The sequence below is a fragment of the Aquarana catesbeiana genome, linkage group LG06 (genome assembly GCF_042186555.1).
Source record: "Aquarana catesbeiana isolate 2022-GZ linkage group LG06, ASM4218655v1, whole genome shotgun sequence".
Classification (NCBI taxonomy): domain Eukaryota; kingdom Metazoa; phylum Chordata; class Amphibia; order Anura; family Ranidae; genus Aquarana; species Aquarana catesbeiana.
Window position 1 is genome coordinate 319,299,344 of NC_133329.1, and position 144,179 is coordinate 319,443,522.

Sequence of the window (144,179 nt, forward strand, 5' to 3'; positions counted from 1 at the left end):
AATTATAGAGAAATGCATAGAAATCTCGAAAGGCTTCTGAAATTCGCGCTGGTAAAGTAATCTTTTGAGCATTTGGGGACATAATATGTGGTATATATGATTGGAGTCGATGTTCTCTAATTGATCTAGCTAGAGTTTTCCCGCATTTATCCCCATAATCATAGCCAATCTTCCTACATCTCTGCAAAGCTGCTTTGGCCTTATAACGTAATAAGTCATTAATCTGGGTACGAAGTGTAGTATGTTCCTGTTCCAACATAGGGGAAGATGCATATTTATGCTGAGCTTCGATCTTTTGGAGCTTAGTCAGAAGATAATTTAATTGCTTCTCCCTCTCTTTTTTGAGTCTGGACCCATGTTTAATTAAAATGCCTCTAATGACTGCCTTATGGGCCTCCCATACCATTCCCGGACTACTATCTGGGGTTTGGTTCATCTGAAAATATAGGCAGCTCTTTGTTAGTTTCTTCAAGTATTTCTGGAATTTGGAGAAGGCTTTCATTTAACTTCCATCTACGTGATATCTGAGGAGTAACTTGCGACAAAGCATATGTCAAAAAAATGGGAGCATGGTCAGACCATGTAATCAACCCGATAGAAGTTTTGAAAACCACATGAAGATGAGTGTGAGGAATCAGAAAAAAATTGATTCTTGAATAGATTTTATGGGGAGAAGAATAAAATGAATAGTCTCCTTCTCCTGAATGTTGAAGTCTCCACAGGTCAATTAACTGAGCCCTATGTATAGATTGTGTAATTCGTTTTTGAGAACTTACGGGATAGAGGATGAGCTTGTAGATGTATCTACTTTGGGGATCAGGGGGACATTAAAGTCCCCACCTAAAATCAATTGACCCTCTGTAAAGTCTAATAACCTAGTCAAAATCTGACTGATAAAGACATCCTGGTGATCATTAGGCGCATAAATTGTTGCCAGCATCAGGCGCACTCCTCCCAGGAGGCCTTTTATAAACGCAAAGCAACCTCCTTCATCCAACAAAGTTGCACTACAGGTCCATGGAAGTTTACTGGTTATCAAGATGGATACCCCCTTAGATTTTGCTGTCCTATTGGTAGAATGATAAGTCACTGGGAAAAATCTATTTTTGAGTACATGCAGCTTGTTGTCTCTAAAATGAGTCTCTTGTATAAATGCTATGTCAATACCTGAGGCCTTCAAATCATGTAAAAGCATTCTTCTTTTCTCCGGGATATTCAGGCCCTTAGCATTGAGAGAGAACACCTTAAGGCTATCCAGTGCCAACTAGGAAGAGAAAGGGAAGGATTTGAAAAGGGAAGGAGAGAAAAAAAAAAAGAGAAGGATGTGAGCGACGGGGGCGCTACCCGTCCCTCGCTCCTCTTTAAGACTAAGATTGGTTAATTCCATTTACAATATACACACATACCCCCCCAAATTAATCGGAGGGCATGTGTGTCGGCCTATATGGGGGCGTGGATAGAACAGGCTCTATGCGAGCATCCCCAGTCCAATTCTACCGCCCCAGCCAAACTAAAACAATGCCCATAAACCGCATGTCAAAACTTTAACATATAACAATATCCCCCTAAATATTCAACGAGAATATAAGGACAATGAGGTCACCCCGTCCACATCTCGCCATCAGTCCACCGTCCCCTGGAAAAAAAAAAAAAAAAAGGGGGGTGCAGGGTGCGGTGGACTAGTGGTAGGAGGTCGATATCACAAGGGGCCCTCAAAGTCCCCACCCACCCCACGGCTGTGATAGCTTATATATTCAACCCTCATATATTTTAATCCCCCCTATGCCCTGCCAGTAGCCCAGACAATTAATCACTCCCCCATCTCAATGTCGTCAGAGCATTTCAGTGTCGAGTGACTAACAAAATTCTACACCATCGAGAACAGGGTTGGATAAAAGCAAATGGCAATTCACTAATGATGGCAAATGCCATGACAAATGGAGTGGGAAATAACAATCCGCAAATGGTGACAATCAATATGGGGAGCAACAATCCACTAACCATAGCAGACACCGTGGTGAGTGACGTGGCGAGACAATCCATAAGTAGTGGCCAATAACGGTCTGCAGACGTCAACCAGTAGCGTGAAAAAAAAAAAAAAAAAAGGAGCCTGCTAATATCAGCAGGCGGCGTGACAAGACCTCCGATCTCTACATATTGATAAGTGGAGATCCTCAAATAGTGCCAAGTGACTTTCTACAAATAATATCAAGTTTCTGAAAATAATAACAAGTGGCGTAAATGAGTGAAGTCAACAAATAGTGACGAGTGACAAAGAAAGTAACAATCTACAGAAGTGACTGCAAATGACAGCCAGTAAAAATCCACAAATAGTGGAAAACGACCTAGTAAGTGCCACTCCCCAAATAGTGACAAGTGAAATAACTAGTGAAAATCCTTGTGTCAAGTGCAAATCCGTAAACAGTGACAAACAAAAAAATAAAAATTAACGACCAACAATGTGATGAGTGTATACTCCGCAAATGGCGGTAAATGACATCGCTAATAATATAATAAGGGACAACCCCCAAATAACAGCAAATAACAATCCACAAGTGATAACAAGCAATGTGACAAGTGAGTGACCATATACCAGATAGTACCAAACGACATTCTGCCAATACTGACCGGAGACAAAGCGGGCTGCACGTCCAAGTCTCCCACCAATTCTACCTCATAATGAATTTAGACCACCCCATTCCATATTACAGTATAGAAAAAAAGTGCCTCATTCCCCTCGACACCCTATCAACCACGGTGCCTTGGTGGTCAAAGCCATGGGCTCTAGCTCCAGATCACCCTATATACCCAGTATCACCCCGGCACAGTGATATACCTCATTATACATAGGGGATAGGAAGGAACCTTCATTGGCTACAATCACCTCCACTGGACCGCAGAAAACATAACCTCCTCATCCCAAGCAGCTTGCTTGCCAAGCAACATGCGGACCTACACGGTCAGAATTTACATAACAGAAATTTTCAACACATCTTATATTTATACTCTGTTAAGGGGGGGGTTCAAAACAGTGTTATCAACTTTACCATGTCCCCACCTATACCCCGGGTCTTCTACCTGGGCCCCCCCATCATAGTCCATCTCTAGAAGCTACCCTCAAAAAAAAAAAAAAAAAGTACTGAAAACCCCAATCATTCACATTGTAAACAGGGCGAGTGGTCTCTAACGTTCTATTCCGTCGTTAACAGCGGGCTTCTCTATTCACATGATGAAATATAGTTCACATATAGAAGCAAACCGAAAAGAGCCCACCCCCCCATATAATCCTGGGGTCTGTTTCATATCTTCTTAAAGTAGCATATACATGTGGAGGAGCGAATCTCTATAGGTACAGTACAAAAAATTTTTTATGGTAATATTGTAACGCTACCAAATAGGGGAATGATAATAACGGGGAAAAGCAGTATAAGTTCATATTATAAATTTTCTGTCAACTTATGAGGACTCACGTGGGCTTGCTGGGGATTGCCTTCTAGATCTCCTCTCAGCTCTATGCGGCCCGGGTTGAGAATTCCTTCCCGGTACCGCTGTTCCCAGGCAGCCCCCCTGCTGTATAAACTGCAGCAAATTTGGAACTAATATAGGCTCTACAGCCATAAAAAGAAAAAAGGCCAGTAAGTCCCCTGGTGTGCGGCGAGTAAAAGAGCTCTGCACCTTCCTAAAGACAACCGAAAGGGAGAATCCCCATCGGTATGTGGCTTCCTGACGTCGGGCAATGTCTAAGATCAGGCGCAGCAGTGCACGTCTGTAGAGAGTGGCCCTGGAAAGATCCTGCAAGATCTTCACCGATGCTCCATCAAATTCCACTGTTCCTTCTTCCCAGGCTCTTCGGATAATGATCTCCTTCTGGGTATAGTGGTGCACCTGGCAGACCACATCTTGTGGATGGTTAGTATCACTCTGTCTGGGGCCCAAGGCACAATGTATCTGGTCCAGTTCTAGATCGGCTGGTATTGCATCATTGGTTAATTTCTGAAAGATCGCTACCGCCGTATCCACCAGGTCATCTGATCCCATAGCCTCCGGCAGACCTTGGATTCGCAAATTGTTACACCGGCTTCTGTCTTCCATTTCCTCCATGTGGAGCTGGAGCCTCACCTCTGCCTGTGTGTGAGTATCGTGAAAAAGATCCAGATTGGTAATTCGTTGCTGCAGGGAGTCCAGAGAGCTTTCACCTGTGGTCAGCCGAGATGACAGAGCCTGAACATCTCGTCGGATCTCAAAAAAATTCTTGCGGTGTTGCTCCTCTATGCGGAGAATAAGGGTTTCTATGTTAGCTTTCATTGGTAATGAGTGAAGCAATGCTCTAAGATCTGAGTCCATGCTCAAAGTAAGTAATTGTGTAGAGTGTCCGGGAACTGAGCGGGAGACCAACGAGGAGTCAGGGTTAATTGAAACAGCTGATGAAGCAGGTGAAGTGCTTGGGCTTGGGGAGTCTAGCATCACGCCGTGTGGATCCGCCATCTCAGCAGCAAGGGAGGGCATCTGAGAACCCGTAAGATAGCTGTCTATTTTCCCCCTTTCTTTTGTGGTTTTCACTTTCTGGCTTCTTCCTCTCGTTGTTCCCTTCCTAGTAGCGGGCATGCCTCAAAAATATGTTGTAATAAGCCGAGGTAGTCGAATGGAGACCGGGAGCTCAAGCGATACACGTCTTCATTAAGCCATGTCTAGGCCACTCCCTGTTGTAGGTTTTTAATATTTATTTCACCCTGGCCAGTCACTAGAAGGTTTATTCCAGTGATGCATGCTTAGAAAGAGAATAAATATTTGGGAACATTCTACAACGGTCTTTCCTTCCCAGGCTTTGCTTGTTGAGGATGTCAATTTGAGGACTCCCGATCTTCCCTCCTGTATCCTGTGCCCTAACCCCCTCTCCAGAGTTTACTGAGCAAAATAAACTTTAAAACATACTAAAGTAAATGGCATCCAACTTTTTTTATACCCCAAAAGGATTCAGTCCTGAAAAGTGGAATGCTAGCATGCCTCAATATCTAGGAGGTCATCCACAGCCTGTTTTTGGGTAAGCGTTTATGCTTTTTTGCAAACATCTTTCTTCCTGACAATGCCTTTGTAGAGTTTCAGCATAATCCAAATAAGCCAACAACATATCTACCAGTAGTGATTTAAGAAGCAGACATTATCCAACTAGAGGCCTCAATACCACCAGCAAATTTGTTACTGAGATAGCAGGAGCCAATAAACCTGTCAAATCTTACCAGTAGTTGTATCTTTGGTAATGTTGGGATTGCACACTTTGGATATTATTACTAACATTACATAATTGCAATGCAGCATTTGACATTTCAAACTGCGTTTATTTTTTGGTGCAATGACGAAAGCATCCTTCCAATTTATTGAGAGTGTTACTTTGCGGTGCTGCTTTATTTGTGGAAGTGATTCTTAGATCTAGTGCCAAGATATTTTTTCTAGTCATTGGCTGTTTGAGAATAAAGAGAAGCAGAGTGTAAGGTTGGATGAGAACAACATTTACCAAAGCAATTAAAACATAAACCAGTTATCCCCTAAACAATGATGGAGCATCTAAACATAGAGGGTTAATTAGTAATGATAAACAAACAATCAACTTTTATGCCGCTTCAATTATCCCAGACAGATAATATGAACAACATCAAAGTACCTACTTTAATTATGTTGCATTCCGTAAGTTCAAATGTACTTTCTGTTGCATAAGCTGGAATGTGTAGTACTGGAATGAGTCAGCTTCATTCCCTATTACAGGCTTAATAAGAGGTCCCAACACCCGAGGACTAATTCTTTCCTCTTGTTTGATCTAGAATAATGAAAACGATCATTTTATTCTACACCAACTAAAGTATAAGAGTTGAAATAAACAAAAACTGTTCAGACCGAAGCTTCCATGCAAGTTCAATGTCCAAATTTCAGTAGCCAAGCAGTCAACTGGCCAGCATCTTTCATCTGGTTTCTCTTGGTTACTGCACTTTGGTTACCTTTTTGAATCAGACCTGAAGACTTGACTGTCATATTTTAAAGTGTATGTAAAGGCAAACTTTTTTTTCGTTTTGGCTACAGTAGGGATAGGTCAAACCCTGTATAAAGAAAGGAGTGATAAAACCAAGGACAACATCCTGTGCCCCAGTCGATAAATATTGCTAAAATTAAAAGGTTTCATCTTCATGTTCCTCAGCATATGTTTCACCACTTGCCGCCTGCCCACCTTCAAATGATGGCTGGGAGGTGTGGCTCTCGTTTTGGGTGGACGTCATATGATGGCTTCATAGAAAGGCCGTGCTCGCGCGGCGGTGGGGGGTGCGTAGCGCAGCGATTGCGGCCGCGCCATGTTGCTAGGACACGATGTGACCCCGATCTCTGTAAAGAGCCGCGACCGCGGCTCTTTAACCATGTGATCGGCTGTGTTCAATCACAGCCGGCCACATGTAAACACGGAGATGCCGGTAATTACCACTCCTCGCCTCACACTGACAGAGTGTGAGGAGAGGAGAGCCGATCAGCAGCATCTCCTCGCAGAGGACATCTAGGAATGTAATCAGGGCACTGATCATCAGTGCCCTGATTATAATAAAGCACCCACAGTGACAGCAATAAGTGCCCACCAGTGCCAGCAATTAGTGCTCACCAGTGCCAGCAATCAGTGCCCACAAGTGCCAGTAATCAGTGGCCATTAGTGATGCCAGTCAGTACAGGCTATCATTGCTGCCCATCACTGCTGCCCATCAATGCCCATCAGTGTCCATCAGTGCCGCCTATCTGCGCCGCCTATCTGTCCCCGCCAGTGCCACCCATCAGTGCCCACCAGTGCCGCCTATCAGTGCTCATCAGTGCCACATATCAGTGCCACCTATTAGTGCCCATAAGTGCCCATTAGTGAAGGAGAAAAATTACTTATTTACAAAAATTTACTGACAGAAACTAAGAAAAACTTATTTTTTTTCAAAATTTTCGGTCTTTTTTTTAAGAAAAAAAAAACCCAGATGTGATTAAATACCACCAAAAGAAAGCTCAATTTGTGTGAAGAAAATGATAAAAATTTCACACTGGTTACAGTGTAGCATGACTACGCAATTGTCATTCAAAGTGCAACAGCACTGAAAGCTGAAAAATAGCCTGGGCAGGAACCCACGCCTAAGGGTAAACCATATCTAAATTAAATTGACGGCGCTATATAAGTACCTAAAATAATAATAATAAATGCCTAAGTACAATTTTGCAACTTTTGACATGTGTTAGTAAAACTGTACATATCATCACAACTACTTTGTACATCCAGGTGGATTATATCTTGTTTTTTCAGGACAAATTGGGCTTTCATTTGGTGGTAAATGGTAATGAATGTCTCCTGATTTTTTTTTTATTCTCAAAGGAAAACTGACTCAAAATAGTATTTTTTTTTTTAAATTTAGCTGTATATTTCTTTTCACCACCAAAGAACAACCCAAAATAAATTCTCCTGCTCCTGACAATGACAGCGATACCACATATGTGTATGTTAAGAGTATGTACATGTAGTACAGCCCAAAAACAATAATGCATATTTTGCTTTTTTTATCCTACCTAAAACACACTGACACTAATTGACACTAATACTAATTAAAAAGAAAAAAAAAAATTCTGTCCAAAAAAAAAAAAATACTGACCCTGACCTTGACCCAAACACTAACCCTGGCACTGTCCTAGATCAAACCTTGATCTAAGTGTTTATTTATTTATTTATTTATTAATTAATTAATTATTTATTTACTTTATTTTTTTACTCACACAATTTTTTCTCTGCAAGGAGAGAGAGAGATGTATCTCTTTTCTCCATTCACAGAGAGAGAAAATATGGGGGCAGGCTTTAAAGTGACTGATCACTGTGATAGCAAATCAGAGGCTATCACAGCAATCAGGTGACCCTGAATCTCTAGTTCTGGGTCCCGAGCATTAGTACGGGTCCCGGGGATCACAGTGAGACCCCAGTCTCTGTGCTGGGAGCATGCAGTGCAGCACGTTTCCAGCACAAAGGGAGTTACGCAAATATGCGGCCCCATGGAAAAAAGCCCATTTCAGTGGGGCTGCATATTTCCATACATTTGGCATGAAGGGGTTCAACGCGTTTTTTTTTAAATTTTGGACCTCAAGCACCATTTCATTCTGAAATCATTTTGAGAATAGACTCCTTCGTAAATGGTGGTCCAGTGAATCTGATTGGAGTGCTTCAGCTCTGGCTGGGGTTTGTTGGACCTGTACAGAGAGACCACTGCTTCCACACATAGAACAAGGGTCCCACTCGGCAGTTGATGTCATGAGGCAGGCTTTTCTACTCAGGCTCTGACTAATCTATAAAGAAAGCATACTGTAAGACTTTGCATACCTTTTGACTCACCTTAGATGTATTTAGCTGATTTAAACTTAAAGTTCAATTGGATTTTAAAGAGTATTATTATAGCTGCCAATGTCTATGAAAAACTTGGAAAATGCACAGCAGTTATATTTTATATTTGTCAGCATGAATGAATAGCACAAGATTGCTATTTAGAAATGACTCTAAACCACATCTTTAAAAGTGCTGACTGCAAGCACTATGTATAGAAAACCGATGGGGCATATGAAAATAAACAGCCTGAACTGATCATCACCAACATAATATGAGGTCCTCTTTGCTATACATCTTGGTTTCCTTACACTAATCAACAGACAAAAGTCTTGATGATCACAAGACACCATGAATCATTTGATGGAAATTCTCTGACTCAGCATGGTCCACAGACCTTTAGCCTTTGAAGGGGTCATTAACACTAAAATATTTTCTCATAACAAATGGTTCATTTATACAAGACAAGAGACATAGATAAATGTGTCATTTTCTCTGAAGGATCCCTTCTGTCATTACATTGGGATTTAACCATTTTTTGTCAGGTTAAATGATGCCTTTATAAATCATAACTAGTTCATAAAAATAACAACATAATAATACATAAAGTGAATGTAAAAACAAATGGAAACCCCCTATTTTCCCAGGACCTGAGGTACTGTTTTTACATCTGTACATCTGCAGAGTTAGGGCTAATGCACATATCTGTATGAAAAAATGGCAACTAGCTTGCAGGATCTTGCTGGCAAATCTTGTGTAATAAATGCTTCATACGTATGTAACATTTGAGCAATGTTTACATGCATACAGTGTTATACAATGGCCCTGTTGCTAGGATGCACACAGCTTCCCAAAGTATCCTTCATTGCTAATATAGCACCCTCTACTAATAGGTAGGTGCTAGTATGGGATTTTTACTAGTGAGACTGTCAGCACAGGTAAATTTAGGCAGGCCTATGCTGCAAGCTAGGCCTGTCTGTTTTGATCTGCGGGGCTCGGAGTGGCTAGAGTAGCAGTGGGTGTGACCACCTGCCTCCCCTGCTTCCAGGGAGAATGTTCTGGAAGAGGGGCAGGGCCTGGAACTGGAGTGGCAGGCAGCTCATGTGGGAACCCTGACCAATCCCCAACTGGTATTGGCAGGGGGCAGGTCTCCTATATAAGCTGAGGTAACAGGCCACTGGGGGGAGTTGTCGGCCAGGTGAAGTGGAGAATGGAGTACTAGACAGCAGCAAGAGGCCCCCCCCATCTGGGGGGGGGGGTGCGCCAAACGCAGGAGGAGGCCCAGGGAGAACTGTGGGGGAACTTCGTCTTTACATTGTCATTGCTGATGTCCTCATCATTACATGGTCATTGATGAGGAACTCCTGGAGCAGACGGGCAGGTGAAACGTATGTACGGTCCGGTTAAGTTCTCCATCAAGGACTTGGGGCAAAGAAAGGTCGGTGAGTGTACCACAGTGGAGGGCCGGAATGTGCCAGGAAGTCTGTGAGGGAACTTCACTTCTACACGGTCATTAGTGAAGTCCTTATCATTACACGGTCAATGATGAGGAGTCCTGGATTAGAGGAGAGACTGTGGGGAGAAGTGTCAAATCGATGTGGCCTGAGGGCACAGGATTTGCAAGCCGGGCTGCCTGGGAACAGTAGTCCACCATCCAAAATATGCTTTTAAACTACTAGGCCTCCGGGGAGAGGTACTGCAGGCCTCTGGCCTAGTAGCAGCGAGCAACCAGAGTCAGCATGAGGAACTATTCAGAGCGGGTCCTTTTTGCATACAGAAGAAGATGTGACATTACACTTATAACTACAGTATAAGTTTGTGCAGGAGGAGAGGATTTCTGGGAACATCTACTTACACGGTCAAGAGTGATGTCCTCATCCTTACACAGTCATGGGTGAGGAAGTTCTGGAAGCAATAATCTGCAGGGGTTACGCAGAGGAGGAGCAATAGTCTGCATGGTGATGCAGGCATAAGACTGTAGCTGTTACACATGCGCATAATTTCTTCAGGCTCAAATTGCTAATCTGTGAAATCTCTAAAATATGATGGCAAAGTGAATGATTCTATGGGCATCCCATATACCCCTTTCCCCAACCAAGTTGTACCCCCATTAAACAAAAACAAAATGCAGCAAATGACTTTTCATTGTCTCTGCAAGTGATGTATGGGAGTCTGGCAGTGGGGTGATATGGTGGAAGTTTGTTACTAGTGGCAACTACACCGCTACACTAGGAAGCAGGAAGCCTCTCAGTGAAGCTGCCTAGCGCCCTTTGTTGCTAGGACACAAGCAACTATTTGTGCCTAACATCCTGCATTGCTAGGACGAAGGCGGCTTCTCAAGGAAGCTGCCTTAGAGCCCTTGGACACTGGGGCGGGGGGCGGCGTTGGCGGTAAAACGCCGCTATTATTAGCGGCGTTTTACCGTCGGTATGCGGCCACTAGCGGGGCGGTTTTACCCCCCGCTAGCGGCCGAGAAAGGGTTAAATACCACCGCAAAGCGCCTCTGCAGAGGCGCTTTGCCGGCGGTATAGCCGCGCCGTCCCATTGATTTCAATGGGCAGGAGCGGTAAAGGAGCGGTATACACACCGCTCCTTCACCGCTCCGAAGATGCTGCTGGCAGGACTTTTTTTGCCGTCCTGCCAGCGCATCGCTCCAGTGTGCAAGCCCTCGGGGCTTGCACACTGGAATGAAAGCAGCGGCACTTTCGGGGCGGTTTGCAGGCGCTATTATTAGCGCAATAGCGCCTGCAAACCGCCCCAGTGTGCAAGGGCTCTTAGGTTCTTCCATTGCTAGGATGCAGACAGCCCTTCTTTGCTAATAGAGTACATTTGGGCTGTAGGCATGTAAACGTTAGTAGAAACGTTTACATGAAGCACAAGTTTACATCTTTATGTAGCTGTGTGTTTGGCCCCATAGAAAACAAAACACTTTAAGGACTGGTTCACACCAGATGCAGTCTTGTGCATTTTTAATCAAAAATGAATGCACAGTGTTTTTCATGTATTCCAATGGCTTTAGTTCAGAAAACAAAGGGGGGGGGGGGACGCACCAGCACTTATCCAAAATGGACCAGGGCGCATGAAAAACGTGTGTAAATGTGTGTATTGTGGTGTGAACTGGCCCTAAAGGATAAGTTCACCTTTAGTAACATGTCACATGTTACACCCATATTTAGAGTATAACAGGTAACATGTTACTAGACATCACCCTCCTCCACTGTGAACCCCCCAGAATACACTGAGCAGTGCTTGCAGCCTTTGGTTGCAAGCACTGATCAAATGCTGTTTTTTTCAGCATGCCCGTTCAACAAATGCCGGCTTCTGTTGAACAGACAGCTGTACACAGCCGATTTGCAGTATGTGTGTGCCCAGCTTTAGCCTTTCATTTAGATCCAGAAAAAAAAGGTTAACTGAAAAAACGCTGTATTTTTTGCCACAGCGTGAATGAGCTCTACAAAATAGGAAGGCTGAAGGAGGGCCAAAGCAGAGAACATGAATTTGGGTACTGAATTCAAACCTTATTGAAGTCAATGGGAGTTGAATGTTAAAAATCAGTAATGGCAATTCTCTAGGCCAGGGGTAGGCAACCCCTGTCACTGGTGCTGCAAGCGGCACACAAAGCTTCTTTTGCTGGCACTTGACTCCCTCCCCATCAGCAGAGCAGTGCAGGGAAGTGTCAGTGAGAGTGAGACACTAATGCATTCCAATTTCAGAATTCCCCATGCCACACCTGCACTGAGGGGGGGCACTGCGCCCCCACACATTGTAAAAGATGGGAATAATTGGGGTTGATTTAATAAAGGCAAATCCACTTTGCACAACAAGTGCACTGCAAGTACACTTGGAAGTGCAGTTGCTTTAGATCTGAGGGGAAGATCTGAAATGAGGGAAGCTCTGCTGATTTTATCATCCGAACATGTACAAGCAAAAATGCTGTTGTTTTTTTTCCTTGTACGTTCCCCTCAGATCTACAGCAACTGCACTTCCAAGTGTACTTGCAGTGCACTTGTAGTGCAAAGTGGATTTGCCTTTAGTAAATGAACCCCATTGTTTGGTTCGCTAACTTTGCTGTAGCTGCGATCGTCAGCTTTAGTAATGGGGAAGAGATTGGATGCAGTTCTGCTAGTGGGGACGGTCCCTGTTTCCAGGAGGAGGAGGACTGTCTTAGCCACTGCTAAAGCCAATCACAGTCCTTCTAGCCCGTCCACTATCTGGAGGAAGATGACTCGCTTGGTTGCCACTACCAATCTCAGAAAGAAGGGATTTCACTGTGATTAAGAAAATCACAATCAAGTGACAGTTTGTGGAATTACTGTTGAGCTTCTGGGAGCTTTGTTGAAATTATTCCTGAACCTTTGCGTCACTTACTACTGATCCCCGGCATTGTCCCTTGTGTCCCTTTAAGCCACAGCCAGTATTCAGCGCAATAAAAATCACACCCAACCACTTTTTCTCAGCTGCGGGGGCCCAACTTATGATCCTGCACACAGACTCACTGCTTTCAGAAAATGCCCCTGACCTGAGCTCATCATTGCGCATCCATTCCAGATGCTTGTATGTGACGTCGCATACAAGCATGTGGGCTGGATGCGAGAGGTGGATCAGCAGGATGAGTGTGCCAAGACAGGTAGATGTGTCTCATCTCTGCCTGCTTTCAGCACTCTGCATATCACGCATTTCATAGATGAGAAGAGGGTACAGCTGTGGGGAAAATGAGCAAGAGGGGTTCAGAGGTGGAACAGAAGAGCAGGAGGGTACAGTGGTGGGGCAGATGTGCAGGGAGGTACAGTGGTAGTAGAGATGAGAAAGGGGTTCAGCAGTGGGACAGATGAGCAGGGGGGTACAGTGCTGGGCCAGATGAGAAGGGGGTTCAGTGTTGAGGCATAAAAGCAGGGGGTAGAGCAGTGGGGCAGATGTGAAAGGAGGTGTATTGGTGAGGCAGATAAGCAGGGGGTTACAGTGGTGGGGCAGGAGAGCAGGGGGAACAGTGGTGGGGCAGAAGAGCAGGGGGGTACAGAGGTGAGACAGATGTGCAGGAGGCACATAGGTGGGGCAGATGAGAAAGTGGGTTATAGTGGTGCAGCAGATGAGCAGATGGGTTTGGTGTTAGGACAGATGAGAAGGTGACAGTGGTGGGGAAGATGAGAAAAGGGGGTACATTGATGGGGCAGATGAGCAGGAGGTTACAGTGGTGGGACAGAAGAGTAAAGGGGTATAGTGGTGGGGCAGATGTGCAGGAGGTACAGTGGTGGGAGGGATGAGAAGGGGTTCAACGGTGGGACAGAAAAGCAGGGGGGTACAGTGATGGGGCAGATGAGAAGGGGGTTACAGTGGTGGGACAGATGAGCAGGGGGGGGGCAGTGTTGGGCCAGATGAAAAGGGGATTACAGTGGTGGGAGAGATGAGCGGGGGGGGGGGTTCAGTGTTGGAGAAGAGGAGAAAGGAGGGACATGGTGGAACAGATGAGCAGGGGGTTACAGCGGTGGGGCAGAGGAGCAGGGGGTAAAGAGGTGGGGCAGATATGCAGAGGAGAAAGGAGGTACATCGGTGGAACACATGAACAGGAGGTTACAGTGTTGGGCCAGAAGAGCAGGGGAACAGAGGTGGGACAGCTGTGCAGGAGGTATGGTAGTGGGGCAGATGAGAAAGGGGGTTACAGTGGTGGGGCAGATGAGCAGATAAGTTCAGTGTTTGGACAGATGAGAAGATGGTTCAGTGGTGGAGAAGATGTTTATGGAGGTACAGTGGTGGGGCAGATGAGAAAGGGAGAACATTGGTGGGGCAGATGTACAAGGGGTTACAGTGGTGGGACAGATGAGAAAGGGGGTACATTGGTGGGGCAGATGAGTAGGGGGTTACAGTGGTGGGGCAGATGTGCAGGGTGTTATAGTGGTGGGGCAGATGAGAAAGGGGGTACATTGGTGGGGCAGATGAGAAAGGGGGTACATTGATGGGGCAGATGAGCAGGGTGGTACAGTGGTGGGGCAGATGTACAGGGGGTTACAGTGGTGGGGCAGATGAGCAGGGGGGTTACAGTGGTGGAGCAGATGAGCAGGGGGGTACAGTGGTGGGGCAGATGTGCAAGGTAGTACAGTGGTGGGGCGGATGTGCAGGGGGTTAGTGGTGGGACAGATGAGCAGGGTGGTACAGTGGTGAAACAGATTTGCAGGGGGGACAGTGATCTGAGGTGTGAAGGTGCAGACGCACCTCGTTCACTGCTCTACTAACACCATCCTCTGCCCTACTGACAATGTCCACTGCCCTACTGACAATGTCCTCTGCTCTACTGATTGACACTATCCACTGTCCTACTGACACCAACCTCTGCCCTACTGACACGTTCCACTGCTCTACTAACACCATCCACTGCCCTACTGACACTGTCCATGTTTTATTAAAATGTTTGTTTACATTTATTTATAGGAGTGTGTGTGTGTGTATATATATATATATATATATATATTTAGACATGCGCATGTGTTTTTTAACTTTGAGGTGCACACCCTAATGCATAGGCATACTTATGCTCCCCAAGTATTTGAGTACCACAACTGCCGAATGCATAGGTGTGAGTACACTAAGGTTAAGGGTACTCACACATAAGGGGTACTCTGTGGACTCTGATTTAAGGGGTACTCTGTGGTCTCTGATTTAAGGGGGACTTTGGGAAATCTAATTTAAGGTAACTCCCTTACATCAGAGTTCCCCTTTTCACCAGAGTCCACAGCTTTCCCCCTTAAAAAAAAATTTCTGCTCGTCGCTTAAGTGTTCGGGTTTGGCTTGAAGAAAATTTGGTATCCCTAATGTAATTTCACTAATGAAATTAAGAAATTTGTTTCCATCCTGCTCCTTCAGATTTTCTTGTCACTGCAGTTAAAAACTGACCTCGATTTGACCCCACTAACGATTATAAAATTAAATGAATGTTCTTAAAATGAAATATTTTGAATGAAACTCTACTAGTGTACATTGGCGTCTCCAGCTTTCATATTAAGGGGGGGCACATGGAGGGGACAGGGACAAAAGTAGGGGGGCAACTATAAAATGCAATTATATATATATATCCTGGGGCCCTTTACTACGATCCCACAACGGCCCTTTCACATGTTCTGCAGTGAGCTCCCTTCCTACTGTATTGGGGCCCCCCAGGGTGGCAGAAAACAAGAGATATATGTCACCAGCATACCAAGAAAATATAAGGGTCCACAGCAGTGGGAGAACTATCAGGGTTGCAAAGGATGTCTTGCCACCGGGCCCTGGTGTTCTGCCACTGTGGGGTTCCCCAGCCTCCTCTTGCTGTCCTGCCCCTGCTATTGACAGCGCTGGTCTGGCATCTCTTGGAATTTACAGACTGGTTCTCCTGTCCTAAGGACGGGAGAAATCAGTCTGTTTTTTCAGTAACTGAGAGTCCTGGTGGAGTCCTTCCTGCAACTCGCTCTTCTCCCTGCCAATGAGGATGCAGGGGAAGGAGCAGATTGGATGGCCGTGGTTGTGTGAGCGCTCGCATTATGCAGTGTCAGCGAGCAGAGGGAGGGGGAGGAATCACCCGCAGGAGCTGACCGGGGACACTCTCGCTCTTAGACATTGCCTTTTTGTAAAAAAAAAAAAAAAATTTTAAGGCGGGGGGGGGGAAGCTGGGGGGGGGGGGGGGGGGGCACATGGTGGGGCACAGCATAATGTTGGCCCCCCCTAGGGATGCCATTGCTAGTGTATAGTCAGCTTTAGAACTTCTACATTGAGTTTTCATTGCTGTTTTCCTCCAAGATTTGGTCTGTGGGCAATCCCTCAATGGCATTACGTTTTATGCGACCATGGACAGACCACCTTAGAGAGGAGGCTGCAGGGGATCAATTCCCCCGCTGGAAGTTCTTACCCATATGGGAACAGGGAGGGAGAGCTCACTAGTGCCCCTAAAGTCTAAAAGAGACTTCTGCTGAAACACATTGAAATTAAGGTGGTGCATTTTTCTCCCCTTAAGTGGCACTTTTCCACACTGACAATAGTTAACTCCTTGTAATTCGGTAACTATACTCTGTACACTATGAACAACATTTCCTATTACACTCCTCTCTTCCGTGCAGCATTTCTGAACCGGTGCCACAGAGCCTGCACCAAACTTCACCAGCCCAGTTACACTGATCTATATATTAAACTTGAATCATAGGAAGCTCAACTCCATCCATAACCAGTGTTCATACTCTCCGAGGCCTCACTCCATCTCCTGTGACTCTCAAGCTGGGTCCTTAGAATGCCCTGTGTCGCAAATTGATCCCAAATTTGGGTACTGATTGCTAGGGAAGCAGGCTAAGGACAGCAGCTCCTTCACTACCATGGTCTTTCCTAACCTATACCAAGTCACCTCTGCTCCTCCTGCCTTTGAGGTAGGTATGCCTTAGTTGTAGAAAAAATCTTTATAGTCCAACTGGGTTCCCACTATAGGACAGACTCAATCAAGGTGGCAATCACATCCTGGCACAGCTCCTATTCCCTTCCCATGCATGGAGCAGAAGCCTTTTGAGGTGGTTCCCTCTCGTTTTATATGTTTGCCCCAGCAGAGGGCTGTACCTCCCAAAAATCCAGGATAAACCTGGCCAACAGTGTTAACCCCTGCTTCTCAGAACTTATTAGCTCAGTAGGGCAACAAAACTAAATATAGAAAGAAATCTCCTCTCAGAAAAATTGGGACTTTTTAGGGTCAAGGAATGTGCAAAGGTCAGGCACAATAGTATTAAATATATTGTATTTATTGGTATCAAAAAAGCATTTAAAAGACATTAACAGTATAAAACATACATACGAAAGACATAAAAAATGTGGTCTGCAGCCACAAGGCAAGAAAGAAAAACAACACAAAATGTAATTACAATTGGTATATATAAACCAATCGCCAACACGTTTCAGAGTCTTTAAAGCACCTTCTTCAGGGAAGGTTTTAACAATCGTAGTACATATGGTCAAAATACTAAATAGTGCAACTAACTCACATTGCAATATACAGTTATACAGAAAATATAAGCAGGGTAATGAGAACCAACATCACAATAATCCCCTTGGAAGCACCTGCTTACATCCTTACCCCAGCCCCCCTAGGCATAATGAGCATTAACATGTGTAGTGTGAAGGGGGAATTCCACCGCAAGGGAATTTTTTTGTTGTGCCCAGAATTGGACTTTAACGTTTAGGAAGAATTAGCTCACATGCTATAAAATAACAGCATTGTAGTTATTTTTTTTTTTTTTTTGCTTGTGGCCTTTTATTTAATGTGAATATTGATTATCTGTTCCACTGTGCAGGGGATTCTCTTCTTGTGTCTATGTCTATCCTGCCTGACCAGAATTCTCACACTTCAATGATGCTGAAAGACATATAGAGGAGACACGGCAGATTAGACTCTCTGGTTTGCAATCTAGTGACATTAACAATTTCCTTCCCTAGAGGGCAGTGTTCCAAAAGGATAAGATGAAGTTATCATACATGTGCAGTTTTCATTTTAGAAAATAGTCATATTTATTTATCCTATTTTTTTTTTATTTATTCCTCTTTAGAGGAAGCTGTCAGACTAGGTAAATTGAAGCTGCCTTTTAAAAAGTGAGAATTCCAGGGCTTACATCCTAATACCTACTTTACTTCTTATTTATCTATGTGCGTTTCAGTCGTCCCCACCCCCAAACTAGATGTTCCAGGTCAGTGGCCCACCACATAGCAAACCACAGATAAAGATAACACTCCTGCAGCCTGCAAACTTCTAAATCAAGTCAATTATGGCAGCTCCCATAACTGTATTGTGTCTCATTCCCTTTGGTTTAAAAAATGTTCAATAAATGATGTAAAGAGCTAACAGTATAAATAAAAACAGAACTTTTTCTTTTAAGTTTTGGATGGAGAGGAGAGGAATTAGAACACCTCCCAGGTTTTTATTTCTGCCTGTGGCTCCATTAGGAAGATTCATCAATTTTTCCCATTTACTGTTATCACGATTGCGAAAAGTTGTCACCAGACCACAAATAGAGGGGAAATCTTCTAATGGGGACTTTTGGCTACGGGACAGGAAATGAACAGAAATTTCCCCAACAGGACACAGATGGTCAAAAAAACAAAAACCCGAAGTGACCTGAGGAAAGAGGCCATGCCTCCGAAACAAGTTGTCATGGCTACTGTGTGATATCCTCACTCTCTTCCCCCCTGTATCCTGCTTGTGTGGGTTTGTGTGCCCTCGAAGAGCAGCGCCGGCTGGACCAGGCGCATGCGCACTAGGATCTGCACGTCATGCGTGGTGGTGGATAGCCTCGGATGTGCTGCCAGGATCCGGGCAGCTAGATTGAACGTCCACGGCTCTCCCTTCCCCTGTTGGGATCTTGAGCTGGTTTTAGGAGTGCGGCCACAGTGGTATCCTTATGCTGTATCTATCTTCACACAATGTGAGTTTGACCATTGTTTTTACCTTTTCCATACTAAAGCCGAGTTACACTAGAGTGGCTTTGCACCCCCTTCTTTTGTGTTTTGTCTAGATGTGTTCCTGCCACCGAGAGGATCCATAGAGAGCAGCAGCACCCTTTGACTTAGGGCGGCACAGTGGTGCAGTGGATAGCACTTTCACCTAGCAGTAATAAGGGTCGCTGGTTCGAATCCCACCCACGACACTACCTGCCTGGAGTTTACATGTTCTCCCTGTGCCTGCGTGGGTTTCCTCTGGGTACTCTGGTTTCCACCCACACTCCGGTTTCCACCCACACTCCAAAGACATGCTGGTAGGTTAATTGGATCCTGTCTAAATTGTCCCTAGTATGTATGAATGTGAGTTAGGGACCGCAGATTGTAAGCTCCTTGAGGGTAGGGACTGATGTGAATGTACAATGTATATGTAAAGCGCTGCGTAAATTGACGGCGCTATATAAGTACCTGAAATAAATAAATAAATACTTATCACCAATAGCCAGCTGAGGGCTATACTAAACTGTTGATCAGCACACATGCTAGTTTTTATTTTGCGTGTATTTTTTGTTTTGTTTTTAAAACCTGACAGGGGTTATAACCCTCCCCTTCTTTATCCACGATGAAAATAATGTTTTTTCCTTTACTTCTACTTTACCTATAGGTATGTTTCATAGTTACATTGAACCAGCTTGGATCAAGCTAAGTATGTTTGTGCCATACCTGGCAGATCCCTGTGGAAGCTGGAAATCATTCTATTAGGCACAACTACTACAGTGATCGGCGTTAGCTTCTGGACCCCATGCCAAGTGGCTGCCATGCTTCTTATTGATCAAATGGACACCATTCAGAGAACATTTCCCATTTTCTCAATTAATGCAGAAAATTCTCTGATTGGACGAGGTGGGATGGTGATGTCTCAATCGCCATCTTGTCCAATCACTGAGGAAGAAAGAGGGACAAAGAGTTTCTTCCAAATGAGGGACAGCTGGGAGTGTTGGGACTATTTTTTAATTGTTATAATTGTAGTTTTTTTCTCAGCTGGAGTTGCACTAAGCTGGGGTTTATTTGTCTTTTTTTTATTTCAAGTCTTGCTAATTATGGCAGAATATTAAAGGGGTTGTAAAGGTAATTTTTTTTTTATTTAAAATAACAAACATATCATACTTACCTTCACTGTGCAGCTCGTTCTGCACAGAGTGGCCCCGAACCTGGTCTTCTGGGGTCCCTCGGCGGCTGTTTCAGCTCCTCCCCGCAAGCATTTACCACCTTAATGTGAGCTCCCTCGCATGGTGGTGAGTGCTTGCGGGCGCGCTCCCGTGATACAGCCGGCGGCTATAGCCGCTCGCTGTATCACTCGGCCCCGCCCCCCGGCGCGCCGCGTCATCGGATGTGATTGACAGCAGCGCGAGCCAATGGCTGCGCTGCTTTCAATCCATCCACTGCAGCCAATCAGCGACCAGGCTGAGCTGCAATGAGGACGAGCAGCGAAGATTCGAGGCGTCAGGTAAGTAAAACGGGGGGGGGCTGGGGGCGGCGGTACTGTCAAAAGTTTTTTCACCTTAATGCATAGAATGCATTAAGGTGAAAAAATTTTTATCTTTACAACCCCTTTAAATTTGATTATCATACTTGCAATTTAAACCAATAATTTAATTTAATAAAGGGCAGTGGCCATTTTAATCCAAAAGATTTTGTAGGCTATGTGTTTTGATGCAGCACTGCCTACAATTACATTTGGTGTCACTTATGGTGAGGCACAATTGCATCATAATTGCTTAGACCAGCCTTTTTTTTTCTAACTACAGAAGAACCCTTGAAATAACTTTCAGGTGTCAGGAAACCTCTGCTAATAAGTATTATAGCTACAGTGCATTGGCACAAACAATTAAAGAATGGTGCACACTCAGGGTATTTTACACCCAGGGCTGCCCTATATAATTAAATTATTTTCAGTAAAAATTATGATTGGAAACAAAGAACAATATTAATAATGGCCTTAAAATAGTGTTCCATTGGTGGCCCATCGAAAAGTATCCCCTTACATTGGTGATCAATTAAGTGTTCTGTTACTCTGGTGGTCAGTGGGAGAAGGACCATCTTATATTGTAATCATTGACAGAGGGACTCCATTACACTGGGGTCAGCTGGAAAACTGCTGATATCTAAAAATGTGGTGAGCATTGGTGTCAGTGATTAATTATCTGAGAGCCAATAATTTATAATTTCTAGCAACCTCTGGAGGAACCCTCCATCGCATAAGGGTGGCCTTCTTATCCAGAATCCAATAAGTCTCCCCACACCCCCACAACTATCGGGCCAGGGTTGTGGGAAAGAGGCCCTTGTCTTTATCAACATGGGGGCCTCTCCCTCCCCAGTGTCAAAGGAATGTGGCCTGGTAGACTATGTGCTCAGGCTAAGGGTCTGGTATGGATTTGAGGGGGCCCTATGTCATTAGTTTTTTGCTTGGGGTTCCCTCTTAAAATCAGTACCAGATTCAAAGGGTCTGGTATTGATTTTGTGGGGAGACAGCCCAAAATACATACTGAACCCTCTTCCTCATGCTTTCTGGTGTCCCCATTGTATTATTTACAAAGTAAAGGAAACTTGCAGTGAAATGTAAATGAAAAGTATTTTTAACAGCTTTTGCTATAAAACCTTGTTCACATCGTAGAAATGCACCACTTCACAGGCAGGTATAGAGGACCCCTAAGCTGTTTTTTCAAATCAATAGTGCACTTTTATAGTTGTATCTTTAAGCATTATTAAAGTCATTGTTCCATGTAAAACTCCCCTAGGGCAATAACCCCCCCCCCCCAAATGCCCAGGCCCCATTTTGCCGATCTCTTGGCTATTAGCCTTAAAAATGGAAACACACGGATTGACAGATTCAGCTCCCTTTGACTATATTGGGGGGTTTATTGGGCATCCAAATTTTTGATATATTCCAAACTGAACCCAAGTGTGTTTGACGCATCCCTACTGTGCAAGTATTTCTTCCCATTCATAGTTAGTTTGCAACAGGCACAAGATCTAATTATATATGTTACATGCATAGTGAGTATACATTTTACCTTTCATCATAGCACCTGGTTTAAATGTTTATTTGGATTTGACAGTGCGGTGTTCTATTTGTACACACAGATTGCAGTTGGGCATGCAAACAATACGTTTTGAAGACAATGGCTAATGTAATCAAAGGTATAAACAAAAAAGGACTTAATACATGTCAGGTGACTGCAGTATAATAAGGACTGAGGTGTGACCAACAGTTTAAAGAGCTCAATATACACGTTGTTTGTGTTTAATTTGTATAAACCTATCTCGCTTGTCCTCACTTTACTATTTGTAACTGAGGTGCTAATAACGACATTGTCAGAGGTGTCGAGGAAGATCAGAGTCAGGAAATGAAAGAACACTAAATCCATGATGGTGTCATTAAGAAATGATAGATTTTTTTGGCTAAACATTTGTTTATTAGGCTTAAAGACTAACAGAGTGGTCAATAAGATTTCATAAAACTTTGACCAAGGTACAGTAAAGCCTGAGTTTAATCACCCTAGACACTTATACATAGTAAGAAAGTCAGATACCAAGTACAAAATTGAATGACATATAGAAGAATTGGAGGGAATTGAGAAGGAGGAGGTAAGAAGGAGAAGGGGAGTCTAGACAGGACAATGCAATAAGATTGCAAATTCTCCAGGTGTACATAACTTACATGACTAAAGAAGCCAGAGGAGTGAAGTGAGTGAGAGGATTAGGAGATGACCAGCAGAGAGTGGTAATGTGGGATACCCTGGAGTGAGGAAGTAATGAATGAATGCAACCATTACATTGACCGTCATGATCTAGGCATAAGTGGCAAACAGAGACCTAAAGTAGCCAAAGCACTAAACAGTATTCAACCAGACCATACTTGTATGGTTGTTGTCCCCTGCTACTAAACTCTCCACGTGCATCAGTTCATTCATAATTAAACCCTACATATACAATGTTTCAGAGGATTTCTAGTATCTAGATATAGTCCTTCACGCTGTAGAAAGGCAAAATCTTAGAATGTCTGATCTGATACCTTTATTGGAGCTCTGAAATTAGAATGATAGAGCAATTTCCAGCATCATTGTGATCTGAGGAGATTGCATAACATGATAAACTTCAAAGACTTACTGCCAATATGGGTGTATCTTTCTGTGACTCCACCGGATATGAAAAGATGTACTCTTCTGTTACAGACAGTGCCTGCAAAAAAGTCATTGGAGGAGGTGAAAAATGTGGTGCACAGTGGTTGAACAATGGTATCAGAGTGAGGTTATTTAGATATTATAGATTTTAATAAACCTACATGGGCCCAAGTAGAACTTACAGTATGTTACACTCTACTTCTGGAAAAGAGTTGAAATGAAACTAAAGTTGGCATAATCAAAAATGCTGAAAGGCAGACTTTTTTTATGACAGAAGAGAGGGTGTATGTCTTTTCTGTGAGTGTACACTGTGCAGCTCAGTGTACAGTCTTAGCATGTTTCTATGCTGGGATGAAATTACTTCTGTGCTCATACATGGGATTTAAGTGATCAGGATTGAGGCTGGGTTCACACTGGTACGTCACAACTGTTGTACGAATGTCATCCTACTTTGCCCTGCAACATCGATCCTACATCGGCCCTACTTTGGTCCTACTTCCATCTGACTTGGATGAACAGGATAAGATTTTGCTCCGACTTTGAGATAGTCTGTCTTGTTCTTTGACCAATCAAAACAATGCCAGTGTGACATAAATTCCTTTTTCTGCTGCTGTAATCACCATGTTGATGTCACAAGTCGGATGGTTAGGACAAGGATCCTACTTTGATCCGACTTCAATGATATTCAATGGGCTGAAGTAGGACCAAAGTCAGACCAAAGTAGTGCAGGAACCTTTTTCAAAGTTGGACCGACTTGTGTCGGACCAGTTAAGACGGCCCTCATAGGGAACCATCGATTTACATACGTCATGCGACATGAGCTCCCAATGTCGGAGCGTTTGTTGTACAAGTGTGAACCCGGCCTCAGCCAATGAAGATGACTAAAGACTCAGAATCTAGATCAAAATTGGGTGAAGATGGAAGCAGCTGTGATGGAGGGGAGCACAGATATCTTACCACTGGGCTGGAAGCAGGTAAAGTAAAGCTGCGGGTTAAGCAAAAAAAAGAAAAACCTGACAGTTTTCCGCTCCAACACAAGCGATGTTGGTTCGGTTATCTCCCCTGCTCTGCTATTGTACTCTGACAGGGGCGCTCCCCTCTGCCACTGATCAGCACTCACAGCCATTGGTTTTGCAACATGTCCCTTCAACAAAATCCGGTCATTAGACCATCTTCTGTCGGACAAACTGCTGTACACACTGACAGAAAGTCATCTGGTTCCCGCTGAATTGGCCACTTGTTGGACAGTGTGTACCTAGCTTAGGAGCACCATAATGTACAAATAAGCTATGCATACTTGCACATTTTGGCAAAAAACTCACGGGACCCAGACTTGCTGGGTATCTGCATTTTAATTCTTCCCTCTTAATAGCTATTTTATTAAATAACAGAAACATTATAATCATAAATATAGTCAGGAATTTAGCTACAAGGACTACATATAATAGGCTGAATTTGAAAAGCAAACACTCCAGGATAAGTATCCTTATTTCCAAAAAGATAATTTGAGGCTGGGTTCACACCTCAATACACATCAATACCCATGCGGCTTCCAGCAGGGGTCCTGTGTGTCCCCGTTCACCATTTCAGGTCTGATGTCAGCCCAAATTTTTGGCTGAATGCAGACCTGAAACAGATCAAAAGACGCACAGGGCAAATTCGCAACGGAGCTGCAGCGGAGATATGTGAACCTGCTCCATAGAGAGCTGATCAAAATCTCCTGCTATTGCGAATTGGATGTGGAGAACCCGCAACCAATTCGCAATGGTGTGAACCCAGCCTCAGAGTCTAAAGAGAGCTAAAAATAATAGCAAAATGGCCTCATTCTGTGAAACTGAAATGTGCACAGGCTGAAAATTGAAGGAGAAATAGGAGAAGGGGGGGCTTCAATTTCTGAAATCCTTTTGCAAATTCAAATTTCTCTGGTTTCAATACCTTCTAGGTCACTGACCTGTAACAAGCATGCAACTAGTAAAAACATAGTGAGGTCACCACTCCTTATCTGCAAATTTGCTCAAGCTCAGGAACTCAGAAAGAGAGTAAAACTCTGTACACACGATCAGAATATCGTACCAAAATGACTGATTTTGCAGCGATTGTGCGATAATCTGATCGTTAGTACGCAGCTGTTGCCTGAAATTTTCCGAAGGGACAAACACGAAAATTTTTCTTGTTCGATACCAGATCGTATGATTTTCATTTATTCAGTACAGTTTTAGACTACAACATATTACATCTCTTCCAAATTTTTATTCTGTCATACAAGAATTTTTGTACTTTAGTAACCTATTCATTTTTGATATGAGATTAGCATCCAAAAACAAAACGGACGACCATTCGTCCGATAATCTCATTGTGTGTACCAGGCTTTAGCATGACGGTCAGGGACCTGGCATTTTTAGAAAGAGATCATGAGTAGCTAGCTCTATATTTCTTCTAAAGGGAAACCTGTTAGAAATTCTGTATATAGACCTACAGAACAGACAGCGCACAGTCCACATGGGCTTTGCTGCTTACCTGCAGACAGGAAACTTTATTACAGAGAAACTACATAGAGCATACCATAGATGCAGCTACAAACTTATAAACACTGCTGTATACTAAGTAAAGAATATACAGTATCTCTAGTAAATACTGATGTACAGTAGTTGCACAAAATACAATTCTGTATTCTAACAAAACCTGCCATTGCTGACCACTTTCTGAAAATGCTAGCTGCTTGGCTGTTTCTAGCTTAAATACTTTGCAAGCCCATTCTGATATACTGTGTGGGTTTTGGGTTTTCATGCACTACCACAACCAACTGCAATGTGTGTACCACACATTAATTTTGATTGCCGATGCCACCTCAACACATTTATACAGTAGTGGGCAACATACGCACTGCAGTGCACCACAATCAATACACATAGTATGTGTTACTTTGGAGAAAATGACCCTTATGCTGCATACACACGGTCAGAATTTCCTTTAAAAAAAGTGTGATGGGAACTTTTGGTCGGATTTTCCGACCATGTGTATGCTCCATACAACTTTTTCTGTCTGAATTTCTGCCAGCAAAAGATTGAGAGCTGGTTCTCCATTTTTCCGACGGAAAAAGTTCTTGACAGAAATTCCGTTCGTCTGTATGCAATTCCGACGTGCAAAAAAACCATGCATGCTCGGAAACAGTTCGACGCATGCTTGGAAGCATTGAACTTCATTTTCTCGGCTTGTCGTAGTGTTGTACGTCACTGCGTTCTTGACGGTCGAAAGTTCAGAGAACTTTTGTGTGACCGCGTGTGTGCAAGCCAAGCTTGAGCGGAATTTCCGTTGGAAAAACCATCTAAAATTTTTCCGACGGAAATTCCGCTCGTGTGTACGGGGAATTGCGGCTGTTTTTGGCTGTGTTGGCAGGCCATGCAAAACAATCTGACTGTCTTAATGCAATGCATGTTAATGAGCCACAATGCCATGCTTATGTGTGAATTGGGTGACAATACAGGATACAATAGACCTGGAATACGCCATACATTGCACAGACTTAAAAAAGGTAAGTACTATAGTAACCACAAAACGGATGGTACATAGGTAAATTAATTCAAATAGATGCCAGCATCATCAGCACATTAAAATGCTCAATAAGAGCCTTTAATTCGTCATAAAGGAAATGCATTTTTATTGTAACAAATGATTCCTACTGAGCATTTGGGTGTGTTGGGGACTCTCACTTTTACCAGGGTGACAACGCAGGAGCACTACTGGGGGACATGGACAGAGTGTTGTCACCCTATAATAGGAAGTGCCCGAAGAAAGATCTTCATGGCAGGATCACCAGTTATTATTTTGTTGCAGCAGATTAGAAAAAAATGAAACTGACTTTTAAAAGTACATGAACGCGTTAAAGCTTATATTAGGTTTTAGTGATTGTATTAACCGCCATACTTTAAATATGCTTACATCATGGCATAAATGAATTATACTTGTGTATTTTCTTTCAGTGCAGCAACACCAAGATGATCTAATAATTTTATAGGTAAACACAGCTATAGTGAACAGCACTTTGCATTAAATGAGAAGAGTAAGAAGGTGAAATGTCCAATGAGTTATGTGCTGTGAACATCCTGATTACTGCTACTCAACATTCACAATATAACAGAGGAAACTCCCTTGTCATATAAGATTACATTAATCAGACAGAGGTGACATAGCTTCACTGCGATACTGTGAAAATCTGGGGGAGGGGTAACCTCCATTCATCTGTGCCTGCTATGTGTAAAGACATTTAGGAATAATAGAACCTTTCCTATTCACAAAATAGACAAAAGAACAAATGTAATTATATGTGGTCACCCTAGGACAATGGCCCAGCAATGACAATCATAGCTGTCCTTATCTTTCATCATTGCCATAATACCAAATGAGTTGGTGCTGACCATAATGTACGTAATTATTGGATTGTAATAATCTGCATTGATCATTATTATACCATATTTACTATAAGGCAGTGCATAGAACAAATCTATAATTTGCACTTTCAGAAGAAAACCGGTTTGCTTTAGGGAATAATCACTGCTATAATTTCCTTTAGAATCAATGGAAACGCATCACTACGCGCGTCAACGCTCATCAACGTGCACTCATGTGTGTTATGATACATATTGACAATACAAAGTGCATTGCAATGTGCTTTAAAAGTGCATAACAACACGCATTATCGGGCATCGAACCACATTGACATGTGTTTTGATGTGTTTCCATTGATTGTAATGGGACGCTTGTATAGGTGTGAATAGGGATATAATCTTAGCAAGAAAAAAAAGAATGAAAATTATTCAACTGCATACCATAAGAGATTTATTGCTAACAGAATGTGGAATACAATAACAGATCAAACTAGAATGTAAAATGAGGAAGACTGCAGCTTACATAAAAAAAAAAAATACTGTAAAAGATGTATAAATGTAAACAAAATGATAAAATTATACATCCTAATAGAAAAAAACACCACTGAATAGTGACATATGGTGTGCTCACCAAAATCTCCTTTAGCCCCGGGTTCACATCGAAGGCAGCTTTGAATTCCCACTACTTTGGCGCAATTTCAAAGCCATCAGTCAGTGCGATTTCATGTGCGGCTTGCTGGTATCTGTGCGACTTCATGCACAGATGTCAATGCAAGTCGCACATGAAATCGCCAAAAATAGTGCAGGAACCCTTTCAAAGTCAGTGCAATACTGAGTCGCACCGATATGACAGTTCCATAACCAGAAATAGGGTGCGACTTGTCATGCGATATTGATCGGTCAAATTACATGACAAGTTGCACCGGTGTGAACAGGGGCTTAACATTTCAGCTGTAACATTAAGAAAGTACAGTATGTTACTTCATTAAATCAACCATAAGTCCTTCTGTGTCCCATATCAAAGTCTTGATTGTATCCAGTGCCAATTTAGGAACAAGTGTTGCAAAATAAATAAGCGATTGTGTGTGACAAATCAAAGTTTTTTTATTACATCTAGTGAATCTACACTTCTAATATATCTTTATATTTCTCTATTCAAATGAGTGCCCACGTTCCACCTTAAACTGAAATATCTATCTGTCTAAAGGAAAGGCAAACAGAGCGTGTAAGTTAGTAATGGCCGTACTCCATCAGAAAAATCCTTCTTAACCCTAAAGCCTAGTACACACAATGAGATTATCGGACGAATGATCTTCCGTTTTTTTGTTTTTTTTTGGACGCTAGTCTCCATATTGAAAACGAATAGGTTACTAAAGTACAAAAATTCTCGTACAACAGATTAAAAATTCGGAAGTGATGTAATGTGTTGTAGTGTATTTGTATTGTATTTTCAGGTGAAAACTGAATGGATCAAATGAAAATCGTCCGATCTGGTATCGTACGAGAAAAATGTTTGTGTTTGTCCCTTTGGAAAATTTCAGAAGACAGCTGTGTACTAATGATCAGATTATCGTACCATCGCAGCGGTATTTTTTGTACGATATTCTGATCGTGTGCACAGGGCTTTAATGTACTTCTCTAGGATCAAAACATCAATATAATGAAATAAATAAAAAGAAGCAGGGAACGCAAATAAAGTAAAATCATCATTAATATAAACATAAAGGAGCAAAAAGTATACTTTAAAAACAATTTACTTAAAATTGACTGGAGACATGTTAGGAAAAGAGGGAGAATATGATATGAGTTTTTATATGCCATATTGTTATATATATTGATTTGATTTAAGAGCAGGAAGTGGTGGAATGTAAATTAATGAAGGAAGGTACACAATATAGTTGAAGAATAAATGAACCCTCCATTAAAAGGTCTAAGTGTATCTCCAGTGTACCTTATTTTTGGTTTCAGTAAGATCGAGACCCCTTTTTTTTACTGTTATCAGAGGTTTCATCAGAGAGATTGCCCCCCATCCCACCCTCCTGCCCTGGTCACAAGGGTTTCACCGAACAGGTAGTGAGGGTAAATCTCCAACAGTAATGGTGTATAAAATTCTTACAAAACATTTTTCTGGTGAAGCTGTTCTCACTGGGATGGAAGGTGCGAAAAATCTGTCTCATAGAGCCCTGGATACCAGTGAAAACCCAACTGAGGTTTTAATTCTTTCCCCAGGTTGCTCAGAACACAAACACAATTTGGGCTGGACATTCAGTTTAGTTTTAAGCATATAGGTATATGTATTTATAACCTTTTATCACTTGTTTATAATGTAGAAGGGCCTAAGAGTATAATCGTATTTATTATATACAATGATACACAACAATAGAGACAGTTGGATTGAGTGTTGGAGATTATCTCTTCTTTTGGGACAAATTGGGCAGATTACTGCTTTGAAATTCTTTATTTGGATGGCAAATTTAGGAGAACAGGAGTACAGTGTTGTAGTTGTTACAAGCAACACTTTCTGAGGTATGTAAAACACTGATCAGAAGCAACCCTGAACTAAATGGCGGTATTTCAATGTAAATACACATATGTGAGAATGAGGTTTACAAACTGTAGAGTATAGGAACAACACAGTAACAATAGCATACAGTTTGTTGAACTGCACAAACAAAGATCAATTACATAGAAAACAATTGTGCTCTGTTCACACCACATATGCGTAACGTTGTGCAGAAAAATACAGCTCATTAGACTTGTGAACTGCGCATTCAATATTTAAGTTTCTATCTATCTATCTATCTATCTATCTATCTATCTATCTATCTATCTATCTATCTATCTATCTATCTATCTATCTATCTATCTATCTATCTATCTATCTATCTATCTATCTATCTATCTATCTATCTATCTATCTATATCTCTCTCTATCTCTCTATATAGATAGATATATACTATCTATATACTGTTTATATATGTATACATATTTGTATATAAACTTTAAAGTACTTTTTCGTCCTAGCCTATACTGGAATGTATTCCCACACAATGAACTCCCTATAGACAGGTGGAGGAGTGAAGTGATATAACCCAGGTACAATTGCCTGTGCTAATACCCTATGTTTAAAAAGCAAAGTGAAAAGCAGTAGCAAAGATTTCCTAATGGCTTTTAGTTTACAAAGGCTTATGCTGGTGCTGGAATAGCTGGGTACTGTTCTCCAAACACAGCCCTATGTGATTTTTGCTAATCCTTTCGGAAGTATAGGTGCAAGCTGAGTTTTGTAGGATTCCTAATGTACAGCAGGCGAGGATCTAGACAGGGGAGGGCGGAGGGGAGGGGTTGTGTGCCCAGGGACAGTGCTGGACTCAAAAGGAGCCAGGCATGAGCTGCAATCGCATTTATTTCAAACTTCTGCTCCAGGAGAGGAGAACAACAGACACTTTCATTGCAGCTCTGCCTGCCTAGCCAAATGGATCTATTGTAATTTTTCCTTTAACTTCATTCTAGTGTTTGACCCTTGAGCTTTCTTTTTTTTCATACTACTTTGCTACTTTTATTGATATATTGCTACTTTATCCAACTTGGATGTGAGTAGACAGCAGTCACGGTTTTCTGCTTCAAGGTACAACTTGCTTGTAAGGTTTTTAAAGAAGTTGTGGGATCAAGTGGAGCCGTAAGTGACTGTTTCTTTAATATATATAATGAAGATGTTCCCTTTAGGGAGTTTTGGTGTTGCCTTGGTCATGCTGGGGGTATTAGCTGCTTTGCCCAGAGCGCAAGGTGCGTCTTGTGAACCGGTCAGGATTCCCATGTGCAAGACCATGCCCTGGAACATGACCAAGATGCCCAACCACCTGCATCACAGCACCCAGGCTAATGCCATCTTGGCAATTGAACAGTTTGAGGGCTTGCTGGAGACAAAATGCAGCCAGGACCTGCTCTTTTTTTTATGCGCCATGTATGCACCCATCTGCACCATTGATTTCCAGCATGAACCAATCAAGCCGTGTAAGTCAGTGTGCGAGAGAGCCAGGACCGGCTGTGAACCAATACTGATCAAGTATCGCCATAACTGGCCAGAAAGCCTGGCCTGTGAGGAACTACCAGTCTATGACAGAGGAGTCTGCATCTCTCCAGAGGCCATCATTACAGTGGAGCAGGGAACAGGTAGGACTGCTTTGTGTTATATCCCTACTGATTCTGAAGGGTTGATTTACTAAAGGCAAATAGACTGTGCACTTTGCAAAGCGCAATCTTATGGTCCTCAAATCAAATCAGTGACATAATTTAATCACTCATAGGGTTTTATTTACTAAAGGCAAATTCACTTTGCACTACAAGTGCACTGAAAGTGCAGTCACTGTAGACCCGAGGGGGACATGCAAGGAAAATAAAAAACAGCATTTTTGTTTTCACGTGATTGGATGATAAAATCAGCAGAGCTTCCCCTCATTTCAGATCTACCCCTCAGATTTACAGCGACTGCACTTCCAAGTGCACTTGTAGTGCAAAGTGGATTTGCCTTTAGTAAATCAACCCCATAGTCATGTAACCATGCACAGAAGGGATGATTTATGAAAAGAGGAACAGACTGAAGCTGTTGCTCACACAATCCAGATTATGTAATCTAGTTTTTAGACAACATTAAATTGTTGACAATAGTAACTAATCAGGTTTCACCAAAATCCTATCAAAAAAAATATACAATCTGGTTGTAATGGACAACATTATCACTTTACTTCGCTCTAGTTTTCAAAGTGAATTGCTTTCACATTATATATTACAACTCATTAAGACATATTCACAGGATTTTGATTATAGCAAACCAACTCTGTCATATTGATCTGTAGCTGTTAGCCCCTCTGCACAGACAATGCACTGACATTCATCAGTGAGAAGATTTGCGAAACAGGTGTCAAAATCTGAAAATTGATTTTAAGTACAACTCATAACTTCAGAATTCATATTTGCAGTCTTATGAATGCTTGCATGCAGCCAATGGTTACTGAGTTACCAATATGGAGATCTCATAAATAATTTGGATGCTCTGTATGCAATGCACAGGTTATTTGGAAACTGTGAAAATGTATCTGGCAGTTCCCTATACAACAAGCACCAGTAAATAAAGAAAAAAGTGAACACATTGGGGTTTATTTACTAAAGGCAAATAGACTGTGCACTGGAGCAACTGCAAGTGCAGTTGCTCCAGAGCTTAGTAAATGAGCAGAAGCTCTGTTGACTTCCATCATCCAATCATGTGCAGAAAAAATGCTGTTTTTTTATTTTCCTCGCACGTGATTGGGTACTCTTTACAAAGTGAAGCTTTACCTCATTTACTAAGCTCTGGAGCAACTGCACTTGCAGAGGGCAACTGCAGTCTATCTGTCTTTAGTAAATCAACCCCACAGTATGGGTAAATGTGTAATGTAATATGTAAGTTTCACAACCTTCTCAGAACTGAAGACTTCTGAGATAAAGGTAGTAGTTTGGGTGTGAGCATTGTATTAGGGACAGCTGAATCCAAGAAAAATGTTACAACTTGCCACTGGTGGACCTATTTTCTTTCACTACAATAGCTGAAGGATAATGTCGCTCATATGTTTTTTTCTAGATACATTTGCAAATATACCTTTTTCTGGATACATTTACAAATATACCTGAGAATATTGGTTGTAGATTGATACATGCTAAGCTTAAAGTGTATCTAAAGCCAAAACTTTTTTTTTTGGAAGTTTGGATGGACTGGGAAGGGATTAGAACCCCTGTCAAGTTTTTAATGCTCAGCGTGTCTCCGCTGGGGGATTCCTTCTTTTTATTTGTCCTGATAACCACCGTCACTAGGACTGGAAGTGAGGAAAAACCCAAAATTTGGAGTTATTACTGGAGAAAGATTGTTGGGTAAAAAAGCATGCAAAAATGTGCATTTTTCAGGAGCTCCTAATGAAGTCTATTGGGGCCAAAAACATGTGATCGCACGCCAAAGGTGCTCATTTTGAGGGCATCAAGTGACAGCACAATGCTCAGATGTGAAAGGGCACAATAAAATAACATGGACATCTGCGGTTGAGCATTGAAGCGTTGCTGGAAACACATGTCAACCTGCTCAGATGTGACTGGGAAGCATCTCCTTGTTGTGTCCACTTTGCCTGTTGTGGTTATATAACAAAAATAAGGGAAATTTCCCCAATGGTACACAGATGGTAAAAACAAAATGTGAAAGTTTTTTTTTTATTCTCTACTCTATCCAAAACAAAAACACGATTCGGCCTTAGATAGACTTTAGGTGGCCATAGATGTTAGATGACGGTCTGATGATCTTTCCTTTTTTGGCCAGATTTGGTAATGACCTAGGGGTCAATTCATTAAGGCTGCATTCACACCTAAGCACTTAAAAATCGCATTTTTACAGCGATTTTTGCCACGTTTTTGCCACGATTTTGTTTGGGTTACCAATGTAAAAGGCAGAAAAACGCTTGTAATCTGCCCCAAAGAAGCTCATGGTTTTTTTTGAGCTTAGGGCATTTTTTAGGCGCTTTGCTTCAGGTGACAAAACGTTCAGATGTGACACACAGGTGTCATTGAAATTAATGGGATTTTGCTTGTTGGGCGTATTTCAAGCGTTTTTTCTGGCATTTTACGAGCGTTTTATGAGCTAAAAATGCTCAATTGTGAATGCAGCCTTATGCCCCGTACACACGATCGGACTTTCCGACAACAAAACCGTGGATTTTTGTTTGAAGTCTGTTGGCTCCAACTTGTCTTGCATACACATGGTCACATAAATGTTGGCCAACAATTATGAACGTCGGAACGTGGTGACGTACAAGACGTTTGACGAGCCGATAAAAAGGAAGTTCAATAGTCATGTGATATCTCCATTACAAACGCTAGTTTTACAAGACTGAGCGACTCTAACCCGTACTTGATTTCGAGCATGCGTGAACTTTTGTGCGACGGACTTGTGTACACACGATCGAAAAGTCTGAAAATACATTTTTTGGGTGGAAAATTTGAGAACCTGCTAGCAAACATTTGTTGGCAGAAAGTCCGCCAACAAATGTTCGATGGAGCATACACACGGTCAGACTTTCCGCCAACAAGCTCACATCCAACATTTCCCGTCAGAAAGTCCGACCGTGTGTACGTGGCATAAGAGTTAAACAACGGCTCATAAAATATGCTAAAATACCGCATGCGGTAACAAGTGTTCAATTCAATAAGAATTTTGTGTTAAATACCGAATGCAGCATTTGTCCAGTTTAGTGGCAATTACTGCATTATTTAATGCGGTAATTTACCGCATTGAGCTGATTGCTAAGGAGCAGGCCAGGAAGCCGGCCGCCGTATCCATTACAAAGGATGGCTCATCAGCTGTCACCTGGTTGTCAGCAAACAATTAAAATGATGAAAAAAAAACAAAAAACGTGGGGTTTCCCCCCAATGCATACCAGGCCCTTCGGGTCTGGTATGGATTTTAAGGGGAACCCCATGCCAAAATTAAAAAAAAGTAGTGTGGGGTCCCTAGCAAAATCCATACCAGATCCATTTCCGAGCATGCAGCCTGGCAGGTCAGGAAAGGGGGGGGGCATGCGACCGCCCACCACGTACCATACCAGGCCACATGCCCTCAACATGGGGGGGTTGGAGCTCTGCCCCTCCCAACCCAAAGCACCTTGTCCCCATGTTGATGGGGACAAGGGCCTCACCCCCACAACCGTGGCTGGTGGTTGTGGGGCTCTGTGGACAGGGGGCTTATCAGAACCTGGAAGCCCCCAGATACTGCCCCCCATGTGAATGAGTATTTGGTACAAAGTTTATTACTATTTACCAGAAAAGTGTCAAAGAGTAATAAAAACACAGAGACAGTTTTTGACAATTCCTTTATTAAAAAATAAAAAAACAGTGTCCCCGCAATGTAAATCCATCGTCAATCAAAGTACTCACCCCCCCCCGCCCCCCATGTTGAGGGCATTTAGCCTGGTATGGTTCGGGGGGGCTCCCCCCACTTTTTCAGACCTGCAAGGCTGCATGCCTGGATAAGGGTCTGGTATGGATTTTGAGGGTGGGCACGCCTTTTTTTTTTTTTTTACATTTTGACATTTGACACTTTTTTTTAATCATTTTTAATTGTTGGGTTTTTCTTTTACATTCAACTGTCAGCGGGGAACCGCTGACAGATGATGAGTCATCTGTTGTGAAGGACGCCGAGGCCGGCTTCCCGGCCCGCTCCTTAGCAACCAGCTATTTGTTCCCTCAACCCCCACCTGTTTTTTGACAAATACTGCATGTGATACCGTCAGCAAAACCCTGGTGGTAAATATCACATACTTTTTTACTCTCTGCTCCGTTTGTGAATTTGTGAAAAAAAAAATATTAGTGGGGTTAGAAAAGCTTGCCCGGCTACAATTGTTTGCACCCCATGCAAGAAATATCTGTCCGCTTTTTCCTCCACTGCCCTAAACTGTAACCAAAGTGACCCTGTATAGCAGAGGAACTGGCCCAGGAAAGACTGTGAAATAAATGCAGAGTGTGTGCATGTCCAATTTCACTTTAATGTCTATGGCCTGCTTTACCATTTCTTTCATTATGCTGACTCATGTATAAACCAAGCTACATCTGTGTCTGAGAGCCTTTATATCATCTGTCTTCAATGTATCTGTCATAACTTTCCAGGTTATGGAGATCTTTGACATTAGAGTTTGCAAAGTTGTTTCCCTTTTGTCTGACATCAGTTTATATACTGGGCAAGTAAATTTTCAATGAAGACAAAATGCAGATGGGAATATTTTCCCCGCATAGGTCACCTTGTCATTCACTCAGCTAATGTTAAGTCATTGGTTATGTACAGTGTTTATTTAAGGATATATTTATTCAATGGTCATTTTTAGCTTCAGAATCGCTCTGCACAGGTGACCTACAACCATGGACGTAGAATAAGGGGTTGCAGGGGTCACAATCGCAACCCTGCCCCTAGCTCCAGGGGGCCCCTGCAGCCTCCCTGTCCTATTATCATATCCTCCACAAAGTCCAGTTTCGATCTGCCCTAGGGCCCCACAGCCACGCTCCAATACTGGGCTTCCACTTTGCCTTCCACAGTCCACACCCCTCTGTTCTCATTGGCTGGGGAGAAGCTGCAAGCCTTTTCCTGAATGGAGAGGAGCAGGGGTGAGAACAGCCCAGGATGGGGAAGTGTCTGTACTGTGTGCTGGCACCATGGAATGGTAACCAAGCTCAGTGAGTTAAGAGGAGAAGAGTGTCGTCCTGTAGCCACGATAGGATGGAAGTTACTGGTGAGGTAAGACACTGCTCAGTGTCTCCTAGTCACCAGCTGAGATTCTTTGTACCCCCCACCCAGAGATGTTTGCTTACCCTACTTCCTTGACAACTGGGGAAAAGACACCCAACACCTGCCAACACTGACAAAGAAACCTTCAGAAATTGCTAAAACAAATCCCTTAACACCTCCTAAGGGGGCCCTGAGGAGCTGCAGGCTCCAGATTTTGTGTCACATGGCTTTGCCCTCCCCCCAGATCTAAGTTACACCCCCCAAAGCCCCCTGACCACCCCCTCCACCCTGGATGCTATGCCCGGCTGCTGAGCTCCTTTCCCATTATGGCACTCTATACTGCTCCTCCTCCGCAGGGCTGAAATCACGTTCCTTTACAACACAGCCAGTCAGTCACGATCTTCACAGGGTGTATCTGCCTACTGCAACTACACTGCCGTTCCGACCAGAGAATTTCACAGGTCAGAACGGCAACATAAAAGCCAGATACACCCTGTGGGGGCTGATAGACTGTGTGTAAAGGAATGTGATTCCACCCCTGTGTAGTGGGGGGGGGGGCTGCATACAGTGCTGGGATGGGAAAGAAGCTCTGCCAAGTGACCTGCTAGGTGTCCCTGTCCTCTGACTCTCCAGTGGTGATCCCTGTCCTCTGATTCTTCAGCTGTGATCCCTGTCCTCTGATGTAAGGACGAACTCTGGGAACGCAAATCTCTTAAGCCACTTTGAGTATCTTGGTGTGCGGTGGGTGTATCTGCAAGCACAGTGGAAGTGGTGGGTGGTAGTGGGGGGGGGGGGGGGGGGCCATGTCAACTCTTGCATCGGGGCCCACAAGCTTCAAGCTACGCCTCTGCCTATAACAATGGTACAGCTTAGCATAGCACTCATATGAAATGTGGCAGGTGATGTTTCTGTAGCATGGCATGGACTCCAGTGATTGACTGGCCATGCTAATGTCATATCAAGCTGATGTGTCAGTCCTTAAGACGCTTACGAATGATCTGCAGTTGTTGATATAAATGCGGATGAGGACCTTTGAGACACATTTTCAGTGGCTAGATCTCTGAGTACTGTACATGCTTATTAGCAGAACATCTCAGGCATGTGACAGATAGCATATATTGACCGTTATGTATTTTATATTTTCCATTATGTTTATTTAACCACATGTATTTTGTGAGTTCCAGGCAGCATCTACATACCGTAGTTAACTACCATGATCACCATTATAACCTTTAATATGGGTTTTTTCACTTTGAATATGTAACTAGGCCTCAACATAGAAAAAGTACATGCGCATTCTTTGGGCAAGGCAGTGCACCATTAACACATGCATGCCCTGTGGTACGCTGAAGTGCAGGTGCTGGTTGGTTTACACTGCATATGTGTGTTGAGGTGACATATACAGCGCTTTGTTGTGCACCATAGTATCATGCTTTTAACAAGCTTTGCTGTGCATGGAAATGTGTGATTCCAGCTTTAAAAGGGAACCCGCACTTTGTAAAACAACCCATTCAATTTAGAAATCTTGTGTCCTTTCCAGTACACCCTCACTTTAAAGAAGTGATGTATACTAATTGATTCATCTGGAGAAGGTGTTTTTCACCACCAAAGCATTTTGCTCACCATTAACCCATGGAAGAAAAATTCTACAAGTAATAGGGTTCTCTAGTTGTTTACCCAGCTGTTTCCAACTTAAATAGGACCCTGATGGTCCCAGTGGTTGGTACTGGTCCAGCCCCGATGCAGGAGGATGTACCCATATGTCCTCCTCATCAGTAGCTCATACAGAGCACACCGGTGAGTCTGAAAATTGCTGTGTCCCTCAGACATGGCAGATCACATGACCAGGTACAGAACCAATTAAAGGAGAAGTAAAGCCAAAGCTCGTTTGGCTGTATATCTGTGGTTTACAGGAATGCAATTTGTTCGGCACTCCTGTGACCCGTTTTCTGAGCCGGTCCAGGCTGGGGAAAGATCAGCCGCTGAGAGCCTGAACCAGGTGCTCTTGCTCCCTCCACAGCCCAGCAATTTTTTTTTTTTACTTACTGTCATCAGGGCATGTATAGTGACACTATGGTGACATTGTACTGCTATGGCAGTAATCAGAGACTATGACAGGCTACAATGACATACAGTGCCATCAGGGCAGCCAGCCATTGTACATGATCACCGCCAATGTGACCAGTGCACCCAGTTGCAGTGTTCGCAATCACCACCACACCTTTCCCAGTGTCACCATAAGGCCTCATTCAGATGTGTGGTGCTTTCTGAAGAGCAATAGGCAGGGCTTATTTTTCTCAGAGAATAGGTGCGGGAACTCCCACCTACTGAGTCACTTCTTGTCTCTGCCCCCTACCCACCTCCGATCAACATCTCTTGGTTCCACCGCTTACCCACCGCTTACCCACCTCCTAGCACCGTCTCATTCAAAGAATACAGAGCCAAGTATGATTATGTCATGCTATGCTAAAGTAATTTGTATGGAAATTGGTAATAACAAGAAAAGCAGTACAATAGATCCCCTGCAGCCAGCAGCAATATACCCCCCAGCAACAATAGACCCCCCCCCCAGCAACATAGAACCTCTGCAACAAAATATCATCCCAGCAACAATAGACCCCCGGCAGCAAGACGAGATCTCCCAGTGACCAGCATCAATAGACTCTCCAGCAGCCAGAAACAATAGACCCCTCCTTTAACAGTAGATCCCTTCCAGCAGTAGTTGACCCCCCCCCAGCAACATAATCTCCCCCAGCAACACTAGATCCCCCACCAGCAACAATAGTCCTCCCCAGCCACAATAGGCCACCACACAAAAACAGATCCCCTCCAGCAACAACAGATCTTCCAGCAGCCAGCATCAGTAGACCCTGCAGCACACCCCCAGCACCCCTTGCCATTAGATACATTCAGTGCTGGAGGTGCCGGAACTGCATTCCCCCACGTTCCCGCTGAAAAAAAGCCCTGGCAATAGGTGTTCAGATTGCTCTTCATAGAGCATTTTACAGGTGGAGAGCAGGCATTGTATCCAGACCTGGCCCAAGACATTGTGCTGCCTGAGTCCCAGAATGAAATGCTGCCCTCTCACCCCCCCCCCCAAAAAAAAATCATGCCCACCAAAAGCCCCCCACATCCATTATTTTATATCATGATAATTACAACTAAAATTACATTTATCAGGAAGATTTACATGCAACAGCACTTTGTCTATGTGCAAAATTATATGTAGCGCTGGTAGATTTGCGATCTACCATATGTTAGGTAAATTTAGTAACTTGTTCGTTAAATAGGTTAAGTTTGCCTCTGTCCCAGCTTGGCTGACATTGTATGTGTTTCCAGACTGACCGGTGGGTGTCACTGTTATCACTGGTCAGTGTTGGAAAGGCAACGTGTCGAAGCATATGGATGCTCTTCTGTCCCGGAGACAACTCGGTGGAGGTGGTCCTCCGAGTTGCATGCTGGGTGAGGGTATTAAAGGGACAGGCGCCATATTTTGGGGTTCGTTTCACAGCCACCTGCTGGCCCTCCTGGCCGACAGGTATGCATTAGAGAAGCAATCTCGTGGGCCTCCGTTCCGGAGGCCTGCGGCGCAGGGGTGGGCTCAGAAGCTTGTCTGGGGCCTACCACAGCAGCCGAGGAATGATCCTGAGCTGTCTATCCAAAGGGAGGAAGCTGGACAACCGAGGAGATCCCAGGGGAGGACCCGTCATGGAAGGACCACGCAGCGTGCTGGTCTGCAGAGGGGCCTGGTGACTCGGTTGGAGGACGTATCCTAAAAGTAACTATACAGCATAGTGTTGCCGGGTTGGCTTAAAGGTTCAAGCACTGTGACTGACGTTCATTGCAGAAAACCCAATACATCTTGTGGCAGAGGATCGTACCGGGTTATCCCCAAACAAGTCTGTGGCAGAGACTTTTGTTCGTGCTACGTACTGGCTGCTAGGCAAGTGAGAGAGGCCTATCCAGGCGAGCAAGGAGTGTGACCCACGAGGGGAGCGCATCCTATTATAATATTCAAATTCTACCAGGACACTTGTCAAGAACCTTATGAGAAGATATTTGAGTTACTTCTGCAGTTTCCCTTCTGCCTCTTTCCTGCTATTTCCTTAGTAAATTGTTCAATAAAGCATTGAAAACGTACTCAAGTGTTGGTGCGTGTATCGTCCAGAGGTAAACTCAACGGAACCCCTAGACCCGGTGCCGGTAAAACAGAGGGAAGGAGAGTGAAGGTAACAAGCCTGCTTAAACCAGCAGCTCCACCAAGAGTTAGTGCTACATATATGACATACCATTATGTTCAATACCAAGGGGTGGGCTAGGGCAGTATATAGACAGGGATATAGACAGGGATAGGCAGAGTCGCACAAGTGCCAAACAGTTCGTCTTCACTGTAATGTAGAACAGCGGCAGGTGGCACAGTGCTGGAGCAGGGTTCTCCAATGAGCGGAAGATGCGGGTCGGGCAAGCCGGGTCAAACACTGGCGGGAACGTCAGGAGCAGAAGCGGAGGCAGGTGCGTAGTCTGGATGCAGGCAGGGTCGGCAACGGGCTGGCAGCGTGGTAGTAGAAGGAGCAGGCAGATGCGGAGTCAGAACAAGCCGGGTCGGATGCAGGCAGCAGGTAGCAGAGTCAGAGGCAAGCCGGGTCGGTAAACAGGTGCAGGTATCACGGTTAAAGGAGGCAGGAACACACGGGAACGCTGTAGAACGGACAGCACTGGATGCAAGCACAGACCAAGTTTAAATAGCCTCTTGGTAATGTGCACATAGGTGAACCGAAGGTGTTCTAACAGAGGCTGAGGTCACAGGTCGACTTCTCCGTCGGCCATCTTGAGTACTGGCTGGTCTTCCCTGACAGGCTGAGGTCACAGGTCGACCTCTCCTTCGGCCATCTTGAGTACTGGCTAGTCTTCCCTGACAGGCTGAGGTCACAGGTCGACTTCTCCTTCGGCCATCTTGAGTACTGGCTGGTCTTCCCTGACAGAGAGGCGGCCGTGGTTCAATTTGCTGCCCCTCTCAAAGTGCTGCCTGGGTCCAATGGACCCACTGGGACCCATGGTAGGGCCGGCTTTGATTGTATCACCTCCTCACCACCTGCTTTAACCCCTTGGACTGTGCACAAGTGTCCGCATTCACTTGCGATCAGCGGAACTATGCCTGCTGAAAGCAACAGGGGGTATAATTTCTGCCAGCCGCAGCATGTGTGCACCCCTAGCCACTGCCTCTGCAGATAAAAGGGGCAGTGGTTGGGGGTGGTAAAAGCGTGGCTCAACTGCACGTTTTTACTGCCCCCAACCTTACGCGTGAACGTGTCCTAAAAGTGCGACCAGTACCAGTGTCCCAAATCACCACCACACCAGTCTCAGTGTCTTCATAATGCCTTGTTCACATGTGTGGTGCATGGATTGCTCTTCAGAGAGCATTTGACAGGAGGTGAGGAGGTGTGGTATGGCCTCCTCAACACCTGCTTTAACCCCTTGGACCCTGCACAAGCACTGCTATTCTCTTCAATGAGTTGTGATTGATGGAAGCTGTTACCACAGAAAGTGACAGGGGTATAATTCCTGCCACTGCTGTGAAGCAAAGCATTGTAGCCATGGCATGCTTACACCTCCGATCATTGGCTCTGCAGCTAAAGAGGGAAGTGGGAAGTGGTTAGGGGGTGTCAAAACCACAGCTCACCTATGATGTTTTACTGCTCCCCAACCCCAACTGTGAATAAGCCCTAATAGTACGGCCAGTCACAGTGTCTATAAATGTGATAGGTAGTCAGGAAATTAGATGAGTAATTTATGCCTCTAGAACTCCTGAAGGAGCTCCTTGGATTTTGGGCCTCTCTGTGGGTCTAGGCTGTGAAAAAGCCACATGTGGTATCCCCATACTCGCAAAGAATAGCAGAATGTGTTTTGGGGTATAATTCTAAGTATATATTAATAATTAACAACTATGTGTAAATGAATACATTTTCGTTTCATTTGGCATTTTCTAAAATCTTGTGGAAAATTAAGTCTTCAAAGGACTCACCATACTTCTTTGGGGTGTTTGTTTTCACACATGTTGTCATTTTGTGGGTGTTTCTGCTGTCCTCGTGCTCCAGGGCCTTAAAATGTGATAGGTAGTCAGGAAATTAGATGCGTACTTTCTGGTCTACGTGGCTAGGTTGTGAAGTAGTCTCACACATGTGATATGCCCATACATGGGAGGATTAGTAGAATTTATTTTGGGGTATAATTCTAAGTATGCCTTATCTGTGTTTTAGAAATATTTTATTACTTTAAAACTTTGTGTAAAAAAATACATTTTCATTTTCTTTCCTACATTTTACAAAAACTTGTGCCAAAGAAATTACATTTTTAAAAGACTTACTATGCCTTTCAGAAAATACCTTGGGGTGTTTACCTTCCAAAATTGGGTCATTTTGTAGGTGTTTCTCCTGTCCTGGCACTTCAGGGACTCAAGAAATAAGTAGTCAGGAAATTAGATGCTTCTTGAAAGCCGGAAAGTACTCCTCGGATTTTGGGTCTCTCTATGTGGTTAGGCTGTAAAAATGGCGCACACATGTTGTGTCTCCATACTCAGGAGGAGTAGCAGAATACGTATTTACTAAGTACCTTGTACTGTCTACTTTCCAAATACGGTAACTTTGGTGGTATTCATATTGACCTTGCATTTGCATTCTAGGGGTAAGGCATTCAGTACATCAGGATTGATCCATTTTGATATATATATATATATATATATATATAGAGAGAGAGAGAGCGAGCGAGAGAGAGAGAGAGAGAGAGAGAGAGAGAGAGAGATCTATATACTATATATAGATATATATAGATCTATATATATCTATATGTCTATAGATATATAGATATATATCTATATATATATATTACAATTTGTAGACTTTATAACATTACTGCAGACTAAATAATATACACCTATTTATTTTTTTCACCAAAGAAATATAGAAAAATCCATGTTGGCCTAAATGTGTGAAGAAAATGCTTATTTCCAAACTTTTAAACCAGAAACAAAGACATTTTTTTTAAATTTTCTGTTTTTTTTTCATTTATGTAGTAAAAAGTGAAAAAAATACTGGTGATTAAATAACACCAAAAGAAAGCCGTATCTGATATAACATTGATTTGGTTACAGTGTTGCATGACTGAGTAATTGTCATTCAAAGTGTGACTGCAGAAAACTGAAAAAAGGCCTGGACTGTAAGGGGGTTAAAAAGTCTGGTCTTGAAGTGGTTAAAGATGTCACTGATAAGAGGTTAGAGGCCCCCTTATGTCACCCTTCTTTCTGGTAGGATTGGCTCTGCAGCCTTTGAGTAATCTGGAGAACCTCTATCAGTCCCGATTCACACTTATGCAAATCTTATGTGGTTCTGATGCCTTCCAGAACGCATAACTTCGCATGCCAAGTTCGATTCTGGTGCTGTTAAAAAAAAGGGTCCAGTGCAAGTTTAGTGCAGAGCGGTGTGATTTTAAGCTCTATAGCCTGTGAGAATTGTATCTGAAAAGCACAAATCGCACTGCAAAATCACACTGCATTGGCACTCCAAAACGCATGTAAAATCTCACCACATCACACCGCATCAGTGTGAACCTGGGCTTAAGGAGGTATAAGAAGTCATGTTGGTCAGGAGAAAGCAGGCCTGATCTTATCTTGGAGAGAGCCTCATGTTCTGACCCTCTCTAGCATTAAAAATTCTGACATGGAAAATTGGCAGGTGAACTTTCTCAGCCATCAGCAGCTGAACCTGGCCCTTCACCTATAGGTATGCATAGAGCTTTATCTGCATTGAGGGACCTCTTGGCATCCAGTTTCAACAATACCCTGGACAGGTTTGTATCCTGAATCAGGGATCCACTGGTGTTTGCAGTGAATGGCCTGGTGACTCAGTGGGATCAGTTTTTCCTGATTTATGCTTTCCCTCCACTTCAGCTTCTTCTTTATCTGTTGTGCAAGTTAAAGATGGAGGGCATTCCAGTGATTTTGCTCACAGAATTTTTGGGCAAGAAAAACGCTGACATTTGAAATCTCTTGCTGTGGGCTTTTCTAGATCGCCCTTATTTGCTGTAGATGAATCCAATGTTCCATCCTACTTTATGAGCGCTGGCTTTGGCTGCATGGCTGTTGAAACCCAAGTCCTGAGGGCCAGATATGTTTCTGATTCTGTAAACCCTACCCTCTTCAAGGCTAGAATGCCAACCTCCTGTAAGGTGTACCATCATTCATGGAAAGCTTTTTTTGCCTGGTGTGAGGCTCGTTCAAATTTCATTCTTGGCAGTATGTTGTGAAATGCATTTTGGCTTTTCTCCAGTCTGGTGTGGAAGTGTCTAAGGCTTTAAGTACCATCAAGGGACAGACATTGACCTTGGCTGTTTTGTTTTAGAGACCTATCGCTTTGTTCCTTGATTAAGACCTTTTTTTCAAGGTGTCACATGGAAGGTTCTGCCTGCCCCCCCCCCGCCCCCCGCCTCCCCGCCTTCCCGCCTTCATGGAACCTTCAGTTGGTCCTGTCTGTTTTGCAGCTTTCTCCGTTTGAACCTCTTCAAGAGGTTCCCTTGTCATTACTTACGCAACATATTGTCTTTTTAATGGCCATTACCTCAACTTGCAGTGTGTCAGAGTTTGCTGCATTTTCCTTCAAGGAACTTTGCCTTTTTGTTTTACCAGGATAAGGTGGTGGGTGTTGAAGTTTCATTCCTCTTGCCTACCTAAAGCTAAATAAACATGGGTCAAATATCAACCAGTATCTGCCAGATCAACAGGAATCGGCCGATATTCGGTCAGTGTGTACAGTTGTCCTTCCGACTGTTGAAGGGACATTCTCGAAAACCAACATCCGATCAGCGCTGGCAGCGAAGGCTGCGATCCCTGATCAGTGTATTCTGACAGGAGGAGAGCAGTCCCCTTGTCAGAACACAAAGGCACACCGGGGGAGATTGCCACAGTAACATTGTTTAGTTAGTACTCCTTTTTTTTTCGTGCAGCCTGCTGGGTGGAACGAAAAAAAAAAACAGCCTAAGGTGGTTTCTTTGTTCCACTTGAGTCGGGACATTATCTTGTCATCTTTTTGCTCTTATCCTAAACATCCTAATGAAAAAGTGCTTCACTCTTTGGATGTTGTCCTTGCTGTTTGAGTTTAATTTAGGTCTACAGCTTTACTTCAAGAGTCTGACTTCCTCTTTGTTATGTCTGAGGATCCTCATAAGGGTTTGGTTGATCCTTGATCCTTTATTTCTTGGTGGATTCACCAGCTCATTTTTCAGGCCCAGTGTATCAAGGGCAAGGTTCCTCCTTTTCTGGTTATGGCCTATGCCACCAAGAATGTCAGTGCTTCCTGGACACTTCAGCATTGAGCTTTTGTTGTTCAAGTTTGTAAAGTTGCAACCTGGTCTTCTTTTCACATGTTTACTAAGTTCTACCAAGTAGATGGTCTTGGACAGAAGGTCTTGCAGGCGGCCTTGGACTTAGGTTCCTCCGTTCTCTTTCAGGCATGTTGCTGACTCCTCATGCTTAGGTCTTTAGTAAATCCCAGGTAGTCATAACTATCAAGTCCTCTGTGCCCTGTGATATAAGAGTAAGAATTTAGGATTCATGGTTTACCTGTAAAATCCCAAAATCCCAATACTTAATCTGTGTATTTAGATGTTTGCCTTAAAATCAACTGTTATTTTTCTGTGATGTGACAGGAAATTCTTGTTCTGAATTGTGGTGAACTGTGGTCTGGGAAGTTGGGGGGGGGGTTCCAGTTAGATACCTATGTTAGGTAGATTGAAATGTTATGTCCAAGTTGACCATGTTGGTCGTGGAGTGACCGGTGTTGTGCCGGGATCACTCCTTTTTCACTGTATGTTTATTTGTCTTTAAAACTTTAATAAACAGAATTAAAAAAAAAAAATCAACTGTGATTGAAATCTTCTGATCCTTTATTGAAACTATCAAACTATCAACTAATTGAAATTATTTACCAGTACATTGAAAAATTCCCAAAATCTAGTGCTTTCATATTTTCTAACTTATTTCCTGTCTTTTTTATTTCCCTGATGTATTGAGCCATGCTTTTGTATACCATCATATATTTCACCACCTTGCTGCATTATGTTTAGCTCTTCTCATTTTTTCATGTTTTACTAGTTGCCATGGGTGATCTGGGCACACAGGAAACCCCTATACATACAAAATAGTTGGAATGCTGGAATTACCATAATCAGATTGTAACTGACAGTCATGCGTAATGCAATTTACAGCATCCTTAACAACTAATGCTTATGAATGTATCTATACAAAATGTATAAACGTGTGTGAAAGGTCTATTCTTCCAGGGTGAAAGGTACAGCTTCACATTACAAGATCAGTAAATTTAAAATGAATCCTAATGTGACAAGACAAAAATGAGAGAAAATCTCACTTTTTAACAACTGTCAGGTAGGATGTACCCATTTTAATATTTCCCTCATCTTCTGTTTTCCTGACAGCTGTCTGCAGTGGGATATCCTGTCCCTTTTTTTGTGCTGGTGACAGAACAGGAAGTCTGGGGAAATATCCCCCAAAGGGACATAGCAACAAAAACTTAATATGCTTTAAAGTGTATTTTTGCTTTTCCCGTGTAGGGCAACACAGCTGGTTCATGTTGATGCAAACCTCCACGGTTGCCCAGGCCTATCTTCCATTCACTCCCCTACTTCTCTGTTCAGCCATTATGAGTGATAGAACGTCCTGTTTATACTACAAGTCACACCTCACCTAGATTACACCAGGCTATGAACCCCCATTTGAGACATCGATTGTCACTGTCACATGGTCAGGTTACAGGCTTCTCTATCTGAATGGCCTTCCTCAATCTATTAAAAACAGCTTTGGTGGAGAAACACATTTTCTAGGTTAACTTTTAGTGAACTTGTCCTTTAATAACTCCCACCCCCCCCCTCAATCCCAATGAGTGCAGCATGTCATTTTTATTACTTTCCTTTCTGCCTGTTCTTGTGACTTTCACAGCATGGTCCTGGCGTGATTGTTAGTTTTCAAGCTATTAGACCCCCAAGGTAATTCTTTTTCACCTCTAAATGGGTGTTTGATGGCGAATGGAAACATTGAAGACAGTCACAACAAACAAAAATGCATCCACAATCATTATCAAGACATGTTCAAGTGTATCTAAAGCCAAAAACATTTTTTAAGTTAAAAAAGTGTTTTGTTTTTTTTTTGCAATGTATAATCTATATTTATGATATTTCCTCCCGCGTCCTGTCCTGAAGACACAATAAGAAGTGAAGAAATCTCTCCAAAGTTAGGTAGATCCTCTTTAGACAGTTGTCACTATCTTCTCTTTTTCTCTGATTTTCTGTCATTGATATGAGCTGTCAGTCTTTTTTAAAGAGCCAATGGAGTAGTCATGATGGACACTGATGAAAAGATATCCATAAACAGCTTTGCTGTTTAGAGAAACATATCTATTGAACCCTAATTCGAAGTTACTTTCCGTATTATCAGTACACCAGCAAACAGTTGCATGCAGGTCCGGGACAAGGGGTGGGCAGGAGGGGCGGCTGCCCTGGGCACTGAGGTACTATGTGAGGCGGGGGAACCACAAGGAGGTTGGTGGGGGGGGGGGTTTGGGGGAAAGCAGGGGATGAGAATTGTTGGAGGAAGGGAAATAGCATGGGGGTGTGGTAAGAGTGGTAATTTGAGTGGATTTGTGTTAGGAGGGAGAAGGAAGCTTTGTGCTAGGAGGGAGAATTTTGGGGGGTTTGGGCTACAAAAGGTAATATGTTAGGAGAGAGGGGATTTGTGCTAAGAGGATCTTTTTTTTGGGGGGTGGGGGTATTTGTGCTAGCTGGAATGATTGGTGGGATATGTGCTAGGAGGGGAAATTTGGGGGGATTTGTGCCAGGATGGGGAATTTGGAAAAATTTGTAGTGGGAGGGGGGATTTGGAGTGGGGGAAGAGAATCTGTGCTCAGAGGGCAGATTTGAGGGGTAGAGATTTTGTACTAGGAGGGGGGAATTCTTTTTTGAAGGGGTGAAAAGCTCAAGAGATTCTCAGAATCGAATAGACAGATCCTGAATTAGGGACTTTCAGTGTAACAAATGTGTTTCTAGATTCTAAGAGGCCAAACTCCATTGTAAGAAGAATCTTTGAATATATTTTATTTACTGACCTATATTGCATTATATTCTTTATTTTTGGTTACTTATTTTGATTACCTGTATTTACATTGTACATTTATGGTGTTGTACAGATAATTTTGCACCTTTTACATTAATGACCTTCACCAGTGAGGTTAAGAATCACTACGATAGGCATACAGAGCCCACACATACTTTAGGCCAGTTTAGGCCCATTTCACACTAGCTCCTGTGAGCTTTTTAGGCGGAACCTGATCAGACCCTCCAGTCTCCTCTATGGAGCGGCAGTGTCAACGGACATGTTTCCGTTGACACTTGCTGGTATCCAGTCTGATCCAATCTGCTAAAAGAAGATTACTTCTAAAAAAAAATGAAGTTTACAACAGATTAAAGCTAAGCTTCAGGTACAGCTAAATACATTTAACAACCCAAAGGAATTCTATGCAGCCAAGATTGTAATGCTGGGGTACCTAGGTCAAAAAACACCCCTAACTTGCTTGATGAAGTTGACAGTCTGCTCACTTTTTTCTCTCTCCTCCTACCAGTATGATTCCTTACAGTACATATGCATGCTACAGAGCCTGCTTGAATCCTAGAGAGTCCACTTCCTCTAATGTTATTATTATATTAAACAGGATTTATATAGCGTCAACAGTTTGCACAGCGCTTTACAATATAAAGGAAGACAATACAGCAACAATACAATTCAATACAAGAGGGTTAGGAGGGCCCTGCTCCTGCAAGCTTACAATCTAATAGGGAGGAGCTTGTGAAACAAAAGGTAGTAACTGTGAGGGATGAACTGATGAGGGAAGTAGAAGATTCAGTTGTTAGCTGAAGGCAGGATGGGCCTCCCTGAAGAGATGAGTTTTCAGGAAATGCCTAAAAGTGGACAGAGTAGGAGATAACCGGACAGATTTGGGTAATGAGATCGAGAGGATGGAAGAGGCTCTGGAGAAATCCTGGATATGAGCATGGGAGGAGGAGACAAAGGAGCTAAATATTTGGAGACAAGATTGGTGATGTAGCTCGGGGCAGAGTTGTGAATGGCTTTGTATGCTATTGTTTGTGTTATGAATTTTATTTGTTGGGCAATGGGAAGCCATTGTAGGGATTGGCACAGAGGGGTGGCAGACTCTGAACAGTCGGTAAGGTGGATGAGTCTGGCAGCAGCATTCATGATAGACTGAAGAGGGGATAACTTGTGGAGAGGTAGACCAATGAGGAGGGAGTACAATAGTTAATGTGGCCCCTTCCTCTTCTAGTCTGATTTCTGCTGTACCGAGGATTATAGCAGGCTGATATTGAGACAAACTTACACTAGCTGCAATCAAAAATTAATTTAGTGCTTGTATGTAAAGTGTATGTCCAGCCAAGAGTGGGGAAGATTTATGCCCTGTACACACGGTCGGACTTTCCGACAGAATATGTGCGATCGGAGCTTGTTGTCGGAAATTCCGACCGTGTGTGGGCTCCATCTGACTTTTTCTTTCGGAATTTCTGACACACAAAGCTTGAGAGCAGGCTATAAAATTTTCCAACAACAAAATCTGTTTGCGTAAATTCCGACCGTGTGTGGACAATTCCGACGCACAAAGTGCCACGCATGCTCAGAATAAATTAAGAGACAAAAGCTATTGGCTACTGTCTTGTTTATAGTCCCGAAGTACATGTTTTACGTTACCGCGTCCAGAACGATCAGATTTTGCGACAATTTTGTGCGACCGTGTGTATGCAAAACAAGTCCGAGCCAACATCCGTCTGAAAAAATCCATGGATTTTGTTGTCGGAATGTCCAATCAATGTACGATCGTGTGTTCAGGGCATTAGAAACCCTGTCTTGTTTGGTTTGGTGTCTGGGACTTCATTAGAGAGACAGTGGTTACTGTTGTTACTATAACAGTAAATGAGGGGATAGCTCTCTAAAGCAGCCCTGGATGGAAAAGATTGACAAGGTTCTAAACCTTCATCACAGTTTAAAGGAATAGATAATTGCAGTAATTGGTGTTTTTTCATATCTGCCTGGAATACAGAGGTTTTCTGCATGTCCTCATTACCCCTCTGATAGGTATTGCACTTGGACCCCCCTAATCAACTTTTTAAGCAGAGCTGCTACACTTGTCCAAGGCTACCACTATCTTGACCTCTTTGGTTTTCTGGATCTTCCCTGTGAAATCTATTGTTTTTTAAAAGAGTTTTGAGTCTGGATTAAATCCTAAGTGCGGGCTAAATAAATACACAAAAATCAGCAAAAGGAACACTTACAGCTAGTAGAATGTTACCCTTGTGCTGATGCCTCTTCTGTTTGGCAAAAAATACTCCTCCATAGATGCCCCCCAGCCACCCCACCCCTGCTGCCGTAATCTTCTGGTGCAATGGGGTTTAACAGAACTGTGGGTGCTGTCACAGGCTCTCATCAAGCATGCCTGACTAAGAACGCCATTTCTGCCCAGCGCCTCCAATGATTGCAGCTGTACTACAGCTTATATGAATGAAGAGTGATCTATAAATGGAAGGGGAGGATATTTCAATCACCTGTCCATCCCCATTCATAAATCCTGTTTCATTCATAGAAGCTGTAGTATGGATTCTATGAATGGGCAGGCAGAAGGGGCGGGCATAGTTAGGCACTCTTGATAAGAGCCTGTGAGAGCGCCCACAGTTCTAATAAACCCCACCACACTGGAATAATCCAGCAGCAGGATGAGTTGGGACATGGATGGAGGAAGAGTGCATCTAACAGAAGAGACATCAGCACAAGGGACACATCCTACTGTTAAGTTATGTCCCTTAAGCTGATTTTTGTGTTTTTTAAATTTTGGCTGCACTTAGGGTTTAAATGTATAAAACACAGTCTGTTATTTGATCTATTGTATCATTTTTTTAAGGCACTATTCATAATTTTGTTTTTAGAGTCTAAAAAACAAAGGTTTTGTTCCATGAAATCATGTTTTAGGGGGAAACATTTTTTGTCCAATTTCTTCTTTCGGGACTTTGGAGGCACCAAAAAAACTTGGATTTTAAATATTTGTATCAATAAAATGTCTCAATTTCAAATCATTGTTTCAATTCCAAGTGTCTTTTGGTGCCTCCAAAGTCCCGTCAATTTTCCCCCTTTTTTTATGTAGAATACAAGATATTTATAAAGAACTTTCCTAATAATAATTTGGCGTTGTGTTTGGTTGTAATGAACAAATATGGTTGCCCCATATAGTGATCACAGTTTTGTGAGAGCTAAAAATGCCCAGTGCTTTACAAAATATAGGGGGGCAGTACAGTTACAATACATTTTAAGGCAAGAGGGTTAGGAGGTCACTGTATGTAATAGTTTACAACCCAGAATAGACATGTAAAGCCATGTGTGAGCCTCTACTACAACTACTTGGCTTGTATGGAGCCTGAGCAGTGTCTCATCCTCCAGCTCCATACAAGTATGTATGAAAACATGCAATCAGCAAGCAGCAGACAGCCATGTCTGAGAGGGATCCCTGTCATAGACAGATGGATCACCCATTCTAAGTACACAATGGATGCCCCCACTGACTATACAGAGGACCAAGAAATGTGATCAGTACTGTAAGTATGTAGTTTGGCAAAGCACTTGTGCTTTTACAAAGTTCAGCACCTGGTCACTTGAAGAATATAATCTATTGAGTTAATTTCCATCTGTTTGTTGTTTGTAATATAGAACATCAGGTTCCAGCATATTGTACAGGCCACACTTAAACTGGATGGAGCATAATGTTAGCTGGCAGGTCTTTTATTAAATAAATACTGTATGAAGAATACGAATAATGTAATGGAAAATGAAAAAAAAAGATTTATTTGAAAGAGTGGTTTATTGCAGCTTGCTCTGCCCACCATTGTCAGCCAATGAGCTCACTAAACAATGTTAATCATGTGATCAGCTTACTGCACATCCAGAGCCATACCATAAGCTATTTGTGAATAGAGCAGGGCAACACTCCCTCCCAGGAGCTGCACAATCCAAAACATAAGTTGGCATGCATTAAAAAAGGGATTAACTCCAGGGATAAAACGATAATTCTCCCACTCTACAAGACTCTGGTCCGGCCGCACCTAGAGTATGTTGTCCAGTTCTGGGCACCAGTCCTCAGGAAGGATGTACTGAAAATGGAGCGAGTACAAAGAAGGGCAACAAAGCTAATAAAGGGTCTGGAGGATATTAGTTATGAGGAAAGGTTGCGAGCACTGAACTTATTCTCTCTGGAGAAGAGACGCTTGAGAGGGGATATGATTTCCATTTACAAATACCGTACTGGTGACCCCACAATAGGGATAAAACTTTTTTGCAGAAGGGAGTTTAACAAGACACGTGGCCACTCTTAAAAATTATAAGAAAAGAGGTTTAACCTTAAACTACGTAGAGGATTCTTTACTGTAAGAGCGGCAAGGATGTGGAATTCCCTTCCACAGGCATTAGATAAGCACCTGAACGACAGCAACATACAGGGATATACAATGTAATACTGACATATAATCACACACATATGTTGGACTTGATGGATTTGTGTCTTTTTTCAACCTCACCTACTATGTAACTATGTAAGCAGCCAGGGCTCTTGAATGAATTCAAAGTACAAATGTAATTGTTTCAAGTACAGGATAAGAATCATAAGGTTCTAACACATTTCAGCCAATCCTGGTCTCAGGGCCGTTGCAAGGATTTTTGTCTACACAGGCGAAGGTGCAATTTTTTTAGATTGGACTGTTCTTGGGGACTGCTAATTGGTGTTGAAGGTGTGAAGACCCCCCCTTCCAGGCGCCTTAAGGTAGCTGCCTTAGCTGCCTTATGCTGGCGCCAGCCCTACCTGGTCTTAGTCATAGCCAAATATGGTTCGATCATGTCCACCCACCATATAAGCAGGCAAGGCGAGGGAGGTGATAACAGCCAGACTGGATTGCTACAGACGTCTAAATGGAAACACATAGTAACAATATCATAAGACATTAAACAAATATGACAAATGGTCATCACTACCTTGCCACATGCAATAATGCAGTGCTTTAGTAATAGCATTAGTACAGCAGAAATAAGAATAGATGCAGATGGACATTAAAGACTGTAGAGAGATACAAGCCCCACAAACATATTCCATAACAGAACACACAAGTTTTAAGGCCTCTGGCTTTTATGGAGAAGATGAAGTCTGGTATGCAGTCACCTTGGGATATACAAGATTTCATATAGTAGATTTTGTACTTGCCAATTGGAATAAGTGTCAGTTTACATACTTTTTTGGGACTCTGATGTTTGTTCTACAGAAGATTCCCAGACAGGACAAACGTTTAAGATGCAAGCTTATGTATCCTTATATATCCTAATATACAGTATATTAGTATGTAACTGTATGTAATATGCATCGATATTATCTACACTGAAAAAAAAAAAAAATCTGTTCCCAGCACTTGCATTAAACCCTTACTACAGCCAAATGTAAATTTAAAAAAAATGTTGACTCGAAGGGGTTAAAAAAAGCAGCTCTGGCTGCAATACTCCCTGTCATCCGCAGTAATTATTTTCCGCCATTACCTTTCTTCAGTAGTCCAAATCGAATGACATCCAGTGATATTTAACCCAGAGAACTGAGGATCTTATGGGAGTTATAAGGGTGTCATGGACACGCCTACTGAGGAGGCATCACCACAGTACCCTGCTATTAGTATTTCACATTTGTTGGCACAATTCGTCAAATTGTGAGTAGTTGCTTTGGAAAGTATAAGCAGTTCTGTTGGAAGGTATTTCCTAAATATGAACCAATACAATAATATGATTCTTGAAAATGTGACAAATAATGATATGAAAAAATAATTGTGCATCTAATAATAACAAAACCTCTGCATGTTTTTATCTTTCCAGAACCAATGCAAGACTTCTCAATGGACTCAAACAATGGGAACTGTGGTGGAGCTGTCAGTGGTGAGTGTATTTTAATCTAAATGCAACAAAATAGTGAACTGTATTGTTCTCATCACCTGGTTTTAGTAGGTGAAATACAGGTAAATGACACTGCAGTATTAAACTTTGGAAAGCATTACTATCTATCTTCATTTAATATAAAGCAGAGTTCCAACCAAAAGTGGAACTTCCGCTTTAAGCACTTCTCGCCCCCTTACATGCCACATTTGGCATGTCTTTTTTTTGGGGGGGGGTACCTTCTTTTTAGAGAGACTTCCTGTCCCACTTCCTCCTTTCCGCTTCTTGGCCGCCTAGGCGACTCCTCCTCTCCCCCTAGGTGGCCCCTCCCTCCCTGCAATGTTCTGGGACATGTCACAGGTCCCATAAGAATTCCTGGCCAATAGCAGAGCGCAGTGCGACTCGCGCATGTACAGTGCGCGCCCGGCCGTGAAGCCGTAAGCTGTCATGGCTGGGTGCCCACAGTTGCTATGACGGCGCTGCAGAGAGGAGGGAAAGAGAACACAGGCTTCGGGCATCCGCATTGCTGGAATGTGGGACAGGTGAATGTCTGTTTATTAAAAGTCAGCAGCTACACTTTTTGTAGCTGCTGACTTTCAATAAACTAAAAAAACGAGTGGAACCTCGCTTTAAGCAAAATGCAAAACACATTATTTACAGAGAGATTATAAGCCATATTCAATAACAAGTTCTTCCCAAGTGTACTTTTCTAAAGGAATCAAATAGAATACACTCTACTGAAATCTGACCACTAAAAAATGAATCCTGATTTGCTATGGATTACTGAGATTACATTGTATCTAATGTTAAAACATTTTTGTTTGCGTTTTTAATAGAGTGTTAACACCCCTGCCTGACCCTCCTGGATAACTTAGATCACTTCTTCAGGCTTTATAAAGCCTATCAAATGGATCTAAGTTGTCCCAAAAGCTTGCACCTTTAATAACTTAAAGTGTTACTAAACCCACAACAGTAAAGTCAGTAAAATCAGAAAAGGATGCTTGTTATACTCACTGTGGAACCTAAGGGGTTAATCCTGTGTATTTTGTAAAAAGTCTGTTTGATCCTGTCTTTTGATTCTCCCCTTCTTCCACAGTCCCCAATCCATCTCCTGATAGAACAGAGTCTTGGGGGCAATCTTCACATGCTCAGTTTGGTGTGTATTGCTAGAGAGTTTTTTTATCCTTGGGAAAGCGCGTGTGATCAGCACAGATCCAATCAGCAGTGTCCAGACAGGGGGTCAGGGGTCATGCAGCCTCATAGGACAGTCAGAGTAGAATGAAAACTCCTCCTACAAGCTTTAACCAGACACTGATAGAAGTCACAAGACTGCTATACACTACTGATGAGAAAAGCAGTTTATATTTACTAAAATAATTGCATTTCCATGTTCTGTGTACTGTGGGAGACCAGATATAGTGAATGCAGGGTCCTGGGTTTAATAACACTTTGGGGTTGATTTACTAAAGGCAAATTGACTGTGCACTTTGCAAAGTTCAGTTGCACTCTACAAGAGCAGTTGCTCCAGAGCTTAGTAAATGAGCAGAAGCTCTGCTGACTTCCATCATCCAATCATGTGCAAGCAAACATGCTGTTTTTTATTTTCCTTTGCATGCGATTGGGTGTTCTTTGCAAAGTGAAGCTTTACCTCATTTACTAAGCTCTGGCGCAACTGCACCCGCAGAGTGCAACTGCACTTTGCAAAGTGCACAGTCTAGTTTTCTTTAGTAAATCAACCCCTTTAAGTTAACCAATAAAGGGTATCACTTAAACTCAAATCTTTCTGTGATACTTGCACTGAGAACTACTATGCATACTTTTCTATTTAAAATACATAGTACCAGGGTCAGACAAGTCTTGTGAAACATGACGTCAGTGTACCTTAAATTACATCAAACTCCTACTTTTATGCCACTTATATTTCCCAATAGAAATATATGTCCCCAGCACCTGACTATATGAGACCTTCATATTTATTAATGAAAATAATAAACCAAATTAAAATTCCCTTTTTTTGAACCTTAGCTCATGTAAATATTGGTGATCAAGTAAACCTTTTCCATTAAACATGCGTATTTGTTCCTTCCCACACTGTGATCCCCCTGCCTTAATCTCATTGTCTCTGCATACCATAATTGCACTTCTGACTCAGCTCATGTTACTTGTGACTGCTCTTTAATTATGCTGAGACCTGATATGTTTTACATGAACAACCTGATGTGATTAAAAGTGGCTGGAATGACAACTTCTTTTCTTTTCTTTTGTCACTTTTTGGCTGTGAAGATTTGCTGGCTCCATTTGTCATCTAGTTCTCTAACATCTATGTAGTTTCGGATCAACAATACAGTATATATATATATATATATATATATATATATATATATATATATATATATACAGCTGTGCTCATAAGTTTACATACTCTGGCAGAATGTATGACTTCTTGGCCATTTTTCAGAGAATATAAATGATAACACAAAAACTTTTCTTTCACTCATGGTTAGTGTTTGGTTGAAGCCATTTATTATCAATCAACTGTGTTTACTCTTTTTAAATCATAATGACAACAGAAACTACTCAAATGACCCTGATCAAAAGTTTACACACCCTGGTGATTTTGGCCTGATAACATGTACACAAGTTGACACAAAGGGGTTTGAATGACTATTAACTACTTCGATACAGGGCACTTACAGCCAATTCCTGCCCAGGCCATTTTTCAGCTTTCAGCGCTGTCACACTTTGAATGACAATTGCGCGCCCATGCTACACTGTAACCATGTGACATTTTTTATCATTTTCTTCACACAAATAGAGCTTTCTTTTGGTGGTATTTAATCATTTCTGGGTTTTTTATTTTTTCCTAAAAAAAAAAAAAAAAATGAAAATTTTGAAAACAATAAAAGTTTTTCTTAGTTTCTGTCAGTAAATTCTGTAAATAAGTAATTTTTCTCCTTCACTGATGGGTGCTGATGAGGTGGCACTAATGGAGACTGATAGGCTGCACTGATGGGCACTAATGAGGTGGCACTTATGTGCACTGATGAAGTGGCACTTATGAGCTCTAATTAGGTGGCACTGATGAGGAGGCACGAATATGCCGCACTTATGGGCACTGATAGGTGGCACTGATATGTGGCACTGATGAGCACTGATAGGTGGCACTGATGGGTTGCACTGGTGGGTGGCGCTGATGGGCACAGATAGGAGGCACTGGTGAGCACAGATAGGTGACACGGATAGGCAGCACTGATGGGCACTGATGAGTGGCATTGATGGGCAGCAGTGGTAGGTATTGATGGGCAGCAGTGATAGCCAGCACTGAATGGCATCACTAATGGGTACTGATTGCTTACACTTGTGGACACTGTTTGCTGGCACTGGTGGGCACTCACTGCTGGTACTGTGGGCGCTTTATTGTAATCAGGGCACTGATTATCAACTTGGATACAATACGATCGACCTGGATACAATCAGCCTGCCCATACATGGATTGAAATTTGTCTGGTCCCTGCTGAACTGCCTGAATCTTGATCCATGTATGGTCACCTTAGGCCTGCATTCACATTTAAAGTTTGTATCACAGGCATAGGGCAGCCCATTTATCTGAACAAATGCGGCAAAGTAGCTCATGCAGGTTGAGTTTTGTGGGTTTTTTAACCCTGTGTTTTGCTTTGTTTGAGGTTCCATTAACAAAAAATGTCAATGCAAGCGAGTCACGTGTTTTTCCTAAATGTGCACAAGATCACAAAACGCTACATGTGAATGCGATCTTAGACATTACACTAGTAGAATCTGGTTCAAAAGTTTTTGTTTTCAGAATGTTTATTCAATTCTCTAATGCACAGTGAGCTCAAATCCACACTCATTCTAGACCTTAGGAACAAGATGAAAATTTTCACTCCAACAAATGGAGAAAAGGTGGGATTTTTCAGTTGAGAAAAATCATGCAAATTGTAATGCATATGTTCTAGGCATAAAAGAAACCTGCTTAATACATCTGGGATTCCAATTTTCAAGTCTTGCCACAGCTTCTCAATTGGATTAAGGTCTGGACTTTGACTGGGCCATTCTAGAAACATGAATATGCTTTGATCTAAACCATTCCATTGTAGCTCTGGCTGTACGTTGTCCTGCTGGAAGGTGAACCTCTGCCCCAGTCTCAAGTCTTTTGCAGACTCTAACAGGTTTTCTTCTAAGATTGCCCTGTATTTGGCTCCATCCATCTTCCCATTAACTCTGACCAGCTTTCCTGTCCCTGCTGAAGAAAAGCATCCGCACAACATGATGCTGCCACCACAATGTTTCACGGTGGGGATAGTGTGTTCAGGGTGATGTGCAGTGTTAGTTTTCTGCCACACATAGCGTTTTGATTTTAGGCCAAAAAGTTCAATTTTGGTCTCATCTGACCAGATCACCTTCTTCCACATGTTTGCTATGTCCCCCACATGGCTTCTCACAAACTGCAAACTGGACTTCTTATAACTTTCTTTCAACAATGGCTTTCTTCTTACCACTTCTCCATAAAGGCCAGATTTGGGGAATGCACGACTCATAGTTGTCCTGTGGACAGATTCTCATACCTGAGCTGTGGATCTCTGAAGCTCCTCCAAAGTTACCAAGTGCCTCTTTGCTGCTTCTCTGAATAATGCTCTCCTTGCCCGGCCTGTCAGTTTAGGTGGCCTGCTATGTCTTGGTAGGTTTGCAGTTGTGCCATACTCTTTCCAATTTTAGATGATGGATTGAACAGTGCTCCTTGAGATGTTCAAAGCTTGGGATATTTTTTTGAACCTAAGCCTGCTTTAAACTTCTCCACAACTTTATCCCTGGCCTGTCTGGTGTGTTCCTTGGTCTACATGATGCTGTTTGTTCACTAAGATTCTCTAACAAACCTCTGAGGGCTTCACAGAACAGCTGTATTTATACTGGGACTAAATTACACACAGGTGGACTCTATTTACTAATTATGTGACTTCTGAAGGCAATTGGTTCCACTAGATTTTAGTTAGGGGTATCGGAGTAAAGGGGGCTGAATACAAATGCATGCCATAATTTTCAGATATTTATTTGTAAAAAAAATTGAAAACCATTTATCCTTTTTTTCCCACTTCACAATTATGTGCCACTTTGTGTTGGTCTATCACATAAAATCCCAATAAAATACATTTACGTTTTTGGTTGTAACATGACAAAATGTGGAAAATGTCAAGGGGTATGAATACTTTTTCATGACACTGTATATACACTATAGTAGAAGTCGAAATCCAGACAATACAGTTGCTTTGTATATACATATATACATGAGGCATGTGCTTGCTTCCTTGAATATTGTACTTTTTATTAAAGAGTAGGATGAGATCTTTAGAATTGGAAGTTAGAATTTGGAGTTTGCACTTGATGTATGTAGCCCAATGTTCTGATCTTGCACTAGGGCCCTGTGGCTTTTGATGGGCTTTTGACATTTGAATTGTATAAAATCATCTTGTCACAAGAAGTTACAATTAGGATTATAAACCTGATTTTAGACTCCGTGTATACCCAATAAAATACAGAGTAAATAAAAAACAGCATTTTCACTTGCAAGTGATTGGATGATGAAAGTCAGCAAAGCTTCTCCTCAATCACTAAGCTCTGGGGAAAATTCCCTAGCAAAGTGAACAGTCTGTTTTCTTTTAGTAAATAAACCCTTTATTTTACATGTTCTGAGGCTGATCTGGCCTTCAAAAACAGAGATGATGCCCATAACTATATAATGACCTTCCAGACAACAGCAAATATATAGACTTCAGATTTCACCTGTAGCAGTGGTAAAGTAAAAAAAGCTTGGCATAATTAAAGCGGATGTTCACACAATTTTCAAAGTTTAGCTCATTCATATTAGACAACAGCATAGAATGCAAAACGGAACTTTTTTTTTTTCCGGGTGTACCTGTGTATATGTGCTTCTGTCTTTTTTCTCCCTGCGGCTATGGGCGGGTATTTTACGTGTATTGTCGTCATTTCCGCCGCACCGCACTGTCACCTGGGAGCTAGTGTCATTGTTCCCAGGAGTCAGTGCGGAGGCCCGCCGCGAAATCTTGCGGGATATGAAAAGAAGAAGTGACGTTAGACATCGCAACGGGGCGGGAACTTCCTAAGACGCCACCCGTTGTGATGGCAACCAGGATGTTCACGACGCTCCGCGCCTTTACAACTGAGCATGCGCGGAAACCAGCAAGGAATGCTGGTAGCTCAGCATCACTGGAACTAGGAAGTGAATGCTTGTGGGCTTCAAATGCCCACAAGCAAGATGAAAACGGCCGTCTATATTTTTAAAAAGGTATTATTTGCAACAAAACCGGACATCTGGGGAGGAAATTAACACAAAACGTGAGTGTGCCATTGTCATTATGTGATGTTTTAAGTGTTTGAAAAAAAAAATACAAACCGTCAGTGGACATCCGCTTTAATATAAGTTCTGTTATTTATTTTGGACAGGGTTTAGTATATCCAGTAATTGTTTTGCTAAAATGTGAGATGTAGTGGAGCCAGTCCACAGCATTTGGGCTTTACTTGTATCCCTACTTCTGTGACTTGACAATCCATGCAAGTTGGCACTCCTGTGGTGATTCATCTTATTTGTCAATATTTTACTATTTAAAGATATATATCTACTCCATTTATATAATGGGCGGCACAGTGGTGTAGTGGGTAGCACTCTTTCCTAGCAGTAAAAAGGGTCACTGGTTCGAATCCCAACCACGACACTACCTGCCTGGAGTTTGCATGTTCTCCCTGTTCTTGCATGGGTTTCCTCCCACACTCCAAAGACATGCTGGTAAGTTAATTGGATCCTGTTTAAATTGACCCTAGTATATGAATGTGAGTTAGGGACCTTAGATTGTAAGCTCCTTGAGGGTAGGGAACGATGTGAATGTACAATGTATATGTAAAGCGCTGCGTAAATTGATGGCGCTATATAAGTACCTTAAATAATAATCATTTATATATTTAAACTGTATTTAAATAGAGAGTGAAAAAGAACCCCCTTTAGGCCAAACAGACCAGCTTTGACATGCTGAGATGACGCCTTACCGAACCTGAGACCTGCAATTTTCCTGATGGGGAGAGGAAGTGGTCTGAAATCCAGACCAGCAGAGAACCAAGGTTACATTTTTCATCCAAGATAAACTTTTTTTTTTGTCTTAATAATGCTGTCTTTGTTCATTCATTTCTGCATAATTGTACATTAAACATTGTAACCATTTTTGGTCATTTGGCACAGAGACCTCAGTGAACAGTGCCCAGATATGTTTGAACCAGAGGCGTCGGTCGGTAAATGTGAAAACTATGAAATACTGAAAATGTAATATTCCTGTAAATTATACAAGCCTCTGCTGATTGAACAGATGTAAGCCTGCACAGAGCTGCACTGACCATGGGGAGCTCACCCAACATGCTCTGAACACTGGAAGCTTGTGAAGGGTGTGAGAAAGATTGACCAAGGGTCTAATCCTTCAGAAACAAATGATCACTTTCTGTGTACAGTCAAATAAAATTTGCAGCTAGTCACAGAAATAGACTGTTAATTAACATATTTTTATATCCCAACCAAATCTATTTGGTTGGCATTGTATAGCATGGGGAAGAGAGAGAACCTCTTTCTGTGCCCCTGTTAGGAAGATATTCCCTTCTTTGACATAAACATCTCAATATAATGTACTTCTTTAATAGTATGTAGATGGGGTTGAACCTTTGGGTTTTTACTAGGGATGAGCCGAACACCCCCCGGTTCGGTTTGCAGCAGAACATGCAAACAGGCAAAAAATTTGTGTAAACACGCGGACACCGTTAAAGTCTATGGGACGCAAACGTGAAAAATCAAAAGTGCTCATTTTAAAGGCTTATATGTAAGTTATTGCCATAAAAATGTTTGGGGACATGTATCAATGCAAACAAAATGTTTTAAAAACGGAAGTTTTTTCGGGAGCAGGGATTTTAAAAATGCTTAAAGTGAAACAATAAAAAATTAAATATTCCTTTAAATATCGTGCCTGGGGGGGTGTCCTTAGTATGCCTGTAAAGTAGCGCATCTTTCCCGTGTTTATAACAGTGCCACAGCAAAATGACATTTCGAAAGGAAAACATGTCATTTAAAACTGCTCGGGGCTGTAATGTATTGTCTGATCCCGGCAATATAGATAAAAATATCAAAAATACAAAAAAAAAAAATGGCGTGGATGTCCCACCCAAAATCCATACCAGGCCCTTTAGGTCTGGTATGGATATTAAGGGGAACCGCACACCAATTTTTTTAAAAATGGCGTGGGGATCCCCCAAGCCCCAGGCACTATATAGTCTGAACAGCAGTATATATACTATACAGCCTGCCCTATATACTCTACAGAAAATTGGGCCTTAGGTGTTGGTGGTACCAGAACACTGTAAGCCCTCACAGTTGTTGTTATTGGGCACAGGAACAGGCTCTGCTGTGAAATATTATATCCAAAATTGTAATTACATGCCCCTGTTAAACAGGGGCAGAAAAATTGGGCCTTTGGTTTTGGTGGTCTTGCCACGACACTGTAACCCCTCACAGATACTCTTGTTGGGCGCAGGAACGGGCCCTGCATTGAAATATTATATAAACATTTTTAATCACATGCCCCTGTTAAACAGGGGCAGAAAAATTGGGCCTTGGGTGGTGGTGGTGGTGCCCTAAATCAAAAATATTGTTGTAAGCTAACATCATCAAGATTGAGGAGGAATAGGATAGTCAGCATAGGCAGTCTTCAAAAGGATCCCACATCCATAGCAAATTCAATCAGTTACATCAGCATCAGGTGCTTGATAACTGCTGACCCAAGACTGATTAATTTTTATAAATGAAAGCCTATCAACGGAATCTGTGGACAGGCGCACTCTTTGATCCATTACAAACCCTCCAGCAGCACTGAATGTGCGTTCAGAAAGCACGCTGGATGCAGGAAAGGCCAGTAGCTCAATTGCATATTGAGCAAGTTTTGGCCAGTGGTCCATCCTCAAGATCCAGTAACCCAGTGGATGCTCTGTTGGTCTCCAAGTCTGCTCTTGCCCCTAGATATTCCTGCACCATGTAATGCAGACGCTGGCGATGGTTGCTTGAACCAATCAGACCTTGGTGCTAAGGACTGAAAAATTGTTTAAAGGCATCGATCAGCCGGCCACCTTCTCCACTGCTCTTCCTCTGACTGAATGAAGCCTCAGCAACACGTTGTCCAGCACTAGGAAATGGTAACCTCCCAGGGTCTGGAAATGCTTTGCACAAACCTTTCTTCAAGGCCTCCTGAAGATGTTTCAACTTCTGCTCGCTCTGCGAAGGCAGAATGAGTTCTGCAACCTTACCCTTGTAACGTGGATCATGAAGGGTTGCCAGCCAGTATTGATCCCTCTCCTTGATACCACGAATCCTAGGGTCCTTTTGCAGGCTTTGCAGAATCAGGGAGGCCATGCAGCATAAGTTTGCAGAGGCATTGGATTCTAAGTTCTCTGTGACACTCATGCCACCACCTCAAGCACCGCATGGCATCCTTGAGCTTGACTGCTTGCGTAACCCATTGAACGCTTACGGAGCACCTCTGGTTCAGAGGACAAATCTGCAGAAGAGGCCATAGAGGAAGAAGAAGAGGAGGGGGTGGAGGAGAGAGCAGTGGCAGAATCACCACTAGCATTTTGGAGGTGTGGTGGCAGAACAAGCTCCAACAACACTGAACCCTGTCCTGCATCTTTCCCAGCTGCCCAGTGCGCCGTGAAGGAAAGGTAATGTCCCTGCCCATACAACAAGTAGTCGGCGCAAAAAAGACAAACGAATCCTAGTTTACATTGATGTGCATAAACAATAAGGAAAAAGAAAATTCCATAACAAAATAAAAAAGTTAGTCCATGTTGTAACACTGCAGATGAAGGAAGCAGGAATAAAGTGTAAAATCCACATTCAGGGCAGCCTTCCAATGGGAGTGAAAGCCATATCCCAGTAGCACTATAAAACAAGGAGAAGGAGGCGCCTCTGGGTGCAGACGTTTAAAACAATTTATTAAAAAATACAGCAACAGCTGGTAATGCACTCACATTTTGGAAGAAAAAAGTAGGCAAAAGAATGTCCCAAAGCAATCAAGGGGATCCGTGGGGTCATCTAATCTCGGCTGATGGATGGTAGAGACTCTGGGCAGTCTGTGGACGCTGGATGTTTTCCGGCCGAACAGCGGAAACAGGCTCCAGAGAGAGGCTTGGATAGCATCCGATCAGGCGAGGAATGATGACGTCACTCAGTATGCGACGCGTTTCCTGAGCTGGCTCGCCGTGAGTGGTGTGACGGCGGCGCTCCTTTGTCAAGCTGATTGGCTGGGAGCTGAAGAGGAAGTTTAAATAGAGAGCACTGAAGGGGGAAGGGGGCGGAATGGGGGCGGAATAGAGGATGGGCCTGGAATCTGGTGTATAGAAGTGTCAGCAGAGGAGGGAATCGAGGAGAAGGACGATGAGAAGGGATATATAGTGCTAATGTGTTAGTGATGTGATAGTGTTTTCACATTAGCACTATATATCCCTTCTCATCGTCCTTCTCCTCGATTTCCTCCTCTGCTGACACTTCTATACACCAGATTCCAGGCCCATCCTCTATTCCGCCCCCATTCCGCCCCCTTCCCCCTTCAGTGCTCTCTATTTAAACTTCCTCTTCAGCTCCCAGCCAATCAGCTTGACAAAGGAGCGCCGCCGTCACACCACTCACGGCGAGCCAGCTCAGGAAACGCGTCGCATACCGAGTGACGTCATCATCCCTCGCCTGATCGGATGCTATCCAAGCCTCTCTCTGGAGCCTGTTTCCGCTGTTCGGCCGGAAAACATCCAGCGTCCACAGACTGCCCAGAGTCTCTACCATCCATCAGCCGAGATTAGATGACCCCACGGATCCCCTTGATTGCTTTGGGACATTCTTTTGCCTACTTTTTTCTTCCAAAATGTGAGTGCATTACCAGCTGTTGCTGTATTTTTTAATAAATTGTTTTAAACGTCTGCACCCAGAGGCGCCTCTTTCTCCTTGTTTTTTAATGTCCCTGCCCATGCCTGCTGGACCATGAGATAACGGTAATATAAACTTTAATGCTGACCGCCCTGTCCAACGAGGCCAAAACATTGCCTTCCACGTGCCGGAAAAGAGCCGGAATGGCCTTTTGTGAAAAGAAATGGCATTTTGGAACCTGCCATTAAAGTACAGCACATTCCACAAATTCACGAAAGGAGGCAGAGTCTACCAGCTGAAAAGGCAGCAGTTGCAGTGATAGCAATTTGTCCAAGCTAGCATTTAGATGCTGAGCATGTGGATGGCTGGGACCAAATTTCTTTTTATGGTTCAGCGACTGGGGTAGGGAAATTTGCCTGCTAAAATCAATTGGTGGTGTACTGCTAGCAGATTGGCTGCAAGTACTTGGGACACCTATTGCTATACCTTCATTCCTCTCAGTGCAGGTTTTTGAGAAGACTGGAGGTATAGAAGGGTTGGAGATCCCAGATGAGGAGCAAGGAGAAGTCTGCCTTTTTCTTTGATGTGGGTCTTTTAAGTGCTGTTGCCAATGGACTGCATGGCAGGTCGTCATATGTCTGGTCAAGCATGTGGTGCCCAAGCAGCTGCTGTTCTGGCCACGCTTGATCCGCTTCAGACATAGATTGCAAACAGCAACGGTGCGATCTGCTGCACACGTGTCAAAAAAGGTCCGCGTTGATGGTGGGGCTACGGAAAGAGTGACTAAGGAGCCGGTGGAATAGGCCACTTTGGCAGCTGCGTTGGAAGGCAAACTACTCTGAGCCTGGGTGACAGAGGATGAGGAGGATGAGGACAGCTTTGTTATCCACTCCTCCAACTCTTCTGCATGTTGTGGCACAATAACACATCCAGCAGCAGAAAAAAAGAACAAGCGTGCCCCACGGCCCCCTGCAGAGGATACACCATGTCCACGATCACCACTGTTGACTGTAGACACAGAGGCTGCTTGCCCTCTTTTAGTGGCCTGTGAGCGTCTGCCTCTCCTTGGTGGCCTTCCGGACATGATGTATTTTTTGTTTTGCAACACCACACTACACTGTATTAGATACTGTGTACACCACCAGAAAAGTAGTAGAAACTGTACACACTGTATTAGATACTGTGTACACCACCTGCACTGTATTAGAAATTGTACAATGGCTGCACTATATTGTTTACTGTGTACACCACCAGAAGTGTAGTAGAAATTGTACACACTGTATTAGATACTGTGTACACCGCTGCAATGTATTAGAAACTGTACAACAGCTGCACTGTATTGTGTACTGTGTACACCACCAGAAGTGTAGTAGAAACTGTACACACTGTATTAGATACTGTGTGCACCGCCTGCACTGTATTAGAAACTGTACAACGGCTGCACTGTATTAGAAACTGTTTTTCTCCACCAGAAGTGTAGTAGAAACTGTACACACTGTATTAGATACTGTGTACACCACCAGAAAAGTAGTAGAAACTGTACACACTGTATTAGATACTGTGTACACCGCCCAAAATGTATTAGAAATTGTACACACTGTATTAGATACTGTGTACACCGGCTGCACTGTATTAGAAACTGTACAATGGCTGCACTGTATTTTATACTGTGTACACCACCAGAAGTATAGTATAAACTGTACACATTGTATTAGATACTGTGTACACCACCTACACTGTATTAGAAACTGTACTATGGCTGCACTGTATTGTGTACTGTGTACACCACCAGAAGTGTAGTAGAAACTGTACACACTGTATTAGATATTGTATACACCACCAGAAAAGTAGTAGAAACTGTACACACTGTATTAGATACTGTGTACACCGCCTGAAGTGTATTAGAAACTGTACACACTGTATTAGATACTGTGTACACCGCCTGCACTGTATTAGAAACTGTACAATGGCTGCACTGTATTTTATACTGTGTACACAACCAGAAGTGTAGTAGAAACTGTACACACTGTATTAAATACAGTGTACACCACCTACACTGTATTAGAAACTGTACAGCGGCTGCACTGTATTGTGTACTGTGTACACAACCAGAAGTGTAGTAGAAACTGTACACACTCTATTAGATACTGTGTAACAGTACACCACAGAATGCACTGTAGATATAGGCTACACTGGATGCAGAGTATATATATATATATATATATATATATATACACACACACACACACACACACACACGAGACTGTATATATATATATATATATATATATATATATATATATATATATATATATATATATATATATTAATACACCGCTTGAAGTGTATTAGAAACAGTACAAAACAGAATGCACTGTAGATATAGGCTACACTGGATGCAGAATATATATATATATATATATATATATATATATATATATATATATATATATATACATACACACTGCCTGCACTGACTGAATATCAAGTAAACACTGAATATATAGTCTATGCTAAATGCAGAGTATATATACTATTGGGAGGGGCGTGCTGACGTCACCACGTTGTTCGATTGAGGACGGGAGTGTGTCCGGAGGCCGGCCGGCTTCGATTTTACTTTCGCTTTTAAATCTCGTATTTATGTAAGTGTTATTCTTTTTTATAATAAACCTACTATACGCAGTATTACACTATTGGCTCTTCATTACATATGTGCTGCTGAGTCCGGACTGAGAGGGCAAGACGTGGTTACACCGTTCCGCTCGGGAGTCTGGCTGAGACCGCAATATATCTGCTTGTCTGCTTTACTTGTCTGTTTGTGGATCTACGGGACGAGGGCACCCTTCCTGTTTCATCTGGAGCGTATATATAAAGGCCCAGGCTCGGTTTAAGTCACTCGCCCTTTTACGGCTTACTTCTGGTAAGCGCATTATATATTGGTGTGTTCTGCTAACTGTGTCCGCCATCACTGTTTCCCTTGGAAGAATTTTACATCACATACTTATCCTCTTTGTCTGGACTGTAACTGGGACCATTTATTACATTTTTTTGAGACTTTACAATTGGACTATTGTTTATATCATTTTATAGCACGGCTTTTTCCTTTTTTGATATATATATATATACATACACACTGCCAGCACTGACTGAATATCGAGTAAACACTACTGAATATATAGTCTATGCTAAATGCAGAGTATATATATATATATATATATATATATATATATATATATATATATATATATATATATATTAGACTGACTATATGTATATAACCTGCCTGCTTAATCTAACTATCTAACTCAAACTATCTTTCTGTCCATGCCAACAACACTACACACAGCCGCCATGTAAGCAGCCTTATATAGTGTGGGGTGTGGGCTTAGTCCCCTGAGCCATGATTGGCCAAAGGCAGGCTATATATAGCGCTGAGTAAATTGATAGCGCTGTAGGTACCTGTAATAAATAAAATAAATATGTACATGACATCTACAACTCTCCATAGAGTCAACAAAAATGTTCTATAGTATATGATGTCTGCAAATGCCAATGTTCATGAGCCTTAGGGGATGCAAAATGTGCTGCCTGTACTGTCAGCTCTATTCATGTTTCAGTGTTATGTAGAATCTCTCTTTTGCTTTTATTCTTTTGCGATGTACAAATGTTGAGCGTTTTGTGCAGGAAACTGCACATTTCTTATAACATTGGCATTATCAACAGATTAAAGGATAGCTATGCTGCTGCCCTGGAATGTTTGATGGAGCACAAAACCAGCCTAATGAATTCTCCCGAGAAGCCATGCACAAGAGCTGGCACAATGTGTGGGGTTACAGTACTATAGACATAGTAGCCACTTGGTGAATTTCAATGAGCCACTCAGATTATAAAAATAGGTTTTGGGAGTGTAGTGAAAATTAAAGAAAAAATTACTTCTGTTTTATCAACCTGTAAATGGATTTTTATTTCTTATTTACACAAAGAACATCATATAAGGTCTCGCTTAGAGAAATCTTTGTCTCTGATAGCATTTCTTAAAAAGCTGCAAATATCATGTAATGTAGAAGTCATATGTTATCTTTCATATCAGTAAATTTATATAACTAGTTTTATCTGGATAGGGTTTATATAAATATTACAAAATGATTTAAAAAAGACAAATACCTACAAAATGCAACTTTGCAGTAATCAATAATAGGTAAGCAGATGTTTGTTTTCATTGTTGGACTTTCTGTGCAGAGGCTTATCATAGTAATTTATAAATCATCTTTTTAGTCTGACAGCCCTATTCAGTGCCTTGAAAAAGTATTCATACTTACTCCCGCTAACTGTTAAAGCCTGGATCAGGCCCGCTCAGAGCTAGACCTATGCCTCACGCATGGAGCTGAGCGTGTTCTGCATTGGTTCCGCCAGAAGTGGTATGCTAAAGCGAATAGACCAAATCAAATGCTGGCCCACCGGCTTCATACCTTTATTCCTAAATTTACCCCTATCACTCTGTGTACCAGGCATAATGTATTCACCGTTAACCCAGTGAAGGTTCTGGAGGAATTCTGTTACCATTTAACCAAAATGTACTCGGCCTCTGATCATTCGGGTAGTCGGGACACAGACAGTTTCCTTGACCATCTTTCACTCTCCACGTTAACGTGGACTCACACGGCCCTCATGGACCAGGACATTCAAGTCTCGGAAGTCCTTCAAAGTATTAAAGACTTGAAAGTGGCTAAGCGACCAGGACAGGACGGTTACACGGCGCTTTATTATAGGAAACTGGCCGACGTGATAGCCCCACACCTGACAGCTATGTATAACTCTGTTAAATAGGGCCAGAATTTCACCTCAGACCTGTTAACCGCTAATATTGTCATGATTCCTAAACCTGACTGTGACCATTCCTCTTGGGCTAACCGACCCATTTCTCTAATCAACATAGATATGAAGGTTCTGACCAAGATCCTGGCTAACGGATTGAACTCTTTCCTTCTCCGTTTAATAAAGAAAGACCAGGTTGGCTTCGTACCACAGAGGCAGGCAGGGGATGCTATTCGGCGGATTTTACAGCCGCAACACAAAGCTCACAACTGTTCGTTGGAATCAATGCTTCTATCTTTAGACGTGAATAAGGCTTTTGACACATTATCATGGCCTTATCTTATGTCTGTACTTAACCATTATGGATTCGGCGCCTCCTTTCTGCAGTGGATGGCAGGCCTCTATAATTCCCCTTGAGCTAAACTTAAGTACTATGGATTTGAGTCGCCTCTGTTCAACATTGGGAGGGGTACGTGTCACGGGTGCCCACTCTCACCCCTGCTGTTCATTTTGACTTTAGAGCCATTGGCGGTGGCGGTTCGCTCTCATCCTGATATCAGTGGTATCCATGTTGCAGGTTCTTCCCATAAAATATCTTTATTCGCCGATGATATCTTGCTGACCTTAATCTCCCCCAGGATCTCTCTACCAAATTTATTCTCTCGTCTAGATTCTTTTGCTTCTTTTTCGGGACTTCGTGTTAACCTCTCCAAATTTAAAGCCCTGTCAGTTAACCTCCTTAATTCAGTATTGATGAATTTGAAATCATCCTTTCCCTTTCAGTGGTACCCTACCTTGGAATCCACCTTACTCCTACATACGCTGGAATGTTTCAGGCCAATTACCCATCCCTGCTCAAATGTCTGTCGGACACGCTGTGCTCCTAGTCCCATCTACCATTGTCTTGGTTTGGTAGGATAACTGTGATGCGAATGTCTTACCTCCCTGAATTACTTTACTATTTTCGGGTCTTACCTGTCCCCATCCCCTCATATATCTTACGCATTCATCAACGCAAGCTCTTGTAGATCTGTGCGGCACTTCACGCAGGAAGAAAGTAGTGTCAGGAAATAATCATATGGCCCCAGTATTAATAAACAGGGGAGTGTATGTAGGCTGTGTGGCACATATGTATAGCAAAGGAGGCCCAGGACACCTAACGATGTGCAGCAGGGCTACAGCGCCCCCTAGCATCCAGCCAGCGTGATGCATCAGGGGGGTGTTGAAGAAGTAGACTTTACCCCGTCTACCACTCTCAGTTTTGCAGGGTAAAACCTACTGTATGCCAATTGTAATTCCTGGAGCCTTTTCTTTACATGGACAAAACTGGCCCTTTGCCTCTGTGTTGCTGCCGAGAAGTTCCAGTATATAGAAATGCGGTTACCATTATATTGTAGATCTCCCAGGGATCATGCTGCATGGAGGATACTTTCACGATCCCTAAATTGTAGGATACATGCGATAATCGGGCATGGATGGGATCCAGGTGGGGGAGGTTTAGATGGGATTGTATGCGCCCTCTCAATAGCAAATAAACGTGAAAAGGTGGTATCTGCCATATCATCTTGAAGCCAGAGCACCAAGAAATCTTCGGCTGTTTACCTTCTGCCTTTTCTGGAGATCCTACAAAGCGAACATTGTTCCTTCTTTGGCGGTCTTCCAGATCTCCCAATTTGTCAGTGTGGGCAATAGCTTCCCTTTGAATAGTTTGCACCGTGCTCTCTAAAGTGCAAACTACATCTTCCAGATCGCTGATCCTTTGTTCAGCTTCTGTGGCCCTTTCTCTAATATTCTGCACATCCTGCTTTAAGAAAGACATTTCAGCCCTCATGCCATCTATATGCTCAGTCAGGGTAGCTTGGCAAGTGCGTATGGCTTCCATAATTTGTTTCAGGGATGGCTCTCCCTCCCCCTCTGCCAGCGCCATGTCTCCTAGGTCTTTTTGGGACAGCCTGTCCAGGGAGAAGCCTCTCCTCAGCCCTCTAGCTCTGCGGGGCAGCGGGCTTACCTTGCTGGGGTCAGTGGGAGAGCGATCAGCCACTTCCTGCTGCATGCTGCTGGGGCTTCGGGCCGTCTCCTCGTGGTCGCTGCCATCTTGGGATCCCCATGCAAAATGGGACAGGCGTTCCACGGCGGACTCCATGGGTGCTGGCCCATATTTCACCATATCCAGCCGCTCTGCCAAGTCTGGGGAATGTTAGGGTGCCGATGTGGGTCAGGATTCGTGTCTCTGACACTCAGGATGTCTGTAGGAGAAGTCGTCCCGGCTGGAGCTCCTTCACAGTGCTGTTCACATGTCGGCCTCTGGCTCTGCCCCTATCAACGCAAGCTCTTATAATTCATATGAGGATCCACCCGTCCTCGCATCCGTAAACAGGTCTTATATGCCCGGTGATTCAATAGCGGCCTATCGGTCCCAAACTTGCAGGCTTACTATACGGCAGTAGGCAGTGTTCCGCTATCCCATCTCCATGAAACATACCAGATGCCGCTATGGGCGACAATAGATCTAGTCGACACCGACCCAACGTCTGTCTCCTCTCTACCATGGCTCCCTCCGTCCGAAACCATTAGGACCATGCTTAACCCATTCCCTACAACTATGGAACTCAGTCAAATACTCTGCTTGATTTCCCCTCATTTCCCACTATTGAAACTCCTTCATTGCCCATTGTTCCCTCCGGATGTGAAAACCCGCCACAATTCTCCTGGTGGCCTACACATGGATTTACAGATGTTCATTCTATGTTTACCCCCGCTAGGATATTAACATTTGACGCCTTACGCTCTTCTCATGATATCCCATTGAGACAACTGAGACACTTTCTCCAACAACTTATCAAATCCTGTCCCACCCCATACACCCTGACTCCTTTTGAGAGCCTATCTAGAGCCAGACCCCACTCCCCAGGCATGATATCATTAATATACTCGTCCATAATTTCTACAAAAAAACCTCCATTGAGGCCCTACCATCTTCAATGGGAAAAAGAATTGGGGAGACAGCTAGACCCAGAAGACTGGCAGACTATGACCATGGCCCTCTCCAAGTGCTCAAGAAATGTCCTTATATTGGAGAATGCCTATAAAGTGTTATATATACTATACGCCAGCTAGATTGGCCTGATTCATTCCAACTTACTCTCCACTTCGCTTTCGGGGATGCTCACAGGAAGGCTCTATGGCACATGTATGGTTGTCATGCCCGAAGGCGTGCAGGTTATGGGTCAGAGTTTATACCATTCTTCGTAACTTATTTCACATAAAGCTTTAAAAGGTCCCCTACGAAGCCCTCCTTGGGAAACCAATTGTAGATTTATTACGCCTGGAGCGGCAACTAGCTCAACATCTCTTTACTGCAACTAAATTGACCATCACAAAAGCCTGGAAATCCCCCGCACTCATTTTTGAAGCAGTAAAAAATCGTATGAATGAGGTCATAGTTAATGAAAAGCTGACTGCCATCCTTTTAGACATGCATGACAAATTCCTCAGAGTCTGGCAGCCATGGATCACGTACTTTCAACCCTCTCGATTTGACGGCACACTTCTTCTGATCTGATACTCCACTGACGCACATCCCATGGACTCTCCTCCTCCCTCCTTTCCCCTTCCCTCACTCTCCTCTTTTCTACTGGACTTTCCTTCTTTTTCCCTTTTCAACATTTCCTTCTCCCCTCTGCTATGTTCTATGCATTCAATCCACACCTTTATTAGGCCGTCAGGTATAGACCGGGCCAAGATGGTTATCATTGAAACATTATATTTTTCACGTTACTTTCTATCTCTGTCAACTTTAAACAATGTATCCTGCCTGATAGGGAAACCCCTGACCACAAAACTTTGTTGGCATATGTCCAGGCAATATAAATGGACATTCTGGCTATAGATATCCTATCCGCCCAGGAACACTTCGAAAAGGCAAATTTTGGTCTTCCATTTTTCTGTTAAATTTTATGGGACATTAGGTTTGTTACCTGTATGTTTGTATAACACATGCTTCTATATACCATTATGTATTTTTTTTGCCTTGTTTCTTTGTTTGCCTATCACACAATGTAACCACTTAAAAACTGTTGTGTTATGTTGGATTACATGCTAATAAAACCTTTTGTAAAAGAAAAAGTATTCATACTCACAAACTGCAAACAGGACTTCTTATGGCTTTGTTTCAACAATGGCTTTCTTCTTGCCACACTTCCATAAAGCCCAGATTTGTGGAGTGCACGACTAATAGTTGTCCTGTGAACAGATTCTCCAGCCTGAGCTGTGGATTTCTTCAGCTTCTCCAGAATTACAATGGTCCTCTTGGCTGCTTCTCTGATTAATGCTCTCCTTGCCCGTCCTGTCAGTTTAGGTTGGACGCCCATGTCTTGGTAGATTTGCAGTTGTGCTATACTTTTTCTATTTTCGGATGATGGATTGAACAGTGCTCCGTGAGATGTTCAAAGCCTGGGATATATTTTTATAACCTAACCCTGCTTTAAACTTTAAACCACAACTTTATCCCTGACCTGTCTGGTGTGGTCCTTGGCCTTCATGATGCATTTATCATTTTCCTTCCTCTTCACCACTTTGTGTTTGCCTATCACATAAAATCATAATAAAATACATTTACGTTTTTGGTTGTAACATGACAAAATGTGGAAAATTTCAAGGGGTATGAATACCTTTTCAAAGCACTGTATGTTTTGAAACTGAAATCGAATTGGTCATCATGGGGTTCATTTAAATATGAAACCATAATTACAGCCTAAAGAGGAGGTCCAGCCCCCCACGAAAAATTAAAAGTCAGCATCTACAAATACTGCAGCTGCTAATTTTTAATATATGGACACTTACCTGTCCGGGGTGCCCGCGATGTTGGCAACCCAGCCGATCTTCGGATTGGCTGTCGGGTGCAGTCACCGCCATTCCTGGTCTTTCGGCTTCACAGTCCGTTCCCTACTGTGCACGTGTGAAACGCGTTGCGCTTTCTAATTGGCTCAGTGGCAGAGTCTCTGGAAGTGGTGAATGGTAACTGTCAAAAACAGGTACATGTTCCCCCCTCCCCCCTGGAAGGTGCCAAATGTGGAGCCGGGGGTGGGGGGGTGAGACGGACAAGCAGAAGTTCCACTATTGAGTGGAACTCCGCTTTAAAGTAGTGCTGTAGTTGTGAATGGCTCTACCCCTTCCCCCCCATCCTTTCCCTTAAATATGATTGACATTACAGGTGGGGTTAAAGTGCCCAGTACACATTGTGTTCCTGAAATTGTTATATGCATATGAGATTACTGGGGCCACCGAATTACTCTATGAGGTACAGGCTGGGAAGGCAGAAGGGGGACTTTTCCAGGTGTACTAAAAGCAATGGCAGCTTATAACATTTGACCTCCCCCACTCTTTACAAATTGCTGCCTGGTATATGTACAAGAAAACTCTAAAAGAAAAAAGTTAGAAAATAATATTACCTTACCTCCAACTTTCACATTGGAGAGGGTTAGTCACAATCCTTCCAATGAGATCCTAGAAATGCTGATTATCTCAAATCCCATGAGAGGATGCTACAACACTGTGCAGGAGGCAGGAGCATCTTTTTTGTGAGATTTGGGTTGCTCATCATTCCCAGGATCTCATCAGGAGGATTGTGGTGTCACCCTTGCCTAGGTTCTGCAGCAAGCAGTAGGAGATTTTCTAACTTCTACAGGACAGGGGAGGCCTGATAGAATTAGTGTACCTTGGCTTTTAATGAAAGGGCTTGCTTTAACTTCACTTGCCTGTACATCTGAATGTGAAATGTTAACAAGTGATTTTCACAAAAGGTAGCTTTATGAATATTTAAGCATTCAGTTTGAATTGCAGGGGGTTGTGATTGGTTTACTTTGAATAAATAACTTTGCATTTTTGTTTCTGAAACTATAAACTATATTTCTTTTAATTTTAGAGCTTTGCAAATGTAAGCCTATGAAAGCCTCACAAAAGATTTACCTGAAAAGCAATTACAACTATGGTAAGTAGGCACTCAAAGTAGGCTTTTAAAGTTACAGTCAAAATTACACTAAAAGACAGCAGAGCAAAGCTCCAGATGTGCTTATAGACATACCTTTTATATATCTGGATGGATTTACTGATACAAGATATAGTAAGTAGAAGTTGTATTCATATTGTGTGAGGTTGAGCTTCCCTTTGCTCATACTGCTTCCCGAGCCTCCCTATTTATCTTTTCATTTGATGGGTTGCTGCGCTGGCCTTTAGGCAGGCTTGGAAGGTAGGATGGGGTTAAGCCAAACTAATTTACAAATTAATACAAGGCTATATTAACTTGTGTTTTTTTTATATCTGCCCGGAGTTCAGCTATAACAGTGTATTCCCCAAATTACTGTTTCTCAATTTGAGCCTTTTTGAGCATTAATGGCTTTTATTATGGTTCTAAACCTCTAGTTAAGTACATCTTTGGAGACATTAAATAGATCTGAAAGTACACCTTGATACATCTGCTTTGTATCTGCTGTCTGGAGGCTTGCAAAACTATGTAATTGCAACACTTTTCATGTTCTTAAAAGTTGAAAAAGTACTGGCAGTTCTTATGTTATGCTATTGGGTGGCTCATTGTCAACTGGCAAGCCTTATTTATCTCTTTGCAGGAGCACCCCTACCATGAAGGGAAAGTGGCTTTTGACGGACATAACTAAATGTTTAATTTTCCATCCTGTCTACTGATAGCAGAGGTGGGGAGGGGGAACAAGCACAATTGGAACTCACTGCCAGTCTCTGCTCATAATGTGTTAAACAAAAAAAAAGCAAAAACACGCATACACATGTATTTTTTTGAACAGTAGATGTGAATCTCAGCCAGTAGCAGCATATCTTTGTTGGAAAGAATACCCAGACAGGTCATGGTGTGGTGGAACTAAAGCCTAACTCCAGCCATATGTTTCATTCAGTTTTGGATAGAGCAGGTAAGGGTTAAAGTCTCTGTCAGGTTTTTTTTTTTGTTTTTGTCTAATGGAAACATTTTCCCACACTTTCTGTAAGAAGAGGAAGTGATGGAAAATTTCTCCTATGGATCCACAAACAATAACACATTTTTAATAAAGTGGGGAAGGGTTAAAACATCTGACAATTTTTTTTTTTGCTGTCTGTGTGATAAAGCTATTCTCCCGTCTTAATTTTGTGTATGTGCCTCCTAGAACAAATATATTTTTCTTCCATATTTCCTTATTCTGTATCTTCTCCTCCCTGAGCAGATCATGGGTCCTTTGGATGTGAGAGTTGCCTCAGCAAACCACTCTGAATCCACCCCAATATACAGTGCCATCTCCACCTAAGTTGTCTAGAATTAAAAACCTAACAGAAATCACAAAAAAAAAAGTTTTGTTTCAGTTAGGCTTTAAGAAACGCCTGTCATTTCTCTTGTCTTTCTGCTGGAGCCACCATACTTCTCTTATCTAACTACTGCTGCCTGAAGAATCTTCTGCATCCAGCACTTACCCCTCTGTGCTCTGTAGTTCCTCCTGCCACCTCCTACATCAATATAGAACACAGCATAGATGTAAAGACCACTGAAAAAAACAAACCACAGGGCACAGAGGGAGACCAGGCATTCATCACGCCGTTGCATGCTAAAAATATTCAGGCAGCAGTATTTATTCAATACAGGGGATATCAGTGGCATGAGCAGCTGAACAACATTTTTTTTTAAGCATTTGTTAGCTGGCGACAGCATCATTTTAGTGGAACCAAAAAACCCTTCAATAAATCAGTTTGAAGCACAGAAAGGCCTTCTTGAAACAGACAGTATCTGCATGTATCAATCCCATCACAAATCCAAAACATTAGGGGTTATTACTCATTTTTGGATAGTGTGTGTGGAAACATGTCATTGGATCAATGACACCGCAACACTTTAATAAAACTCATGGTGTCTTGTGTGTTGTGTTACAATAAAATGCAGTCTGTCTCATTTTCACATGCCTTGCTTTGCACTTCAGCCCATTCAATGCGGTATACCTTGCAGCACACAGCATTTTGGTGTAAAAGGGCCCTAAAAGTGCATTATTATTATTATTATTATTATTATTATTGTACATTAGTTCCACTGTTTGAATCTTTCATGAATGACAGACAGATAACTTTGCAATGTTTATGTGCTCATTGTCTGTTCTTTCCACAAATTTAGTAATTCGAGCCAAAGTGAAAGAGGTGAAGGTGAAGTGCCACGATGCCACTGCAGTGGTAGAAGTGAAAGAGATTCTAAAGTCTTCGCTGGTGAACATTCCAAAAGACACCATCACCCTGTACACAAATTCTGGCTGCTTGTGCCCAGAGCTGCTCGTTGGTGAGGAGTATATCATCATGGGTTATGAAGACAAAGAGCGCGCCAGGTAAAATAACTATCACCAGCAAGCTTGTTCAATAAGGCAGTGTGATGAGAAGTGAGGATATGCAAAGTACAGTGACCTATAGCAAACCATCAGAAATCAGCTCTTTGTCATGACTACCCCAACGCAGGTAGTCAGACTCTATAGCTAGCTACTGTGTGCTTTACCTATAGCAGCCCAGTTTCCCTTAAGGCAAGCAGACCTACCGGTACTTGGTTGCCCCCAGGACTTATACACAATGCTTTAGTGCCTGGCCACTACGCTAGGGCAGATGGGAACTGATCTAAGTAATCAGATACTTGCAGTTAGCAGACAGATTGTGTGGTTCTATGACAGTCCAGGTAAAAGGCAGGCTGAGTTCAGGGAATAGTCCAATATCCAATCTGAAGTCATACACAGGGAAATCCAAACTAGTAAAGCAGGGCAGACAGACAGGGAGCTTGATGAGGAACAACACGTGTATCACTTTCTATCACAAGCAAGGGACTGCACGTTTGGCTTGCTTATAATAGGTGACTGACCACATAAATCGCCTTGCAGATAGACACAGACAGGGAGAATGCAATAGCCAAAACCCGGATGCTGGAATAAGGAGCAGGAGCACTTAAGTGATCCTGACACTCTTATGCCGCATAAACACGGTCTGAATTTCAACAAATGTTCGATGGGAGCTTGTTGTCAGAAATTCCGACCATGTGTAGGCTCCATCGGACATTTTCCGTCGGAATTTCCGACAAACAAAATTTGAGATCTGGATCTCAAATTTTCCGACAAAAAAAATCCGTTGTCGGAAATTCCGATCGTGAGTACACAGTTCCGACGCACAAAATTCCAGGCATGCTCTGAATCAAGCAGAAGAGCCGCACTGGTTATTGAATTTTTCTCGGCTCATCGTACGTGTTGTATGTCAGTGCGTTCCTGACGTTCGGGATTTCCGACAACATTTGTGTGACCGTGTGTATGCAAAACAAGTTTGAGCCAACATCCGTCGGAAAAAAAACATGGATTGGAAGATTTCCCCTCTTTTCCTGTTCTTTTGACAAATCAAAACTTTGGATCTTCAACCAATATAATTACATACATTCCAGAAATAAAAAACTGACAATAGTTCTGACCTTTCAACGCTATGTAAAACTAAAAAGCAAAGTTTTGGCATAAAATGGCATAAGATATATTAGATAAATTTTAAAGAAACATTGTTGCCAGACCACTCATTTTAAAGCGGAACTTTACCCAACCCCCCCCCCCTAAAAAATATTTTTTCTTCCCCTGCCTACCTGATGCGATTATTCTGCATAGGAAGGATACTCACCCACACAATGGATCCAGCGTTGCGCCGCTGAGATCCCCTCCTCTGTAGCCAGCACTTTGGTCCCGTGCCGCTATCTTCTTCCGGGATGTCATCAGGAGGCACAGGCACTCCTCCCAATGACACGGTGCTAGGCCCACCCCTCCTGCTTTAGTGAATGGATGCTCCTGGCACCTCTCGGGATATCCACATCACACTTCCCGAGAGGCACCAGGGAGTGCTGACGTTATTCGTCTAGGTGAATGATAGAAGGGGGTTTGAGAAGGAATCAGTCAAGAAGGGTAAAGTTCCACTTTAACAACAGTCTAACCATAAAATTTTACAGTATGCACAGTAAACATTTTATGCATGTTAGGTACATGTAAAAGTCCCTCTTGTGTAGACAACCAAAATCCATGAGACTGCTTCTGGGCACCGCATCTTGGATGTGATGTCAGCACCCCAGCAGACTCAGAGCTGTCACTCAAGTGACAATATTTATTATCCCCCCCCCCCCCCGTCATTTATTCCCTTGAAGCTACTACATACAATTTTATGTAGGGAGGTAAAGGGAGGGTCAAAGGAGCAGGGCCAACACAGAGAGTATTTAGACACTCCCAGAAAAGAAGAGGAGTATGATTCGCAAGGAGGGAGGGAGCTGTACTAGGCTATTGACTACGTAGTTCAAAGTAAGTTCAAAAGCCCTTTGCAAATGAATAAATATTGAGTATGGAAAAAAAAAATACTGCAAGTAAGCATGTAAAATACTTTTTGTACTTTTTCTGTACTTTTACCGTCAATGTTTTAAATTGGTAACAGGGTCTCTTTAACAGATCAGATTATCTAAAATGCATTACTGCATTTTGCATATCATTTTCACCTTTTGTCACTGTCTTATTATATAAGTCTGTATATTTACCATAAATATGATTTTCTGCTTGCAGAGTAAGTTTAGATAATCAATACCATTTTTACACATATTTTAGACAGTTTTTTTTTTGACGTTCAAGTAAAAAGTTGCTTAAACTAAAGTCAGTAACGTTTACTGAACAATTAATTTGCTAGATGTAACAAAAAATATTTTGCAATACACATGCAAAAATAAGTGAATGTTGCTGATACATACATTTCTGACCACAAAAGACAAATAGCCAGTTACCAGCATTGCTGTTTTTTACTGTTTTTTTCCACACATAATCAATTTTGCTTTTAATGAGAAAGAAATAAACACAGAATGAGCATGCTGCATGCCATCTCATCCTCTTATGCACAGCATTTCAAATAGACTGTTCTGCAGATTAGCTGCAGTAAGGTTTAGCTTTGACCTTCCAAAAGTTTTAAAAATGTCATGGTGCAAATTTTGTTCAGACGCGATGAAGAAGGTGTAAAACCTTTGACACATATTGGCTTATACAAAATGTATGTCCAATAAATTCTTATTCTGATTTATCAAGTCAAAGGTGTTGCCTGCTAAGTAATCCGACAGTATACGGGTTTTTAAGCACTTGGGCACTTTTGATGCTGCTTTTGAGTTCCAGCTTAATGTCATCTTTTGGCAAAAGCAGTGACACAAGCTGAAAATGACATTTATGGGGTGCCATGTATGTTCTATAAACTACGTACAGAATAGCCCCAGTTGCCCTGGTTGTAGAGAAGCAATATTCACAATTTGGGCAGTTTGAAAAAAGGGATATACTGTAGATTGTAATTTAAAAATGTAAGGGTGATTTTTAATAGATTAAATTAAAAAACGACTGGTGTAGCAGTTATATAGCTTATGTCAATCTTTAGCAAAATTTGAGTTTTTCATACCCTAATAATACGTTTTTGTGTAATGTATATGGGTGCTTTTTTAATATGCAATATATTACAATATGTACCCTACAAATAGCAAAACAACACTAAAAAATAGTTTTAAAAAGTACTATTTATGCAGGTACATGGAGGATTTAGTGACTATATTACATTGTCTTTTTTCTGTACAGACTTCTGCTAGTGGAAGGTTCCTTGGCTGAAAAGTGGAGGGATCGTCTTGCAAAAAAAGTTAAGGTAAGTTCACACAACTGAAAAAAAAATATTAATAAAAAGAAAATAGTATAGAGATGTTTGTCTCAAATTTCTAAACTCGGAAAGATAGACACCTTTCTGTTCCAAGCTTGGTAAAGCCGAGACTCCAGGCGAACAGCCATGTATTAAAATTTAAAAGCAGCTCTGACTGCAATACTAACTTCTACTCGAATGCTTTCCCTTGTAGTACCTCTTCTTTGACACAAGATGTCCTCGTTCTTCCAGGTTGAATACTTGGTGTCATTCAATTCAGAAGACTGAGGACATACTGTGAATGCAGGGCGTTGAAGATAGTGAACACCCTGTGTGTGTCTAATAACTTATCTTGCAACCCCTGCCATGCTCCAGGGGGCCCGTGCGGCCTCCCTGACACTGTGAGAGGGCAAGCATAATTCTGGGGACAGAATGCAACGTCTGCAGCCAGAAGATCTCCCCCTCCCCAGACACTAACACATCTGGAGAAGGAGCTTTTAATGTTTCTTGAGTAGAGCGGAGAAACAGAGAGGAGCTAGCAGAGGGAGGAAGGGGTGAGGGCTGCCAGGGACAAGGTAGTGTCAGTGCTGACAACCTGGCAGGGACAGACAGGGCTGAGTGAGGCAGGAGGAGGAGAGCACCGCCCAGTAGCCGGGACTGGTATCACTGGTGAGGTAAGACACTGCTCAGGTCCTTGTAACTTATCTGGGACCCTCTGTACCCCCCCCACCTGGGGATGTCTCCCAACCCTGCTCACCCCACAACACTGACAGCCTGCAACAGACACACACCACCCCCTCCCCACAACAACAGTTGACACTGAAAAAAAAACCCCCCAAAAATTACAAAAATATTCCCTAACACCTCCTGAGGGGCCCTTAAGGGGCTGCAGGCTCCAGAGGACCTAGATTTTACTGTGTCAGTTTGAGCAGGACCGGTGGAGAGGGGAGCTGGGGAATTTGTCATTACCAGCATGAGGGGGGGGGGGGGATAGATGTGTCATTACTAGGATGGTGGGTGGGATCAGTTATTACCTGAGAGGCAGTGGCGGAATTACCAGGGTCGCAAAGGTCACACTTGCAACTAGGCCCTGGTACTTCTAAAGCGGTATTTTTTGCACGTAACATAACAAAAACATTATTTGCTTAAGAAAACTTTATTCAGGGAGTTATGATGGCAAACATAATGAAAAATAGTTTTACGTGTTACAATTTAAAGCTTATTTACTGCATATTAGGATCATAAATACTGTCCAAAGCCTGGGCACAGTTATATTTTAAGTTTGAAGTTAATATTGCAATTATAACTTAAAACATGTGCCCATTAAAAATAAACTGATAGAAGCTGCAGCGCTGGAATGGAGGAAAGCTAGGAGTGAAGGGCCACTGAAGGGGATACTATAATACTTCTTCTATAGCAGGGATTTTTTATCTGTAATTTTTGTTAATCTGACAGGGTCACTTTAACACACTTTGCAAAGCACACAATCAAAACATCAGTTTTGCTGTGGCTGGCATGTTGCTGTTGAGGGTGGGGCTTATTTCATATAACAGTGATCTGATACATAAATTGCTTAATGTAAAGTAAACATACATCTACAAAGATGGATGTCTTATAATAGAGTTTATATATATATATATATATATATATATATATATATATATATATATACATATACACTATATTGCCAAAATTACTGCCTTTACATGTACATGAACTTTAATGGCATCCCAGTGATGGAATGTTTGACCATTCTAGAAGGCCTGGCTCGCAGTCTCTGCTCTAATTCATCACAAAGGGTGTTCTATCGGGTTGAGGTCAGGACTCTGTGCAGGCCAGTCAAGTTTCTCCACCCCAAACTCGCTCATTCATGTCTTTATGGACCTTGCTTTGTGCACTGGTGTGTAGTCATGTTGAAACAGGAAGGGGCCATCCCCAAACTGTTCCCACAAAGTTGGGAGCATGAAATTGTCCAAAATGTCTTGGTATGCTGATGCCTTAAGAGTTACCTTCACTAGAATTAAGGGGCCAAATGCAACCCCTGAAAAACAACCCCACACTATAATCCCCCCTCCACCAAATGATTTGGAGGGGTGGCCCAATACTTTTGGCAATATAGTGTGAATGAGCGAGTTTGGGGTGGAGGAACTTGACTGGCCTGCACAGAGTTCTGGCATCAACCCGATAGAACACCTTTCGGATTAATTAGAGCAGAGACTGCGAGACAGGCCTTCTCGTTAGTGGTGGCTGGTGCTCTATTTTTTGGGGGGGTGGAAAACAAACCCCCTGCCTGCTCAACAGCCCTGCTCAACAGCCTGCCAGCCCCACACTTACCCCATCCAGGACGCAGGCAGCTTTCCCGTCTTCTCCTCCCGGCCAATCCAATCCAGGGTTGCCAACCTCTCGCAGCATTTTTTGCTGACAAAACATAGAAAATTTACTGGCGGAGCACATTTTTTACTGGCAACCTGAGAAATTACAGAACGCCTATATTTCAACAGTATAAACATGATATGAAAACACTGACAATACCTATAACAAAGTAATTAGCTTGATTTACATTTAAAAACACAGCATGAAATTATCAACCCCTGATATTTTACTGGCAGTTGTAAAAAACAATCACTCATTTTTACAAACTGTCAGTAAATATACTGGTGGTTGGCAACCCTGATCCGATCACTTCTCCTCCTGGCCAATCCGGTCTTAGGACCTGCCTCCTGTCCTGATTGGTCAGGAGGGGAAGCAGGAAGACAATAGCGAATGTTGATTGGCTAGTGTCACATATTTTTATAATTCCTCATATTTTTCACTTTTTCCAGCGCTGGGATCAGAAACTTCGTCGCCCTCGAAAAAGCAAGTCTCCTGTGGCACAAAATGGCAATAAAAACAGCAACTCAAGACAAATGCAGAGCTAGACTAGCAGTATGATGTATATAAAACTCTGTGGACTTTTATACAAAGATTTGCATTGGTGGAGCAGAAAAGACGAAATTGCACTATTGCACGTTATAACCTATTGTTTACTACAAAATATTGTAGTTGATTTTAGTTTTTTTTCCCTATTTTATATTTGCACGGATTACTAAGCAATAGTTTTATTCCACTTTCATTAATGTCAAAGTTGTTTGTTTATCTAAGAAATTAGCCTGATGAATGAGAAGCTTGGAGAGACTTTAGGTTAAAAATGTTCCTGATTGCTTTAATGGGACTCACCTATGAACGTTTTTCAAGGGACTATTTTGCCCATAGAAACCACACATTTTCCTTCATGTCATTTGCTTTCAGAGGAAGAAAACTAATGACAACAAAAATGTCTCTTTCCAACACTTTTTTACATCTAAGGTCTAAGCCATTTAGGGTCTCTTTAATGTTTTTTTTTTGTTTGTTTTAGGCTTCATGCATACTGGGTAGTTAGTCCTGGTTCATGAGACTTCGGTGTGCAGGCGGAAGACACAAGCACACCATCCAGCCCTGCTGCTGGCAGCCTGTAAAACACCATGAGAGAGCAAGACAGCTGCTGTGGCTGGACAGAGCTGGAGTGCTACCAATGTTTAGGACAGTATACTCCAGTATACGCCTAGGAATGAATGCCTAAAACGTAAGTAGTCTGAGCATTTATCCCTGGGCGTATGCTGCCCTAAGCATTAGTACCATTTAGTGCACCATCCAGCCCTGTCCAGCTGCAGCAACTGTCAGCTTCTAAAGGAGTTTTACAGACTGATGGCAGCGGGGCTGGATGGTACATCTGAGCCTTCTGCCTGCAACCTAAACGTCAGAGTCTCATGCACCAGGGCTAAATGCCCAGTGTATATGAGGCCTAAAGGTTTGCTGTGTTAAAGTGGTTGTAAAGGTAAATTATCTTTTTTTTATTAAGTAACAAACATCTCTATACTTACCTGCTCTAAACAATTCTAATGGCCCCCAAACCCCCTCTACTTGGGTCCCCAGCCAGAGCTCCTGGGTCCTCCCCTATGTCCAGTGCCCCCACAGAATGCCACTTCCCATGGGGGCACTTGTGCATGCTTGCACCCGAGCCCTGCTGCTGCGTCCATTGAGACAGACTGCGGGACTCGGCCCCACCCTGCTTACTCGTTACTGGCTTTGATTGACAGCAGTGGGAGCCAATGGACCTGAAAGTGAGGGGAGAGAGAAGCTGCAGATGTGCACAGCGCTGGATGGAATGAAGGCTCTACTGACAATGCTTAGTCTGATTTCAATGCACACTGTGAACTTCTGGACGATGTCCAGCATCATTTAGCCATTTCCTCCTGGTGAGAAAAGTCCATTCCACCCATCAAAGCATTTTGATAAACACCCTGCCAGCCCCTCCCATCAGTCATGACCTCTCTACATTACAAGGAGAAGCACAGGGATGCAGGGATGACATCACTGGATGAAAATAAAAAAATTTATATGTAAGCCAAACTATAGGCAGATTAGGCTTCAGCTTTAATGAGCGTTTGCTTACTATAAGCCCTTGAGCTAAGGGTCTAGGCAAATAAACAAGCATGTTATCTACACCAACCAATAAAATGTGTCCATACATTTTTTATCCTCCCTGAAAAAAGACTGACTGAATCTGAATGGTTGCTATGGGCAAGACATATTTGTTTCTTTCTTTTTGTTTTTGTATTTGAGACCCAAAGATCCCCATTCTTTGAATATATGGAGTGCAAGCTTTGGATAGCAGATAGCTGAAAACAGCTCACACTATAACCACCATATGGATAATCTTTTCCAATATTCTATAATTAACAAACTAGTGCAAAAACAATTAGGTTGATTTACCAAAGGAGTAGAAAATGTTCACTTTACAAAGTGATGCTCAGCCAAGGAAGCTGCCATCTTGGCCTTTGTTTAATCTTCAACTGCCATGATGCTGCACATGTGATCAGTTATGACGCCAGCCATTGGATGGTGTGAAAGTTTGGTTGAGAGCACAACCAATGTGACAGCTAACATTTCCGGCATGTCGGGAATGTAAATAGTTTTTTAAACTATCAAATCGATGGGGTTACTTCCGTTTTAATAAAATAGATGAATTTGTGTTCATTTTAATCATCCTGTTATGCTTTTTATCGCTTCCCTTGCATGTGATTGGGTATTCAAAGTGAACACAGCTTTACCTTATTAGCTACACGAAGGGAAAATTTTACTCCCTTTATTGAATCGACCCAAAAGGCTATGTGCAAAATGCAACCAGTCAGGGCCGGCGCTACCACAAGGCGTCTTAAGCAGCCGCCTTAGGGCCCCAGGAAAATACACCTTTCGCCTAAGTAGACAAAAATCCTTGCACCAGCCCTACAACCAGTCATGAATACTCTTATACGGCTAGTTTACACTAGCGGTGTACTTGTATCTTAGCTCAACTTCTCAGCAGCTAAGTGTAAATGAGCCCTTACTGATTCAACAGTAGCAACATCAATTTTCCTTGGATGTGATGGGCCTTTTTGTCACACATTTTCATAACTGCTTTGTGTATCTTGTGTTTATCTTTGAAATTTCCATTCTGTCATAAAATGTGTTTAAAAGTTAAAACTTTTTTTAATTAGTTTTGGATGGAGTAGTGAGGGGTTAGAACCCTTGTCAGGTTTGTATGGCTGGCTGTGTAAGGAGGGTTACATTTTCTATTTGTCCTAATGACCTGTCACCAGGAACCAAAGTGACCTGTCATCAAAAAAAGAAGTAAAGAGAAAACACCCCAAATAGGACACAAATGGCAAAAACCCTCTCCCACTTTATCTAAAATAAAAATAAAAATTTGGATTATATTTAGCACTAATTTTTGGTGGTTGGAGTATGAGCTGAATTACCAAAGCTTGTCATGAAACTGAGATATAAGGGCTTTCTTCTTATTAAATCATAGAGTACAAGCTGCATAGCGCTACGTGCAAACTGCAGTATCCATAGTAACTAGATTCCATCTTGTACTGACGTGACTTCAATAAAGTTAATTTGGATTGGTTGCTATGTGCTAGCACACTTTTCTTCCTGCATTGTTTATCAAAGAAGCCTGATACATTCCCAGAACCATCATAAGTCCCCCACATAATTCTGGGTTTCTCATATAAACACTTTCTAATTACTGAAAGGGAGAGTAATGTTACACTTTTTTTTTTTTGCTTCACTGCACATAGCATAGAGAAAGATTTGTAAGGAAAGCCAGGCTATCACTGCTCCCAATACCCCAGATTTCCTCTATATTACTGGCTTTGAGCAATGCTAAGATGATGCCAAAGCCCTTTTGTGATGTCATACAAAAAATTTGCTACAAGGTCAAACCTTGAGCCATTGTTTAGGCTTTCACAAGTCTGAGAGACAGGAATCTTTCAGGATTGTGGGGAGAAGAAGAATAATGATGAACATTATCATACACCCGACCTGCGGTGATGGCGACATAAGAGTCAATTTTGATCAGGCTGGGGGATCTAGGATGGGTTTTAGAAGTGCAGGGATTGTTGTCATGGACATCATGATTTACCATTTTCACAAGGATTGTTAATATTCATGTACAGAATATTATACAATGGGTAGGTTTTTACCACCATTCAAAGTGTACTTTTAAAGACGAAGTAAACCCATCAATTTAACAGTTTCAAAAAGTGCGTTACTGCAGCACAATAATATGAACCCAACCTAAGGCAAGTAGCAAGGTGCTGTAACCCTAAAAAAATCAAATTGGGTGCTATGGGTTGCTATACTAGGTACATCAATGCTCCTAGTACTGTATTATGGAATAAGCAGTTGTAGCAGTTCTACACATCCCATAATTCCCCTGTTATGAGGGCTAAAATCAAATAAAAAGGAAACCCTTTTAAAATACCAAAATAATGCATCAATAGTGGTCTATATGTTGACTGAGATGAGTTTTACTGGCATAAAGCAGCAATGTAGGGATAATTTTACTTTTTAAAGTTTTTATAAACATTTACTTCACTTGTGTTTGTCCTAGTGTGATTTTGTTGTCTATATAAAGAAAAGTTTAAAGAAAAAATTTGCCGCCATTTACTCTCTTTATTTATTGGTCATGAGATATCACAATTTATGAATAAGGCTGACGTTTCCTGAAGTATACTTTTAAACAGGGCTTTTTTTCTCGGAGAATAGGTGCAGGATCTCCCCACGTCTGAGTCACCTCTTGTCTCTGCCCCCTACCCACCTCTGACCACCGTCACTTGATTCCACCCCCTACCCACCTACCAGGACTGCCCCTTTTAGAGAATACAGAACCGAGTATCGAGAAAAGCAGTAAAATAGATCCCCTGCAGTCAGCAGGGGATCCCCACACAACAATAGACTCCCCCGGCAACAATGGACTCCACCCCAACAACAATAGATTCCCTGCAGCAACAGTGAACTACACAACAAAATATCACACCCAGTAACAAAATATCCACCCAAGCAACATTAGACCCCCCCCCCAGCAACAACAACAGATCTCCCAACAACCAGCACCGATGGATCCTCCAGCAGCCAGTAAAAATAGACCTCTTCCTCAACAGTAGATCCCTTCCAGCAACATAAGACCCCCCAGCAACAATAGATTCCCCATCAGCAACAATAGACCCTCACACAAAATCAGATCCCCACAAGTGGCAATAGATCCCCCAGCAGCCAACATCAATAGACCCTCCAGCACACCCCACACCCCATTCTATTACATACATTCAGTGCTGGAGGTGCTGGAACTGCATTCCCCCGCATTCCCCCTGAAAAAAAGCCCTGCTTTTAAAGCCCAACTCCAGCCGAAATGTTTTATTTTAATTTGGATAGAGGTGGGAAGGCTTTTAAGCATTTGTCAGGTTTTTGTTGCTGTTTGTGTCTTTATAGGTGAGATTTGTCCTCACTTCCTGTCAGGACAGGAAGTGAGGACAAATCTCTCCAACACATTTTTATGAGGAAGGGTTAGCGCTTTTTTTACCGTGTTTTTATTACTGTCTGTGCTTTTCTGTCCTGGTGAGAACTGCTTTTCCAATTCCTTGTAAAAGCATCACAGGCCAAGAAGTAAAGAAAAATCTCCCCAGTGGGTTTACGGACAGAAAAAAAAAATGGGCAAAAATTGAAACTCCCATTCTATGTAAAAATTAAAATAAAATCTTTGGCTGGAGATAGGCTTTCACTTTCAAACATACTATATATAGATAGCTCATATAAAAAATTGTGGAAAGCTGTACATTTTCTTTTTGTCCATCGAACATTTTGATGCAAAAATGATCATGACAAAAAATAATTAATGCACGTAAAATAATGCATGTGACTTTGTGAGTTGACAATGTAGTATGTTAAACAGGATTTATTTTACCCTTTAGAAAATATGGGCAAAATCTCTCTCTCTATGAGGTTGATTTACTGAGGGCAAATAGACTGTGCTTTTTGCACAGTACAGTTGCACTCCGCAAGTGCAGTTTCTCCAGAGCTTAATAAATGAGCAGAAGTTATGCTGACTACCATCATCCAATCACGTGCAAGCAAAAATGCTGTTTCTTTTATTGTCCTTGCATGTGATTGGGTATTCTTTGCAAAGTGCAGCCCTACCTCACTTACTAAGCTCTGGAGCAAAGTGCAATATGTCTATTAGTCTTTAGTAAATCAACCCCTACATATCATCTGGGGCTTTTGAAAATGTAAGAGTTTTTTTTTTGGGGGGGGGGGGGGGGTGAACCAGGTTTAATAATAAATCAAAATACAATTTTATTAGAAAAATAGTTTAAAGCAACAAAAAATAAAGTTTGATACCTGTGTTTAACTGTATGGAGCCTTCTCTGATGTCCACGGATTGTTGTAAGTAACTCCAGTCTCATACATCAGTGAAGAAAGATAGCTGGGCTTTAAAGGTTTGCAGATTTCCCAAATTATGCTATGTTCACATTTCTGAAACTATGCTATTTTCACTTTCCACTAAGGCAGGCCATACACTATACAATTTTCTTTCCTGCAACCTATGGTTGCAGGAAAGAAAATCGTTCAACGGCACCACATGTCAAACTTATCTATTGAGGTCAATGGGAACTCTTGTAGCTATGTATGATATGGTGAGTACAAGGAAAGGAGAGTGGAACACAGGGGACAGTGGCTGATGTTGGCCCCATAGTGTTCGCACCCTAAAATGGCTGGACTATACCGGTACACATAAACAGTGATAGACAATTATTATAAAAGGAATTTATTACAAAGAGGAAATACATAGTATACTTATTAAAATGCAAAACAGAAATTCAGGGTTCCCCAAAGAATATCTGTAAATTACAAAGTATAGACTGGTCTGGTTCTCGACTAGTTTCGTGATATTATCGCTTCCTCAGGAGGACCAATCTATAAAACAAATAATATAATGCAATACAAGCAAAAGAATACAGTACACTATAAGTAGTGATCATAAAAACAGCATGTAGAGAAAGGGAACATAATTACTGGTTCAGGTTACCCTATAATTGGGTGATCGTGCGCGGCACCAGGCCGCCTAATGAACTCTCCCCCCGCGGCGGACAAGGGGGATAATGTAGAGCTCTCTAAATGAAAAGCATAACACGAGTAAGGGGCCACAAAGATAGCTGATAAAAGGATACGATGGATTTAGCCATACACATATTGAAGTGGGACAGGAGGGGGAAAGAGCAGGAGGGAGAAAGGAGAAGGAGAGTAGGAACTGGGGGGAGGGAAAAGGAAGGGGGGGAGGAAAGGGGGGAGAGAAGGGAGGAAAGGATGGGGAAGGGAGAGGGGAAAGGAGGGTGAGGGTAGTTGAACATGGAGGGGGGAAAAAAAGGGGGGGGGCAGGAACGGGAAGGAACACCGGGGAGGGGGTGATAGAGGGGAAAGGAGAGAAGGGGGTAGGGAACAGGATGAACAGGGACAAACAATGCACGGGGAAGGGGAGGATGGGGGAAGGAGGGGAGGAAAAAACAAGGAGGATTGAACTGAACTAGTGAACAAATGGGGCGTGTAATATAGCTCACCACAATGGTTGACCAGAGGGTAACAAGGATGCTAGCCACGAGGAGACTTGCAGTGGCGCGGGGGTTGGATGGCCCGTAATGAGCAGGAGAGCCAAACGTTTCCAAACACTGAGGCATCATGGAGTGTACAATGTGTGGAAGCCCACCACTAAGAGTAGATAACCACGGGGTTGCATGGGAATCTGTCAATAGAACAGTATCAAATATAACATAAGATACAGGATAGTGTCCATATAACGGTATCAGTAATAGATAGCGTCGGGTAAAGGATAGCATCCAGGGTAAGAGGGCATAAAACGTACCTATAGATGTCCACCAGTGAGGTGTTAAAGGCCTCCCTTCCATCCCAGCCCCACGTCAGCAGTCTATCATGGAGAGAACTCAGATGCTCACTCACAGGCCAGAGGGCCCATTAAGTGAGCTCCCCAACCCGGAGACGCCCACGACGCCGCCGGCCGGCAAGCGTCTGCCATCACCGAGTCAGTTTCTCCGCACTGCGCAGGTGCGCGGCCCGTGCTACTGCGCAAGCGCGTTCGAGGAGAGCCCGTGGGTATGAATCCCTGGGCTCGGCAAGGACAAGCAGGGGATGAACATTGGGGCGTCATCTCCTGCCAGGAGAAACACATGTCCGCCGCTCGGGAAGGCACAGGCAGCCGCGGACCGCACAGGACACCCAGGGATAGCCAAACATAATAAACAAAACATTGAGCATCATAACAAGAATTGGTAATAAACATATAACAATATGTATGGAAAAAGTATGGGTGGCAGTGGAAATGCCACCCAATCCATTAAGGTGTTGGTAAACACAAACGGGAATTGAGTTCTCTCCATGATAGACTGCTGACGTGGGGCTGGGATGGAAGGGAGGCCTTTAACACCTCACTGGTGGACATCTATAGGTACGTTTTATGCCCTCTTACCCTGGATGCTATCCTTTACCTGACGCTATCTATTACTGATACCGTCATATGGACACTATCCTGTATCTTATGTTATATTTGATACTGTTCTATTGACAGATTCCCATGCAACCCCATGGTTATCTACTCTTAGTGGTGGGCTTCCACACATTGTACCCTCCATGATGCCTCAGTGTTTGGAAACGTTTGGCTCTCCTGCTCATTACGGGCCATCCGACCCCCGCGCCACTGCAAGTCTCCTTGTGGCTAGCATCCTTGTTACCCTCTGGTCAACCATTGTGGTGAGCTATATTACATGCCCCATTTGTTCACTAGTTCAGTTCAATCCTCCTTGTTTTTTCCTCCCCTCCTTCCCCCATCCTCCCCTTCCCTGTGCATTGTTTGTCCCTGTTCATCCTGTTCCCTACCCCCTTCTCTCTTTTCCCCTCTATCACCCCCTCCCCGGTGTTCCCTCCCATTCCCGCCCCCCCTTTTTTTCCCCCCTCCATGTTCAACTACCCTCACCCTCCTTTCCCCTCTCCCTTCCCCGTCCTTTCCTCCCTTCTCTCCCCCCTTTCCTTCCCCCCTTCCTTTTCCCTCCCCCCAGTTCCTACTCTCCTTCTCCTTTCTCCCTCCTGCTCTTTCCCCCTCCTGCCCCCCTTCAATATGTGTATGGCTAAATCCATCATATCCTTTTATCAGCTATCTTTGTGGCCCCTTACTCGTGTTATGCTTTTCATTTAGAGAGCTCTACATTATCCCCCTTGTCCGCCGCGGGGGAGAGTTCATTAGGCGGCCCGGTGCCGCGCACGATCACCCAATTATAGGGTAAGCCGAACCAGTAATTATGTTCCCTTTCTCTACATGCTGTTTTTATGATCACTACTTATAGTGTACTGTATTCTTTTGCTTGTATTGCATTATATTATTTGTTTTATAGATTGGTCCTCCTGAGGAAGCGATAATATCGCGAAACTAGTCGAGAACCAGACCAGTCTATACTTTGTAATTTACAGATATTCTTTGGGGAACCCTGAATTTCTGTTTTGCATTTTAATAAGTATACTATGTATTTCCTCTTTGTAATAAATTCCTTTTATAATAATTGTCTATCACTGTTTATGTGTACCGGTATAGTCCAGCCATTTTAGGGTGCGAACACTATGGGGCCAACATCAGCCACTGTCCCCTGTGTCCCACTCTCCTTTCCTTGTACATATTAATTTGGATGATGGTACGGTTTAAGTCCTATTACCCTTGACCACATGAGGCTACACTCACAATTTGTGCATATGATATGGTGAGGTTAATTTACTAAAGGAGTTGAGACGATTCACTCAATAAATGCAGTGAAGATTCATTTCAAATAGTGTTGTGAAAGACAAACTTCTGTTCACTATGAATACATATTCAGATGAAATAGGTAAATATGAATGTGCTTTCCCCCTTATTTGTTTTTTTAAAGTGAATATTTAAACAATTTATTGAGTGGAGATTTTAAACTCTTTAAGGGCTCCTTTATACCTGTGCTATTCTATTAAAAGTGGTCTGCGGTGGATCACTTTTCACAGAGCAGTGGAGGCATGGCTGACAGGCAGTCAGGAGGCAATACTGCTACCTCCCGATTGCCTGTTTTTTTGTTTTGTTTGTTTTTTACAGATGAACAAGCTTTTTAATGGGAATACCTCACCGCAACCACGAGCCTGGCGTTTTGCTCATGGTTGCGACTTGGTCCCATTCACTTGATTTCATTGGGGGGATCATTTTTGCCATGCTGCAAAGTAAAGCATCACGACCATGGCATACAGTATCTCACAAAAGTGAGCACGGCCCTCACATTTTTGTAAATATTTTATTATATCTTTTCATGTGACAACACTGAAGAAATTACACTTTGCTACAATGTAAAGTAGTGAGTGTACAGCTTGTATAACAGTGTAAATTTGCTATCTCCTCAAAATAACTCAGCACACAGCCATTAATGTCTAAACCGCTGGCAACAAAAGTAAGTGTACAAAAGAATGTCCAAAATGGGCCCAATTAGCCATTTTCCCTCCCCCGTGTCATGTGACTCGTTAGTGTTACAAGGTCTCAGGTGTGAATGGGAAGCAGGTGTGTTAATTTTGGTGTTATCGCTCTCACTCTCTCATACTTGTCAGTGGAAGTTCAACATGGCACCTCATGGCAAAAAACTCTCTGAGGATCTGAAAAAAAGAATTGTTGCTCTACATAAAGATGGCAAAGGCTATAAGAAGATTGCCAAGACCCTGAAACTGAGCTGCAGCACGGTGGCCAAGACTACACAGCGGTTTAACGGGACAGGTTTCAGTCAGAACAGGCCTTGCCATGGTTGACCAAAGAAGTTGAGTGCACGTACTCAGCATCATATCCAGAGGTTGTCTTTGGGAAATAGATGTATGAGTGCTGCCAGCATTGCTGCAGAGGTTGAAGGGGTGGGGAGGGGGTCAGCCTGTCAGCGCTTAGACCATACGCCACACCCTGCATCAAATTGGTCTGCATGGCTGTCATCCCTGAAGGAATCCTCTTCTAAAGATGATGCACAAGAAAGCCTGCAAACAGTTTGCTGAAGACAAGCAGACTAAGGACATGGATTACTGGAACCATGTCCTGTGGTCTGATAAGACCAAGATAAACTTATCTGGTTCAGATGGTGTTAACCGTTTGTAGCAGCAACCAGGTGAGGAGTACAAGGACAAGTGTGTCTTGCCTACAGTCAAGCATGGTGGTGGGAGTGTCATGGTCTAGGGCTGCATGAGTGCTTCTGGCACTGGGGAGCTACAGTTCATTGAGGGAACCATGAATGCCAACATGTACTGTGACATACTGAAGCAGAACATGATCCCCTCCCTTCGGAGATTGGGCCGCAGGGCAGTATTCCAACATGGTAACGACCCCAAACACACTTCCAAGACGACCACTGCCTTACCAAAGAAGCTGAGGGTAAAGGCGATGGACTGGCCAAGCATGTCTCCAGGCCTAAACCCTATTGAGCATCTGTGGGGCATCCTCAAATGGAAGGTGGAGGAGCGCAAGGTCTCTAACATCCACCAGCTTTGTGATGTCGTCATGGAGGAGTTGAAGAGGACTCCAGTGGCAACCTGTGAAGCTCTGGTGAACTCCATGGCCAAGAGGGTTAAGGCAGTGCTGGAAAATAATGGTGGCCACATAAAATATTGACACTTTGGGCTGAATTTGGAAATTTTTACTTAGGGGTGTACTCACTTTTGTTTCCAGCGGTTTAGAAATTAATAGCTGTGTGTTGAGTTATTTTGAGGGGACAGCAAATTTACACTGTTATACAAGCTGTACACTCACTACTTTACAATGTAGCAAAGTGTCATTTCTTCAGTGTTGTCACATGAAAAGATATAATAAAATATTTACAAAAATGTGAGGAATGTACCCACTTTTGTGAGATACTGTATATACATCCCTGTCTGGCTGCCTTTGCAGCTTTGGAAGGGGGTGTAAAAATATGATTCAACTACCTAGTTTTACTGCCCGCCAACTGCAAGTGTAAACTAAGCCTTAGTAAATCATTCCAATGTGCAGCATGTGTTCAGTTTTGTGGCTAAATTAGGCAAGCTTCTTACTGTATTAGCAGAGATAGGTGGATGCGAAGGATCAGTCCAACATAATAGTACTGGCCCAGGGGGCAGAGGCCTCCCTGCCCCCAAGTACAGTCCTGCCATGATTAGCAGACTGAAAAAAACAAATGAGATCCAGAACAAATGGTATTCATTTTTAAGAAGTATAACTCATATCAGGAAAAGGGTCCCATCAGTTCTTATCTGTTACTGGCCAAAAACTGCTGTCTAAGGCCTATGTTACACTGTCAGTGGCAGCAACTCACCAGTTATATGGCTATTGAAGGAAACAAAACTGTAGAAGCAGGTGAGTTGTCTCTTTAGTTATCCAGCTACCAGAGTCAGGGTTGTTAGGGTGGCATGGGCCTAAAGCCTTATCACATGGGCCGAATGTCGTGCAGCATTGGCCAAGTCAATAGAAACCGGCTGGCATTCAGCCCGTCTGCAGTTGGTCCGACAGAAGCCGGCTTCTGTCAAAGGGACATGACCGAAAAAGGTCTGCCGATCGGATCCTGATCGGCAGCCTCAGCCCATGGCTGACAGCGCTGACCGGAGTCTTCTGGTGGGGGGACCTTCCCCCTGTTAGTACACAATAGAACAGTAGGGGAGATCTCTGCACTAACGTCGGATAAGTAGTACAGCAGCTCCTCTTGAGCTGTCAGTTTTTTTTCATTCAGCCCTGCTGGGTTGAACCAAAAAAAAATTACTAGTGTGTACTAGGCTTAAAGCTCCTGCAGATGACCATCTGACATGATCAGTATCAGGTTACTACAGTCTAAATACAAGGGACTGCCCTGTGTTGTGAATAAATTGTAGTAGTACAGTTCAGTGCTAATGGAAATCACAGTATTTTACTTTGTGAGTCAATATATAAGGTGCAAAACAGTAATCAAACATCAGCAAGTCATTCTAGTCCTTAGTCATTTCAATTAAAATAAATACAAATTAAACATTTAACAATAATGGAGAAGTTTGGGGTTTAAAAAACAAAACATATATACAGACCTATATGCTTCAGCAGCTGTCCCACGTTAGCTCTAAGCCCAAAAACTGAGCGGTCACATTGCCACTTATCGCTCAGTTCTCAGCTACTCGGAGTGGAGAGCGGTGATTATCAGTCACTGCTCTCTGCTCTGCCCCTCCAGTGCTTACTAGAGCACCAGTAAGGGGAGGGGTGGGAGCAACTGGCTCTGGCTCTTAGCCTTGCACTGAGAGCCAGAGCCAGCTGTCAATCAGGCAACTGGGTAGATCCCACCAATAAGGTCAGGATCCTTTCGGAGCCTGAGGTGGCTCCACCCAGTCAACTAAAAGCAGGCTATAGCCTGCTGTCAGCTGATTCTGGGTCTCAGGAGAGTTTCTTGATACAATTCACACTTAAAAGTGCTTAGTCATAAGAAACCTTATTATTAAGCACTTTTGAGTGTTAAATATGTCAGGGCACCAGATGACCCTTGTTATTTGTGTGTCTTTAACACCATAAAACCCTTAAGATTACTGCAAGTAGTTTCACTGTATTTTGCTGTATCAGTAGGAGGAGGACTGAGGTCAGTTATCTCTGGTGGCAGCAGTACGTTTATTCATGTTCATATATCAGTAATTTCACATTTAAAGTTTAATACATGAAAACATACATAGGAAAGTGCATATAATAAGCACAGATGGCTGCAGCAATTACAGTCTGAACATAAAGAATTTTTCTATCATGCTCAGCAATAGATATGCCCAGTAATACTCAAATGTGTTTGTTGATACACCCATCACTAGTCAACCATGAGTTTAATGTCCAATAATTACAAGTAGGATGCTCAGTAACATGCCCACCTGTTCAATGCACCTTGAACAATGCCAAGCAGGTACTGTATAAGTAATCAGCTATTACTCTAAATAAAGCCAATTATTAATCTGTCTTTGGAAATGCCAACCGCAATTATTTTTAGCATTCCCAGTAAATTATAACTGAAATTTGAATTTGATTTTGTATTCAGAGATGATATAAAATTATATATCATTGTTCTTTCTCCAATGTTGGGTTATGCAAAATGTATACCTCCTAAGTCCCAGTTTTCATAAAAAGAATGGCAACTTGCTGATTTGCCAAGATCCACAAGCAAATTATCTCACCATGATGACACAGTAGTACAATCAAATATAATTTACTCTAGCATGATATAGCCACATATACATATACTTTTTTCTTTAGTAAAAGGACAACCATATTCTCATGAGTTCCAATTCAGTTTAGTAATAAGCTGTGCAGCAACATAGATCCTAGATCCTATGGGAGTACATCATTGAAACTTGGCCTTATAGACTTAAAAGAAACATTGTTTAAGACCTAACACGATAGTGTTTTATGAGAAAAATTCAGTGCCCTAATGTGGAGCTGAAATTAAACATTTCACTTTTCAAATGGTTCTCCCATTCCTCCCCTCAGTAGCTACAGCAAATAAATATGCAGGCCTCTGATCAGAGCTTTTAAAGTTGCAGTCCTGAGGCTTAGTTGTCTTATTCTCTATTCTTTCCCAGATCCTACTGGATAAAACTTTGTGGAGGTGGCAGCCTGTTGCATTTTCCTCACTTTCTTCCTTGTTGACAATGGCTAAAAAAATTCTGTTTTTTTTTGTTTTTTTAATCTGGTAGCTGTGGTTGCCAGAACAATTCTGTAAAAAATACAGTAAAACTGTAAACAACTTTATGATTATAAACGGTACGTTTTACAGTTCAAAACTGTTGTAATTTATAAAAAGAAATACATTTAAAACCTGTACATTTGTATACAAATAAATGGATGAAGCTACCCAATGGGGACTCAGGCAGCAATAAAAAAAAATTTAAAATTTAAAATTTAACAGACAGTTTTGCCCTACCAAACTCTATTCAAAACATGGGCAAATGTGCAAATATATTTCCCTAGCAATGGGAACCATATCTAGTATGAGTGCTATAAAGAGGACAGAGAATATTGGTATAAATGCAGGAAAAGTAAACAAAAATCAGGGGTTATGGTAGAATGTGACCATTATATAATATACAAACAGTGGTGTATTATAATAAGGGCAGAGTGGGCAGCTGTCCCTGGCTCCAGACTAAGGAGGGGCCCACGTGAATGCTAATAAAACGTTTCCAGTTCAGTGCTGTTTATAGTAAGTCAGTTTCAGCATTGCAAGTGTTTGGACTTTTTTCAGAAGGAGGTCAGCAGTAGTAGACTTGTTATTATTTTTATTAAAGGATTTCTTTTAGATAATTAATTGACTATACACAATGCCTCCTCCCTGTACCTGAAAGCATTGTATAATTTGCCAATGAGTAAAACAGTGCATAAGATCCAATTTAAGATTCCAAATGGTGTTCCAAATGCTGCAGAAATGCTTTTTCAAACACATTTCCGAGCTAACACACAAATGTCTGTATACACAAGCCATTATCAACCAGGGTTCACTCAGAGGATGCCAGGAGTTCCTTGAAATGTAATTTATAAACCTCCTATTTGATGGTGCCTGCTAGCTCCTGATCCAAGGTCACTTGGCAGAGCCAACTGCATGATACTAATGATCTTCTTAGCTATCTGTAAGGGCATAATTTTGACTGCCACTATAAGTGGAACATTCTTATCACTGGCCGCCAATGTAAGGATAATCATTCTGGGGCTAGTATACACCCTTCGGCAATATCCCATTACATTTTTTGTATACCCTTAAACCAAAATCAGCTTAGGGCCCAAAGTACAGTCAATCCACTGCTGTATGAAGAACTAAGCCCACTTTTCAGAATCTGATTTAAGACTATGCCCACAATAGTAAACACTTGCAGCATATACGCAAAAAAAAACTGTACTGGGCAGGATTGCTGACTATACCAAAATGGCAATAATAAGTCAAAATTAATGTGTCATCAGGCAGTTAAGCCTAGTACACACGAGCCAAATGTCGGCATTGGCCAGTTTTTATTAAGCTGATGCTACCCGTGTGTACATCAGCCAGCTTTTTGGCCGGCTTCTGTCGAAGGGTTATGACCAAAAAAGGTCTGCCGACCAGCTCCCAGTCAGCGCTCTCAGCCAATAGCTGAGAGCGCTGACTGGAGTGTTCTGGCCGGGGGGCTGTCCCCCTGTCAAAACATAATAGAACAGCAGGCGAGATTGCTGTATTAACATCGGATTGTTAGTACAGCGGCTCTGACCTATGCTGTTAGTTCTTTTTCATTCAACCCACTGGGTTAAACGAAAAAAAAAAAAAAAAACTAGTAGTGTTTACGATGCTTTAGACTGAGACTTTTGTGGAAGCAGTTATGTATTGGCAACCTTAGAGTATTCACAGGTTGTGTGACACATTTGTTTCAGCATAAGTTTACTTTAAAGCTGTTGTCCAGGAACTCAGCTTAATCTAGAGTTGAAGCTCATAAAGTATCTCACAAAAATGAGTACACCCCTCACATTTTTGTAAATATTTCATTATATCTTTTCATGTGACAACACGGAAGAAATTATACTTTGCTACAATGTAAAGTATTGCGTATACAGTGTATAACAGTGTAAATTTGCTGTCCCCTCAAAATAACTCAACATGCAGCCATTAATGTCTAAACCGCTGGAAACAAAAGTGAGTACACCCCTAAGTGAAAATGTGTTGTCACATGAAAAGATATAATAAAATATTTTACAAAAATGTCAGGGGTGTACTCACTTTTGTAAGTTATTGTATATGGGAGCTATTTACAAGTCAAGAGATTTGCATTTCTGATCATCCATTTACATAGCTCTGATAGATAGCACAGGCAAGCTAGTGGCTAGAGATGTAAAATTTCCAGAAATGTTGAAGCCATGAGAAAAAAACATTTTTTCCCTGTTTTTTTTCCAGAAAAAATGGAAATTTTGGAAAAATGTAAAAAAAAAAATTCAATGTGGAGTAGTTTTACAAACTGAAAGTGATTTGGTTACACTGGGAAGGTGAAATGCAGTGTATATACAGGTGATAAGATTTGAAACAAGAGAATCTGGATGCCGCACACTGGATAAAGTTGAAAATTCTTCTTTATTATAAAATCAGGATCATCAAAAATACAGGACAATCAGGCAGATGGTACAGACACAGCTGACGCGTTTCGCACTCTATTTTGAGTGCTTACTCATAGCTACCTGAGCGGTGAATCACCTTCCCTGTTTTGTCTGCATCAAAGGATATATACAGGTGATACTCGAAAAATTTGAATATCGTGCAAAAGTTCATTTATTTCACGAATGCAACTTAAAAGGTGAAACTAATATATGAGATAGACTTATTACATGCAAAGCAAGATAGTTCAAGCCGTGATTTGTCATAATTGTGATTATTATGGCTTACAGCTCATGAAAACCCCAAATCCACAATCTCAGAAAATTAGAATATTAAATGCAATCAATAAAACAAGGATTGTACGTAGAACAATATCGGACCTCTGAAAAGTATAAGCATGCATATGTACTCAGTACTTGGTTTGGGCCCTTTTTGCAGCAATTACTGCCTCAATGCGGCGTGGCATGGAAGCTATCAGCCTGTGGTACTGCTGAGGTGTTATGAAAGACCAGGATGCTTCAATAGCGGCCTTCAGCTCTTCTGCATTGTTCGGTCTCATGTCTCTCATCTTTCTCTTGGCAATGCCCCATAGATTCTCTATGGGGTTCAGGTCTGGTGAGTTTGCTGGCCAATCAAGCATAGTAATCCCATGGTCATTGAACCAGGTTTTGGTGCTTTTGGTAGTGTGGGCAGGTGCCAAGTTCTGCTGGAAAATGAAGTCAGCAATCCCATAGAGCTTGTCTGTGGAAGGAAGCATGAAGTGCTCCAAAATCTCCTGATAGACGGCTGTGTTGACCCTGGACTTAATGAAGCACAGTGGACCAACACCAGCAGATGACATGGCTCCCCAAATCAACACAGACTGTGGAAACTTCACACTGGACTTCAAGCATTTTGCAGTGTGTTCCTCTCCATTCTTCCTCTATGCTCTGGGTCCTTGGTTTCCAAATGAGATTCAAAATTTGCTCGCATCAGAAAAGAGGACTTTGGACCACTGAGCAACAGACCAGGTCTGTTTTTCTTTAGCCAGGTAAGACGCTTCTGACATTGCTTATTGTTCAGGAGTGGCTTGACAAGAGGAATATGACATTTGAAGCCCATGTCCAGGATCCGTCTGTGTGTGGTGGCTCTTGATGTATTGACTCCAGCCTCAGTACACTCTTTGTGAAAGTCCCCAACACTTTTAAATGGCCTTTTCCTGACAATCCTCTCCAGGCTGCGGTCATCCCTGCTGCTTGTGCACATTTTTCTTCCACACTTTTCCCTTCCACATAGCTTTGTATTAATGTGCTTTGATACAGCACTTTTGGAACATCCAACTTCTTTTGCAATCACCTTTTGAGGCTTTCCCTCCTTATGGAGGGTGTCAATGATGGTTTTCTGCACAACTGTAAGGTCAGCAGTCTTTCCCATGATTGTGATTCCTACTGAACCAGACTGAGAGACGATTTAAAGGCTCAGGAACCCTTTGCAGGTGTTATGGCTTAATTAGCTGATTAGAGTGGGACACTTTGAGCCTAGAATATTGCACCTTTTCACAATATTTTAATTTTCTGAGATTGTGGATTTGGGGTTTTCATGAGCTGTGAGCCATAATCATCACAATTATGAAAATCACAGCTTGAATTATCTTGCTTTGCATGTAATGAGTCTTTCTCGTATATCAGTTTCACCTTTTAAGTTGTTACCTGTTTAAGTTTCACCTTTTAAGTCATCACAATTATGACAAATCACAGCTTGAATTATCTTGCTTTGCATGTAATGAGTCTTTCTCGTATATCAGTTTCACCTTTTAAGTTGCATTAGTGAAATAAATGAACTTTTGCACGATATTCTAATTTTTTGAGTATTACCTGTAAAAGTATTATGCTTGAAATAAAAGTACAGCTTATTCAGTGAATAAACTAAACTTGCTTTATAAAATTGTATTTTTTTATTACAAATGGAATAACAAGGACTGTATATGTTAAGGACATTTCAACTATACATGAGAACAGGTGAGTTCTCATGTATAATAATGTATAAGCTTCCTGCCAATATGCATTTTCAGTTATTGACAATTCTGATCCAGAAGCATATATTGCTCTATGAAGAGCGTGATCAATTTTCTCCTGATTTGCAGGTGTCATTTTATCTATAAATGAAGGGATTGTGTATGTTTGAGAGGACGTGATTTGCAATAACTTCTTACTTGAAGGTGCTACTGGACTTTGTGATGATCCAGAAGCAGCAGAAAAGTGTTTCTGGAATGAGAACTCTGGAGGAAAAAGCTACTTGCACTTTTATTCTGGTCCTCATCATTTCATTCCATAAAGTATTTTGTAATGTCTTTAGGACCCCTCTAGTACCAGGATATGTTTTGCCATCCTCGGAGCATTTGGAAAAGAATATTTCTTCTCACAATATTTGCAAATTTCAGCTTTTCTCTCAGCAGAAATTGCACCGTGGAAATGTTTCCAAATTCTAGATGTTGGTCTCACCATTTTACACTGGTAAAATGGTGTGAGGAGGAAAAAAAAAACTATTTACTGACCAGACTATAGGCAAACATTATACTGTGATGGTGGAGAAGATTAATAGGAATAATTTAAAGGTTAAAAAAGATAAACTAATTTATCTGACACATTTAACCTCTTACCTGTCAATTAAGGCCCGAGAGGTCAGAAACTATCATCTACTCTATACCAACAAACACCCAACTGTAGGAGGTACAAGATGGAACCCACAAGCAAACTAAACTGGAGCCTTCCCCTGCAGTGTCCCTTAGTGGAAGAAATGGATATTTCTCTTGTTTGGGAACTGCTTTGAGAAGTACAGTGTTACTTGAACTGTATTCCAGGAGTTGCTTGTCTTCAGCTGAGAGAACTTGCAATAATTTAAGACTTTACATAAAGCCTCAGAAATCTTTAATTAAGGTCTTCATGTTATATAGTTTGAATACCATGTCATAAATATATTACTTATCATTGTAAAAGAGGAAACTGTTATACTTACCTGACGGTAATTTTCCTTTCCTGATGCAAAGCATGGCAGCATATATACGTATGGGTAGGCTCCGCCCCCTGCCCTATTCCAGGACCGGTTATATTATATAAGTAAGTCTCCTCCCTGCAGGCAGCATTCTCTTAACTTACTATCACTGCAAAGCCCTTTCGGGAGGGACCTAAATGCTGTCATGCTTTGCATCAGGAAAGGAAAATTACCATCAGGTAAGTGTAAAAATTTCCTCTTTTTTGATATCTCTAGATCCTTCTAGACCTATTAGCCATACAAAATACTTCTTCAGTGTTACTGGCCATATTGAGGATGTCTTATCCCTCAGAATGAAGAGTGAGACAACGTGTCCCACACTAATTGGAAGACCCCAGGGGGGAAAGAACAATCTGCCCAGGTCTTTTGGACTTGGTTTGCCAATATATGCAACAGTTACTGGATCCCAGAGAGTGAGGACACGGCCGAGCCTCATCTATCCTTTAATGCCGCCTCTAGGCTTACTTGTATACAATTCAATCCTTACAGCAGGGAACAGAGGATTCCATCCTTTAAATTCTGTAGGGTTTCCTATGATCTAATGTATTGGAGATTTGGAGTAGGCACCCTGACCCCTATAGGATTTCAAAACACTAAAGGTGAGACCTTTAGGTGAGCCTTCACTTCTTGGTCTCCAGCATCTAGATATAACTTGTCTGAATTTGGAAGATACCGTTGGCCACACTGTATGAGGTGTTGGATCCCAAGAAGGAGAATAGGAGGTTCTCGGATCTGAGACTGTACCCGTGGATATCATGGCCTGCAGGCCACCAGGCAATTATTGTCCATCACCACTGAACGACTGCAGATCCTGATAAGGATCCTGGAGACTATTAGGTTTGTTCAATATACATATTGGCTAATCTGCAGCCCCAGCTGGATGTCAGTAGTTTTACTGCTTCCACCTCTGGGAAGCCACCAAGGTTACTGTCAGATCAATATTCTGATAGCCTTATTTGTTGCCGATCCCTTGAACGGCTTGTTGGTTTGGAGACAATCCTTTGACAATGGCTTTGTACCTTACGCTGTCTGGCAGGAAGTTCTAGGAAACCCGAACCTAATGGGCTGGCAGACCTGACTGGGAGATACCTCTGACAGAAGTTGACTAGTCTTGCATTCCTTCTCGACAGCGAAGATAGGACTTCCCCATTTTGCTGAGTCTTTGCAGCATAGCTGAGGCTCTCTTTGTTGCATTTTCAGAAGGATTTCAGTCTGCGAGCACTGCATCTCTGACTTTGGACACCTTGTCCTCCATTGGCATGAATACCCAACAAGCAATAGATTGCAATGATTGGTATGCCTAGCAGCTGATAAGCTGAAAGATTATGTAGGAGCTGCAAAGTTGTTCATTTTCCCACTGGCCATCCCAGACCCTTGGAGCTACCCTTACCTTTGACACTTCGGGTTCCATTCTGTGTAACAGCACAGACTCGATCCCCTTAACACAGATGTGGTGTGGTATGCAGCTGACATCAAAGAATAATCCCACAATGTGTACAATAACAATAATATACCTTTGTTGTTACCTGGGCATCCGATGCTCCACCTGCTGAAAAAGGAACAACACTCCACGCCAATTGTACTTAACCAGGAACATATTTTTACTTATAATTGGTAGAAAATGGTAATTATAACATTTGCACTGTCACACAAACGTAATGTAACAGTGAGGAAAACAAAGGGGTTCTTTATAACAGGTTGTACACAAACAGATGTAGTAACTGATCCCTGGATGTGTGCCTCTGAGTGGGACTAAGGTCAGAGTGAAATCACCTTCACTCTGAGCACCTTCCCTCTCTCTGAGCCCACGCTAATAACTATAACAGGACAAATGTTATGTTATAATGAACAACGCAATTCCTAGGGAGCTCCCCCTGCTTTGCAAAGCTGTCTCTCTGAAAGACAATAGAAAGCCTTGCAATAATAGAGGTAGTTCTTTTCTTTCGTCCTCTTCTGTCTTCTGCTAGCTATGTGTAGGTTAAATTGTAATCCAGTGGTTAGCAAAACCCGGGTCAGAGCAAACTGAATGTTGAACTATTGTTGTGATGCGGCAGCACTGCAACTGTCTCCAGTGCAAGTAACTTTGTATAACACAGTATCCAAATTGTAGTGCAGTGCATGCTTGAGGCCTATATTAAACTCAGTCTTTATTTTTTTGAATCTCCTCTGTGGGACTACAGGTCCCAGCAGCACTGTGCTATAACTGCAAGCGTGTAAAAGTGCATCAATAAAACTTTGGGCAGCAGCCCTCTCACCCAACCAGGTCTGCAGAGTAGAATGGTGCACGTGGTCTTGTTTCTTCCCAGCTAACACTGCTACGCTGCTCCGCTCAGCAAGATGTTCTGGGGCCTTCAGGTGGCTCCAATGGGCTTCTCTGGATCCTTTCCAGTTCTGCCTCACCGTCTATCCAGCTCACTGAGGTGCAATAGGATCGCTGATGTAGGTTGCGCTCCTCTGGATACCTCCACACAGATCCTCACTGGCAGGTCACGCGTCCAGAGAGACCTAAAATGGCCGCGCTGAGTCCTTTTATAGCCTACCCAGCATGCCGTTCAGTACATGAGTGTTGCTGGGTAAGAACACTTGGCATTTTGGGTAGGTCAATTCTTGTGAAAAGTAAATAAACAATCTCTTCCTGTACCATTTTTGAATAAAGAAAATAAAATGCAGTCCATTCCACAATTTGTCCACTAGATGGCGCCACATACTAAATTATGATACTGTTCATTGAATAACATAGCATTACATTAGTAGGCAACAATTTGCGGGCGCTACAATTAGTTAGCTTAGCTACCTCCCAAAAGGGACTTGTCTCCTCTGTGAAATTACTGTTCCTGGTGCAGGAAGCAAGTCTTCTATTACTACAAAACCAGTTAATACAGTTGTCAACCTTCCATTGGGCCCCTTAGGGAATTAATAACATGCACCAGTACACGTCACGTGTTACGTACGTTATTGAATGCCCCTGCCAAAAGCAATACGTAGAATGAACCACAAGGCCCCTATTCGTCAGAATTCAGGAGCATATAAACAACATTAAGATGGGCTTCCTAAAACATGCAGTATCCAGACATTTTAAAGAGTATCACATTAAAGATCCATCTGGACTTGTTTTTTATGCCATAGGCAAAATCAAGGGACACTGGAGAGGAGACAACAAAAGGATTAAAATATCACAAAACGAAACAAAATGGATTTTTCTACTCAATACCCTTCAACCTAATGGTTTGAACATTAACATGAACATGGTTTGGTCCTCAATTGCTTCCTCACCAATTTCTAATTCTACTTCCATTTTTATTTAATTTTTATTTTATCTTTAATTTCTATTATAAGTACACTTAACATAATTTCCAATATCAGATGCCTCTATGAATTTTAAATACTAGATAGTAATATGAGCATTAAACTGCTCAGCCTGTTATATAGCATTGATTTTATGCAGGTGGAAGGGTAACACCACTATTTTTGGAGGGATCCCCTCCCTCCCCCTTCCCCTTCCACATATTTGTGTTTTTTTATATTTTTATATATATATATATATATATATATATATATATATATATATATATATATATATATATATATATATATATATATATATATATATATATATATATATTCAGGATACATACATATAGATTTGATTTAATTTATTTTTATTCATATTTCTTGTTACTTATTTTTATTGAGTTAGGGGTTAATATTCCAAACTGATAGTTACTAATGTTTGTATACTAGCATTTACTATTGTCCTAGCATGCGGTATCCCCATGAGCGACTTGCACTGACGGTGGCAAGACCAGTCTGTTCCAGGTTTTAAACATCGAATTAATAATGTCCAATTATATATAGTTAGCTATATATGTCCGCCCATCTGGGCATTTCAAAATTGTCTAATATTGATCAGGAACATAGCAACATTATTACAAGCGCCATTTATATCTGTCTATTGGCAGACTAACCAAAAATGGCCGGGGTCACCTGACCACCAATTAGGGAGCACCTCATGCTATTTAAACCAGATGGTGTAGCAAGATGGCGCCATTCCAGATGACGTCTTAGTGATGAAATGCGTAGGAAAGAGCTACCAGCGTCTTTGCATCACTTCCGGTTTCGAGCCGTGGAACACAAATCATCCCGGCTTTCTGTATTTCAAAGCTCAAATATTACTGTATTATATGCAAGTACGTTTCCACTTTTGTACAATAAATTTAACTTTTTAAACGGTAATACACTATGGAGATGTCTCTTTTCTGAGTGTGGGAGTTACGAAGGGAAAGCTAAAGGAGAACCATACATCTTATACCGCAAGCACGGAAACAAACAGCTGACACAGGGAAACGTTTTTTGTTTGCTACACAGAGGCACTGTGAAAGGGTAATACCCCTGTGTGTCGTGAATGGTTCCGGTGAGTGCATTACCTATAGGGCACCCATAAGAAGCACTGAGCACAGATTTGAAGAGCACCTGTCACTTTTTATTTTATTTATTTTTATGATTTTTGTATTTTGCCTTAAAATGAACTATGGACTATTTTTGAACACAGTATATATTACATAAGTTTGTTGAAATTGATACATGGGAGTATCACTCAGGCACACATCTAAAGGGATTCCACGCATTCCAATCTATTAACTTTCTATGAGGAGGTGAATTGCCATCTAGATATAGGAAGGCCCGTAGACGTGGTGTATCTGGATTTTGCAAAAGCATTTCACACAGTTCCCCATAAACGTTTACTGTACAAAACAAGGTCTGTTGGTATGGACCATAGGGTGAGTACATGGATTGAAAACTGGCTACAAGGGTGAGTTCAGAGGGTGGTGATAAATGGGGAGTACTCTGAATGGTCAGGGGTAGGTAGTGGGGTTCCCCAGGGTTCTGTGCTGGGACCAATCCTATTTAATTTGTTCATAAACGACCTGGAGGATGGGGTAAACAGTTCAGTCTCTGTATTTGCAGACAATACTAAGCTAAGCAGAGTAATAACTTCTCCACAGGATGTGGAAACCTTGCAAAAATATCTGAACAAATTAATGGGGTGGACAACTACATGGCAAATGAGGTTCAATGTAGAAAAATGTAAAATAATGCATTTGGGCAAAAATATGAATGCAATCTATACACTGGGGGGAGAACCTCTGGGGGAATCTAGGATGGAAAAGGACCTGGGGGTCCTAGTAGATGATAGGTTCAGCAATGGCATGCAATGCCAAGCTGCTGCCATTAAAGCAAACAGAATATTGGCATGCATTAAAAAGGGGATCAACTCCAGAGATAAAACGATAATTCTCCCGCTCTACAAGACTCTGGTCCGGCCACACCTAGAGTATGCTGTCCAATTCTGGGCACCAGTCCTCAGGAAGGATGTACTGGAATTGGAGCGAGTACAAAGAAGGGCAACAAAGCTAATAAAGGGTCTGGAGGATATTAATTATGAGGAAAGTGAACTTATTCTCTCTGGAGAAGAGATGCTTGAGAGGGGATATGATTTCAATATACAAATACCATACTGGTGACCCCACAATAGGGATAAAACTTTTTCGCAGAAGGGAGTTTAACAAGACTCGTGGCCACTCATTAAAATTAGAAGAAAAGAGGTTTAACCTTAAACTACGTAGAAGGTTCTTTACTGTAAGAGCGGCAAGGATGTGGAATTCCCTTCCACAGGCGGTGGTCTCAGTGGGGGGCATTGATAGTTTCAAGAAACTATTGGATAAGCACCTGAACAACCGCAACATACAGGGATATACAATGTAATACTGACATATAATCACACACATAGGTTGGACTTGATGGACTGTAACTATGTAAGGGCACTAGTCACTTTATGAATAAGGTTTTTCATATACATTTCTAGTAAATGCACTGTGGTTCACATACCTATGTTTTTATTTCTTTGCATTTGATATTGACCTTATGAGCCACACTGAGGCTACATTTAATAAAGCGATAGTCAATTTAAATAGAAGCATACCTTATTGCTGCACAAGTGCATTGGCTACATCTGCACATATTTGGTTCACACTAAGCACAAGATACTTTGTTTTTGTTTCTGTTTTTGGTTTCAATTTTGAAATCTATTACATTGGGATCTTTTGAAAGTCATACAAGGGCATGTGATATTGCACCCTAAAACAGCGCCATTTCTACCTTTCCCATTCACACATTTACCTTTTACATTCCACTCAGCTGGTTGTACTGGTAGAGGCAGCAGTTCTCCTTCTTGTCCATTTCTCCATAAGCGTGGGACCACTAACACTTTTCACATGAACTGCATCACTGGCTACTTCATTTTCACTCTAGGATCAGCCATCATAGAGAGTTTATCATTGGCTAGAGCTCTGCTTTCATCTTTTCTGAGATCCTGACAGTCTGGATACCGAAGTGAGCTCAACCGCAGGTCACAAAACACTACTTAATAGTAGTATGAAGCTTCTTCTCCAGATCCATTCCCTGTCCCAGGGCCTCTGCAAAGGATATTGCTTTTCTGCTGGCAGAATGGCACCCCTGGCTAATCTGATGAAGCCTGTTTGGCCGACTGCTTTTGAGGCAGAGGTACCCTTTAAATGATTTGGTTGTTTGATTAGCTTAGTACCTGAGCATTATAGAATAGAGATACACGCAGTCAGCTTGGACACAGTTAAAACATCAATTTTTTGCTTCTGATATGCCAACTTGCCATAGCAACTACCTAGAAGCAAGCTAAGGCTGACCCATCTGGCCAGTCTGATAAAGACTCCCTGGCCAACTGCTTCTGAGGTAGAGGTTGCCTTTAAATACAAGCAGCTGTTTGATTAGGTTTGGTATGGAACCATTGGTGACTATAGGCCTTCTCAGTCTCTGCCCATATGCCACTGCCTCTGGCCTGCAACTTGGCATGCACTTTATCACTCCAGATGATTATAGTAGAGGTTTCCTCGGTCTGCCTCTTCCTCATATACATAGTTGTGCCTTTAGGGCTAAAGAGAACCTGTCCCTGTTTGCAGAAGCAGGTTGGACTCTCCTCTTCCTGAGAAGTGGTGTTGGTGTTAAGGGCTGGAGAGATTTACAATCCATATGCCCATAATGTGCACTCTTTAGGGTATACCTACCTGCCCTCAACTTAATGAACTTTGCTTGTTTCTATGAAAACTGATTGCTACTGGCCCACGGCTGAGCAGAAAGACTGGAGCTATGCCTGGGAGGATTTGTTAAACAACAACAGTAGTAACCACTACAAGCAGTGAACCACATATCCCTCTGTGGTGTACCACAAATAACAGAAGCAATTACACATTGCTAACAGGTAAAGGACTAAGGAAATGTAACTAAGCAGATTCTGACTTTCATTTTAGCATCAAGGTCAGCATGTAAATGCATAGTATTAAACGCATAGCAGTCATTAGTACTGTAGAGTCAATGTAATCACAGGCAAGCAGTACAGGTTAATAGTCATCAGACAATTAGCACTAGCAGGTTAAACCTACCTTAGACACATGTACCACAAAAGGTCCATACCACAACCAAGCATTAATACAGAGTAAGCCCAGCCTGCAGGGCCAGGACCTGTGTTAATAGGAAAGGCTCAGCACCACCTGTTATCAGCCTAAGCAAGAGCAATACTGCAGACACAGACCACAACCTGTGAAGCATTAGTAAACAGAGTGGCACTATGGACAGACAGTAAGATTCACATGTGTGATTTATGCTTTCAGTGGTGCAAGCTAACAGCATACCTGCAGACAATAAATCAAGCCTGTAGGACCAGGCCTTACTGAGTTAAAAGGAAGGCTTCAGCCCAGCACAGCACACCTTCTATCGCCATTAGCAGTATTGCAGACACAAACTACAACCTGTGAGGAAATAGTAAACAGACTGAAACTATGGACAAGCCAGAAAAATTCATATGTGTGACATATGTTTTCAGTGGTGCAAGGTAACAACATACTTGCAGCAGTAACTGAATACTATGGATTTGTGCGCCGTGTGGTGCCTTACCACCTGCACGCTTCATGTCCAAACAGGAAGTCCAATGAATGTCCATCCATGGAGTTATGATGAAGGAGCAATCCCTAGAGACCAAATGCCATCACCCCCCTCATCCTTGATCCTGGTGGGGTCTCCACTATATAGGAGATTTACAGCCTGTACAGCGGGGAGCTTCGTCACAGTAGAGGCTTGAACTTGTGCGGCTTGGCCAGATGAATTCGACAAGGTGAGAGAAAAAAAATCCTGCTTTCAGCAGCAGCATAACTGGCTGTAGCAGTGAGGAAAAAAAAAGAATGCTGCCTGCAGGCAGGAGACTTACTTATATAGTCCTGGAATAGGACAGGGGGCAGTGGCGGCTGGTGCTCCATTTTTTTAGGGGGGCAAAAAAAAAAAAATCTCATAGATAGATAGATAGATAGATAGATAGATAGATAGATAGATAGATAGATAGATAGATAGACAGATAGACAGATAGACAGATTGATAGATATGCAGATAGATATGTTATACAGATATATAAATATATATATATATATATATATAGTTATACAGATAGAAAGATAGATAGATCGATAGAGAGATATACAGTTATACAGATAGATATACAGATAGATAGATAGACAGACAGACAGACAGATAGATAGATAGATAGATAGATAGATAGATAGATAGACAGACAGACAGACAGACAGACAGACAGACAGATAGATAGATATACAGATAGATAGATAGATATACAGATAGATAGATATACCATAGTTGCCAACATTGCAAAAAAAATATGTCGGACACTTTTTTGGCTGTAGGCGGGGCCGTACAATAATTAGGGGGCGGGGCATTCGTTTGTAGGCGTGGCTTAGCAAAAACTACAAGTGCGCGGCGAAAATGTGCATGGCATACGTGAAAGTGGGCGTGGCTTAAATGGGCGTGGCTCAAGTGGGTGTGGTTAGAGTCTGAGATGAATGAGGGATGGAGGGGGAGAGGGAAAGAGGGAGAAGGAAAGGGGGAGAGGGGAATGACGGGACAGCAGCCCCAGATCCTACACAATAGAAATATGTGTATTCTAGAAAGATACTCCAAACACCTGGTGTTAACGCTTCAATCATCCCGGCACCATGGTTGTTATGGTGTCAGGATGATTGAAGAGCATTATTTCTATTATTACATTGTAATATAAAATTAAATCATTCAACTCACCATAATGCCGAATCAGTGGGATCCCTGAGCGTGTCACCTGCCACGTCGCCTGCCACCAGCAGAGTCTGTCTTTGCATCAGGTGCCCCCGGCAGAGTCTGTCCTTGCATCAGGTGCCCCCGGCAGAGTCTGTCCTTGCATCAGGTGCCCCCGGAAGAGTCCGTCCTTGCATCAGGTGCCCCCGGCAGAGTCTGTCCTTGCCTCAGGTGCCCCCGGCAGAGTCTGTCCTTGCATCAGGTGCCCCCGGCAGAGTCTGTATAGACCCCCTCAGTGCAGACCCCCTCCATCAGTGCAGACCCCCTCAGTGCAGATCCCCTCCATCAGTGCAGCCCCCCCTCTATTAGTGCAGACCCCCCTCAGTGCAGCCCCCCTCTATTAGTGCAGACCCCCCTCAGTGCAGCCCCCCTCTATTAGTGCAGACCCCCCTCAATAAGTGCAGCCCCCCCTCTATTAGTGCAGACCCCCCTCAGTGCAGCCCCCCCTCTATTAGTGCAGACCCCCCTCAATTAATGCAGCCACCCCCCCTCAGTGCAGCCCCCCTCTATTAGTGCAGCCACCCCCCCTCAGTGCAGCCCCCCCTCTATTAGTGCAGACCCCCCTCAGTGCAGCCCCCCCTCTATTAGTGCAGACCCCCCCTCAGTGCAGCCCCCCCTCTATTAGTGCAGACCCCCTCAATTAGTGCAGCCACCCCCCCTCAGTGCAGCCCCCCCTCTATTAGTGCAGACCCCCCTCTCTATTAGTGCAGACCCCCCTCAGTGCAGCCCCCCTCTATTAGTGCAGACCCCCCTCAGTGCAGCCCCCCCTCTATTAGTGCAGCCCCCCCCCTCAGTGAAGCCCCCCTCAATTAGTGCAGACCCCCCTCAATGCAGCCCCCCCGCTCAGTGCAGGAGCGGCCGGTGTGTTCTGCCGAGAAAGTTCCCCTCGGCATGTAAGGACCCCCTGTACTGCGCAGGCGCAGCGCTTGCGCAGTACGGGGCTGGGGAACTTTTCGGCAAGACACGGCGCCATCGCCGTGTCTTCTGCTTCAGTGGAGAGGGGAGGGGCCATGCAGCTAGCCCATTGGCTGCACGGATCGAGCCCCCTTCCTCTCTCCACTTACTCAACACTAGGGGGAAGATAGAGCGGCGGCGCCGGCCCCCATTTTGCTGGAGCCAGCTGCTCCAAAAAAAAAAACATTCCCGATTTTCCTTATGGAAAATCCCGATTTGGGACAGCCTCCAATCGGGACGAGGGTCCCAAAATCGGGATTGTCCCGGGAAAATCGGGATTGTTGGCAACTATGGATATACAGTTATATGGATAGATAGATATACAGTTATATAGATAGATATACAGATAGATAGATAGATACTTAGATAGAGAGAGATATGCAGTTATACAGATAGAATAGAGAGAGAGAGAGATGAGGTGAGAGAATGTACAGCATGACTCCAGGACGCAGTGCTGGGAGCCCCCGTGATATACACATACAGGAGATGTGTAATTAAGGCTCCAGCAGATTGTCGGGTGAAGGGCTGGAGCAGAGGTTGATTCCAGGCAGGGCAGAGGTGAAGCACAGCTCCTTCCATCCTCCGATCACAGACTAAGAAGAGCATAACATGGTGGACAAAGGCTGTTAGTAACACATTAACTTACCTTGCTTCTCCATTCACACCAGCCGAAACAGGAAGTGACACGCCGCCCGGTTACAGCACCGCCCAGAAATGAAGACATGAAGGAGAATGCCCCAATCAGCATCTAGAGGCGCACTGCACAGCGCCACAGGGCATCAAAAAACACCGCAAATGAAGCATTTTGCTTGCAATCACGGGATTGCATTGGCATGACGCTTCCATAGTGCACTTCTTAAAGAACACAGTGCACTTCTTAAAGAAACTTTTTTTTTTTTTTAAAGTTACTTTTTTTTTTTTTGACTGGCTTTGGGGGGGCGGCGCCCATGCACCCCTATGGACGGGCCGCCACTGACAGGGGGCAGAGCCTACCCATACGTATATGCTGTCATGCTGTGTCAGGAAAGAACATATTCCACACTTCTTTTTTTCCAGTTTTTCTGGAAAAAAAAACCCAAGAAATGGTTTTGGCAAAATAAAAAAACTGTTTTATTCCCAATTTTTCCAGTTTTTTTCTGGGCCTTCCCATCTGTATGTCAGAAACCATGAATCAGACTGAGACAGAAGTACACTTAAATCACACTTGTTTAATAATAATAAAAAAAGGTGAACAGAGTAAACGTAGCCAAAACATAGCCAGAGTTCAGGAACCGGAACGGATAGTCAGACAAGCCAAAAGGTCAGGGAGCCAGAGATGAGTGTAGTAGAACAGCAAGCAGGATCTGGAGCCAGAAGGAATGTCAGCCAAGCAAGTCTTTAACAGGAACACAGGAGAGCATCTCTAGAGATGTGACCAAGACAGAGATCATCTGGACTGGACGACTTAAGTAGGCAGGACTGACGAGCAGGGTATCATCAACAGGTGAGTATCTGTGGAAAGATGGGAGCTGGCAATTAGCCGACAGCTGAGCGGTCAGCTTTGAGAAGGAAGGGCTGAGCCCAGCCCTGACACTGTACTAGTGACCTGACTTTTCAATACTGCAGCTAAGCAATACAGCTTGGTCAACTTACTGCCCTCAGGCTTTAACTGTACGGTAAGAAAGCAGCAGCAATCTGAAGAGCTCGGCAGACTGCTCCTGTCAGTATATTTACTGTACATGCAGCACATCGGGTTGGCAAAGTGTTCTACTGTGGATAGAAAGTCAAATATGTACTTACAGTAGTTGGTCTGCTGACCTCCACATCACTACTGCATCCTGTAACAAGAGCAGGTCATAGAGAGGAACCAGTGAGAGCTGTTAGCTTTCTGGTGGACTTTAAGGGGAAAGGTGGGTATTTACTGCCTTCTCTAAAGTAAAAGCTTTGTTGGGTGTCCTTTGTATAGTGTTTTGTTTTGAATAGATGGCCGAATGGATTTGAATGGCTGACTGTGTCTTCAATATGGAGATTTACCCTCTCCATTTGTCACCAGGACTGAAGATGAGGGGAAATCCATAATTCTGAGCGATCATCAGAACTTGTATAGAGGGGAAATCATTCAATGGGAACTCTTGTTGCAGTGACAACTGTCTCGAAGGGAATTTCCCTTGCTTCACGTTGATGTGTCTGCAGGATATGAATTAAAAGGAAATCTCCCCAATAACCTGACAGGGTTTTAACCCCTACCTAAATCTATTTTGACTCATGTAATACTTATGGCTTACTGTATATTGCTTCTTGAAAAAAATTGTTTTTTTTTTTTTTTAACATTATTTTTTTATTTTATGAATGTCGGGCTGTCACATTATATAAAAAATATTTTTGCTTGCATTAAATTCACAGATGATTTTTTTCTAGGCTTTGCCCGTTTACTTTGTATACAAAGAGGGATTAGAGCATAGTCTAAATAATTTATTGCAATAACATCCTGGATTTTATATCCATTTTAAAAGCACACAGCTTTAGCAATAATGGCTGCTTTTAGAAAAGTACAAATAATTGTGTTCAAACTACTCGCAGGCACACAGTGGAACTTTTAATATGTTAGGGTCAGTAAGTCATTTATCAATGGGGAGGCTTGAAAAAAAAAAGCAAATCCTTGCACTTAGATGGTAAATCAAATATAACCTGACTGCTCTCATGTCATGTCTCTGTCTCTGTTTTCTCTCAAAGAAAAGCCAGGCTCCTACTTATGACCATCTAAGCAGCTTTAAAACAATTTCTTCCCATGAAAATATGCTATACATTTACATTTGTTTCTAGCTCTATAGCTAGAAGCATTTGCATTATGCAAGCACCAAGTGGCTTCTGTCTGTGTTGGAATCATCTGTTATTGACATTCTAATTTAACCTCTTCAGATCCGCGCTATTGCCAAATGACGGCAACAGTGCGGATCTACATTGCCGGGACGACGTCTATTGACGTTGTCCCGTTTCCTCGTTCCCAGTGCGCTCTCGTGAGCGTGCCTCGGGTAAAATCTGTGTTGGCCATGTCCCTTGGACACAGCCAATCACAGATCGCTGTAAATGGCCAATCACAGCGGCCGTTTACAGCGCGATCGCCGTGGCCAATGAGAGATGATCTCAAATGTAAACAATTGAGATCATCTCTCATTGCCGGCTCTCTCTCCTCACACAGAGACAGCGTGTGAGCAGAGAGAGCTTCTGTGAAAAGTGTGTGAGTAAATTTTTCAGTATAAAACACAAAGTGTGCCCAAAAAGTGCCCAACAGTGCCCACAGTGACATCTATCTAGTCCCATCTGTGCCCACCTGTGCGCATCAGTGCCCACTTGTGCCATCAGTGCATCATCTGTGCCATCAGAGCCCATCTGTGCCATCAGCGTCTGTGCCTGTCTGTGCCCATCTGCAATCCGTGCGCATCTGTGCAATCAGTGCACATCTGTGCCACCTCATCAGTGCCCATCTGTGCCATCTCATCAGTGCTCATCTGTGCCACCTCATCAGTGCCCGTCTGTACCAATCAATGCTCATCTGTGCCGCCTCATCAGTGCACACCTGTGCCGCCTCATCAGTGCCCATCTGTGCCACCTTAACAGTGCCAATTTGTGCCACTTCAACAGTGCCCATCTGTGCCACCTCAACAGTGCACATCTGTACCAATCAGTGCCCATCTGTGCTGCCTCATCAGTGCACATCTGTGCAATCAATCAGTGCACATCTGTGCCACCTCATCAGTGCCATCTGTGCCGCCTCATCAGTGCCCAGCTGTGCTGCCTCATAAGTGCCCATCTGTGCCGCCTCATCAGTGCCCATCTGTGCCACCTCACCAGTGCCACATCAGTGCATATCTGTGCCGCCTCATTAGTGCACATCTGTGCAATCAATCAGTGCACATCTGTGCTGCTTCCTCAGTGCCCATCTGTGCTGCCTCAGTGCCCATCTGTGCCACCTCATCAGTGCCCATCTGTGCCACCTCATCAGTGCCCATCTGTGCCACCTCACCAGTGCCACATCAGTGCATATCTGTGCCGCCTCATTAATGCACATCTGTGCAATCAATCAGTGCACATCTGTGCTGCTTCCTCAGTGCCCATCTGTGCCACCTCATCAGTGCCCATCTGTGCCGCCTCATCAGTGCACATCTGTGCCATCAATCAGTGCACATCAGTGCACATCTGTGCTCATCAGTGCCACCTCATCAGTGCAGGCTTAGCACACACCTGTGCAATCTCATAACCACCAGCAGCCATGTCCAAAAAAAGCTTTTCCGCTGAGGAGGCATACCAAATTCTTTCCACAGCTGACGAGAGCAATGGGGAGCTCTCTTTTTCGGATTCCCCTTCCAATTCGGATTCTGAGTCTGACGTAAATTACGAGCCAGTCCTAAGTAGTGGAACACTAACAGACTCAGAGGAGGAAGAAATTAGACCCGCCAAACAAAGGCGTTCTGGTGAGGGGGCAGCGGCATTCACCAGCACCGCAGTGGCATACAGTAGCACCGCAATGCCATCCACCAGCACCACAGTGCCATCCACCAGCACTGCAGTACCTCGGCAAGAAAGGCCAAGTACCAGTGGGGTGTCACCTCAGCCCCAAAGGGTTAGGTCCCATGCCAGCCTTCCCTATGCCCTTTTCCCTATGCCCTTCAGAACCCTATGTGGCTTCCTCCTAATTCAGGAGAAGCTAGCGTTCCCCCTTCCACTGCCCTGCCAGGAGTCCAGGTGGACACAGAGAATTTTACCCCAATTCATTTTTTTAATTTAATTTTTATGGAGGAAATGTTGGCGTCGATTGTGGCCCAGTGCAACCTGTATGCACAGCAATTTATTTTGCAAAATCCCACATCATATTATGCCCGTCCCTATGAGTGGAGAGAACAGTGGAGGAAATCAAGGTTTTTTGGACCTCACATTTAATATGGGACTCACCAAAAAAATGAATTACGTTCCTATTGGTCAAGCCACCCCATGCTGCTCTTCTCATGCCCAGAACCAGGTATCTGATGATAATGAGGTTCCTACATTTCAGTGACAATACCCAGTGCCCTCCCCGAAATGACCCAAATTATGACAGGCTTTACAAAATTCGGCCAATATTAAATTATTTTTCTGAAGTATTCCCCCAGCTGTTCACCCCGGACCAACACATATGTATGGATGAGTCCCTTGTTAAATTCAGCGGCAGGCTTAAAATTAAGCAATTTATCCCCAGCAAAAGGGCCCGCTATGGGGTGAAGGTGTACAAATGATGTGACCGAGCCACAGGGTACACATATGCCTTCATAGTGTACGAAGGGAAGGACACCCAGCTGCAGCCCCCTAATTGCCCGGACTACTTGGGAACCAGCAGGAAAGTTGTTTGGGACCTCATATACCCCCTACTGGAGAAAGGCTACCACCTGTATGTAGACAACTTCTACACTTCCTGCCCCTGTTCCACAACCTTCACTGGAAGAAGACGCCAGCATGTGGCACGGTAAAAAAGAATCGGAAGGGCTTTCCTCAAAGTCTTGTTAATAAGAAGTTGAGAAAAGGAGAAATGGCAAGTCTGCATAACAAAGAGATTCTGACAGTGAAGTGGAGAGAAAGAAGGGATGTGTACATGTTGTCTTCCATCCACAATAACACCTATGTGGAAATCCCCAGAAGGAATGGCCCCATCCAAAAACCAACATGCATCCATGAATACAATTTGTTTATGGGGGGAGTCGACTTCAACGATCAAATGTTGGAACCATACCTTGCCACAAGACGGACATACCATTGGTACAAAAAAGTAGCAATTTATTTTTTTCAATTGGCCATATTCATTTCCTATATCATTTACCGCAACTCCACCCAAAACCCCCACCCCTTCCTTGGCTACCAGGAGGAAATTTACACTGCCCTTATATTCCCGAACGGCCCACCAGAAAACATCTGATCAGACGTTGTTAGTCGACTCTCCGAACGCCACTTTCCAGATAAACTCACTCCCAAACCAACAGGCCAAAGACGTCAAAAAAGATGTAAGGTGTGTACAAGAGCAGGAGTCAGAAGCGACACATCTTATTACCGTGTACAATGTCCTTCCCAACCAGGCCTCTGCATAGGTGAATGTTTCCGCCGTTACCATACTTCACTAAATTATTAGTGAAGTATGGTAAACGTAATCCTCAGTTCCTGCCTTCACACCCCTTATGCCACTGCCTGCTCTGTAACTGACCCTGGCTTGTTATTCGACCACGCTTCTGCCTGCCGATTTTGTACATACCACTGCCTGATCTGGAACTGACCCTTGACTGTTATTCGACCATGCTTCTGCCTAACGATTCTGCACATACCTCTGCCTGATCTGGAACTGACCCTGGACTGTTATTCGACCATGCTTCTGCCTAACGATTCTGTACATACCTCTGCCTGATCTGGAACTGACCTTGGACTATTTGACCATGCCTCTTGCCTACCTCTTGAACTGATCTTGTACCCTGCAACTGGACTAGTGGGATTTAACACAGGGGTCTCACATATGCGAGGGGCTCCAGAATAGTTTTTCTGGATGAAGAAAACAATTTTCTTTGTTTTCTCATTCCTAGATTAGGGTCTGGAGACTCAGAGGCTTCAAAGAGATTTGGGTGGGAGAAGCCTCTACCCCTGTCCCCATTCTGTCCTGAACAAGGCCCTACTTCTGCCTGCTGCCTGTAGGACTTACTGCCGTCATGCCTTTGTTTGTCCACAGCACATGGACCATGTTCCTGCCTACTACCAAGACCAATATTTTGGCACTGCTGACAATCTCTGCCTGCACTGACCCTGGACTGTATATGGACAGTATCCCTGCCTGCTGCCTGTACTGACTATGGACAGTATTCCTGCCTGCTGCCTGAAAAATTGTTTTCGCTGTTGCTGACCAAGTCCCTGCCTGTTGCCTGGACCAGTGCTATCCGCCTGTGGACAACTGTGCTACTAAAACCACAGGTAATCTTCTGTTTACCCTTTGCTCAGCATAATGTATTTTGGGGTGTAATTCTTGGTATGTGCATGCTATGTGTCCCTGGAACACCTGACGGTGTTCCTTGCATGTTGGATCTCTGTATGTGGCCAGGCTGTGTAAAGGTCTCACACATGTGGTATTGCCATACTCAGAAGGAGTGGCAGAATGTATTTTGGGGTGTCATTTTTGCTATGTAAATGCTATGTGTTGGAAATATCTTATAAACGGACAACTTTGTGTAAAAAAAAATGTGTTTTCATTTTTTTCCACATTTTCCAAAAACTTCTGGAAAAAAATGAACCATTCAAAAGACCCATTATGCATCATAGATTATACGTTGGGGTGTTAGCTTTCCAAAATGGGGTCATTTTGTGGGCGTTTCCATTGTTCTGGTGCTCCAGGGCCTTCAAAAGTGTCATAGGTGGGCGAGAAATGAGATGTGTAATTTATGCGCGTAGAACGCCTGAAGGTGCTACTTCGATGTTAGGCCTCTGTATGTGGTCAGGCTGTGTAAAAGTCTCACACATGTGGTATCGTTATACTCAGGAGGAGTAGCAGAATGTATTTTTGGGTGTTATTTTTGCAATGTAAATGCTATGTGTTGGAAATATCTTATAAACGGACAACTTTGTGTAACAAAAAATGTGTTTTCATTTTTTTCCCACATATTCCAAAAACTTCTGGAAAAAAATGAACCATTCAAAAGACTCACTATGCCTCATAGATTATACGTTGGGGTGTGTGCTTTCCAAAATGGGGTCATTTTGTGGGCGTTTCCATTGTCCTGGTGCTCCAGGGCCTTCAAAAGTGTAATAGGTGGGTGAGAAATGAAATGTGTAATTTATGCTCGTAGAACACCTGAAGGTGCTACTTCAATGTTAGGCCTCTGTATGTGGTTAGGCTGTGCAAAAGTCTCACACATGTGGTATCGTTATCGCAGGAGGAGTAGCAGAATGTATTTTGGGGTGTTATTTTTGCTATGTAAATGCTATGTGTTGGAAATATCTTATAAACGGACAACTTTGTGTAAAAAAAAATGCGTTTTCATTTTTTTCCACATTTTCCAAAAACTTCTGGAAAAAAATGAACCATTCAAAAGACTCATTATGCCTCATAGATTATACGTTGGGGTGTTAGCTTTCCAAAATGGGGTCATTTTGTGGGCGGTTCCATTGTCCTGGTGCTCCAGGGCCTTCAAAAGTGTAATAGGTGGGTGAGAAATGAGATGTGTAATTTATGCTCGTAGAACGCCTGAAGGTGCTACTTCAATATTAGGCCTCTGTATGTGGTCAGGCTGTGTAAAAGTCTCACACATGTGGTATCGTTATACTCAGGAGGAGTAGCAGAATGTATTTTTGGGTGTTATTTTTGCAATGTAAATGCTATGTGTTGGAAATATCTTATAAACGGACAACTTTGTGTAACAAAAAATGTGTTTTCATTTTTTTTCCACATATTCCAAAAACTTCTGGGAAAAAATGAACCATTCAAAAGACTCATTATGCCTCATAGATTATAGGTTGGGGTGTGTGCTTTCCAAAATGGGGTAATTTTGTGGGTGTTTCCATTGTCCTGGTGCTCCAGGGCCTTCAAAAGTGTAATAGGTGGGTGAGAAATGAAATGCTCGTAGAACGCCTGAAGGTGCTACTTCAATATTAGGCCTCTGTATGTGGTCAGGCTGTGTAAAAGTCTCACACATGTGGTATCGTTATACTCAGGAGGAGTAGCAGAATTTATTTTTGGGTGTTATTTTTGCAATGTAAATGCTATGTGTTGGAAATATCTTATAAAAGGACAACTTTGTGTAAAAAAAAATGCGTTTTCATTTTTTTCCACATTTTCCAAAAGCTTCTGGAAAAAAATGAACCGTTCAAAAGACTCATTATGCCTCATATATTATATGTTGGGGTGTGTGCTTTCCAAAATGGGGTCATTTTGTGGGCGTTTCCATTGTCCTGGTGCTCTAGGGCCTTCAAAAGTGTAATAGGTAGTCACAAGTTAGATTGGTAATTTATGCTCCTTGAACACCTGATAATGCTCCCTGCATGTTGGGCCTCTGTATGTGGCCAGTTAGTGAAAAAGCCCCACACATGTGGTATTGTAATACTCAGAAGGAGTAGCCAAATGTATTTTGGGGTGTCACTTGTGGTATGCACACTCCATGTGAGAGAAATAAGCTATTACAATGACAATTTTCTGAAAAAAATATAAAAAATAAAATAAAATCTTAATTTGCAAACAATTGTGGGAAAAATTACAACTTCAAATAACTCACCATGCCTCTTACTAAATACCCTGGAATGTCTACTTTCCAAAAATGGGGGGCATTTTTACTTTCCTGGCTTGTTAGGGTCTCAAGAAATGAGATGGGCCTCAGTACATCAGATGTGATCATTTTTTTATGATTTGCACCATAGCTTGTAGACTCTATAAATTTCACACAGACCACATAATATCCACTAATTTGGGTTATTTTTACCAAAGATATGTAGCAGTATAAATTGTGGCCAACATTTATGAAGAAAAATTGCTAATTTGCTAAATTGTATCACAGAAATGAAGAAAAAAGCATTTTTTTTCAAAATTTTCATTTATAGCGCAAAAAATAAAAAACCCAGAGGTGATCAAATACCACCAAATGAAAGCTCTATTTGTATGAAAAAAAGGACAAAAATATCATTTGGGTACAGTGTTACATGACTAAGTAATTGTCATTCAAAATGTGAGAGCACTGAAAGCTGAAAATTGGTCTGGGCAGGAGGGGGGTTTAAGTGCCCAGTAAGCAAGTTGTTAAATAAACTTGACGGATTAGATCTGTAATTTTGCTTTGTGGTCTAACATAGACTTTTTAAAATTACACTAGCACAGTAGAGACTTCTTAGAGCAGAAGTCATTAACTTCACTGAAGCCATGGGTTCCATACACTGCATTGATGATGGTCAACAAGCCTGAAACAGCTGCTCATATAATAAAATGTCCCACTAGAGCAGTGGTTCTCAACTCCTGTCCTCAGGGCCCACTAACAGACCAGGTTTGCAAGATAAATGAAATACTTCACAGGTGATATAATTTGTTGCTCAGTGATTGCAGTATTCTAGTCTGCATCTCCCCAAGGTAATACTTTAAAATCTGGCCTGTTAGTGGGTCCTGAGCAGGGCCGGCACAAGGCAGGGGCGGAAGGGTCACGTGCCCTGGGTGGTACCATTTGCTATAGGGAGATAGCAATGCCCCAGAATACTGTGCAATACTCTGCAATGCCCCACAATACCCCGCAATACTCTGCAATACCCCGCAATACTCTGCAATACCACACAATACTGTGCAATACTCTGCAATACCCCTAAATACTCTGCAATATTCTGCAATACCCCACAACACTGTGCAATACTCTGCAATACCCCACAATACTCTGCAATACCCTGCAATACCCCGCAATACTCTGCAATACCCCGCAATACTTTGCAATACTCTGCAATACCCCGCAATACCGTGCAATACTCTGCAATACCCTGCAATACTCTGCAATACCCAGCCATACTCTGTGATACTCTGCGATACCCCGCCATACTCTGCAATACCCCGCAATACTCTACAATACCCTGTAATACTTTGCAATACCCCACAACACTGTGCAATACTCTGCAATACCCCACAATACTGTGCAATACTGTGCAATACTCTGCAATACCCTGCAATACTCTGCAATACCCCGCAATACTCTGCAATACCCCGCAACACTGTGCAATACTCTGCAATACCCTACAATACTGTGCAATACTCTGCAATACCCTGAAATACTCTGCAATACCCTGCAATACTCTGCAATACCCCGCAATACTCTGCAATACCCCGCAACACTGTGCAATACTCTGCAATACCCTACAATACTGTGCAATACTCTGCAATACACTGAAATACTCTGCAATACCCCGCAATACTCTTTATTGTTATTTATTTATTATTAATACAATTCTTTATTAAAAACGGGGGGGGGGGGGGAGTTGAGAACCACTGGGCTAGAGGTTCTGGATGCAGAGTTAAGCAAGAGATGCATTGCTCCACCAACTATCCTGATATGAGGAAAAATTCTCTTATTTTTTGGATATGTGATGGAATGTGAAAGTGAATACCTTCTGTTCTAAGAAGGCTCTAGTGTGCTAAGCACTGATGTGGCTTTTAAGTTCCTTTCATCTCTGCTCACTGTAAACTTCTGGGCTATAGTTTTTCTTTAAACTACAATAAAAATAAACATATTTGTATATAAAAGCTATATTTGATATTCTGTTTCTATATTATTTGTTCTGCTAAAAAAAAAAAACTACTTGCAATTAAAGCCCCATTAAAGTCTCACATCTTTTTATCCCTTTATAGTCCTGCACCCCAACATGTTATGAATTGTAACTGAACTTTAACTGAAAAGTATTTTTAAAATACCTGTTTCTTTCAGGAAATATGCTGTTTTCTGTTATCCTTCCAGTACTCTGTGCTGCCAAAGCTGAAAAACAGCCACACCCCTCATTATGTGTCCTCACATATACGTATTGCACATAAGGGTGTGTCTGACTGTGTCTGGTATATTACTGAGAGCTGGGGTCAAAGCCTGGTGCTCATTAGACTGCACAGTAATGCAGTAAGACTGAGTATTTTTGGCCACAGAGCAGTTCATCCTTCTGTCCCCACTGCTGATTGGACAGTGCCGCTGGGAAAGTGAGGAGAGAAGAGAGGAGGATTTTGATTGGCTGCAGCAGCAGGTGGATTTTAGCCACATCTGATGGGGCAAGGAGCTGGTGGTGTTTGTTCAGGGAGCCTGGGCTAGTTGAGGGGAGAGTTGGTAGGAGCTGGAAGGAGGAAAGTGAGCTGTGTGCTGGTGCCACATGGGGCTACTGATGACATAGTTGTGACGAAATGCATAGGGCGGAGCATACAGCCTTATTGCATCACTTCCAGTTTTGGGTCTGTGGAGCTCATCACGTCCTGGACTTCCTTGTACTCATGCTTGTAAACCGCTTTACCCATGTAAGTGCATTACTACTCATTTTATAATAGATTTGTAAAATGGAGTCACGCTATGGAGCTTGTTTTTACTATCTCTGCATATATATGAGACTGCTGGGGCAGTGGAAGTAAGGAGAAAGGAGTAACAACCGCCCGCTGGATTTGGAATTCACATACAGCCTAGTGGTGCTGTGAATGCTAGTTACCCCCTGGTGGGGAGAATTTTCTGGAGTGCAGCATAAGAGAAAGGGCATGTGTTTAGACACAGGCACACTGCATGCTTTTATGATCTTTTGCAGCACTTTATATAGGTGATCCCTTGCAGCACTATATCAAGGACTAATGATCTTATGCACATGTCACTTTTTGCTGAATCACTAATGGAATTACAGCACTTGTCACTTTCATCTTTATTTTATTATTTAACCACTTGCCGACCAGCCTCCATCATTATACTGCGACAGGTCGGCACGATCCCGCGAACCACCGGCGTAGCTGTACGTCGGCTCCTTTAAGCGGGATAGCAAGTGCTCCCACTGCATTGCAGGGGTGCCGATGCTCATGGCCGGTGGTCGCGATGACCACCGGCCCCGCACTATCGCGGGCACGAGAGGCAGAACAGGGACGTGTGTTTGTAAACACACACACATCCCTGTTCTGTGAGGAGAGGAGAGGCAGATCGTGAGTTCCTAATAACTAGGAACCACGATCTGTCATCTCCTATAGTCAGTCCCCTCCCCCCACAGTTAGAACCCACAGCCAGGGAACACCGTTAACCCCTGAACCCCTTCCCTGCCAGTGACATTTACACAGTAATCAGTGCATTTTTATAGCACAGATCGCTGTATAATTGTCAATGGTTTCAAAAATGTGTCAAAAGTGTCTGACATGTCCGCCATAATGTCGTAGTCCCGATAAAAATCGCAGATCACCGCAATTACTAGTAAAAAAAAATAATAAAAATGCCATAAATCTATCCCCTATTTTGTTTATTTATTTATTATAACTTTTGCGCAAACCAATCAATATACGCTTATTGCGATTTTTTTTACCAAAAATATATAGAAGAATACATATCGGCCTAAACTGAGGAAAAAATTAGCTTTTTAAAAAAAAATTGGGGATATTTATTATAGCAAAAAGTGCAAAATATTATGTTTTTTTCAAAATTGTCGCTCTTTTTTTGTTTATAGCGCAAAAAATAAAAACTGCAGAGATGATCAAATACCACCAAAAGAAAGCTCTATTTGTGGGAAAAAAGGACGTCAATTTTGTTTGGGTACAGTGTTTCACGACCGCGCAATTGTCAGTTAAAGCGACGCAGTGCCGAATCGCAAAAAATGGCCTTGTCTTTGAGCAGCCAAATCTTCCGGGGCTGAAGTGGTTAATTAGTCTTTGGCACATTTGTTTTATTGCATCATGAATGCTTATTGAAGTTACAGCTGGTATTGAGTTCATATATACAATACTTTTTAATATCTTTTCAGCATCACATATTTGTGTGTACAATAATAACCAGACCAAGCAAGACTGGTCACATGTTTAAATTTTCTTTGTTTTTTGCACATTTTTGCTGAGGCACGTATTGTAGCGCACATAAGCAAATTTTTTTATCATAAGCAGCACCACACCCACTCTACAACCCCTGCTTCATTCTGACTATACCTCGGTAGTTGTTTAAGTGGAGGCAGCAGCTATATAAATATTGCTTTGTTCATAGTGCGAAACCACTCTTATATATTGTCATACACAGAGGGGAAAAGAGTGACAGAGTGACACAGGAAGCCAGGGAATGAGAGCCAAAGGGCGTTGTGTACAGAGGAGCAGCGAAAGCAGTAGACCTGACTGGAGAAGGGAGCTCAGAGAGAAAAGAGAGGAATTATCGCTGTGCCAGGGCTGAGAGAGAAGGACAGTCTGACAGCCTACACAGTAAATGCTGCTGTGTGCAGAGCAGAGAAGCCATGAGGTGGGCCAGGCTGTACTGTGCTGCTGAATACTGAGCCCCTTTCCTGCAGAGTGGGACTTCTTGCTGGGACAATACCATCTACAGACCCTTTTCATTGTGCCGGAGAGCGCGACCTGCTTCATATACTTCTATCAATCTTACTGGAGTGGCCATGAGGCGACAAATCGTTGACCAGTGGACATCTGCAACCCACCAGAGTGGTGAGAGCTATCTTTGTATGTAGAGAACTTGTTTGTTATTGCTGACTTTTGCTGTCACTAGGAGAATATGCCCAGACTACTTTGGAAGTCTCCTCACCCCCATAGCAAAAGGAACAGATTACAAGTATTCTTACTCTGAAGTTGAGAGCTGCAGCAAGTTAGGGACATAATAAAGGAAATTGGACTTAGGCCTCATCCAAACTGTTTAAACAAAACTAATAGAAATAACCGGGGGGGGGGGGGGGGGGGGCAGTATCCTACAATGATGGACTATATCAGCCACATAAAGAAGACATGTAGGATGAAAGTAATTTTTATTAGAAAATTATTTAAAAAGTTGGAATAAAATCCAACAGAGAAATATATATAAAAAACATACAAGTAAAATAACATATACAAATTAGAAAAATATAGTCCATACAGTGGTATGTTATGGTGTTGTCTGTGCGCAACGTTTTAACATTAACCTGGCTTCTTCAGGACCCAGACATACCAATAGTACTTGAATTACCAATGGAACTCAGCAATGGGTCGATCAACCCAATTAATTATATATATTTTCTATTTAGAGATACTGTATGTTGATTTTTAATGATATGTAGTTGCCATATTATTCCCTGCATGTTTCCAGTGGAAGCTTAATAATTTGTGAGTAAACAGTTAAAACCCTGGACAATTGATTCGTAGCTACAAAAGGGCTCCCTGGACAACACAGGGCGGACCTGAGGAAGGAGGCCACGCCTTCTGAAATGCGTTGTTCTGGCAACCCCCCATCGTCCCCCGTCAGCTTGTTCCATCCAAGCTCTCCCTGGGTTAAGTGTTGGAGGCGTCCACAGCTTTTTCCTGACCGGCCGTTCTTGAAGTCAGTGAGCGGCTCACTCGCAGCCTGTCATCAGCTGCTTGATGAGCCAATGTCTGTGGAGCCAGTTTATCCATCCATCCTGTGGATATCTCATTAACCCCGGTGCTCGGATGTGACCCTGTTCAGGGTTCTTCACTGGAGGAACTTTTTGACGCTTGTGATTCACCTACGTTTGTGTTATGTACCTTGTGGTGGAGTCTAACTTGTAGGAGGAGACCTCTCTTACAGCCTTGGCTCAGGAGCCACTGGAGTGGGAACAGTGGCCTCGAGAGCGCAGCGAGGTAGGAATGCCTGTGGAATCTGTGATAGTTGGCACAGATGGGTGGATGATGAGCCACCAGGTAGGTCCGGAATGCCGATGTCAGCAGAGGCAGATGCAGGTCCCCCGTGAGCTGGATGGTGCAGCATTAGCAGCAGGCTGGAGCAGGGTGAGACAAGTCAGGTTAAACACAGGTAATCAAACAGAGCAGAGCAGCAGGCTGGAGCAAGGTGAGACAAGCCAGGTCAAACACATGTAGTCAGGCAGAGTAGGGATGTTAGCAGGAGCAGGGTCAGATAAACAGGCAGAGGTTGGCAACAGGATATCAAGCAAGGAAGTCTCTTTAGCAGGGTCAGGCAAGCCAAGGTCAGGATTGAAGATATCAGGTAGGTCAGCAGAGCCGGGTCAATACAGGTGATCAGATGTCAGGTACAGGTATCAGGACACATAAGCTGCAGATCAACCAGCACTGCACTTGTACAGCTGCTGTCCTTTTAAAGGCCCATTGGCGCTAAGCACCCTCTAGCGCGCACACACGCATCTGACGCGTGCCCTTGCGCACTCACGCACACACGCGCGTCCGCGCACGTGCGCACACACGCACTGCTGACCAGTTCGTTGGACTGGCACCCATGTGCGCACGCACACACCTCTGTCTTGCCACAGCATGTCCCTGACAGTTTGTAAGTGTATCGATTTTATCTTTTATATTACAATAAACAAAGGTTATTTGCACCATGAGCCTGTGCTCTCGTATTTCTATTATGTTATCGATCAACCCAAATGCCTGGGGCGGGCATAGGAGCACACCAGGCACCACACACTGGACAGAAAGCGAACAGCAACAATCTTGAATTAAACTACATTACAGGATATGTGGAGACAGGTAGTCTTAAAAAAAGATGCAATTAAGGTGGCATAGAACACAGACTTGCAAATGGAGAATAATAGTACGGTGTCAAGGTTCATGGGCACATGTATGTGAAGAAACTTCTGAAGGTATTTAATAGGGTCAACATCACATTATATCATCAAATAGTCCATCCATCTATAAGTAGCTGAGTAACATAGAACCAATGCTCACGCCAAGCTCCAATGTACATCTGCCCACCGCCATAAGGGACTGCCGAAGAGTTGATCGACCCATTGCGGAGTTCCATTGGAAATTCACGTACTATTGGTATGTCTGGGTCCCGAAGAAGGTTTTATTTAAACTTCTTAATCATTTTCTAATAAAAAATTACTTTTATCTTACACATCTCCTTTCTGTGGCCAATATACCGTAGTCCATCATTGTAGGATACTGGGGGTCCCCCCCGGTTATTTCTATTAGTTTTGTATAAGCTAAGGCCCCAACCGCCACACTTGTTTTACTGTACCACTGGCCAGGTATTAGACAGGGCCTGTACACAGCAGTTAGACCATAATGAACCAGGATTAAAGCGGTTGTATGCCCAGAAGAAAAAACTATAAGGCAAAGGCATAATGAGCTAGTATGCAGCGCCGAGGGAGCTGACATTTTGCCTCGGCGATTCTTCCGCGTTTGTGGCTCTGACACTGTGAGTGACCGGAGCCACGATAATGTCACTCTGTGCTTGCGGGAGTCTTCTTTCCGGCAAGGAGCTATGATTTTCCAGCAGCATCCACCGGACCTTCAGAGCGCATGCGCCGCTGACGTCAGCGGCTGCATGCAAGGTGAATATTTCCTAAATCGTACAGGTTAAGGAGATATTCATTTTACCTACAGGTAAGCCTTATTATAGGCTTACCTGTAGGTAAAAATGTGCTAATGTGGGTATACAACCACTTTAAGGTCTGGTGGCCGAAATGTGTTGGCTTTTTTGACTGTTGTTCACCTGCATTAATAAAACAACGTTTTAGCCGACTTCCATGGCACCAGCCTTTCTCCCTTTTTTGCACGGATTGCATGTGGAGGTTTGCAGAGACTTCCCAGGCTGAGTGCTGTGTTCTTGAGGCTGACCAGGGATTACTTGCACTGTTGTTTACCCTTTGTTACAATTGTTACTAGTGTATGTTAAAGTCATACCCCTCTAGCCGCCTAGTGCGTTTTGGACAGGCGAATGGCATTTGCCTTGCTGCACTCATATTTGTTCTAATTTTCATACTGTATTAATCTTGTCATTGTTGAACCTGTTCAAATTGTACTTCCCCTTTAGGGTTTGTTTCAGCTTCAGTAAAGCCCAATTTATCACTACTGGTGTATCGGTGAATTATCAGATCCAGTTAAGTCTGGGTCACTCACCCCTGGGAGCAGCAGGGGGATTCAACAATACAGCAGCTCCAGCTCCTGCTGTTACAGGAAAGTCTAGGTAAGATAATACAGATGGCATTTATTAGCATAACATCTATCTAATTGCATATCAATGTCAGTAAATTTAATTTGATTTGTATATGAAATTCCTTTAATAGTCTGTTTTAAATATTTTTTATTGATTTTATGAAGAGGAAATACAAAAACATCCTCTTTGGATTAGCTACAAACTTCACAGTGTTCAAACATATTGTCAGAAAAGTTTGCACAAATAATCTGAATTTCACCAATTTGTCAGGTTATAATTTCTATGTACTGTATGCTGTAAGTAAATTATACTCTATATATATGAGGATATATGATACTAGGCATGACATCTTGCCCTAGTGAGAAAATCAAGTATGCCCAGGAAGAATGATGTTGAGAAATAGAAACGTGAGACGAAAAGAAGGAAGGTTCAGGGTCATAAGTGGAAAGATGGGGAAACAATGGTCTAGTCTCAAGTCAAATAAAATATCTTTATCTCTCATCCAATATCTATTAGCCATTGCTCATTATCCATTCCATAGGGTCAGTTACAGAGTTCTTTATATTCTGCTAGTTATACTGTATATTTTATCCATGAATTTAGAAGTCTGTTTTAAATAATGAAGATTTTTTTTACTGTAACATTTGTGATCATTTTAGGCATGACATTTGAATTTACCATCATTAATGACCTATTTACTTACAAGAAGAATAAACTAATGGAAACTCAGTGGTGCAAGGAAGCAGTGTCAACCACTTAAGCACCATGCTGCCCATCATTTGTAATACCTTAACTGTTTTTCCATATAGATTTCCAAGATTTTAGTTAGGTTGTGGCTAGACAAGCCAATGACTATGTGCTTTCTCTGCACTGTTTGGATCTCCTATTTTAAAAGAACACAAGGGGTAACAGACATACAAAATAATTCCAGGAAATTACCTCACATAGCGACCACAGAGTTGTCAGGAATCTCTGACAGAAGAAGGGATGTACCCTTTGTGGTTATAGTCATCTTTAGCACACTCTCTCATTTGCATCCAATCATTTAGTTATCTATTTTCATACACATTCTTCATGGAGTTTCCAAATACTTAGAGTTTTTCTATAATCTAGTAGACAGAGCAGAAGACTGGTTAAAGTTTTAAAACAGATAAAAATCAGTTGACGATACCTCATTAAAAAAATATACACACATACCCTGGCCTCTTTTCTACATGTGCTCCTAGGAAAAGACCCCCCCCCCCACCTCTACAGTGCCTTGCAAAAGTATTCACCCCCTTGGCTTTTTACCTATTTTGTTACATTACAGCCTTTAGTTCAATGTTTTTTTAATCTGAATTATATGTAATGGATCAAAACACAATAGTCTAAGTTGGTGATGTAAAATTAGAAAAATATATACATAAAACTATTTTTCAGAAATAAAAAACTGATAATTGGCATGTGCGTATGTATTCACCCCCTTTGTTATTAAGCCCATAAAAAGCTCTGGTGCAACCAATTACCTTCAGAAGTCACATAATTAGTGAAATGATGTCCATTTGTGTGCAATCTAAGTGTCACATGATCTGTCATTACATATATACACCTTTTTGAAAGGCCCCAGAGGCTGCAACACTAGAGTGTCACGAGAGGCACCACTAATCAAATACTGCCATGAAGACCAAGGAACTCTCCAAACAAGTAAGGGACAATGATATTGAGAAGTACAAGTCAGGGTTAGGTTATAAAAAAAATCCAAATCTTTGATGATCCCTAGGAGCACCATCAAATTTATCACAACCAAATGGAAAGAACATGGCACAAAAGCAAACCTGCCAAGAGACAACCGCACACCAAAACTCACGGACTGGGCAAGGAGGGCATTAATCAGAGAGGCAGCACAGAGACCTAAGGTAACCCTGGAGGAGCTGCAGAGTTCCTCAGCAGAGACTGGAGTATCTGTACATAGGATGACAATAAGCTGTACGCACCATAGAGTTGGGCTTTATGGCAGAGTGGCCAGAAGAAAGCCATTACTTTCAACAAAAAACAAAATGGCACATTTTGAGTTTGCGAAAAGGCATGTGGGAGACTCCAAAAATATATGGAGGAAGGTGCTCTGGTCTGATATGACTCAAATTTAACTTTTTGGCCATCAAAGAAAACGCTATGTGTGGCGCAAACCCAACACATCACATCACCCAAAGAACACTATCCCCACAATGAAACATGGTGGTGGCAGCATCATGCTGTGGGGATGTTTTTCAGCAGTTGGGACTGGGAAACTGGTCAGAGTTGAGGGAAAGATGGATGGTGCTAAATACAGGAATATTCTTGAGCAAAACCTGTACCACTCTGTGTGTGATTTGAGGCTAGGACGGAGGTTCACCTTCCAGCAGGACAATGATCCCAAACACACTGCTAAAGCAACACTTGAGTGATTTAAGGGGAAACATGTAAAAGAGTCAAAGTCCAGACCTCAATCCAATAGAAAATCTGTGGTCAGACTTAAAGATTGCTGTTCACAAGCACAAGTTCACAAGTTCACAAGCACAAACCATCCAACTTGAAGGAGCTGGAGCAGTTTTGTAAGGAGGAATGGGCAAAAATCCCAGTGGTAAGATGTGGCAAGCTCATAGAGACTTATCCAAAGCGACTTGGAGCTGTGATAGCCGCAAAAGGTGGCTCTACAAAGTTTTTACTTTAGGGGGGTGAATAGTTATGCACATTACCTTTTTCTGTTATTTTGTCCTATTTCTTGTTTGCTTCACAATAAAAAAAAAAAAACATTTTCAAAGTTCTGGGCATTTTCTGGAAATTAAATGATGCAAATCCTCAAACAATCCATGTTAATTCCAGGTTGTGAGGCAACAAAACACGAAAAATGCCAATGGGGTGAATACTTTTGCAAGGCACTGTATTTTCATCTTCTTGCAAATTTCCAAGGACAGAGAAAGTTCAGAATGTTGAAAAATGTAGGAATAAATGCCAAAGATCAACGGAACAGATATTCGCTGAAGTGAAAAGCTGTGGACATGATTGGTGTTAAACAAAGGCAGGGGCACATTTAAAAAATCTTTAGTAGTGGCCATTATCTATGATCCTACGTTCATGAGTAGCCATTATCAGGCCATAGGCATATATATTTGTCTGATATTGGCATTGTATGCTAACTCTGAATTGTTCAGGTGACTCATTCGCCTGTTCAAATCCTGATATTCTGATCAGTATTCACAGCTCTAAACTCAGATCCGAACCCTACCTCCAAAGTTGTCTTTGCCACCTGATGGCTGCAAGGGGTAATTGTGAAATATTTGCATGAAATAAAACATTTTCAAATGTTGTACTACTTCTTAGCATAATATAAAATAATAAAGATGGTCATATATAAGAAAATATATAGGACACACTATACATTTTCTATAAGCAAGGCTGGATTTCCATCACTGGAGCCTGTAGGCACACACCCATTGGTGCACAAAACAATACCCCTACTTGGGTCACAAGTAACAATACATGTAACTGTAGCATCCCCCTGACCCCTGGAGGCATGAAAGGGTGGGCTAACATTTCGCCTCAGAAGTAGGTCTCAGGCATAGTGGGGCATGTAGACAATGAATTTTGGGTAAAACAGAAAGGGATTTTATTACGCTTAGTCAATGGGAGAGAGGGTTAGGGTTGCAGATGCTCAGACTTAAAGCTGAACTTTGTCACATTACTTGTCACAGCACAGGAAAAAGTCAAATCTGGCACTCCTGTGGTTTAGCATCCTCCTGTGAAACATGTGATCAGCAACAATTTACCTCCAGGAGAGGCACCCAGCTTCCACACCTGAGGTTCCAGCGTACAAGCTCTGCAGACACCTCCAGTGGGATGCTCCTTTGGCCCTAATCCAGATCTTCTGCAGGAGAATCAATGAGCCTTCATGGCACTCAATGCTTCCTCCAGTGAAGATCAGCAGTACTTGGCCTCAGCTCCAGCCCTCATCAATTTCCTGGCCCCCTCCAACAGGTAGGCCTAAATCAGCAGCTCCATCACGTGCACCCTTCCCAGACCAAAGCCAGGGATGAAAAGAGCTTGCATCAGCCAGCCCCAAATATTTATACCCTTACCCATAATGCACCACTGGCACAAGAAACTCCTAGTGGTGGGCTGGGAAAAGATAGGAATATTCATAATCCATACCTACTACAAGATCTGTCACTAATACCAGAGTGCCATCTATTAACAGAAGGGAGAACTGACAGCCAGACTCAGCTTAGGGGAAGCTGAACAAACCACAGGCTACACATTGGCATTGGCTGGCTATGCAGAACTAAATTTAGACACTCCTGCTTAAGGTGGGATGGCTACATAACAAGTTATTTATTTAGTGTCAACAACCTGTCTTAGAATATATTGAGGTTTTGTAATTACTGTATATAGGAAGGCTGTATTCTACATATTTTACATATCATGGGAAAAAATGTGTAAGTAAAAACAATATAGGGAAAAACAGCAGCTTGGCTTTGTTTTCTGTAGACAAAATACCTAATAGTCAAAAGCCTATCTTCAGCCAGAGTTGGGCTACAAGTAGCCATGCCAAGGCATATGAATGTTCAAATGCTCCTGGAACACATACACATCCACAGAAAGTTTATACAAATAGCCTACAAGATGTGCACAGCACAACAAGTAACATGACTAGGTTATAAAAAGATGCTTTGCCCTCCTAAACTCTATGACCACCACTCCCACACCAACCTTATACTAAAATAACCACATGCGACTCAAGATGGAGTACAATGGCCTTAGCAGCCCTTTATTAACAAATTATAAATTACTTATCAACATATAAACATCCAGTGCATTCTGCCAAAAGGTAGGTCCTTGCGGGCATCTACCACTCGTACCTGTGTAACCACTGAATTTTTAGGCCTCCAGCTGCAACAAACACCGACTCACGCAACTGCAGACACCACCAACCATAATAATGGGAGCCATACCCAGGACAGGTCCCTACAAATGTACATATTTTCCATAATCAAAAACCCATAGCAGGACCTTGTACCCCGCCGGCTGCCACGAATAACCTCAAAAAACCTTGGTCCTAACTGCATGTCACAAGCCTCGAAACTCAAACGGGGGAGGGCGGGCCGTTGTCCCAAGCCTGCTCTCCTCTGATTGACGACTTCCAAGACCCTCCCACAGATCCCCTTACTGCAGCCCCACCTCTTATAGTCCTCCCCACCAATCATGTAAGTACTCTTTCAAATAATGTTTCCACTGACCAGAAGCCCCTTCCCCATACCATCCCCTTTTTAACCCTGTCATGTTGGCACTGCGTTCATACTTTCTCCTTTTTACTCCGGGCCTATCTTGAGCAAAGAAATAGGAAAATTGTATGTTTTTAAAACAATAAATATCACTTACAGTGCTGTACAAAACTTTGGGAAAGTTTAATGCTTCTTTAATCTGGCTCTATGACTCAGTATCCTTCTACTGCCAGCTGCACTTGCAATGGCCACTCTCTGCAGCCTGCAGCGAGCCTACTCAGCTTGATCCACCAATCGAATGTTGGAGGTCTGCAACAAGATTGCCTGGTGTTCTTTGGCTCCATGCAAAGGGCACCTTGGGTTTCTGCTGCATTTTGTCTTAATGACTGTGATTAAGACTAGCACTACCCCCCAAAAAAATAGACTAGGCAGCACTTACTGAACAAGAACAAGGTGAGGGAGAAGCAACCACTACAATACTATGCAAAGCCTAGTACAGAGAGTATAGCATAATACTACAAAGGTAGTGAACAGACTGACAGTCATAGGATAGCTGCCTCTGTCATATGTTTCTTACACAGATATTTTGAATAATGAAGGAACCTTTTAAGGAGAAACCCTTTTTGCCTAATATCAGGGACTAATAGCAAAGCAATTCAAAATTGCTTGTTTCTCTCTTAATGTGGATTGTCAACTTTCTTCATGCCAGCAGCTTTGCAGACTTCTTAAGCCATACAAAATAGGGGACATGTCCACCGTTTATCCTTATGCAGCAGAAGGTATTCTCAATTTTTCCCTGGAAGTAAGAGACCTGAGGGGACTGAGAATCCTGTTTTTTTCCCCCAAGGTTAACTTTAACGCCCCCTTTTCTTGCTACACTGCCAATCTGTGCAGCTGCTGGGAGCAAAAAAACAACAGCTTTTGTAAGCTCTGAGTTGCTCCAATCTCAGTTTATTTTGAGCTGAGGACTCCTATCACCCCCATGGGAATCTCCAAGCACCAGTGCTGTCACACAGAGTGAGTCATATGCTTGAAATACCAGATATATTTTTTATTTCATTGTGCAAATTGAGTGCTACTGGGGAGCGTGTATTAAATTACCATAAGCCTGTTACTTAGAGCTGCATGGGCAAAGCAGTGGTTTCCTTTTAAGGTCTAAAAGTTCTAAATCAAAACTTTTTTATATTTTTAGATAGAGCCGCAAGTGATTGGGACACTATACAGGTTTTTATTGTTGTCTATTTTATAGATGATAAGCACCCAATTTTGCACACAGAAAGAGGTGGGTTTTATACTGCTGGTGGTTAGCACTAAAATCAAGGGACAAAAAGTTTAGGGATAATCCTTTAAAACTTGTGTAGCACCTTGTCTTGAGTGGAAGTCAGCCCAGACAGATTTATATTTTTATGTGCTGACTGTGGAAATAGGCCTAAAGTGGTTCTGAAGCTGTCCTGCCTATCGATGGGAAGTTGTGCAGAGACTGAGGCCCCAGGGGACCCTGTTGTCACAGAGGCCTGGTGACTCACTTGGAGAAGAAAGGATTGAAGCCTAAGGAACAGAAGAGAGGGCACGCGAACCAGCAGGAGAGAGCAAAGTCTGTGAACCAGCTAGAATACTACCGCTAGTGTTCCTGGGTCAGCTTAAAGGTTTTGACACTGTGAAGCTGAGTAAAAGTCTGTAAATGATCTGCTTGGGTATCAGGGACCCCTTACCCTCACCTCCCCATGTTTTGTCCAATAAATCTTCAAAAAGACAGAAAGATACTGGCACCTGTCATTCTTTCTTGGTCCCCATCTTAGCCATGGACCCAGCCCTGGAGCGAAATGTTGGCCCACTCCTGTCTCTGAAGGTGCCACCATGCCTCTGGGGGGCAGGTGGGTGTTACACTTGGGACTGTCCCTTCACAGTTGAAGACTGTACCTCGAGCTAAAGCTTGCATCCAACATACCCAAAGAACATAGAGAACCTTCTGTAGACAGATATTCAGTTGTTGTGGGATCAGCCTTTATTCATACAAATATATGGTATCTTATACACATAAATGTTCTGTTGGCTTTGCATAGTCAAAACCCATCTGTTGCACTGGCATTTCTCCCTAATCCAAAGCTGTATCTAAAAATTGATTTATTAGGTAGTATGTAGCATGTGTTTTGGGGAAGTCTACACATGTGTTTCATTAGAAGATTATGAATAAAAATTGCACAATCTTGAAAAGAATGTATTCAGATTTCTGACTGAGTTACATAACAACCTCCCATTTACATATACTGTACTTTAACACTGATCTTTCCTTTTTTTTCTCAAAGAAGTTTATTAAAGAAAACTAAAACATACAGAAAACAGCAACATCTGTCATAATTTCCGGTTACAGAGAATACAATGTCATGTTCAATATTAGGGATGGGCCGAACGGACCCCTGTTCGGTTTGCACCAGAACTTTCGAACACCGCGAAAGTTAGGACCCTGAATAATGAACCCCATTAAAGTCAATGGGACCCAAACGTCAAAAATCAAAAGTGCCCATTTTTGAAGGCTTATATGCAAGTAATTGGGCATACACTGGTTATAGGGGTGGGGGTTCTGCCCCGGGGGACACATATCAATAAAAAAAAAGTTTGTGAAAAACGTCATTTTTAAATGAGCAGCGATTTTTTGATTTTTAAAGTGAAAGCATAAAAATGAAAAATTCCTTCCAATATAGTGCCTGGGCGATCCCCTTGGTCTATCTGTAGAGTGGCAGATCTGTACCATGTCTAGAATCTGCTGCAGCAATAATTGCATTTATAAAGCCAAAAAAAAAGAAATTTTCCCTGCAAGCTGCCTTCATTTTTATCTCAGCAACAGCTGTGGAGCCAGTGTGTATGATGAGGCCACAATGTAGTGCACTGGGAACAAGATTAGAGATTTTTTGGATACATTCTGGTGTCACTTTGACTTTAGATAGAAGTAACGGGTGCGTAAAAATTGGTCTTTGGGTGTCGGTGGCCCCTTCCCACCATAACCCTATAGAGGTACTCTTGGTGAAAGCAAAAATTAGCTTTGCTGTAAAAAATTGCAATGATATGCCCCTGTCAAACAGGTGCTGAAAAATTGGTCTTTGGGTGTTAATTGTGCCCATGAAACCTATACCAAGAACATTCTTCCAGATGAAATGATTGAACACCCTGAGGCTAGGCAGCCTCAAAGTCCTGCAGAGATTTCACATCCCAAAAAGACTTAATCAGTGACATCGGCATCAGGGGCTTCATAGCTGGTAATCCAGGACTGATTCATTTTTATAAAAGTCAAACGGTTAACAGAGCCTGTGGATAGACGCATTCTGTAACGAAACCTCCTGCAGCACAGAATGCCCATTCTGAAAGCATGCTGGATAGCACGGGCAAACTCACTAAACAGAGAAAATGATGCCCTTCCTGAAGACTGAACAACATGTCCACCTTTGCCTGTGGACACATTTGTTGCTGGCCCCCTTACAGTGCCAAGGGAATGTCTACCTCTCCTTGTTGTCCTCCCGAAGATTATTGGGAGGGAGGGGGCGGTGCTTATAAGCAAATGTAAAGAAGAAGTTGAAATCTGTACGTAAATGCACTTTAATCAATGTAAAGAGGTGTTTGGTGCACTTTAATTTTAGTACTCACACTACACAGACCCACTCCACGGATACGCTATAATATACTGCAATATGATACGCCAAATGTACAGTAACGCATGCAAAACTATATGGCGTTAAACTGGCAGTAATGCACACAGAAGTAAATGACGTTAAACGTTAAACTGGCAGTAACGCACAAAACTATATGGCATTAAACTGGCAGTAACGCACACAGAACTATATGGCGTTAAACTGGAAGTAACACACGCAAAACTATATGGCGTTAAACTGGCAGTAATGCACACAGAAGTAAATGGCGTTAAACTGGCAGTAACGCACAAAACTATATGGCGCTAAACTGGCAGTAACGTACACAGAACTATATGCCGTTAAACTGGCAGTAATGCACACAGAACTATATGGTGTTAAACTGGCAGTAACGCACGCAAAACTATATGGCGTTAAACTGGCAGTAACGCACACACAAAACTATATGGCATTAAACTGGCAATAACGCACACAGAACTATATGGCGTCAACCTGGCAGTAATGCACGCAAAGCTATATGGCATTGAACTGACAGTAACGCACACAAAACGATATGACGTTAAACTGGCAGTAATGCACACAGGAGTAAATGGCGTTAAACTGGCAGTAACGCACAAAACTATATGGCGCTAAACTGGCAGTAACGTACACAGAACTATATGCCGTTAAACTGGCAGTAACGCACACAGAACTATATGGCATTAAACAGGCAGTAACGCACGCAAAACTATATGGAGTTAAACTGGCAGTAACGCACACAGAACTATATGCCGTTAAACTGGCAATAACGCACACAGAACTATGTGGCGTCAACCTGGCAGTAATGCACGCAAAGCTATATGGCGTTGAACTGACAGTAACGCACACAAAATGATATGACGTTAAACTGGCAGTAACGCACACAGGAGTAAATGGCATTAAATTGGCAGTAACGCACACAGAAGTAAATGGCATTAAACTGGCAGTAATGCAATCAAATAGACGGTGTTCAAACATCACTACACTGGCGCTATCTGAACTGTCCCTACTCTAGCTATACACTAATGTCAAGATTACTGACACGGTCTCACTACACTACACTGAACCTATATGGGCTGTCCCTACTGTACACTAATGTATGTATGAATGACACTGTCTCACTACACTACAGTGAAATTATCTGAGCTGTCCCTACTCTAGCTGCACACTATACAAAGCTGAATGATGGTCCTCCTCACTACACTCACACTATCCCTAGACTGACACTAAACTAATATTCTACACCGACAATTGATGCAAAATAGCACAGTATAGCACACTAAATAATAACACTGAACAGAGCCCTGTTCTATCTCTCTCCACGCCAAAATCACACTGAAAATGGCTGCCATTGAAAGAATACTTTTATAATGTGGGGCGTGAATGAGCCATGACTGGATAAAGTCATGATGACAGTGTCCAATCATGACTCTGACAGTGCTCTGTGCCCTGATTCAGCCAATCAGGGCTTGCAATGCACTGTTCAGCGCCGCAATGCATTGTGGTTGGTTCGGGGGGCCGAACAAATGGTCAAACTACCTGTTTGTTTGTCTGTTCGTCGATCAGCCGAACAACAAAAAGTTTGGCCCGAACCTATGCTCGGGCCGAACCGCTCGCCCATCTCTATTCAATATATACAGTAATCAATTCACGACATCCTATGAAATGGGTCAAGCAGAACCTATATACTGCCAGTGCATAACATATTCAGGAATTACCGAACATCTAGCTAGTAGGCATTACCCGCATCTCAAACTGCTAGTTCAACTTCATTGTAGTAGTAGTCTATCCAATACTAGATCTATTGGAGAGAGGTTAGGGGTATCCAACCAGGGCGCCCTGGTTTATCAAACTTGCCAAAGGATCCTTTATGCTGGAAGATAAACTTCTCCAGCCGTAGATTGTCTCCCATCTGAGCTATCCATTTTGTCATTGTTGGAGGGTCGACTGCCTTCCAATGCAGAAGAATGAGCCTGCGAGCCTGAAACAAGGCTCTAGCAATGGCCTGCTTTGGATGAACCTCAATTGGGAGATCGTCCAAAATACCCAATATACATGGTTTGGGGGCTGTTGGTACATTGACCTGGAAAACTCTATTAATAGTAGTCAGTACACCTGTCCAATATGGATGCAACTTGGGACAGCGCCACATCAAATGAATAAGATCTCCATGGTCCCTCAGACATCTAGGACAGTCGGAATCTGGTCTCACCCCCATCCTAAACAGTCTAGATGGTGTAAAGTGTACCCTAAGTATAATGTATAGATGAGAAAGGCATTGAGCCACATTCAGGGAGCACAGCTGTACCTCCTGTAGGGCCTCCTCCCACTGTTCCTCCTCAAAGGAGCATACATCCCCCTCCCACTTGCTCACCGCCCCCAGAGGGAACCTGTCCAGGAAGACTGATAAGAGCATTGAGTAGCATCTAGAGATAAAGCCCTTAAAGCATGTCACCTCCTCCATATAATGGAATATGGGGTCGGGGAAAGAGTCAACTTGGTCTCGCTCGATTGTGCTATAACCACATGATGCAGCTGCATGTATTAAAAATACATAGTGTAGGGGAGCCGATACTACTCCTGCAGAGAAGAAATAGAGCACGATTTACCGGCGGAAAAAATGTGGCGCATGTGTGTAACTCCATGCCTCCTCCACCGAGCCCCACACTCCAGTGCCTGTAGCTCTTTATAGTATCTGTTTGCTCAGATAGGGCTGTAGTTGGTAAAACCATCTACCTCCTGTAGCTGCCTAGCCTTGTTCCAGACTTTTTGCATGAGGACATATGTGGGGAAATGTTTGTTGGATTTCGCATATGC

The 144,179-nt window shown here is 42.6% G+C and overlaps 1 protein-coding gene across 1 annotated transcript; it reads left to right on the top strand.

Annotated features, from left to right (window-relative positions):
• Positions 1-30,726: 30,726 nt before the first annotated feature.
• Positions 30,727-89,148, top strand: FRZB (frizzled related protein). Its single transcript, XM_073633736.1, has 6 exons — positions 30,727-31,542; positions 54,675-54,734; positions 76,445-76,510; positions 78,680-78,884; positions 82,155-82,218; positions 85,032-89,148. Exons 1-6 carry the CDS (start codon positions 31,077-31,079, stop codon positions 85,125-85,127), a joined length of 957 nt encoding a protein of 318 aa, XP_073489837.1. The 5' UTR covers positions 30,727-31,076; the 3' UTR covers positions 85,128-89,148.
• The last annotated feature ends 55,031 nt before the right edge of the window (positions 89,149-144,179 follow it).

Bases quoted from the DNA above. Each gene is read 5' to 3' on its own strand.
- FRZB (XM_073633736.1), top strand. From the start codon at position 31,077: ATGAAGATGTTCCCTTTAGGGAGTTTTGGTGTTGCCTTGGTCATGCTG. The intron at 31,543-54,674 runs GTAGGACTGCTT...TTATCTTTCCAG, and splicing joins TACAGTGGAGCAGGGAACAG to AACCAATGCAAGACTTCTCA. The intron at 54,735-76,444 runs GTGAGTGTATTT...TTTTAATTTTAG, and splicing joins CTGTGGTGGAGCTGTCAGTG to AGCTTTGCAAATGTAAGCCT.